General features: G+C 41.0%; 1 protein-coding gene across 5 annotated transcripts; it reads right to left on the bottom strand.

Moving 5' to 3' along the window:
* Positions 1-227: 227 nt before the first annotated feature.
* Positions 228-117,956, bottom strand: ACAP2 (ArfGAP with coiled-coil, ankyrin repeat and PH domains 2). Of its 5 annotated transcripts, none has more exons than XM_033957809.1 (24): positions 117,779-117,956; positions 100,084-100,141; positions 86,167-86,286; positions 83,581-83,634; positions 75,502-75,560; positions 72,178-72,361; positions 65,521-65,565; positions 62,739-62,834; positions 59,191-59,265; positions 44,524-44,636; positions 40,596-40,616; positions 36,844-36,895; positions 36,442-36,542; positions 35,988-36,093; positions 33,789-33,994; positions 28,827-28,896; positions 28,448-28,542; positions 27,280-27,473; positions 23,247-23,339; positions 21,404-21,606; positions 14,232-14,341; positions 12,679-12,789; positions 9,044-9,105; positions 228-1,329 (listed from the first exon to the last, which is right to left on the bottom strand). In XM_033957809.1, exons 1-24 carry the CDS (start codon positions 117,829-117,831, stop codon positions 1,226-1,228), a joined length of 2,385 nt encoding a protein of 794 aa, XP_033813700.1. In that variant the 5' UTR covers positions 117,832-117,956; the 3' UTR covers positions 228-1,225. The 5 variants fall into 5 exon arrangements, with proteins under 5 accessions (XP_033813700.1, XP_033813701.1, XP_033813703.1 ...); XM_033957810.1 differs by having other exon boundaries at positions 27,280-27,470; XM_033957812.1 differs by having other exon boundaries at positions 86,167-86,368; positions 117,779-117,862.
* Positions 117,957-118,523: the final 567 nt, after the last annotated feature.

The raw sequence follows: 118,523 nt of genomic DNA, 5'->3' as shown, positions 1-118,523 counted from the left end.
TACATTTTCTAACTGCCTACACATCCTGAATATACATACTTTCACTTTGAAAATGATTACAAAAGTATCCAAATGCATTTACACCTCCTAATTTATGAAGATACTTTCTTTGGGAAAAATTCAAAAGTAGACGGCTAGATCCAAATTGAGCAGCAGGTAAAAGCTTGGTACTATGCATGTACTTTTCCCCTATGCAGGGTGAAAATGTTGTGTTTTTTAAAAATTACTCACTCTCCTTAGAAATCAAAGTGGAAACAATAAGTGAAAGGAGAGAAAGCAACCTTTCATCTAGAGAGAGTGTTTTCCATATGCACCCTTCTATCTGGTTTTTAGAAAGTCGCCCACCCCTTTTGCAGGTAAAAGCACATTCTGATAGGTCCACTATGTACACATTTTCACTGACAATAGGGAACACAGTGGAGGTTGGGATCTGGAAATACAAGCATTCTTTTTTGATTTTCATTTGTGAATTGTTTTCCTCATACAGTGCAAGTGATATGCAAACAAACACACACAAAAAAAGTACAGGTGTATTTCCCCTCAGAAAGAATATATGAACAGCTTAGGTGTAAAATATGAGCAAATGTTTTTTTCAAACTCAATGTAACCAGAGGTTTGCACCTATCCAGGTATTCTCAAAAGTACCTCTCAAAGGGTAACTTTACAACAGGGCCCTCAGGGAAGAAAAGCACTTAAGTGCATACAATGTGTCTTTACAGAAATTATCCAGGAAACTGAAGGCAGCATGATTACAGCTGCTCTGAGGCAGGCATAAACTCTGTGTGCATGTGCCAATAAAAATAGCCACAGGGGCATGTAAGTGTCAATCCACCCCATGCTGCCTATTATCCATTCCCAGGAATGCTTAGGCACATACAGCATATAAGGCATGATATATCTTGGCATCAAGTCTTTTATAAAACTATGCCCTTATCTTGCAAATCACACATTTAAAAAAAATGTATTTTTAAACAAAGATCTTTCCAGCAAAGATTTTCTAAGTCCTGAATTTGGGTGAATTGAGCTCAGTCTTCCTTGCAATCCAAAGCCTGGATGCTGATGTAAGAATCTTTATAACCAGTCTTCATTTTAACAAATGCTTGACATTTCCAAACCAACAGTGCTCTGTCTGGTACAGTTGAAGTAAAAATACTGCACATTTGTAAAAAGGTGCATGAGAGAAAGTGGGCATGACTGGATTCCTTGATTTCATCCTCCACAGTTATCAGAACTTCTGTGATTCAGACTGCTGGAAACGGTTTAATATCTCTGGATTATTGGATGCCATTTGGGAAAAGTCACGGAAAATGTCCTGATAAGTTTCATCCCCTGCATGACAGAGATAAAATTGAAAATCTGTTTCAATGGTTTTCACTCCCACAAAATACCAAGAACAATGTACCACTGTCAGAACTTAAAATACTTCACATCTTCAAGGTTCTACTATCGTATTATTGTTAGGTACCATATGGTTCCAGAAAAAGGAAGACAGATTGAGATATCTGGTTTTATTTCCATTGAATGCAATGGAAATAAAACCCAGATGTCTGTCTGCCCTCCTTTTTCTGGAGCTATATGGTAACCTTATTTATTATTACAGTATATTGTATGATGTTTCATCAAATTTGACATTAGCCTTTTCTGCGAAGAGGGTATTATAAAATTTTATAAGTAAATAAAATATATATTGTACTATTTAAATATAGGAAAGAGATTAAGAGAGACAGGAATAATCATGCACATGCTGGAAAGGCAGACACATACACAAAAAAAAAATGACGATACCTGAAAGTGCCTCAGTGCAGCACGATAGATGAAAGTTCAGAATTAAATAAAGCAGACACACAAAGTGGATTCCAGCAATAAAAGATAGGATATGTTTATTCAATTGAAAAGTTTCATTGCCTCAAACACAGTCTTAAGAGGAATTGTACATACAATGTAAGTTCCTCATTCTATAGAGACATTTGCTTTGCTAATGGTTAAAATGTATATAACTCCTAAGCAATGTGATATAGCATCAGTTTGTAATTCAAACACTTCTAAAGTTCCTCCCGCGATCTCAGGATCTATCTCTTGAGTCATCCAAAAATGAAAAACGACTTTAATTTACCCCATCTGTGAAACTAGAGAGACACTATGAATCTATTCCCCTAGGTTACAACAAGCTTGCCTTTCCCATCCACTTTACTTTTAGTGAGTTTTCAAAACTGTCCCATTATGAATTAAGTAAAGTAATGACTCAATCACTCAATTATGTTGATGTTACTGCTATTTGCAATAGCAGCTGTGAGAATTATTTGTGTCCAGCACGTACAGTGGTACCTCGGTTTACGAGTGCACCGGTTTGCGAGTGTTTTGCAAGACGAGCAAAACATTTGCAAAATCGGTGCCTCGGAAACCGAGCATGGCTCGATTTACGAGCACACACACCCCCTGCCTCGAACCGGCACCCTCCTGCCACGATCCGACCCCCCCCTGACACAATTGGGCACCCCCCCCGACACGATCCGACCCCCCCCCCCCCGACACGATTGGGCACCCCCCCCTGACACGATCCGACCCCCCCCCGACATGATTTGACCCCCCCCCCCCGACACAATTGGGCACCCCCCGCCGCTTCTTACCCTCATCTGGGCACTCTTGAAGATCGGCCCTCGTCTGCTGGGCCTTGAGCATCTGAGCATGCTCAAGGCCTGCGAGTTCACGTTCTGAACATGAACGTGAACTCGCAGGCCTTGAGCATGCTCAAATGCTCAAGGCCCAGCAGACGAGGAGTCCGATCTTCTAGAGTGCCCAGATAACATAACATAGTAACATAGTAGATGACGGCAGATAAAGACCCGAATGGTCCATCCAGTCTGCCCAACCTGATTCAATTTAAATTTTTTTTTTTTTCTTCTTAGCTATTTCTGGGCGAGAATCCAAAGCTTTACCCGGTACTGTGCTTGGGTTCCAACTGCCGAAATCTCTGTTAAGACTTACTCCAGCCCATCTACACCCTCCCAGCCATTGAAGCCCTCCCCTGCCCATCCTCCTCCAAACGGCCATGCACAGACACAGACCGTACAAGTCTGCCCAGTAACTGGCCTAGTTCAATCTTTAATATTATTTTCTGATTCTAAATCTTCTGTGTTCATCCCACGCTTCTTTGAACTCAGTTCAAATGTTTTACTCTCCACCACCTCTCTCGGGAGCGCATTCCAGGCATCCACCACCCTCTCCGTAAAGTAGAATTTCCTAACATTGCCCCTGAATCTACCACCCCTCAACCTCAAATTATGTCCTCTGGTTTTACCATTTTCCTTTCTCTGGAAAAGATTTTGTTCTACGTTAATACCCTTTAAGTATTTGAACGTCTGAATCATATCTCCTCTGTCTCTCCTTTCCTCTAGGGTATACATATTCAGGGCTTCCAGTCTCTCCTCATACGTCTTCTGGCGCAAGCCTCCTATCATTTTCGTCGCCCTCCTCTGGACCGCCTCAAGTCTTCTTACGTCTTTCGCCAGATACGGTCTCCAAAACTGAACACAATACTCCAAGTGGGGCCTCACCAATGACCTGTACAGAGGCATCAACACCTTCTTCCTTCTACTGACTACGCCTCTCTTTATACAGCCCAGAATCCTTCTGGCAGCAGCCACTGCCTTGTCACACTGTAAGAAGCAGCGGGGGGTGCCCAATTGTGTCAGAGGGGATGTTGGATCGTGTCGGGGGGGTTCCCAATCGTGTCGGGGGGTGCCCAATCGTGTCGGGGGGGTCGGATCGTGGCGGGGGGGTGCCGGTTCGAAGCGGGGGGGTGCCTGATCGCAGGGGGGTGCCTGATCGCAGGGGGGCCTTCGAGGGGAGCAATGCCTGTTCTCGGGGGGGGGGGAACACATCAAAGCGAGTTTCCATTATTTCCTATGGGGAAACTAGCTTTGATAAACGAGCATTTTGGATTACGAGCATGCTCCTGGAATGGATTATACTTGTAATCCAAGGTACTACTGTATAAGGATATAGAATAAATACAGAAAGCATCGATGCAGACATTTCATAGTAACATAGTAGATGATGGCAAAGACCTGTAAGGTCCATCCAGTCTGCCCAACAAGATAAACTCATAGCATAAGATATGATGTGATACTATATCTGCATACTTAGAAACAAGGGCTCTAGAAAAAGCCTTTGAATCGTTCATGAAAAATGATTTTCCCCAGGAATAGATTCTCCTCTCTCCAACAAACCACATTATGTTGCTTGAAAAGAGAAATTTTACTCAACACAAAAAATGTTAGACAGAGCACTACGAGATAGTTGAAGAATTTTGGACTCGGTAACATTCTCCGATTCAGCTAGGAATACCTGCCAACAAGCCACCTGCAGAATACACTTCCAGACGGGCTTTGCTTAACGCAAGACTATCTCTATTGCAGGAAGTTGGTGAAAACGTGGCTCTCCCAAGACTTAGGGCTCCTTTTACAAAGGTGCGCTAGGGCCTTAGTGCGTGTTAAATTCCTGAGCGCGCTAGCCACTACCGCCTCCTTTTTAGGAGGCGGTAGATTTTCGGCTACCGCACACTATAGCGCGTGGTAATTTTGTGCGTGCGCTAAAACCCCTAGCGCATCTTCGTAAAAGGAGCCCTTAATACAAGAAGCAACTATCTAGTCATATAATGACCAACATTGGCTGCACTTAACCACACAGCAGGTCCTGCTTACAACCCATACAATTTTTCCGATTTCATGTGCAATTTTTCCTTAAGTTAGGCACCGTTATCTCATCTAGACTCCTGTTATCTTGTCTATACGCCCCACCTTCACTCAACCCCTGAGCTGTCTATTAAGATATGGGTAGAAAGTAGCATACTGTTTCATAATGTGTGCTGCTTGAATTTGTTGGAGGGGGGGGGGTTGTTTTTTTTTTACTGCTTTTTTATTGCACATGTCCAGGTTTATTCTCACAGTCTATATCAGAGGTTCCCAAAGTCCCTCCTTGAGGTCCGAATCCAGTTGGGTTTTCAGGATTTCCCCAATGAATATGCATTGAAAGCAGTGCATGCACATAGATCTCATGCATATTCATTGGGGAAATCCTGAAAACCCGACTGGATTCAGCCCTCAAGGAGGGACTTTGGGGAACCCTGGTCTAAAGGAAATGGGATACACACGTAGGTTCTCTAAGGAGGTAAAATCAAGGGGGGTAGGTCAATAGAGTGGGCAGACCTGTTGGGCTATGGTCCTTTTTCTGCGTCATCTTCTATGTTTCTATGTTTCTACATTGTATGAATTTTTTTAAAAAGGTGACAAATAAATCTTAAAAATAAATCGACCAACCAACCAGAATCATAAAGCAACAGATCTCTGATCTAGTATCATATTTGAAGGAGAGGCCTGTGACGTTTCAAAAAGTTTGCAACAAAAGTTATCTTTGTTGACAAAGCACAACCTATGAACCAAATGCAGCTTCTAGAACTCTGAAAACATCAGAAAGAATCTGAAGTTATAATTGCATCACTCAAGAGATTTCTCACATTAAGAAAATTATTTCTACAGCTTTTGTTACACCCAAAATATTTTTCACTAAAAATACCTGACATATCACATATTCTAAAAAACTGCATAAACCTAAAGGTGACAGAGGACCTTTTCTGAGCAGTTTTGATTTTAAAGTGCACATTTTTAAAATACAAAAATAGCTACTGTATCGACTTTAGTGTTCAACATACAAAAGAACAGAAAAGGCACATTGTGCATTCAAAAAGGAGGAAAAAAAGAGAAAAGCCGAGTCTAAAATTAACAGTGGGCCATATGTACAAAACATTTTTCCTGTAGACACAAAATAGGAATAACCTCTTAGTACCCTGAAGGAAGCATCCCCCTATTACAAGAATTAGCCCAATGGCATATATGGCTTCTACTACTAATGACATTCATTCGTTTAGAATATATTTTGTAATTTAATATCCACCCATGAGGTAAGTAACTATTAATAGAACCCTTGTACCATGCAAAGTATATTATTAGCTCTTTATAGTTCAAAGTTTAATGTTTGAAGGAAAAGGAATTTTGATGCCCCAGCAATCCCATTCATTGCACGTGTTTTAAAAACCCAATGCACTGCAGAAATGCCGCTTTCACTTCTGTAGTTTCATTCTCTTGTATTACACAGAGAATGGCTTCTGATTGTACGGAAATGGCTCAAGAATCGTTCCTGAAGCACTAGGAAGGTTTCAGTCAAACCGAGGCACTATTTTTCCAGCACATTTACCAAGATACAGGTGGGTCTGTACTTCCCTTAATACTAGGGAAAGGAATGATAACTAGAACATGTTACTTGATTGTCTACTCTGTTTAAACCCTTCAAAAAGTTGATCATCTAAGTCAAATCATGTCCATGATTTCTTGGTCTTCGGAGATTTCAGAAAGACAAAACTGCAAACAGAACTGTTAATTCTATGTGCTTCAATTCAGGCAAAAGGTAAGGAACAGTCAATGAGAAATTATCATGCTCACTAAAATCAATTGCTTCTTTACAGTGAAAATGTATATTTTTGTATAAACAATTGGGTGCAGTAAATACTTTTTCAAGGCCACACATCTGATTAGGTCACTGATTTTAATGCACTGCAGAACTCCAGTGTGTCCCCCACATCTAGTGCTATGAAAAAGTGGGCCCCTAGTTACAGACAGATGGTTCTTTCTTGCACTTGAAATGAGTAGAAATTTTGATGTGCCTGTCACTTTCTCTCAAAATCTGGGCTGAAAAAGCAGAGGTGTTGCTTATAGAGAACAACTACAAATCTGCAGTACAAAAGATCTGTAATAATGAAGCATGTCATCAACTCAGAAAAATTATGTTTTACATTGTTGATGTACATTTTAGTGATCCTTTTTTTCTTTAGACCTGGTGAAGACAGGTTCTGAACAATTAAATAAATATAATATCCTATGTACTCAAATACAGATAAGGAACTGAGAATACGGTATCAGTAAAGAACTCCACGTCATTCCAAACATAACACTAAATGTTCCCAAATAGAATGCTCTGATTTTAGACAAGGCTAAATTCTTCTGGTCAAAAGAAATGAGTAGAGCCAGGTATGTCCTACAATAAAGCAATGATATAACACTTAATGAGCAGGACATGGATGGTCCTTTCCTACAGCTATACCCAGCAGGGTCTCCAGCAGGGTCTCACAGTTCCAAAAATTTTACCGATCATTTATAAATTGCCTGAAAAAATATTCAACTAAAACCACTCTCATTTTTAGATTTTTGAACACTGTCAATATTCTTTTAATGCCAATTTGGGTGGATAAATGATGTATCATTTCCATTATTGTACATCTCAAGCAACACTGCACTAAAGCAATCACTCAGATGTTTATGCTCTTTAATTAGCTTAACCCTGAGCTGATCCAGTGAAAATAATTTAAGCCTCAAAAGAACCATTCCTTGGAAGACACAGCAAAAATTGGTCCATCTAATGTTCTGACCACACACTGTACTCTATACATCAAGCATGCAACTGCAAAACTGCACTTCACTGTTTGCAACAACTCCTAGATCAAAAATGTTGTATTAAAAGTTACTGGTTCCAGAAACACACAAATACTGAAAATATGTGTGAAAATTGCTCTCTCTCTATATATATATATATATATATATTTTTCAAATTTACTTGCTCTTCTCTTCCACATTAATTTTATTAATATTGCCACATCTGCAACAAAACATCACACTGAGATGTGGCACATCTTATTCCTGAATGGACTTTAGATAAACTAGTCTGTAAATTGTTTCACTGTGACGAACCAAATGACTTTTCTGCTGATTAGACTGATGTTATCTAAAGAAAGAGGTGTTTTTATAGATTTCTGGTGAATGAAAACTGATGCTGAGCAAACTACAAAGGTGCGCTGTTAAGCAGTGCATGCTAAATATCAAGCTGCCTATTCTATTCCTCTGGGCAACTTGGCATAAGCATGCGTTGTTCAACCCTCTCAAAATTCATTTGTGACCTGCAGGTACCGCAACAGGATCCTGTGCACATCCAGGTACCATAATACCCGATCCTGCTCCCTCAAACCAGAGGAAGTAAAGGAAGGTTAACGTGGAAGGCAGAGATCACTTATTGAAAAGAAAGGAGGGAACAGTGTGCAGAATCATGCCAGACTCCACGATATGCCAAAAGGGATCCTGGCAGGAAAGGGCCTGAAGTTCAGAAACCCTGCAGGCGGAGGTAATAGCCACCAGAAAGACAGACTTGACCGTGAGATCCATTAAGGATGCACGTTTCAGAGGCTCATAAGGCGGGCGAACCAAAAAGTGAAGGACCAGGTTGAGATTCCAAATGGACAGGACAGCCACAAGGAGGGCCAAAGTGTGACTCACTGGAAGTCACCCAGCACAGCAGTCATCTGTCTATGAATTTTCAGTAAACAACTTGAGACTACAAATGTAAATAAAAACATTCAAAAAGATGGACTTTGCTATGTTTTTTTAAATAAAAAATGTAGTTTTGCTTTTGAGGAAATCTATGCTCAGTGCCATTATCTTTTAAATCCCTTATGCCTCCCTCCTCTAAACCAACTGGATCATTTTCCTAAACACCTAAGTGCTGGGTTTGACTATGACAAGCCATTAGATGGCTGCTGTATGATCTCAGATCCAGAATTAATACTTTTAAAATACACTTTAAAACTTTGGTATCATATTAATTTTTTTTTTTTTTTGCTTCTGTTCTCTAAAATCTTTTCATCCCTGAAAAAGGTCTTGTGGAGATGACAGTGGCACTGCTATTTCAGTGGCATATTCAACACTTGTCGGAATTTCATCTGGGCACATTCAACACTAAGCTGAGCAGAAACACATCTGCTACACTGCACCAGATAACCAAAACTATTGCACATTTCCAAAAACATTCCTAGAAGGATTCCTATTAATATATTTTTTCAAATTTATTCTAAAGAACTATGAATCATTTAATTGTAAACTAATAAATTCCTGCATGCATTTTCTATACTGCATCTCGGTATGACTATCAGCTGAATATTGACCTGGCTGTCCATACGGTCCTTCAGATTCCCGCATTTCCTCATTCATCCTGGCCAAACGCAATCTATGAACAAACGCACAAGTGATTAAAAATTTAAAAAAAACAATTATTGCTACCACCACCACCACATAGAAAGCTATCAACAGAAACAAATAACATCTGAACATTTTTTAAGTACAGATAAGCATCTTTCAATATTTACATGAATGAGGTCACCTGTATATTAAGTGGGTATGTTTTTATTCAGAATCCTTAAACTAGATTGTAATTATATTATTATTATTATTATTATTCTTTATTCTTATATACCGCCATACCCAGTGAGTTCTAGGCGGTTTACATCAATTAGCAAATGATCTGCATTGAATAGCAGATTTACAACAAAATTAGAAGTAGGTTTACAAAATTAGAAGCAGATTTACAGCATAATTAGAAGTATTTTTAACAGCAAATTGCAGGCTGAATTACGATAAATTACAGTGATTTGCCGCAGTCAGCCGTGAAATTACAGCGATTCTTAACTGTCTGCAAAGAGGGCAGGTTTACAACAATATTACAGAAATTGCAGGTTTGATCGAGCTAGGTAGGGGAGGTAGAGAGTGGGGGAGGGAGGGACTGGTGAAGGAGGAAGGGGGCAGGGGTGGGGTAAGTGTCATGTGAGGTGAATGGATTATTAAGGGTCGTGTTTGCTGAAAAGGTACGTTTTTAGTAGTTTTCTGAATGATAGGTAAGTGGGGGCCTCGAGTATCATCTGTGCTAGCCATGGGTTCGACTTGGCTGCTTGGAAGGCAAAAGTTCTATCAAGGAATCTTTTGAGAGGACAGTGTTTAGGCGAAGGGAAGGTGAACAATTGAGTTCTCCGTGATGTCCTGTTGCTGCAGTAAAGGTTAAAGTGTGTGTTTATGTAACTTGGGGAGGAGCCGTTAACCGATTTGTAGCAGAAGCATGCAAATTTAAAAAGAATTCTAGATTCAAATGGTAGCCAGTGTAGTTGGTGATAGAAAGGGGTGACATGTTCCCATTTCTTTAGGCCAAAGATGAGGCGCACCGCGGTATTTTGGACTATTTTTAGTCTCCTGGTAGTTTTCTTAGTGGCGTTAAGGTAGATGATATTGCAGTAGTCGAGGATGCTGAGGATGGAGGATTGTACAAGTAGGCGGAATGCATTGTCATAGAAGTGTTTTTTTTATGGTGCGAAGTTTCCAAAGTACCGAGAAGCTTTTCCTAATTATGAGGTCGGTATGGTTATCTAGAGATAAGTTTTTGTCCAGCGTGACTCCCAGAATTTTTATGGTCGGATCAAGGGGGAAGGTCTTTCCTTTTAGTTGAATTGTGGTTTCCTTAATTTTATCTTTGGGGGAGGCTAGGAAAAATTTTGTTTTGTCTGGGTTTAATTTCAGTCTGAATGAAAGCATCCAGAGTTCTATCTGGTTGAGAGTGTTTGAGATGTGGTCGAGTAGTTCTTGTGAAAAGTTGGTTAATGGGATGGTTATTGTGATATCGTCTGCATAAATGAAGAATTTGAGATTTAGGTTGTGTAAGAGTTTACCTAGTGAGGCTAGGTATATGTTGAATAGGATGGGGGATAGGGGGGAGCCCTGTGGGACCCCGCAGGTGTTGTCCCAGCAGTATGAGAAATAGTTATTCTTGAGTACCTTGTATGATCTATTTTGTAGGAACCCCTGAAACCAATTGAGGACCTGGTCTGAGATGCCTATGTGCGCTAGGCATTCCAGGAGAATGGTGTGGTCGACCAGGTCAAAAGCACTGCTCAGGTCGAGTTGTATGATCAGGGCACTTGAGCCCTGACTGAAGAGTGTGAGGAGGTGGTCGAGAAGGGAGGCTATGATGGTTTCAGTGCTGTGGTCCGCACGAAATCCTGATTGGTTGTCACTTAGAATGTTGAATTTTTCAAGGTATGCGGAAAGTTCCGCTTTTACCAACCCTTCCGCTATTTTGGTAAATAGGGGGATGCTGGCGATCGGCCTATAATTAGATGGGGAATTTGGTGGTTCTTTCTCATTTTTTCAAGAAAATAAAACTTGAATAAATCTTATATTTCCACATAGCAGAAAGTGGCTAAAATTAATTGGTAGAACAAAAACAAACTTTAAAGATAAATATACAATGAATAACTAAATACACACACATAAATTTGTTATGTGCAAAATCTTGTTAACATATGATTTCAGATACAAGTCAAAGATGTTTATCAACTAATAGCTTTTAGACTAGCATGGCCAAATTATTCTATCCACTAAGGTTATTTAAAGATGGATATTCAAATTAATAAAGTCATAAGGAACACTTTCTTGACTTTAAAGAAGTTGAATGTCAAAATTTTAGACTCTAAGCATTAGTGCTTTCCCAAAGAGACTATGTTAATATTGCTTATACAAGGCCCAAAGGAGTAGACGCCAACTTATACAGAATGCTGTTGCTAGATTCATTTATTCTGCTTCTAAATTTGAGTCAGTTACATCTTTTATTTATATAGTTCCAAAGGTTTCTGATTGGCCCAGGCGCCTTAGGCCCCACCAGTAGGCGGAGCTTTGGGACGGATGGGCCAATCCGGCCTCATTCCGTTGTTGGCTGCCTGCCGGACAGGCGAGTTTGGCTCCCGTCTGTCCGGCCAACTACAGAAAGGTATGGGGAAGGGGGGTGGGGGTGTCGTGGGGGTCGGCCAGGGGGGTCGCGGGTCGGCTGGGGGGGCGGTCGGAGGTTCTTGGGGGGGCGGTCGTTGGGGGGAGGGGGTTTGCGTCGAGGGCAGGAGGGCCTGGGATCCCTCCTGCCCGTAATGTAGTGTGGGGTAGGGGGTCGCCGTGGCCCGAACAACTAGGGGGGGGGGGGTCGCCAGGGCCAGGAGGACTTGGGCTCCCTCCTGGCCCGATATTGTCGGGGAGTTGGGTAGTCGGCGGGGCAAGAGGGCTTGGGCTCCCTTTTGCCCCGATCGTGTCGGGGGTGCCAAGGTTGGCTGGGGAAAGAGGGCTTGAGCTCCCTCTTACCCCGATCGTGTCGGGGGTGCCGCGGTTGGCTGGGGCAAGAGGGCTTGAGCTCCCTCTTGGCCCGATCGTGTCAGGGAGTCGGCGGGGCAAGAGGGGAAGCAGCAGGACACTGGTAGGAGCTTCTACATGATGGGGGGGTCGGGAGGCTGTGGGGGTGCAAGCGGTCCTTCAGGGTGGGGGTGCGTGCGAGCGGTCCTTCGGGGTGGGGGTGCGAGCGGTCCTGAATCGGACGTCGGGGGGGGGCATCAGGCTTTCAGGGTGGGGACAGGACTTCAAGGGGGAGAGGAGAGTCGGGGCGGGCGAAAGAAGAGTTGGGGTGGCCAGAGGAGAGTCGGGGCGGGCGACTGGAGAGTCGGGCAGCATGCGCGGTATACGGGTGTGCGCGGTATACAAAAATTTCTGTACATAAATTTGTGTTTTCCGCGCGCTATACCCGTATGCGCGTTTTACACGGGTGCGCGTTATCTATGTGAAAATACGGTACTTGTTACTGGGGACATGGCGTGTAATACTTCCAGGTAGCATAACAGCAATAAAGAATGTTTATAAATCAAAATTGCTACGGCAGCACACTGATTCACAATAGAGCATTCAAGAAACAATCCTAGACTGCCCAAAAGCAACAACTTACAGAGTTACTATATCGGCATTTGCAGCCTCCACAGCTATGCTCAGTGGGTCCTTCCCTTTGTCATCTGTTGCATGTTGATCTGCTCCTCTCTTTAAGAATAAGCACACCTGCCTGTTTAAGAACAAAGGAGTTACTAAAGGGGCTGGGACTTGATATGCTGCCTTTCTGTGACTGCAATCAAAGTGGTTTACATATTATATACAGGCACTCATTTTGAGACAAAGGAGAGTTAAATGACTTGCCCGGAGTCCCAAGGAGTTGTACTGGGAATCGAACCCAGTTACCCAGGTTTAGAGAAAGACATGGGGACTGTTTTCAGTGGCTAGCCATGGCTAACCCACACAATGGGGTACATAAATGGCCCTTTGCTGCGGCTAAAGGAACAAGGCTTTTCATCGCCAAATGGTAAATGGCTTTGTCCCTGCAATGAACACCGGTCAAGGTAATATAGGCAGGTTAGGGCTGTAGTTATGTGTTTGAGGAGAAGAGGTGAGTCTTTAGCCTCTTCCTGAAGATATAGTATTTGTCGTAGATGAAGCAGGAGGTTGTTTCAAGTCTTGGATCCTTGTACTTGAATGTGGATTCATGTAGTTTCTTACAAATGACCTGTGCAGGATGTGGGGGCATTAATCTGAAATGTTGCTGTGGTCTGGCGGTGAGAAAAGAGAATGCAGTTGTGATTTCTGAGCTCAGTCCTATGGACCATGCAAGCTATCTTGTATTGTATCCTCTGTCGTATTGGGAGCCAATGTAGATTTTTCAGGAGAGGGGAGAGACGCTGTCGAATTTGGAGGAGTTGCAGTTTTTTGTAGCCTTTTTCTGCAACACCACTGTATAAGGAGTTGCAGTAGACCAGGTGGACTGCTTGTGCAATTGTTCTGTTTTAGTCAAAGCGTCCTACTGATGAATCCAACCCTCTCTTGAGTAGCAGAAAGCAAGATATTTATGCAAACTGCAGTCAGGCTTATAAATGCTGTATTACCATATATATTAAATTATAAACCCATCCAAATATAAACCAAGACACCATTTTTGCCCCCCTTTTTAGAGGAAAAATGGTAACTCAAATATAAACCAAGGATTTATATTCCACCATTCCTCTCCTTACCTTTCCCATCATGTCAGGCATTCCTAATACCCCTCCCCCCCACCACCATTGTTATACAGCCATCAGCGCCCCCACCACCACCATGAACCAGCAACAAACTTCCCCATGACCTGGCAGCATTCCCTTCCTTCCCTCCCACTCTCCGAACAGGATTACTGACCTCCCACCCACTCCCCTCCCAAACCCAGCAAGAGTACCCCAAAATCTACTATGGTTAACCAGTGGTCTAGTGGCTCACTGGGGCAGGAGCAATGCCTGCTTGTTCCTGCCAATATACTCTCCGCCGCAGTCTCATGAGGACAGGGTTGCTCTTGCTCCAACACACCGCTACCTTGGGGAACCACTGTACTTGATTTATTTACTTCTCCTTGTTTAAATAGAAGTTAATCAACCCAAGGCAAAGCTTAACCTAGTATATGTTGCACTAGAACATTTGTTACTTTACCCAGTGTGCCCCAAGACTGTTGCATGATGCAGTGGACCTCTTCCCTGGACATCTCTGTGGTTTACATTAGCACCGTTCTGCAGCAGAAATTCACATGCAACCAATGAGCCCTGAAGGAAATCACCACACAAGCAAGTCAGTACACACAGAATGCTACTCTGCAAACTCCATTTTCTAACAATCCCACGTGAGAAACAATTCTAAATTGAAACTAAATCAACAGTTTAGTATATCCTACACACACACACTACCTTCCATAGATAAATATTTTCTTCAGCGTTAGGGGAAAAAAAGGCACTGCAGCAAAATAATGTGATAGAAGTAAAAGGGACATTTATTCCCATTACCACCTGGGGCTATTTCTTCTAACCTGCTGCTCTTTTAAAAAGTTACTTATTACCTTAGGATTTATTTGCCTCCTTTAGGAAGAGATTCACCCAAGGCAGTGTACAGCAAATACAGTTTAACATAAAACTTGCAATTCTGTTAGTAGTAAAAATGTCCAAATATAAACAAATAAATGAGATAAACCTGAAAACAGCAAATTGAAACCTATATATATAATATACACGCACATACATACTATTTCAGTATTACAGTCCTGAACAATAAACCACTATTATTTTCAATGTCTTTGTTAGAATGTCAAGTGATTTGTACAAATTATCTGATTGAATATTGTACACTTGTTGCAAGAGTTAAAACTCTGTTGTGACAGGCAAATTTTATTAAGATTTTGGCAGTTAAAATTAAAGAAAAGTGAAGGAAAAGAGAGAATTGAAGTAAGAAATGGCTTCGGGTAAAACTAGTAAAAGTAATCCGGTGAATTCAGGAGCAGGAAGTAAAAAAAGAACAAAAATGGATTCGGTATCCCCGACAGCGGTCCCGTTGCCTCAGGAAAAAATTGATAACAGTGATTTGATGAATGAACTTCAGAAAATTAAAGAAATAGTAAGTGATAACGCTAAAAATATAAAAGTTGTGAAGGAGGAAATAGAGAGTCTGACAAATAGAATGCAGGCAGTTGACTTCAAAATTGAGCAGTTAGAAAAGCATGCTGAGAAATCTGAGGCAGAGATGCTGGTGTGTAAAAAAGATCACAGAGAAATAGAGGCGTTGAAAAAGGATTTTGAAGACTTATCAAATCGTGAAAGAAGGAATAATTTGCGTCTGATTGGGATACCTGAGGGGATTGAGCAGAATGATCCTATTCAATTTGTGACTAATTTTATCCCAAAGATCTTGCCATTTAAAAGTTCTTTTCCTTTGGAGATAGAAAGAGCACATCGGATACCGATGAAAAGATCAAATAGTCAGAAGGGTCCCCGTCCACTAATCTTTAAGCTGCTAAGACATCAGCAGGTGGTAGAGATTATAAAGCTGGCTAAAACAAACAAGGATCTTAAATGCCAGGATTCTAAGATCTTTATAGTACCTGACTTTGCAAAAGCTACAGCCTACAGAAGAAAACAGCTTTTGGATTTAAGACCTAAACTGAGAGCAATGGGAGCAAGATATGGATTGATATACCCTGCTATTATGAGGGTAACGTATGAGAATAAAACTTATAATTTTGAAGAAGCAGGCAAATTACAGGAATTTCTAGATCAATATAATTTGCCTATGGTTTCATGAAAGTATTTAGAAAATGTAATAAATAATATACTTAGATTATTTTTGGTTTATATTTTTGAGTGAAAATTGAAAGATATTTTATAAAGAAGGAAAAAGTGGAAAAAAAAATAGAAAAGGAGAAAAATATTTTCTAGAAAATTGTTGCAGTTAGATTTAAGGGGGATCAACATTTCAAACAAGATTTAAAGAATAGAAATGAAAAATTTTAAAGAGACAATAAGAAAAGAAGAAAAGAAGATTTTGACAAGGTAAGAAGAGGGATGGAGCATATAGGAAGTGAAGAAAATATGAGGAACAATTATAAGATTTGGATGGTTTCTTAATGTGAATTTATAATTTGCATTTGAGCGTGACTGAGATAATAATATGAGGACACATAAATGCTGCATTGGAGAAATGTGGGAACTTAGAATATAATAAGATGAAAAATACAAAAGACTATTGATGTAAAGAGAAGAAGATGTGAAGATGGACTGATGGAAATGACTTGAGCATTATTTAGATTTACAATTTGCATCTGAAATTGACTGAGATATAAGGATGATGTTGCAAAAATACTTTATTGGAGAAAGATGAAATAGCAATCTGCAAGAAGATGGAATAAGAGACTGAAACAGCAGGATGAAGATGTACAAGTGTTACAGTTGTGCAGAATGGAGAATAGACTGTAATAGATTGAAGATGCAATGAAAATTAATGAGTTTTTAAAAATATGAGGTCTGCTTGGTTGAAATGTTTGATCCTTCTTTTGATGTAAGGATAAAAAAAAAAAAAAAAAAAGAATATTATAGGATGGAGTGATGTATGTTCCATTGAAGTTGTGAGAAACTTAGGTTAGACAAAAAAATAAAATAATAATATTAATCTTGGGGGGGTATATATTGTAAGAAATGGTTTCCGAAATATTGGGTATATACTTTTATAAATATATTAGAGGTATAGGATGGAAGAATGTTTGGAAATTTGAATGAGGGGGGAAGTATATAATAAAGAATTATAGTAAATATGGGTATTTAGGGTATTGAAGAATGGATTGACTGCAGGAGAATTTAGTGTTGGTTGTTTGAAAGATTAGAGAAAGAAAAATGAGTATGTTATTGCCTGTGGGGAGTTTATTTTTTGCTTAGTAATATGTGCGTTTCGAAGTTTGCATTTGTGTTAGGGGAGGGGAGGGTGGGGGATGGGAATAGGGGGATGGGGAAAGAGGGGAGGGGGGAGACTCATATATTGGTTTAAGGAAAAAGAAAAAATGTATATTTTATGTTTGAGTGGATTATATATGTATTTTATATTTTATTTGTAAAATGGGTTTTAAAATTTTTTCTTTGAATGTAAATGGCCTTAATCACCCTATAAAAAGGAAAAAGGTATTGGAATATATTAAACAACAAAATATAGATATATGTTTCTTGCAAGAGACACATTTGTCTGGAACAGAGTCTATGAAACTGACAGATAAGTGGATAAAACAATGTTTATTTGCACCAGCGGTAAAAAAGAAGGCAGGAGTTGCAATATTGATTAATAAAAAATGTCCAGCAACATTTAATATGGTTAAGGCAGATCCTCAAGGAAGGTGGTTACTTGTTGACATGAGCATGGGCAGTAATACAATGGCGTTACTAAATATATATGCACCTAATTCGAATCAAAGTGAATTCTTTAAATCTCTACAACAATTAGTTTTACCACTGGCTACTACTAATTTAGTGGTGGCTGGGGATTTCAATGCTGTTATAGATCCAATAATGGATAAAAAGCCTAGTAGAATAATGAAATCAATGGGATTAGATAATTTGGTACAAGTATGTAATTTAAAAGATATATGGCGTATTCTTCATTTTAATGATCGGGAATTTACATTTTGTTCACATGTTCATCAATCGTTCTCAAGAATTGATTATATTTTTGTTTCAGATCAGATGGTACAGCAAGTTATAAAAGCTGACATAGAACCAATAGTAATATCTGATCATGGTGGTATATGGATAGAAGTTAATTTAGTAGATCCAGATAATTCCAAACCTGTATGGAGGTTTGATAATATATTGCTTGCTGATTCTAAATTTTGCACAGAATTTCAAAATAAAATAAATGAATATTTTAGACTTAATGATTTAGAGGAAATTTCGATTGGAATTTTATGGGATGCTTTCAAAGCAACTATGAGAGGACAAATTATATCATATTCTGCATATAAAAAGAAACTGTTAAGAAAACAATATGTGAATTTGGAAAAAGAAATTAAGAATGTGGAATTAAAATTGGTTAATAAATGGGAACAGGAGACATTTCAAATATTGTTAAAAAAAAATGTGAATATAATGAAATTTCCTCTGGGTTAGTAAGGAAAGATATTTTTGCTCAGCAGGTGGTGTATTATGGTAATGCAAATAAGGCTGGAAGATTATTGGCAAATTATTTAAAAACAAAGAAAAGGAAGGAGAAAATAAGCATGATTAAAGATGAGTTAGGAAATTCTCATTCTCAAATTGGAAATATATTAAAACAATTTTTAAAATATTATAAGTCATTGTATTCTTCGGAGTCTTATTTAAATAAAGAGAAAGATGGGATGGATTTTTTGAGTTTAGTTGAAGGTCCTAAGGTTCCTGATCATATAAAAAGAAGTTTAAATAAACCTATATCATTAAAAGAGTTACAAATGGCATTGAAATCCCTTAGAGTTGGGACCGCTCCAGGTGGAGATGGATTTACAGTAGAGTTTTATAAAGAATTTCAAATTTCCCTATTACCGTATTTATTAAAATTATATCAGGATCAACTGAATAAAGGTTGTATATCAGGCACTATGGCAGAATCTTTAACTATTGTTTTGCCAAAGCCAAATAAAGATCCAATATTGGTTTCAAACTACAGGCCTATATCTTTAATAAATGTAGATGGTAAATTATTAGCTAAGATTTTAGCATTAAGATTGGCTAAAGCTCTTCCGCATATAATAGGAATGAATCAAACTGGATTTGTTGCTCAAAGACACTCTTCTAATAATACTAGACTGGCATTTCAGATGTATTATTTAACAAAACAAATTAATGATCTGGCTTTTTCGGTTTCACTAGATGCTGAGAAGGCTTTTGATCGTGTAGAATGGAGTTTCATGTATCAAGCTATGGAATGGTTTGGTATTGGATCCGGATTTATACAAATGATACAAGCATTGTACAGCTCCCCAACTGCTCGCTTATATATAAATAATAATTTTTCGGATGCTTTCAAGTTGCAGAGGGGAGTTAGACAAGGTTGTCCATTATCTCCTTTGCTCTTTGATATAGTTCTTGAACCCTTATTATTAGCTATTCGACAGGCAAAGGACATACAGGATATTCCATGTGCTGGAGTGGAATATAAAGTATCTGCTTATGCATATGACATTTTGCTTCATTTGAGGAATCCGGAAACAACAATCCCATGTCTACTGAAGGTCATAGATACATTTGGAAAATTCTCAGGATACAAAATAAATTGGACTAAATCAGAGATTTTACTTTTAAATGTGCATTGTACAAAAGGTATACTTGATACTTTCCCTTTTATATGGAAAGAGGATGGAATAAAGTACTTAGGTATTTTGCTGAATAAAACACTTGAAGAGACAATAAGAATAAATGAAACATTTTTATTACAAAAAGTTACAGAGTTGTGTGAGCAATGGAATCCTTTACATTTGTCCTGGTGGGGAAGAGTACAAACTGTTAAAATGATGATTTTGCCTGTGGTTTGCTATCAATTGGGAATGATACCAGTGTTTTTTCAGGGGTCTTTCTATAAAAAATTAAATAGTATTCTGGTTAAATTTATTTGGTGGGTAAAATTGCAAGAGTGGCTTTAGTGTCTTTGCAAAGACCAATTGAGGAGGGTGGGGTAAATTTTCCCAATTTTTATAGGTATCATCAGGCCTATATCATGCGCCAAGGTATGTATTGGGTCCTCCCAGAGCTTTTGGAACAATTACCAGAGTGGTTAAGGGTGGAGAGATCACTTATCTTTCCACTTAGGCTTGATCTTTTGCTTGGTATAAAAGTGCCTAGAATATGTAAGGACAATAGAGTATTAATGGATACTTGGAAAACATTAAGGTTTGTAGACAAATTAACTACTGATTCTATTTTAAAATCGAAACAACAGACTATTTGGGTAAACTCCAAGATACAAATAGGCGGGTTTAAGGTTGTCTGGAAAGATTGGATTAAAGCAGGTATAAGATCATTAATGGAAGTAATTGATAATGGTAAGATGCTTGAATTTTCACAATTGCAACATAAATATGGTCTGAATAAAAAACAAAGTTATAAGTGGTTGCAATTGAAGCAGGCTATTCAGGTGGGGTTCCCTGAATGGAAATCTTTAAATGATCATTACAGCTTAGAATTCTTATGTTTCCAGGCAGATTTTCTGGGTCACCAGGCCGCAAAGTGGTATAAAATTATATCTAATTATTTGAATAAGAAGCCTAAAAATGGATTAAGAGATATTTGGAGCATTGAGATTAAGCATCAGATTAATGCATCTCAATGGCCACGTATTTGGTCTTGGAGAATTAAAGGTACGATGTCAGCATCTATTAGGCAAACATGATTCTTTTTGTTGCATAGAGCATTCTGGACCCCTACTAGATTACAAAAATTAGATTGCTCTAAGTCTAATAGATGCTGGCATTGTAAAATTGAAGTTGGAACTCTAGACCATCTTTTATTTTATTGTCCATGTATTCAGGCATTTTGGATATCAATATGGGATCAAGTTAATATGTTGATGGAGAGTCATGTATGACACAGTGATTTTTGGAATGTGTATGAGGGCCAAATGCCAAATATCTGCAGCAAACAATAAATTATTGTTGATTCTTACGGGAGTGGGAATTCAACAGATAACAACTAATTGGAAAGACTGTTCTAGATTGAATTGTAATTTTTGGTGGAACTCAGTTTGTCATATGTATAAGATGGAAAGATTTCTTGCGATACAGAGGGGGTATTTTAAAAGATTTCAAGAGGTGTGGAGGCCATTAATTGAATATTATAACGAGTAAAGTTTATTCTTTTTCCTTAGGGGATAATATATAGAAATGGGATGGGATGGGAGGGATAGGGAGGGAAAAATATCGGAAATATGTTGTTATGAAAAATAAGGAGATATATGTAATAGGATGGGATATTTATTGTTGTGCATTACTGGGTATAATAAAATGTTTAAAGTGTTTGAGGAAGAAGGATGGGGGGAGGGACAGATTTCATGTCAGATTAATTGTATTATCAAAAAGGGATGTATAATTATATATAAATTTGGAAGGAATATTTTATTGATATGGAAAAGGGTGGGAGGTGGGGGGGGGAATAAAAACATGTATAATAATATTGTTTAAGAATGCCAAGTGTGTTGTGTAAATTAATTGTAATAATACTGTACACTTGTTGAAAGAAATAAAAAGGAATAAAGATTAAAAAAAAAAAAGAGTTAAAACTGAATAAAGAATTTAAAAAAAAAAAAGTCTTTAAATGAGGAATCTTGCATACCCCAAGGACAGCCTGAATAAGTGGCGTTGCTTTGTTTTCTTCACTGTTCACCCAGTTCACATCTGCTCCATGGGCCAGAGCTTCTGCCATATCAGGAAGGTTTTTCTCATAAGCTGCACGGTAAAGTTGCAGACCAGGAAGAATCCTTTTTGCATCCTGAAATACTGAAGAATCTCGTTTTTCCCCTTTTGGAGCAAGATGACCTAAATCAAGTTCACCCACACCCCCAAAATAAATTAGAATTATAAGTGTACTGGAAAAAATGACATGATGCTAGACTTCTGAAAAGTGTGCAAACAGGAAGTTTCATTTATTAGCTTCAATTGTCTGAAATACTTTAAAATGAAATAAAGGGAACCACAGTAAACACACTATTGCTCCTTGCTTATCTGTCTGCTCTTTTTTCTGCCCTTCTAGTTAACACCTACATTTTTACACAGTTTCATCGAGACATAGCTCATTGGAAAGCTGCTGCACTATAGATGAACAATGTAGAGTTTTTCCCAGATCAACAGTTTCTTATGTCCAACCCGACCATGTGCCCAAGGCCCCGCCCCCAGGAGGGACCTAAGGCTCCAGGGCCTATTCTGATTGGCCCAGGCGCCTTAGGCTCCACCAGTAGGCGGAGCTTTGGGACGGATGGGCCAATCCGGCCTCATTCCGTCGTTGGCTGCCTGCCAGACAGGTGGGTTTGGCTCCCGTCTGTCTGGCCAACTACACAAAGGTACGGGGAAGGGGGGTGGGGGGGTCGTGGGGGTCGGCCAGGGGGGGTCGCGGGTCAGCTGAGGGGTGCGGTCAGAGGTTCTTTGGGGGGGGCAGTCGTTGGGGGGAGGGGGGGTTTGCGTCGAGGGCAGGAGGGCCTGGGATCCCTCCTGCCCGTAATGTAGTGCGGGGTGGGGGTAGGGGGTCGCCGTGGCCAAGAGGGTTTGGGCTCCCTCCTGGCCCGATATTGTCGGGGAGTTGGGGAGTCGGCGGGGCAAGAGGGCTTGGGCTCCCTTTTGCCCCGATCGTGTCGGGGGGCAAGAGGGTTTGAGCTCCCTCTTGCCCCGATCGTGTCGGGGGTGCCGCCGTTGGCAGGGGCAAGAGGGCTTGAGCTCCCTCTTGCCCCGATCGTGTCGGGGGTGCCGCGGTTGACTGGGGCAAGAGAGCTTGAGCTCCCTCTTGCCCCGATCGTGTCGGGGAGTTGGCGGGGCAAGAGGGCTTGACGTTAGAGAAAGGGCGAACCGCCGGAAGAGGAAGCAGCAGGACACCGGTAGGAGCTTCTACAAGATGGGGGGGGGGTCGGGAGGCTGTGGGGGTGCGAGCGGTCCTTCAGGGTGGGGGTGTGGGTGCGGGTGGGAGTGCGTGCGAGCGGTCCTTCGGGGAGGGGGTGCGTCGGGGGGGGGGGGAACTATGTAAAAAAAAATTTTATATAGCGCGCTCACGAGTATACCGCGCAAGGCTATGCACGGTTTGTAAAAACACGTATAACGCGCGCGTTATATGCGTGAAAATACGGTATTCAATTCATGGAACCACTATTTACTGGCCATGGGAGTCTCCTCTGAGGATAAACATTTCTCAAGTGCTGTCAGAAAACAGCTCTGCAACAGGTAATAACTGAACATAAGAGTATGACTGGATCAGAAGAGCTGCTTTCTAGGGTGGCCATACCCCCAAGGATTTCATTCAGAACAACCATAGGAGGCAAGGTTTTCAAAGTGTGAAAACCACCGACTGCAGAAAATTTTCATTTTCATTAGAAAGCATATTGACCTTCAAAGCAGCTATAGGTAGAAATATTGATTTTCTCAATTTCAAGACGTGCTTACCAAATTTCAATGACAGAAAATGCAGAACTCACCTGGTTCATACAAACTATTTGTAGATATGGTGGAGGCTAAGAGTTCTTGACTTCCATCAAAACTATATTGGATTCCACTGTCATTACTTTTCACTGTTGAAACAACAAAAAAAGTTGTTCTAGCCCAGGTGGTACATATGCTATCTGCAAGCTAAAAAATGCACGACAACACAGCAAGCCTGAACACAACCATCTGAAGCCCAACAGGAAAATGGTTTGAAAAATGTCGTTGCAGCTCAGAGCTAGATGTTACAAGTTCATTTTTAGAAAATAAATGGCTTTAAAGAAACTGAAAGAGATCATGTTGAGAAAAGAAAGGGCTGCTGTAGCAGGGAGACCATGGCTAATGTCTAAATGGATGGCCTACATCAGTCTATGAAGCCACTAGTACAGATGCAGAGCACACTGAGGCGTACTTACTACTACGCAGTTTTGAAGAGGTATCAAAGTAGGAGAAGAGTGAATCTAGCTCATCGGGACAGAACAGGGACTCCCGTCTTGCCTCATCACTACTTACAGCAACCACTGGGGACATGCACGTTAGGGAAAGCATAAAGCAGGAAGTAAGAAAGGAAAAAGGGCAGGAGACACCATTACTTGAAAAATTACAAGGGAAGGAAAAAAAGGAGAGGAAAGGTGGTGGTTAGTAAAATACGAGTTATATGCAGAAATAAGCTACTTGCAAGAAAATTCATGCTACTAGCAAATGTTATTTTAAAGGTGAAATTTATTAAAAAGAGATTAGGTTCTTAATTTGCTAATTCTGGACAAGTGGGTTATCTCCCCATGGCCACAAGCCTGTGCAGAAGAAGTTCACGGGATTTTTCCTATAACCCTCCTACTTCACTGTGAGCTCTACTGCCCTCTACAGTTAGTCCCCAAGCAAACAAGGGCTCTTCCTTAATCAGGTGAAAGCCTCCCAACTAATTAGTCTGTTCTGCTCAAACCAAGTAACATAAGAACTATGAACAATCAAATAGAGTAACAAACATGCTAGCAGAAGCATCAAAGGAGCTCAAAAAGTATCCCAAAATACACCAGTAATAAATTACTTTTAATGGCCACAAAGAGCTGTTTGGCCTCCAAGGAACAGACTTGGAGAAGAACATTATTAATGAGACAGTAGGCAGGTGCAGGAAAGAAAGACAGGGTGGGGGGGTCCAGAATGATACACCTATGTACTGGAAAAGATATTAGCAAAGTAAGAACCTAATCTCTTTTTCCAGTGCAATAGGTGTGTCATTCTGGACAAGCAGGATGTACAAAAGCAGTCCCAGAAATCTTGGGTGGGATGACTGCGCCAGCACTTAGTACTAAGGACCCAAAGGCAGAATCCTCCTTTGCCGCCACATCCACTCTGTAAAACTTAATGAATGTAGGTAGAGTGGACTAAGTTGCCATCCTACAAATCTCCACTGGAGAGACTGCCCTAGCTTCAACCCATGACAAAGCTACACTTCTGGTCGAATGCGCCTTCACAGAAACAACAATGTATGCTGATGAATTCACCTGGAAATTGTAGCCTAGGAAGCTGGCGCACCTCGTTTAGCTGGATTAGTCAGCACAAAAATACAGAGAGCTTAAACTCCTTGGTGACTACCAGATATTGAAGAAATACTCTTCTCACATCCAACTTCTTTAAAATCTAGTCTTGTTCCTTTGAACCAGTGGACAGGATTGCTGGCAATCAAACTTTCTAATTGACATGAAACACTGAAACCACTTTCGGCAGGAAGGAAGGAACAATACGTAAAGAGACTCCAGTGTCAGAGATCTTAAGAAAAGACTCCCTACAAGAGCGAGCCTGGAGTTCCGAGACCCTGAGGTCACAGTCACCAGAAAAACTGTCTTGAGTATCAAATCCATAAGCGACATTCCTTCAGCAGTTTGAACAGAGCTTTGCTGAGACCCCATAGACCCATGTTAAGATCTCATGAAGAGAATGGGCTATGACCGGAGTTCTGATGTACAGTGCACCCTTCAAAAATACAGCTATGTCTGGATGAGACACCAGCTTAGATCTGTGGTCTCAAGCCCTGAAACAAGAGAGCCCAGGAACATGGACCCCGAAGGGAAGCCACTGGAAGTTCCTTGTCAAATCTGGCTTAGGGAAAAGCCAACTCTGCAGAAACCGAGCACATTTTCCTGGGTTCACCACTGCTGGAAAATCTACCACAACTCAGCACAGGCTAATACCATTGTTAGCTTCTTAGACTTAAGAGTTATAATGATCACTTCCGAGTACCCCTTGCGTGCTAATGCTTCGCATTCAAGAGCCATGCCATGTCATGCAACTAGATGGGGGGAGGTGAAAAACAGTCAGCACCCTGCGAGACACTTGTGAGCCTCCTGTGGTTGTGATCAAATCCCTTCCAAGCAGTAAGTGAGCAATGTTAACCAAGGGTGACCCTGAGCTCCAAAACTGCTTCTGCAGGCTGGCCAACAGGTAACATAAGAGATTGACCTAGCAGCTGCAGATCACTGTCTGTTTCCTCTCAATGCAGGCAGAGCTGGACCACACACAGGGAAGCTCCAAGCACCGAAAAACCAAAAATCCCCCCAAAATCTGAAAATAACTCGAATAAAATAAAGAGCAGAACATAAATACTCCTTCTCGCTCACATGCAAAATGAAAAAACTGTAGAGGACAGTAGAGCCCTCAATGAAGTAGGAGGGTTATAGAAAAAATCCTTCTGCATAGGCTCACAGCCATGGGGAGATAAACATCTTGTTCAGAATGACACATTAATTGCAGTGGAATACTTGTTAATCCCTTTTCCTTGAATTCCGCTAGACCAGTCCCCCTATCAGCAGATGAAGACAGAGAAACTGACCTATTCCAGAGCCATCACCAATATAATTTCTGGTGCAGCCTGGAACCCTTCAGTATGTTAATACTAAAGCAGCAAAGTGGGACACCACCACTCCCAATTTGAAAACCCTCAGGTACCCACTGCAGAATACACACACAGAACCCTCATTTAAGCAACTGTTTATAATTAAAGGCTGATGTAAAAAGCTCATAATAGAGCTGGCTCCATTAAATTTTCACTCAAATTAAGGCAGCATGCTATAAGCCATGAGAGTGCAAATTACTAAGAACATAAGAATAGCCTTACTGGGTCAGACCATCAAGCCCAGTAGCCCCTTCTCACGAGCTGTACAAGGGTTGATTAAAGAGACTACCTCTGGTTTTTCTTTCCAAGAAGTAGACATAGCAATGTTGTGCTATTTCTCATGGAGCTCCTACATAACATTTCTGAACCTGCAGTTGGACTGTCATAGTCTTCATTGTTGGGTCACAGCAAGAGGAAGAACTTTATATGTTTCATCATGGCAGATGATGGTCTGTGAGAGTATACCAGAGGTGTGTGATTGAATTTTGTATTAAACTTGGAAAGAGAGGTAATGAAACTCTTGAAATGTTACAGCAAGCATACGGTAATGAAACAAATAGCCATGCTGCATACTCTCACAGACACATTGTCCTCATCTGCCATGATGAAAAGCACAAAGTTCTTCCTCTCGATGTGACCCAATAATGACTACAGCAGTCCAACTGCAGGTTCAGAAATGTCAATGTATGAGTTTCACAAGAACCAGCACAGCGTTGCCACATCTTCCTTCCTTGGTGAAAGAAGGGTACACCTCAAACACCCTCCCTTCCCATTTGTAGGAGCCCCACAGGGACCCTTTCAAGTATACCTCACTGAGTTAAAGACCATGGGCTAAGGCATCAAACACCTCTAGACACAAGTGTATTAAGTACCATGGCCCGAACTTCAGGAGCTACGTCAACCGAGGGACTCCTAGATCATCTAATAGTGCTGCATATATCTTATAACACTACATAAATAGACATGGAGTTCTTCTTAAAACATGCACATACAGAGTATGTTAGTTTTCTTGAGGTACACAGAGACCTAAGCAGCATTTTCAGGTGAATTTTAATATCCTGATTTTCTGATGTATACAACTTTTGGTTGTATACTCACTTCAACCCAAATTGTTTTGAGGAGGAAGGTTGAAATACCTGAGCTTCGAGATGGTGGTTTTCCAGGTTCCTCTAGCACTGGATATTTCTCTGAACCACTGAGTCTGTTTTCCTCTTTACTCGGAGAGATCACTATTTTTCGGCGTGCAGATGAACAAGATGATGTAGAATCTCTGTCAACAAACTTCTTCTCCACGTACTTTGCTTTTATGTATGCCTCTTTCTCTTGTCTGCTATGGATAAACAAATTGGGGCATGACTACTAGTTACACTGGACTGAACATGATTCATTAGCAGTGCTACCTTTGTCATCGTATTCAAGTATTAAAGCACCTGTAGATAACATCCATTTTTAGTCTAGTTCCCTACAGAAAAACTGGCCTTATAAAATTAAGTGAACATTTCTAACCTATTGAATCATTCTGTCACCTCCTCCCACCCAACTGATTTTGAACTGTTCTTCCGATTACATTCAATCATGTGCCATAGATGAAGCACCTAATGCTCCAACACCTACAATCCTTTCTTTTTCTATAAGCAAAAAGGCAGCTGAAAACTCAAAGATGTCAAAAGCACACTGTGATGTCATCAAGCATTTTTAAAGCTGCCATATCACTGGTTAAGGCAGGAGGTCACCAGCTGATTCTACTGTCTTCCTTATTTTCTTCAAAGAAAATCCATCTTAATGATGTAAACTTATTGCGGAGAAATTTACATGATGAATGCTATCACAACGATGTGCAAATCTCTTAATAAGCAACATGAAACATTTATACATTTTTGTGCTGCTTTTCTACGAGCAAAGACGATTGATCCATAACAACCATATCAGTTGTTTTATGCCCACTGCTGTTAGATGAAAAAAAATTCTCACTTCTGTCTATCAAATGTCGGGCAAATGCCAGTTGCCTGAGAATGGCTCAGAAATAGACCAGCAAAGTATTAGTGAAAACAAACCTTTAGGTGCAGGGCTGGGAAGTCAGAATTGGTAGAAATGTACCAACAGACTTCAGCTACAAATTAACAAAAAACAAATAAACACCACACTTGCAAAATTATAATTTATGGTAAATTTATCATTTTATACTTGTATATATTTTTTGTTGAGATTCTTTGCTCAAACTAAAGATAAATATTTTATTGTGATCTATTAGGAGTTGGGGGTCAAAAGCAGCTTCTAAACTTGACAACACAATTATGGACACACCTTTGGCTTCCATGCTGAGGCTTCTTCACACCAATTCTTTGCACTTTAGCTTCATAGATTCCATTTATGACATCATTTCCAAGTTCACACATTAGCTGTTTGGCAAGAATATGGAAATTAATTTTCTGATGCAAAACGCAATCATTAAAAATGTTAGTACAAGTGATGGTTGTATACAATATATAAATCTGCCTACAATTTAGCCACTCATTTATCTCAACAATTTTGTTCTACATGTCTCAACGCATTTTCCCCCTTGACTTCCAATTAAGATGTTTCATTGTATCAAACTGACATTATCAGCATCATATCTGTTATTTTAATGATCTAATATGTTGCCAGTTAAGGGGATTTATTTGTATTGTGCCAACATACATACCTTTAGCAGCTCAGGCTCCCATGTATCTAATGTTAAAGATCTTACTTTTGAAAAGTGAACACCAAGACTCCTAAATAGAAGAAAGAGAAAATCCTCAAGTGCCAAAAACACAAATTAGAAAAACAGAAAATATGGAAGACAAATACAGAAATTGTCCCAATTGTACTGGACACAAATGCCTGATTAAGAATAATTTACAAGTGCTCCAGGAGGCAGCTCTCTTGACACAATGCATGTTTTCGAACAAGCACTAGTACTAAATCTGGAAAAATCTCCAACATACCCTGACAGAGGAACAATGTTCACTCCAGTCACAGAATGAACTAAAGGCCCCTTTTACAAAGCCACAAGTAGCGAAACACATAGGAATTGAATGGACTTTGATGTACTTAGCACACTACTGCTGATTTGTAAAAAGGGCCCTAAATTAACTTATGTGGAGACACTATCCCCCAAAAAAGGAAAGCTATTATATATTAATGACACGTATACTTTTAAATTCTGGGGGGGTTGTTTTTCACAAATTTTAGGTCAAAAAATTTTCATTTTGTTTACTTTCCCATGTGTTTATGAGAAACTTTGTTCTATTTGGGGGTTTTACTTTTTTCTGTTTTGGGGATAATGTCATTAATCCATATGTGTGTGTTCCATATGAGCACCCTATTTGATGAGGAAGGGAGAAAACTTAATTTGGTGATTTTCCTCCTGTTTTGAGTTGGAAACATAGGAAATGCAACTGACATTTCCCATGTTGTAGCAAATGCATACTTTACAAACACCATCTTCCTAAATCAACTGCAACTGATACATGTACTGCCAAGAGCAAAATGAGCAATGAAACTAAAGTACAGTATTCAGGAACTCCAGCAAGTTTTCACAGAGAGGGTGGTGTATGCCTGGAATGCCAAAAAAACGTGGGATAAACAGATGATCTCTAATTAGAAAACGAAGGATGTAAATTAAAGAACTGGTACTGGACAGACTTGAATGGTCTGTGTCCCAAATGTGGTGATTTGGTGTAGGATGGGCTGGGGAGGGCATCGATGGGAACTCCACTAACTTGGAACATAGTAGATGACGGCAGATAAAGACCCGAATGGTCCATCCAGTCTGCCCAACCTGATTCAATTTAAATTTTTTTTTTTTTCTTCTTCTTAGCTATTTCTGGGCAAGAATCCAAAGCTTTACCCGGTACTGTGCTTGGGTTCCAACTGCCGAAATCTCTGTTAAGACTTACTCCAGCAGACTTTGACCATGTTCCACACCGACATCTAATAAATAAACTGAGTGCCCTTGGGATGGGTCCCAAAGTTATGGGCTGGGCCAGGAACTGGTTGAGTGGAAGACAACAGAGAGTAGTGATCAATGGAGATCGCTCTGAGGAAAGGGATGTTACCAGTGGTGTGCCTCAAAGTTTTGTTCTTGGGCCTGTTCTTTTTTAACATTTTTATAAATGATATTGCTGAAGGGTTGTTGGGTAAGATTTGCCTCTTTGCGGATGATACCAAAATCTGCAATAGAGTAGACATGCCGGATGGTGTAAATAACATGAAGAAAGGTCTGAAATTTGGCAGCTAAAATTTAATGCTAAGAAATGCAAGGTCATGCATTCGGGCTGCAAAAACCCAAGGGAATGGTACAGTTTAGGGGGTGAAGAACTTATGTGCACAACAGAAGAGCGGGACTTGGGTGTGACTGTATGTGATGATCTTAAGGTAGCCAAACAGGTTGAAAAGGTGACGGTGAAAGCTAGAAGGATGCTAGCTTGCATAGAGAGAGGTATGGCCAGTAGGAAAAAGGAGGTATTGATGCCTCTATATAAGACTGGTGAGACTTCATTTAGAATATTGTGGACAATTCTGGAGGCTGCACCTTCAAAAAGATATAAAAAGGATGGAGTTGGTTTAGAGGAAGGCTACTAAAATGGTACGTGGTCTTCGTCATAAGGCATATGGGGACAGACATAAAGATCTCAATCTGTATACTTTGGAGGAAAGGCGGGAGAGGGGAGATATGATAAAGACGTTTATATACCTACGTGATGCAAATGCACATGAGTCAAGTCTCTTTCATTTGAAAGGAAACTCTGCAATGAGAGGGCATAAGATGAAGTTAAGAGGTGCTACCATGCTTCCTCGAAAATAAGACAGTGTCTTATATTAGTTTGGGGTCCAAAAAATGCATTAGGGCTTATTTTCGGGGGATGTCTTATTTTTTTTATGTACAACAATCTCTCCCTTCCTCTCCTCTAACCCGATTCTTCCTCTTTCCTTTCTCTCCGCCTCCCCCCCCCACATGTGCAGCATCTTTCTATCCCTCCCTCCCATCCCCCTTGTGCAGCAAAACCCCACCGACCCTCTTACCATGAGACTGCTATACCTCCACTCTGAGGCTTCCATAAACAGCAGCAGCGGCAGAGGGAAGGGCCCAGCGGGGAAGACCGTGAAGCAGCCCGTTTAGAGCCCTGCCGCCATTGCTGCTGCTTTAAGAGGCCTCGGAGCGGAGGTATGTCAGATCTCACTGGGATGGGGGTTGCTGAATTGGCAAGTTTTTTTTGTTTTTTGTTTTTAAATCTTTATTCGTTTTCATATCTTACAACAAGTGTATAATATTCAATCCAAAAAAAAAAATGTTACAAATCACTTGACATTCTTACTTATAATCATCAAAGCATAAAAAGAATCCCTCCCCACCCATCCAATCCATTATTAATCAACCAATTAAAACAAATATCATATGGGGAGGGAGGGTGGGTTATAGGTTTATATATAAACAATTGTTGTTTATGAGACAATGTATGGTTTTACTCTGTACACTTGTTGATTGATTAAAACTGAATAAAGAATTTAAAAAAAATAAATTAAAAATAAAATAAAACTAATATCATATATCCCAATCCCACCCTACTTATATCCTTATATAATAAAAAGGTGTTTAAGGTGTCTGATCATTAGAATATGTAATCAATGGCCCCAAAATCTTTTTAAAATTATGATAATTTCCTTGCTGTATAGCAAGCACTCTCTCCATTTTATAAATATGACAGACTGAATTCCACCAAAAGGTATAATTAAGTTTAGTATAATCCTTCCAATTTCCAGTAATATGTTGAATGGCAACCCCCGTCAGTATTAGTAAAAGTTTATTATTATTTGCTGAAATTGGACTCTTAAATCTCATAGACATTCCAAATAAAATAGTATCATAGGAAAGAGCAACACGATTTTCTAACAATGAATTAATTTGGGACCAAATTAACTTCCAAAAGGCATTTATATAGTGACAGAAAAAAATTAAACGATCTAAAGTCCCAGCTTCTAAACTACAATGCGGAGGTATGTCAGGTCTCAATGGGGTGGGGGTTGCTGAATCGGCAAGTTTGATTTTTTTTCAGCAAATCAGGCAGGGATGGAATCAGGGAGTGTTGGGGACATTCAGGGGGGGGAGGCTTCAGGGGTTGATCTTAACTAAGGCTTATTTTTGGGATAGGGCTTATATTAGGAGCATCTTTAAAAATCACGCTAGGTCTTATTTTCAGGGAAACAGGGTAGGCTCCGGAGTAATCTGAGGAAATATTTGACCAAAGGGCCACTGTGTGAGCGGACTGCTGGGCACGATGGACCATTGGTCTGACCCAGCAGCGGTAATTCTTATGTTCTTACTTTTTTAAAGAAAGGGTGGTAGAAGCGTGGAACAGTCTCCCGGAAGAGGTGGTGGAAACAGAGACTGTGTCTGAATTCAAGAGGGCCTGGGATAGGCACCTGGGATCCCTCGGAGAGAGAAAGAGATAATGGTTACTGCGGATGTGCAGACTAGATGGGCAATTTGGCCTTTATCTGCTGAGATATTTCTATGTTTCTATATCCTGCAAACAGGATGGTTGGATAGGCTGGAGTGAGCTTAGATGGCAACTTCAGCATTTGTAACCTAGGACTATACCAGGTGGACTTTACAGTCTATGACCCAGAAATATCAAAGAAGAGACAAGCTAATGTAATCATTTATTTTTATGGGTTGGAGAATGAGATGTACAATGTCAGCGTCTATGAGACAAACTTGGTTTTTTTTGTTATATAGAGCTTTTTGGACCCCAGTTAGATTACAAAAATTAAATAGTTCCTTGTCCAATAGGTGCTGGCATTGTAAATTGGAGGTAGGGACTTTGGATCATCTTTTATTCTACTGTCCCCATATCTTAGCCTTTTGGAACTCAATCTGGGATCAAATAAATTGTTTATTGGAAAACCATGTAGCATTATCTTATGATACTGTGATATTTGGAATGTCTAAGAGAAAAAAGAGTCAGATATCAGCGTGTAATAACAAACTTTTAATGATTTTGACTGGAGTTGCCATCCAACATATTACTAATAACTGGAAAGATCATAGTAGGCTTAATTTTAATTTTTGGTGGAATTCAGTATGTCACATATATAGAATGGAAAGATCAATAGCGGTACAGAATGGAAATTATAAAAATTTTATTAAAATATGGGAGCCATTAACATCTTTCTGTCATTATTAGATGCCATTTTTCTATTAATTATACACCATTTAGTATTGGGTGGGAAGAGGGTTTCAAATATATGATCTTATAATGAATAGAGGGATTTGAGGGAGGGTGGGGTGAGGGTTACATTTCTACTTATAAGTTATAAAGATAAGATGTTCAAGTGCTCAGACTAATTGTGTTTATTATGAATATTTGTACACTTGATGAAAGTTTTAAAATGAATAAAGAATTAAAAAATAAAAAATAAATTATTTTTATGGGTATAACTAATGGGCAGACTGGATAGACTGTTCAGGTCTTTATCTGCCGTCATTTACTATGTTACTATGAATGAGCTGCAGAGCTGGTATAAAAATGTGTGTTGAGATCCTTGCTGGTATTTGATCTGTGTTCAATCAATGCCTTTATCATTTTGCGAGAAGTGGCACAGAGTTCAAAGGATTACTTACCTGTGTATGCCTGAACATTCAATACACAGGGTGATGCCCAGGTTGATGCTGGCCCAGCGAGGGTCTGCCAAGCCACAATCACAACAGCTGGTGTTGCCAGCAATACATTGAACCCGCTGGAGTGCGCTTTCACCTTTTACCAATTTCTCTTTCACTTCGCCGCTAGATTCTACACTTCCCGTTGATGAGGATGACTTTCGATCAGCCTTTTACAAAAATATTTAACACACACAAGGAGGTGACAAATTACGGAACTGAGTACATCAGACACTACACCACAAAGCTCTAGGTGGAAAACAGCAGGTAGGTCAATCCTAGTGTTCAACTTTCATTATAAAAACATATTGTTTATTTAAAAAAAAAAATCTGTTCTCACTTAAGAAAGATCAACAAATGGCTCAACCTCACAGAGACAATCTTTATATCTGATTACTTAAAATGCAGCTAATAAAAACTTCAAGGACCTCTAAAAAAATGGACAAAACGGGAGAGAGAGGAGTGCAAGCAGCATGGAGGAGAGGAGGCATTTGGCGGCTTTGGCGTTGGCTGTCTATATCATCTGAGACCTTGACTGCCTGGTGACATCAGTCAGAAAGGGCTGATGCTGGAGATAAAATCAAGCCATTTCCTGCGGTGCAGCCGTAGGGCGTGCCCTAAGGGGCATGCTAGGCCCCTTGTGAGCGAGCCCCTTTGGAGCCCCGACAGAGCACTGAAAGAGGTTTGGGTTTTTTCTTCACTTTTTTTCCCCTCAATGGGGAAGCATAAAATGAAATAAAAAATTTTGCCAACTAGTATTCCTGTAACTACAGGACCTATAGGAAAACATTTAATATCAGTGAGGAAACCTTCCTTTCTCTCCCCTTGTGGGAAAAGACTCGGGTACCTCAATAAGTTCTGGGGAGAGGATAACCCCGGTTCCACCTTCATCCTCTCATTTCTCTCCTAAGGTAATTTCCCAAGATGGTATTTCCCCAATAGGAGAGAATAAGACTTTGCCTCAACTTCTACCGATATCACCTCCATTAGAACCTAAGATTCAGTCAGTAGAATTTCCTGTTGAAGTGTCCTCTACTGAGGTAATACCTCAAAAAATAATACTTTTGGAAGTATGGAAAGTGGTTAAGAGGTCTGATACATTGTTACAGGGTCCTGTGTAACAGCTTTGTACTTTTTCTGAGCGAGTGGTCTCTAAAATTGATTATAGATGGTAAATTTAAATCTTTAGATGTAACTATTAAGAAAATGGAATCTCAAATTGGATTACAACAAACTGGTTCCTCTGCAATTAAAGATAGTCTTTGGTTGCCCAGACATTTTGAGATAATGGAAAATCATTTAAGAGTTTTGAATTTTTCTGTGTGCCTATTGTTGTCAGCGGAGATATTGCTTAGAAAATATTTTAAAGAGGCTTTCATTTTGAACAATGCTGAAACTATTGTATTTACTAGGTGTTTCTATCTTCCAGGTAGGAAAAAAGTAGACCAGGAGAGTAGGGCGTCAAACAGACATGAAGCCCATAAGAATCCTTTGGCTAATTTAACTGTTTTCCTGGAAATAACTCAAGATGATATATCTGATCATGCTACCCTCCTGGTCACTTTCTCCTCTAAGAATTGTAAGAGTTTAGTTTTGAAGAAATATTTCCTAAAAAAAAGATCTCCTGTTTTGTGGCCAGAAATTGCAAATGTTTCCTGATGTTTCTAGGGTGGCCCAGGCCAGAAAAAAGCACTTTCTTGAGCATAAATCTCAGGTATTGGCTATAGGTGCTACTTTTTTCCTGAAATTTCCAGCCAACTCTATGATTACTCATTTAAAGATGTTACTTTTGAAGTGAATCAATTAAATGGATAGAGAGGCTGTTATTGAAAATCAAAACGTAGTTAACTGATTTATACAGGCCATTATTTTAATGATGATTTGAAGATTTTATATTTCTTTCCTTCTCTTTCCCATGATGTGGACTTTTATTTTTCTTTAGAATGTGATTGTATTATGTATGACCATAAGAAAGAAAGAAAAATGGACTAAAGCAGCCAGATAGCTGGTCATAAACAGGACCCTAGGTGACCACAGAATACAGTGGGGACACCAGTGTACTTTAAGACATTTGCTAGAAAAAGCTTTAATTTATAAATTTTCACCCTCTATAGCCAAGAAAAAGATGTTACAGATGCAATACCTCTTTTCATCATTACTAACCTCAGACTCGCTCCCCTTTTCCCTGTATGCTGTTGCAATGCTGGCCTGAACTGCTTTAATCCATGCCTGACGAAGTTTTTCAGAGTCGGCCTGCAATATACAGCTTCTATAGAGAAACAAGTTATTTGAGGTCAGTCTGATTTTAAACATGTATTATAGTCTCTTGGGAAGGGGAAAAAAAGCTGAGGCGTGTTTTAAATGCAGGATAAGTGTTATTTATCATACTTTGAATAAAGGCAAACTTAGGGGGTCCTTTTACTAAGGCGCGCTAACCAATTTAGCGCATGCTTATCGATTTAGCACGTGTTACTGATTAGCGTGCTAAATTCCTAATGTGCCCATTTTATTCTATGGATGCATTAGCATTTAGCATGCGCTAAATCGTTTAGCACGCCTTAGTAAAAGGACCCCTTAATGAAATGACATGTAAAAAAAACCAACAAAAAACACCTACTTTGTGGGCGAGACAACCTCAAAGCAAAAACGTCTTTCTATATCTTCACAATGTTTAACTGTGCAAAGTCGCAAATCTTCAACAACAATGGTGGGATTATCCTAAATTGAGAAGAAACCAAAGATTATTAAATCTCTCTCTCCTGATCAGATCCACTCTCTTCTATCCCAAGCTTCAAGCCAACAAATTTTGCAGCAAAGTAAAATGTTCACTTATCTGCAGAATGTGATTATTATTTGTTTTAATCTAAATTTCCACCTTTTAGTAATATTCTATCTCTATTCTATCAATAAAGCACAAGCAAAATGGCCAGAAGGTGGAGCAGAAGCAGAAGGAATTAAACAGGAGGAAGGGATATCGAGCAATTCTACGTGCTTTTTTTTTGTTAATAGGACAACCTACCTTAAATTTCTTCTGGTATACCAGTTGATTATTCTGTATTGAAAACCAGCGCCTACAGAAAAATTTAAAAAGGGGGGTAAGGACACAGGAGTGAAGATGTGACATTCTTATTTCTAGATCAGTGGAAAGGATGTAGTACAGAAGTTTAAAAGAGCAACATTAGGTTACACAAAATGAATTTGCCAGTTCTGCACAAAGACCCGCCAATGTCATTTATCTTTTAATACACAGTGAAACTGTTAGTACCAAGGAGGTGGTCTGGTTATACATCAGCATGGAAAAAAAGGGAATAGAAAAGAAAATTCAGGAGGGCAAAATAGAAAATCATTTCTATACCAAGACAGGAAGCCAACCCTGAAGTAACTGAAATTGTAATTGTAAAAGCCCATTTCCAAGCTGTCTAATGCTACTCCTAGGACATAAAAGATGAGCCATGTATTTGTAAAATGACCTAATTGTATTAACAGTTGTACTGATCTACCTATACTAGCAACCTTATTGAATTTCCACATCAAACTGTCCATTTAACTTCCTGTAATGTAATCTGTTCTTAAACTGAATAGATAAAGGCGGAATAGAAAACCTGATTAGCATAATATATCAGAAAAATCTGTTTGATCCTAGCCACAGAAATTTCAACCTTCTGCTCCATTGAATTATCTAAGTTCAAATTTATTTTTCTTTAAATAAGGATAGAATCAATATCATTGGGTATTAAGAGATGAAACAACTGTCCCCTTTAGTACCCGAGAGAGAAATATACACTTTATTTGCTATAAGTCTCTATTACAGAACATATTCTAATATGATTGAATCATTCTCTAAAGAGAATCCAACATAGACAAAATTCCCTCTTCTAGTCCTTATAAATTAAAAGACAACAATTCGGTTCCATTTAACAACAAACACAAACTAGATATATTATTTTTGATATGCAATACACTAAAGCAGTTTACAATAAAACTAGAATAAAAATACACTATCACCACTGGATAGAGGGTCAAGAAAAAATGAATTGCTCATTCATCATCTTATAATATAACAATAATTTAATTCTGTATGTCTACATTGCCTTTCCAGAATAAGCTCAAGGCACATCATAATTCAGATATACTAAGCCCCTTCTGCAAAGAGCATATAATCTAGGTATGTGCCTAGTTATCAAGGCTAAAGAAAAGCTTGCATCAATTACACTATTGCTTTGTCCCTACAAACATCATCAATAACTCGGACCTGCCAGTCAAAATGAATCATAAGAACAGACTGACCAATTTTCTATATAAAATTCCTTTATGTCCAACATAACCTGCAAATATCTATTAATAGTATTGTAAAAGATCCATCAGTCCAGCTATAAGACAATCGCCAAAAGGCACACAGGAAATATAAAAAAAAGGGGGGGGGTTATATTAATAAAGCAGAGCATCACATGACCAATGTAAAGCCTTGAGGGCTCTTGTCCATAAGAGGGTTTCTCCCATTCTGTGCCTGGAAAAAGCCTTTCTGAAGGGGGCCTGAACATTTTATTTAGTCAATATCCGCCAATCAGTCATCAATAGAATAAACTGAACTCCATTTCACATAACAATTAACTCTTTTCAGGTCGCAAGTATTCAATTTTCCCTTTAGCTCCCATGATTTACCCATTATTATGGAAATAACTAAAATGTTTACCCATGTGAAACATATTTGCCCACATAAGTCAGGCTTTGATGACAGACCTCTTCTGTAATTATATACACGATATGAATACCATGCATTCTTTTAGCCACATAAAAACAGGGCAGAGGCAGTACAAGGAGGCAAAGTATACATAGATATTTTGTAAACCTATATGTATATTTTAACATGCAAACTTTTGGAGTATTTTTCTTTTTTATAAAAGACATCTAAAAGAATTTTCAAATACAACTTATTTTAAGCATGCAATATAGATGCTTATGTACTTTCATAAATAGGGAGGAGTGGAGGAATGCTTAAGCCTAAGAACCTGGGGAACTGGGTTCAATTCCGGCTGCAGCTCCTTGTGACACTTCACTGCCCCAGGTACAAAATAAGTACCGTATTTTCACGCGTATAATACGCACCCGTGTAAAACGCGCACACGGGTATAGCGCGCAGGAAAAATAAATTTATGTAAATAAATTCATATATAGCGCGCACACGCCGTATACCGCGCATGCTGCTCATTGAATTAAAACCTCCTTCTGCCCCCCTTGAAGTCCTGTCCCCCCCTTAAAGGTATGCCTGCCCCCCCTTGAAGTCCTGTCCCCACCCTGAAAGCCTGATGCCCCACCCCGAAGGACCGCTGGCCCCCCCACCCTGAAGGACCGCTCGCACCCCCCCGACGTCCGATTCATCCCCCTGCCCCCCCCCCGCACCGTTTACGGTGGAGAAGCAGCCTACCGTGGGTTCGCGATGCCAGTGAGCCCTGCTGCTTCCTCTGCTGGCGGTCCCGCCCCTTCTCTGAGCCCTGCGCTGCTTCCTCTGCCACGGTCCCGCCCTTTCTCTGACATCAGAGAAGGGGCGGGACCGCAGCAGAGGAAGCAGCAGGGCTTACTGGCATCATGAACCCACGGTAGGCTGCTTCTCCACCGCAAACGGTGCGGGGGGGCTGGGGGATGAATCGGACGTCGGGGGGGGGGGGAACCAGCAATGTAAAAAAAAAATTATAAAACGCGCTCACGCATATAACACGCATGGTTATGCTCGGTTTGTAAAATCGTGTATAACGTACGCGTTATATGCGTGAAAATACGGTACTTGTATATAATATGTAAACCTCTTTGAATGTAACCTCAGAAAGACCGAATATCAAGATCCATTCCCTTTCAAACTGTTTCTTGTAGCCCCAAAATACTTTCACACAACTTTCTACTAAGACTGATGGAAATCTCTCTGTTTCACCCCACTTCACACAAACTATGCCAACAGCCACTATGTTTCTGTGCAACTTTTTACATAAGAACATAACCACCATACAATTTTTTACTGGTATTAACTGTCTTTATGAAGAGATTCACCAAAGGCAGTTTAAATATAATCACTCTCTAACAGGGCAGGCCCAAAGATGTCCGACATTGTAGGCAAACCTTCAACTGCATGCCGCCTTCCCCCCCATCTACACCAAGGGACAGCCCTATCTTCCATTTCCTACCCTTCTTTAGTCCATCATCTCTCTGCTTCTCTCCCCTTTTCCCCTCCCCCAAGATGTCCAGCAGAGCCAGATTAAAGCATAGGAAAACTAGGCAGATGACTAGGGCATTAAAAAAATAAAAATAAAATCAGAGCGCCCACTTGATCCAGCCCTGTTTTTTTTAAAGACATTTTCTGACTCTGAAACGTGTGTTTCCATGGATGAGATGAAAAAGAGAATAACCAAATAAAGGTACAAATAAATTTCAGTTTATGTGAATGGGAAATAGTGTTTAAACCATTATACTACTAAATTTTAAATATGGAGATTTCTTTTTAAAGCTTGCACGTGTGCTTAGCAGGCTTAGTTTACCAATAAAATACCAAAAGGCACAGAATAGGAGAAATATCTAGATGAATCAAGCCCTACGTGTGAGACAATGTACAGTTATGATAAATATGTAGCCTGTTTGTGAAAGGACTTGAACGCACTGACTTAACCAGGCTGAAGGATCACATATCCATTGCAAGTAATCAAAATGAAAACATAGGGTTAATTATGAGCTTTCTTATGCCAAAGAAAATGTTGGAAAAAGTACAAAGAAGTTGATTGGTACCTGTTGTGATCTGGCTTTTTCCTGTCACGTGAAAAAATGGGGTAGGATTAAACCATACGGGAAAGGAGAAAGAATGATAATGCAAAACATGCAGAATAAGCATAGAAATTGCATGATACAATATAGCAAGAAAAAGTATAAACTAATACAATATAAAAACATGTTCCACACATGCAGCCCATTCACGCATATATTCTACATGAAGAACACTACTGTCTACCTAGAGTACAAAGCGATCTGTCTAGATCAAAGATTAGCTCGTGAGGGTCAGAGAGAATGTTTTGGAAAGCAGGGACATTTGAGTATGCACACAGGTAATGAAGCTATAAAAAAGTTTTATATGCAAAATATTTTTCTATTTTGTCTTAATTGCATCTTTCTTACCATAAAAACTCAGAGTTTTAAAAGTCTGAAATTCTAGACATCAATATACATGCAATATTACTCCCCACTAGGGACAGAAATAGTACATGTAAACCGCTTTGATTGTACCCACAAAAAGGCAGTATATTAAATCCATGACTCTTTACCCTTATGTCTTCTATAATTTATTTTTTATTATCGTTCTCCCAGGGGGGCTCAGAACGGTTTACATGCATTTATTCAGGTAGTCAAGCATTGTCCCTGTCTGTCCCGGCGGGCTCACAATCTATCTAATGTACCTGGGGCAATGGGGGGATTAAGAGATTTGCCCAGGGTCACAAGTTTGAACCCACAACTACAGAGTGCTGAGGCTGTAGCTTTAACCACTGCGCCACACTCTCCCCCAATGAGGTATTCAGGAGCCTGTTTTATATAAATTATGTTTTATTTTGATATGTGAAAAGTAAAATAGGTGAACGCAACCTACACATCCTGAAATAATGGGGAACATACATAGCTAATTATAGACTGAAGGGTAATCAAAATCCACTGCACTTTTCTTTCCAGGAGAAACTGGCACAGTAAATAATTTTATATCCACAGTTGTCCTAGTAAGCTTGTCTTTGTGAATATATGAGGTCTGTTCAAAATGTTCCAGGACAGTTTGAATCGCGCACCAATGGGAATTTTTTTTTGAGATGCGCTAGGTGGCATTGAGTAGCTTCAAAACTCATGAGTAGCCTCCTTTTCTCCGTTTGTTGATACATCTGTTTTCGTCTCCGAGCTAGAGCAGTTTTTGTGAATATGTTTTCATGATTGGCTACTTTTCATCATGTGTGACCTGAATGAAAAGCGCTACAGCGTAAAGTTTTATTTTAAATTGGGTAAGACCGCTACAGAAACTTATGAAATATTGAAAGTGGCTTACGGGGAACATGTCTTGAGTCATGGAAGGTGTTTTGAATGGTATTCACGCTTCAAAAGTGCTCATGAATCAGTGTAAGATGATTCGCGAACTGGAAGACCATCAACGTCAACTGATAATCATGTTGATCAAGTGAGGGTTCTTGTGCGCACTAAATCGGCAGAGGAATGCAACATCTCTATTGGTTCATGCCACAACATTCTAACAAAGAAGTTGGGGATGTCTCACATTGTGGCAAAGTTTGTTTCACAGTTGATAACAAATGACCAGAAAATAACTGCAAAAAGCGTAATGACTGTTCTTCTCCAGCTATCTTACTCTCCTGACTTGGCCCTTGCTGACGACTTCTTGTTTCCTAAACTTAAATCCACGCTGAAAGGAAAGCGATTCAACACCATAGAAGACAAAGCAAAATTCGATGCAACTTTTGGTAATTTCTGAAGATGCGTTTAAGGACTGTTTCCAGAAGTGGAAACGACATAGTGAAGGGGACCCAATGGAATAAGTTGTAAGATGATTTTATAAAAAATAATTTAACAAGTCCTGGAACTTTTTGAACAGATCTCATACAGTATATTATAAGAATTTACTTACAACACGTATCTCCAGTACAGTGGTCCCTGACCCTGTCCTGGAGGACCACTGGGTCAATCGGATTTTCAGGATAGCCCTAATGAATATGCATGGAGCAGATTTGCATGCCTGTCACCTCCATTATATGCAAATCTCTCATAAGCATATTCATTAGGGCTAGCCTGAAAATCCGATTGGCCTAGTGGTCCTCCAGGACAGGGTTGAGAACCACTGCTCTAGTATATTAAAAGGATTTGCTTACAACCTCTACAATGTCTGCAGGTTTTTCATATACATAATGAAAAATTGTGCAAAATTAACCTAACCTACAAATTAATGTACTACTACTAGTTATTATTTCTATAGTGCTGAAAGGCTTACGCAGGTACTATTAATTATTTCTATATGTAACTATTAATACTCATACCCTGCAGACAATTTCTTATAAAAATAAAAAATATGAAACAGAAGTTCAACAACATACAGATTAAGAAAATGCACATTTCACAGTAATTCAGGAATGTAAATTAGTATTAAATTAAGTGAAGCTTTATTGTCATATCACCAATTCAAAAATATCATCAAAGAAGCTGAAAATACCCCAAGAGTCATCGTTTTCCTGCATCCTGCCCCCCCAAAATACCTCTCTGCAATCCAATGACAAGTGCACAGACTAGAAGATCATGCATACTTTAGCCTGCTTACAGAGGTAAATTTTTAACAGGGCAATTAAGGCACAATAAGAAAATTGTACTCTAACACTCTATTCCAATACATTCTTCCACAATGCTTACATTTACAAACTCTATACAATGTTTAACTTTCTTAGTAAACAGTACACTACTAGTACTATTCTGTTAAAAGTTTAAGATTTGTTTACAATCAGACACGCCAAAATGAAATAATATATACGTACTCTTGGAGGAATTCTGTACAAAAAAAAAAAACACACCCCTTAAACTTCTGAGCAAAAGTTTTGAGAATTCTGCACGCAATATTTTAAAATTCGGCATCATTTATTTGTAGTGTTTTATATAGGAATTCCTCTATCACAAGGCCTGAAATCTCTTCCTGCCTTTATGGTTTATTAAGCTTGTTATACCACTCGTTCATTTTGCTTTCTCAGACTCCAGCCTCTTCGGTTCCCTCTCTTACTTCAAATGCAGTTCTGGCTCCCATAATTCGGTTTATCCTAAAGTTTTCTCCCATATACAATACCTCAACCTCTCATTCTTTCTCATCTCATCTCCCCAGCTATCACTGCATCCTTCCCTCCCCCCATTCTCAAGTTTCAAGTTTATTAGGATTTTATATACCACCTATCAAGGTTATCTAAGCGGTTTTACAATCAGGTATTCAAGCATTTTCCCTATCTGTCCCGGTGGGCTCACAATCTATCTAACGTACCTGGGGCTATAGAGGACTGAGTGACTTGCCCAGGGTCACAAGGAGCAGCACGGGGTTTGAACCCACAACCCCAGGGTGCTAAGGCTGTAGCTTCAACCACCGCGCCACACACTCCTCCATGACAAGCCTTCCGCTTGCTGCTCCCAACACCCCCCATGGCACACATCCCTTTATTCTGTCCCCAATCCCTACCCACCCGTCACATGATTCACATTTTACTCTGCCGCCAATCCCCCGCTGCACTTTTTTCTGACCCTTTCTCGTTTTCAGCCACAGCAGCAGCTTTGTTCATTCTTTTCCCTTCTCTTGCTGAGCTCCAACAGCAAGGAGGAAATGACCCGCTGCCCAACGGGTCACTTCCTTCTCCAGTGCTGACTTAGACCCAACCCAACTGTTTATGTGAACTACAGGATTGCAGTTCACATAAACAGATGGGTCTAAGCTGACACAAGAGGAGGAAATGACCCGCTGTACAGTGGTTCACTTTGTCTTCTTCTTGACATGGAAGCGTAACGCTGGAGAAGAAAAGAGTGTGCCAAGCCCCTGCCGAATTCTGCACAAAATTCTGCTGGGAGTATATTCTGTACTTTGATCTCCACAGAGTCAGTATATGAGAATCATATACTGCTGCCTAACTTTAAGAAAGTGTGAAAATATTACCTGTTCCAAGTCTTGAAGGCATTGCTGGCTCGCTTAAAGAGGTATCCTTCCATAACAATGCCATTTGCTGCATCAACATTGTATTCAAGTTTTGCATCATCATTGGAGAAGTCCTTTCATACAAAGAGATAGTCAATCATTTTTTTTTCATTTTATAATTCTACTGCTCCAGTATGTTCATGATAGATGATGTAAAAATGCAAGTGGAATAAAATAAAAACACTCGAACTCCTCAAATGTCACCTGTGCTATTAGTAGTGAATTATTACTTCTAAAGCAAAGTCTCTAATACACCTGGGCATCATTTACTTGTCTGATCTTATACCACACAGAAGATCAAGAGACCAGTATAGAAAAGGTTCGCTTGGTTACATTCCTTTAGGGGATAGCATGGCAGGAGATAAATAGTGGCATCTCATAGAAGATATTAAAGAAACAAGCTATAGACATTTAATTCAATAGTGACACAGCACAACCAGTAAGTTGATGGAAATTTTGTTTCTAGCCTTATAAGCCTATCCTATAGTTCTACAGGCCTTCTCCACTTTAACTTCATAACTAACCAACTCTGCATGTCTTCAATTGTATCTGAGGAAATTGTATCAACAATTTCCTCGTCATTGTGAAGGACATCAGCTGCCAAGTAGAATAAATATAGAGTTCGTTTACAAAATGCAGTTCAAAAAAAAACAAAGCAAACACACACAAACATCGAAAAATTTGCAAAAAAAGGAGCTATATTTGAGGGGCTTGTGCTAACAGCACAATCTACGTTCACTTTGGAAAAGTAGACTTTGCAGAAGTGGATATAAATTTGCCATTAATGAGCTGCTGTGATGCAAAACAGCTCATTAATACCCAAAACTGTGAAAACAAGCTTGAGAAAAGGGCTTTATGGGACAGTTTGGCGGCATAAATGTTTTACTATTTGACCATCTATGCTATGAATAGACTGTTTGTAGGGAGTGAATAGAAGTTTGTAAATTTTTAAGTTATTGATTTCAAATTATGTATGTTTATTTAATGGAAACTGCTTAGAGCAGTGGTTCCCAACCCTGTCCTGGAGGACCACCAAGCCAATCGGGTTTTCAGACTAGCCCTAATGAATATGCATGAGAGAGATTTACATATAATGGAAGTGACAGGCATGCAAATCTGCTCCATGCATATTCATTAGGGCTAGCCTGAAAACCTGATTGGCCTGGTGGTCCTCCAGGACAGGGTTGGGAACCACTGGCTTAGAGTATAGGTGGTATATCAATTTTTAAATAATTTTTTAAAAATAAATTTGGCTATTTCAAGGGGCCTTGTGGGCCAGTAGCCTCTCCAACTAGTTCTCCCCAACCTCAATGCCAGGCTAAAATGCAAGAAAGACTCCCTTACCCGCATCCCCAAAGTCCTGGCCATCTAGGCCCTGCCCCTCACATCAATAATTGTAAGTTCTAGTTCCAACCCCATCTCTTCTCTCCTCCCCCTGGGCACTGACACCCAAGAAGTCCTGAAGATGTGACAAGCAAAAGCAAATTCTGCTCGCCACATATCATACAAATTCAGCAGGTAAGATAAGTGTTCAGCACCCATATTTCATTTCGCAAAAAAGTTGTCTCTTTAAAACCTTCTTAAAAAACAGGCACATCTCGGGGTGGAAGGAGACGTATATAGATGGATCAGAAACTGGTTGACGGGTAGGAAATAGAGGGTAGGGGTGAAGGGCCACTACTTGGACTGGAGGAGGGTCACGAGTGGGTTCCGCAGGGCTCGGAGCTCGGGCCGCTGCTATTTAATATATTCATAAATGATCTAGAAACAGGGACGAAGTGTGAGATAATAAAATTTGCGGGCGACACCAAACTATTTAGTGGAGCTCAGACTGCGAAGAATTGCAAAGGGACTTGAACAAACTAGGAGAATGGGCGACAAGATGGCAGATGAAGTTCAACGTTGAGAAATGTAAAGTATTACATGTGGGAAGCAGAAACCTGAGGTACAGCTATACGATGGGAGGGATGTTATTGAATGAGAGTACCCAAGAAAGGGACTTGGGGCAATGGTGGATGTGACAATGAAGCCGACGGCACAATGCGCAGCGGCCGCTAAGAGAGCGAATAGAATGCTAGGTATAATCAAGAAGGGTATTACTACCAGAACGAAAGAAGTTATCCTGCCGTTGTATCGGGCGATGGTGTGCCCACATCTGGAGTACTGCGTCCAATATTGGATATGGCATTACTCGAGAGGGTTCAGAGGAGAGCGACACGTCTGATAAAAGGTATGGAAAACCTTTCATATGCTGAGAGATTGGAGAAACTGGGACTCTTTTCCCTGAAGAGGAGACTTAGAGGGGATATGATAGATACTTACAAGATCATGAAGGGCATAGAGAGAGTAGAGAGGGATAGAAAGAGAGAGAGAGAGATATAAAGAAAGAGAGAGAGAAAGGGAGAGAGACAGAAATAGAGAGAGATAGATAGAGAAAGATTGGAGAAATTGGGGCTCTTTTTCCTGGAGAAGAGGAGACTTAGAGGGGATATGATAGAGACTTACAAGATCATGAAGGGCATAGAGAGTAGAGAGGGACAGAAAGAGAGAGAGAAATGGAGACAGAGAGAAATAGAGAGAGAGAGAGAGAAAGATTGGAGAAACTGGGTCTCTTTTCCCTGGAGAAGAGGAGACTTAGAGGGGATATGATAGAGACTTACAAGATCATGAAGGGCATAGAGAGAGTAGAGAGGGACAGAAAGAGAGAGAGAAATATATAGAGAGAAAGGGAGACAGAGAGAAGGAGAGAGAGAGAGAGAGAGAAAGATTGGAGAAACTGGGTCTCTTTTCCCTGGAGAAGAGGAGACTTAGAGGGGATATGATAGAGACTTACAAGATCATGAAGGGCATAGAGAGAGTAGAGAGAGAAAGGGAGACAGAGAGAAATAGAGAGAGAGAAAAAGAGAGAGAGAGAGATAGAGAAAGATTGGAGAAACTGGGTCTCTTTTCCCTGGAGAAGAGGAGACTTAGAGGGGATATGATAGAGACTTACAAGATCATGAAGGGCATAGAGAGAGTAGAGAGGGACAGAAAGAGAGAGAGAAAGGGAGACAGAGAGAAATATATAGAGAGAAAGGGAGACAGAGAGAAGGAGAGAGAGAGAGAGAGAGAGAGACAGATTGGAGAAACTGGGTCTCTTTTCCCTGGAGAAGAGGAGACTTAGAGGGGATATGATAGAGACTTACAAGATCATGAAGGGCATAGAGAGAGTAGAGAGAGAGAGATATAAAGAAAGAGAGAGAGAAAGGGAGAGAGACAGAAATAGAGAGAGATAGATAAAGATTGGAGAAATTGGGGCTCTTTTTCCTGGAGAAGAGGAGACTTAGAGGTGATATGATAGAGACTTACGAGATCATGAAGGGCATAGAGAGTAGAGAGGGACAGAAAGAGAGAGAGAAAGGGAGACAGAGAGAAATGGAGAGCAAGAAAGAGAGAGAGAGATAGAGAAAGATTGGAGAAACTGGGTCTCTTTTCCCTGGAGAAGAGGAGACTTAGAGGGGATATGATAGAGACTTACAAGATCATGAAGGGCATAGAGAGAGTAGAGAGGGACAGATTCTTCAAACTTTCAAAAAACAAAAGAACAAGAGGGCATTCGGAAAAGTCAAAAGGGGATAGATTCAAAATGAATGCCCTGTTGGGCCGCTGCGTGAGCAGACTGCTGGGCAAGATGGACCTCAGGTCTGACCCAGCTTATGTTCTTTCTAATGTAAAATGGAATATGATTCCAAGCGTCCGGAGCAGCACAAGAAAATGCTTCCACTCTAATTGCTTGTAACCTTGCCTGCCTTAGAGTAGGGACTTTCAACTCCATAACTTGAGCTGAGTGTAAACTTCGAGATGGTTTATATACAGATATACATTCAATCAGGTATTTAGATGCCATTCCATAGAGACAGAGGTATGTTAACAACAACAGTTTATACTGTATCCTAAATTCAATCTTCAACCAATATAGCTTCACATAGAACTCGGACACATGATCAAATTTCCCAACACCAAACAAAACTCAAATTATCGAGTTTTGAGTAACTTGTAAGGCCTGAATCACATTCATGGGAACACCTAACAGAACCAAGTTGCAGTAGTCCAAACTGGACAATACAACTGATTGAAGGATGCACTTAAAATTGGCCCCAGACAAGTAAGATTTGAGATTGCTCAGCAATCTCAATTTAAAATAAATCTTCTTTACCATAGCAATAAATGTGAGACTGAAAGGACAAATGGGAGTCTAATATCACCTCAGCTGTGCAGGCAGGAATATTTATGTTCACGGTCCTTGCCAAAAACATCACTTTTGTCTTTGAAACATTTAACAAAATGATTAGAATCCATACAAGTTTATATTGCAGTCTGACAAAACAGAAAGGAGAAATTAGGTTCTTACCTGCTAATTTACTTTCTTTTAGCTTCTCCAGACCAGTAGAGGTTAATCTTTACGAATGGGTATATATCCAATCATGACCAGCAGATGGAGACTGAAAACAAAACTGTGGGACAGTATATAATATACTCCCTTCTCTATTTACATCAGTCTGCCGAATAGCCAAGCAGAACTAAGAACTGGAAAACAGAAAGAAAACAATACTCCGAACAGGAGTAACAAATAACATACCCAAATGCTGTTGGAAAATGCAGAGGAGAAATACCAGAAGGAAAATGTCCCCACAGCTCGCCAGCTAAGCCAGCCGAGCCACAGCCGCTGTTCTTTAATTCTCCCCGGCCCTAGAAAAATATTAGAACCCACAGCAAAAAACAAAAACTGCCCGCGAAACAGCCCCAACAACAACAACAACAGACAGGGTGGGGACCTCTACTGGTCTGGAGAAGCTAAAAGAAAGTAAATTAGCAGGTAAGAACCTAATTTCTCCTTCTTTAGCACTCTCCAGACCAGTAGAGGTTAATCTTTATGAATGGGACGTACCAAAGCAGTCCCTCACACGGGCGGGACCCCCGAAGGGCTGACACCAGAACACACACACCGAACACCGCGTCCTGACGCGCCAGAACATCTACCCGAAAGAGTCTGACAAAGGAATACAAGGAAGACCAAACCGCAGCCTTACAAATGTCCACTGGAGACACGAGCGACGACTCAGCCCAAGAAGCCGCCTGACCCCGAGTAGAATGAGCTTTGAGAAACTCCGGAACGGGCTGCTGCCCCAGAAGAGAAGCGGAAGCAATAGTCTCCTAGCATGCAATAGTAGCCTTAGAAGTGCCAGCCCCCCTAAGAGGACCAGTCAGAAGGACAAAGAGATGATTTTATTTCCTGATCTCCTGGGTCCGCTGCACATAAGAGTAAAGGACCCGACCAACATCCAACTCGCGCAGCTGTCTTTGCTCAGAAGAGCCCTCCCAACTACCCAAGACCTGGAGGACCACAGATTGATTGACATGAAAAGGAAAAACTACTTTCGGCAGAAAAAGAAGGAACAGGCCTCAAGACAACCGGCTCCCTAGAAAACTCCAAGAAGGGAGCCCTACAAGAGAAAACCTGTAGCTCAGAAACACGCCTAGCGGAAGAAAAGTCCACCAAAAAGACCGTCTTCAGAGTAAGGTCCTTCAAAGAGCAGCCGCCCAACGGTTCGAAGGGCGGGTGCATCGGAATAGAGAGAACCAGACTGAGATTCCAAGAGGGAACAGAGGACCGCACGGGAGGCCTGAGCACCTTGGCCGCCCGCAAAAAAGCGAATCACATCAGGAATGGCTGTCAAACGCTGACCCGTCACAAACTCCCGAAAGGCTGACAAGGCCACAAGCTGAACCCGGAGAGAAGCCGAAGCCAGGCCTCTATCCAGGCCATCTTGCAAGAACTCTAGGATGTTAGGCACAGAAACGCGAAGAGAGACCACTCCCCGCACCTGGCACCACCCCTCAAAGAAGTGCCAAATCCACACAGAAGCCTGAGAGGTAGAAAGCCTCCAGGACCCCAAGAGTGTAGAAATCACCCTATCCGAATACCCCTTCTTACCAAGGCGACCCCTTTCAAAAGCCAAGCCGTAAGACAGAAGGGAGACGGGTCGAACATGGGAATGGGACCCTGCGTCAGAAGGTCGTCCAAGGGAGGCAGAGGAAGAGGATCCGCCACCAGAGTGTCACCAGATCTGCGTATCACGGATGTCGAGGCCAATCTGGAGCCACCAGAACCACCAGACCCGGATGGCGAACAATGCGGAGAAGAACTCTGCCCACTAATGGCCACGGAGGGAACATGCACAACAGCCCCTCTGTTGGCCATGGTTGAACCAGAGCATCCAGACCCTCGGCCAGTCCATCCCTGCGACGACTGAAGAAGCGGAACACCTCGGCATTGCCACTTGTGGCCGTCAGGTCCATCAGGGACTGACCCCAAGCCTGCATTATCAACTGAAAAGCCACAGGGCTGAGACACCACTCTCTGTGATCTAAGATGTGACTGAGGAAGTTCGCCTGAACATTCTCCACCCCGGCCATGTGAGAGGCCGAGAGGTCCAGAAGGCATGACTCCGCCCCAAAGCATGAGCCGAGCCGCCTCCTCCGCCACCTGAGCGCTCTTGGTGCCTCAACGATTGACATAAACCACCGCTGTGGCATTGTCAGACCGGACTCTGACCGACTTGCCCATCAAGAGGGAGCAGAAGGCTAACAGCGCCAGAGGGACGGCTCTGGTCTCCATCATGTTGATCGACCAGGACGCCTCCTCCATGGACCAGGTGACTGAGCTGAGTGACCTAGACACTGAGCCCCCCCCAACCGAGGAGACTGGCATCCGTGAGAAGCACCGTGAGAAGCGATAGATCCAGACTCATCCTCTGGACCAGATGAGAGGTCTGGAGCCACCAAAGAAGACTGCAGCGCGCCAAGCCTCGCAGAGGGACAGGGACCTCCAAACTGAGCCTCTGGGGTGACCATCTACGGAGCAGAGCATACTGAAGAGACACATGTGGGCCCGCGCCCACCTCACAACATCCAGGAATGCTGCCATCGACCCCAAGACTTGGAGGAAATCCTGCGCCCGAGACACCGGGACGCCAAAAGAAGGCGAATCTGAGATTGCAATTTGCTTACCCGGGCCTCTGGAAGGAAGACCTTCCCCAAGGAGGTGTCGAACAGAACCCCAAGGTACTCCAGATGCTGAGCGGGGACCAACCGACTCTTGGAAAGGTTGACCACCCAGCCCAGTGACCGGAGAAACTCAACCGCCGTAACTCGGGCGCTCTCCTGCAACGACTTCGCCCGAAACAACCAGTCATCCCAGAAGGGGTGCACCAGAATGCCCTCTGACTGCAATGCCGCCGTGACGACCACCATCAACTTGGTGAACGTCCGGGGAGTCGTGGCCAGGCCCAAGGGAAGCACACAGAACTGATAGTGCAGACCCAATATCGCAAAGCAAAGAAAGAGCTGAGGAGAGGCCCGAATTGAAACAGGCAAGTAGGCCTCCGCCAGAGCGAGAGAAGTCAGGAACTCCCCCGGCTGAACCGCCAAAAGGACAGACTGCAGAGTGTCCATGCGAATAAAAGGGAATTCTGAGAGTCCTGTTGACCACAGTTTAAACCAAGGATGGGCTGAAAGGTCCCCTCCTTTAGGGCCCCATAAAGGAAATGGCGTACCAGCCGATACCGCACTCCTGAGGGGACACTGGACAACTGCTTTGAGATCTAGCAAGCGCTGAAGGGTCTGGCGAAAGGCTAGCGTCTCCCATGCCACCTGACACGGAGAGGCTAGATATGATCCGGCAGAGAGCGGGCAAAATTCAAGTACATAACCGTCCCGCACCACCACCAGGACCCACTGATTGGACGTGATCTTGGCCCACTTGGGAAACAAGTTGCGAAGCCGGGCACCCACGGGAACCAAAGGGGGCGCCGGCAAAGAGACATCGCGCAGGACGGGCAGCAGGGGAACCGGGGGGGGGGGGAACTCCCAGCCCCCCGACGGGCCCCCTGAAAAGACTGCATGCGCTAAGCCAACCGACCCCGGGGAAAAACCGGAAGCCTGGAAAGAAGCAGTCCCATGCCCCAGGCGAAACTTGCGAAATTCCCGCAGACGCCCCCGGGCAATGCCAACCCGAGATGCTGGGTGGGCACTGTCCTCAGGCAGACGGGGCACCTCAGAGTCCGTCAAGAGTCTGAACCACCGGATCTAAGTCCTCTCTAAACAAAAAACAACCCCCGAAAGGGAAATTTTGGGAAGTTCAGGTTTGGACGCGGCAACCGCTGACCAAGCGCGAAGCCACAAGGTACAGCGTGCGGCCACCAAAAGTCCCAGACTTAGCAGCACCAAGTCACAAAGAACAACCGAGAGGAACGAGGCAGTCATCTCAAACTTCACCACCTCCTGATCCACTAAGGACCAGTCATCAGACTCACGATCCAGGACATGCTCAGACCACCGAAACATGGTGCGAGCCACCAGCCCCACACAAATAGCCGCCTGGACCCCCAAGGCAGAGACATCAAAATTATATTTAAGAAGTGTCTCTAACGTACGCTCCTCAGAGACCCTAAGAGCAGAACCGTCCATAACAGGCACGGTATGCCGCTTAGGAAGTGCCGAGACCACCGCGTCCCCCATTGGGGGAAATTAAGGTAGCCCTATACCCCTTCGGGATGGGATACCCATGAGCCAAGGCGCACACCAAACGAAACGGCGCCCGTAGGCCACTGCGCCAACACAAAATCCCGAAAATCCTGACGCACAGGAAAAGAGCGGGAAACAGGACAGACCCCCTGAAGCAGAGGGGCCCCCATATGCGGGGTCTCAGGTGGCGCAACTTCAAAAATGCAGCACCAAGGAGACCTGCTACATCAGGTCTAAAAGCTCATCCCTCTGAATAAAAAGCGCACCACGGACGCATCTGCTCTGGAAGACGGGAAACCCGCCGCCCCGCTGCAAGCAGGCGTCCCCTCTAGAGGATCCTGGAAGCCCGCCAAAGCAGCCAGGTCCTCAACCATGCCAACACGCTCCTCCGACCACCAATTCGCAATCCAAGCCCCCCCGCGGGCGCTTGGATGAGGGAGGAGGAAGAGGGGACGCCAAACGAAACGCGGAGGGAAACCACCCCCGAAACCCCCCAGGTGCACGTGGGACCCCCAATTGTCTGCACAAAGAAAGAAATTAAATTGGGGACAAAAAACCCCTGGGGGGTCCCCAGGGACTCCCTGCCCCAGCAGGGGTCCCTGCTAAAACCTGCCCCTGTGTTTGCAATACAGGGGAAAGGTCACCTGAGGTTGCAGACAAAATGGAGGGGCCAGACAGAGAAAATGGCGAAGTTCCCGCCAAAAATGCTCCCTCCATGGCCTGTATCGGCTGAGAAGCCTGAACAGTCCCAGCCGCTAAAACAGGCAAGTCGGCATCAGCTGTCAAAAAATCAGCTAAGAGGGAATCCTTCGGGGAATCCCTCCGTGGGCGGTTGGGGAAGACCGGGCTTCCCCACTGCTCCCAGCCGACTCGCGAGGCACCATCGGCGGGGAGCTCTGGGCGCCTGCAGCCGCTGCCGACGGAGCTCCACCACCTCACCGGGCCAAACTACCGATTTCAGTCCGGCCGTGAGTGCCTCGCGGCTGGACCTAATTGTGTCCCACTCCCCCGGAGAAGAGCACAATTGCTCCATACACGACCTAGCTAGAAACAAAGTGCCGGTTAGAAGAAAAAATACAGTAAAAAACAATAACCTGACAGGGAAGCAACCCTTCAGACCGGCACTACCTCAGGATTTTTTTTTTTTTTTTACAGAACAGACTCCACAGGCTCTCGAAGCAATATGCCTTGCTTGATTTAGGGGGCAAGGCTTACTACTGAGGCTCCACTAAAAAAATGTGGGGAGGTGGTGGAAGTGGGGGGAGGGACCCCGCTCGAGACCCGCCAGGTTTGACACCCCCGAGGTCGGACGGACCCCCAAACAGGGCCCGCCCAAGCTCTGTCCGGCCAAAAACAGGGACTAGAAACCCCCTAAACAATTCCAACAGCCCTACCAAGGGAGATGGGTACAGATCACTCAACACCTGCTGGAGACTGAAAGAAGACTGATGTAAATAGAGAAGGGAGTATATTATATACTGTCCCACAGTTTTGTTTTCAAATGCAGTGCCATCAAGGCAGAGCTTTGGGGCAGGCCAGGTGCAAGTTCTGACTATGAATCTTTAAAATGCATTTACACGTCAGAAAGACTGTCGAGACATCAAATGTAACGAGAGAAACAAAAAAAGAGACAATGGTCCAACAGTAGATAATAGTAAGTTTTCTGCACTGTAGGCTCTACAGAAGCCATATATATAGATATATATGTCCAGTAGTTCTGCATTTCTATACGTCCAAGAGACACCAGATGCAATCTTAAATGCAAAGAATCCTGAATTGTCATCCTTAATTTTTCTTCTCACACACACGTGACAAATGTCCTTATAGAATTCTGATTGTCTACATTGCAGTTCTGTCGGCTTTACTATTTTGTAAGTTATCTGCTAAATGCATTACTTTGCAAGAGATGTATAACTGCCATGCCAATAGTTATCTGAATCAATAGTTTCATACTTCATGCTTCTCAACTGATGTTTTACTAAAATATGCCCAAAAATAAACCCCCCTTTTATGAAGCCGCATTAAGAGTTTATTATCACCAGCTGCGGTGGTAAAAGTTGAGTTCCCATGAGTGTCGGAACTTTTATCGCTGTGACGAGAGATTTAAAAAAAACCCTAATGTGGCTTCATAAAGGGGGTCAAAAAATTAACATTTCTAAAAATTGGCAAGACTTACCAGATGCCAAACATAATGAAACCTGCTGAAGATTTTCATCTAGTCTTCACTGTTGATTAATTTCATTCACAAATTAGATCAATGCTCTACCTACTACACAAATTCACTTTTATTTCTACCCTTTCAAGAACGCCATGCACAAAGCTCATTTCGAAATTGCAAATGTCTTGTAACACAAGTGGCTCTCCTTTGTGTTTTAAGCTCCCTTTGCAGTCATATCTAATGAGACAGCAATATTGTCCTGACAACATGCCGCTCCTGTTTCAAAGTGAAAACCCGATTCCTCACTGAAGTTGCACAGTATTCACTCAGATGACCTAAATGACTTGTAACCATGAAATGTGTAACCTTGTAGAAGAAAGCAAGAGGTGAAAGCAAGCAGATACACATCTAGTTTTATAGTGGAATAATCTGCACTCTGACAAAACACAAATAGATCATTTCAATCATAATTGGCTTTCAAAACAATCTATTGGTGGGTGGGATTCAAAGGGGTTGATTTGTCAAAGCTTGCTGTATTTGCTGCAGTGTGTGTATTGGCTGATTTATATCTGAAGCTTTGTCTTATTGTTCTTTTTCATTCTCAATAAAATGTTTATTAAAGAAAAAAAAACAACAATCCATGATGAGAGGAAACCAACAAGCTGAACAAATGCATATCAATAAGTAAATATGCATGAGCAAGTAGGTAAAGCTTGAGGGGGAGTACATCTCCTTGGCAGCAACACATTTGTGGTAGCAGAATAAATATATTAAGATATAGTCAAGGTCAGAATCATAGCTGTTATGAGGAAAGGCTAAAGTAGCTGGGGCTCCTCAGCTTGGAAAAGAGACGGCTCAGGCATGATGACAGAGGTCTATGGAAAGGGTAGCTGTGAATCACTTGTTTACTTTTTCCAAAAATACTAGGACTAGGGGACATGCGATGAAGTAGATTTAAAACAAACCAGAGAAAATATTTCTTCACAACGTGTAATTAAATTCTGGAATTCATTGCTGGAGAATGTGGTGAAATCAGATGGCTTAGCAGGGTTTAAAAAAGGTTTGGATCATTTCCTAAAAGAGAAATCTATAGGCTTGGGGAAATCCACTGCTTATTCTTAGGATAAGCACCATAAAATCTGTTTTACTACTTGGGATCTGGCTAGGTACTTGGGACCTCGGATGGCCACTGTTGGAAACAGGATACTGGACTTGATAGACCTTTGGTCTATCCCAGTATGGCAATTCTTAGGTTCTTAAGGTGGAAGGTGAGGATAGGGTCTCCTGCCTCCAAAGATCCCTGACAAAATGCCTCCTTCCCATCAGTATCTCCTCTCTCTATCCTCTTCTTTTTATTCCCCCTACCCTGCCCAGGATTATCTAGCCCCTCTCCCGCTTCTCACCTTGCCCCAGCAGACGCCAAATATACCCAGAAAGCAAGCCTTCTCTTCTTTCCTACTGATGGTGGTTTCAGTCCTTCAGAATAGCACTTCCTCCTGAAGGAACAGTAGCTCCTGGCTATAGCCAAGCACTCTTTTTTTCTTTGGCCATAGGTAAGCTGCTGCCTGTGATTCTGCTGTTCAGATAGCAGTTATAGCAGTATTTCTGAGAACAGGAATCAGAATCATAACTGGCACCTTAACTATATACTGTGCTACATTTCCAGAAGCATAGTTGAAATAGGCACACCATGTGCAGTCTTTGAACTCGGCTGCAAGCAGTGTCCATGCAGCTTCTTACTGACAAGGGCAGCATTCCTAGGCAGATGCCTACTCTACCTCATAGAAAACCTGGTCTTATGTTTATACAGGTTTTTTTAATTGATGAAACAACTTAACAGCAACAAATTGGCATACAACAACTCAATCATTTTGCCAAGGGAACAAAGTAGACTCCCCCCTTCCCCCACAGGACAGAAAGCCTGGTTTTAAAAGGGGAACAAACTTGTCAGTTGTGATGATTTTTATTTTCCCTGCACACTATAGAGCAGACAATAGTCATGAACATAATGTTTATGGGGAGAAAGAGTCTACAAATAAATCAATGGGCAGAAAAGCGATGGAAATTATATGCTGAACAGACCACACTATTTTAAATAAATTAAATCTAACTCCCCAGCTAAGATTACTTTTGTTAGCAACTGGAATTTACACACTTTAGTGCAAGGATCTCAAAGTCCCTCCTTGAGGGTTGCAATCCAGTCAGAATTTCCCCAATGAATATGCATTAAAAACAGTGCATGCACATAGATCTCATGCATATTCATTGGGGAAATCCTGAAAACCCGACTGGAATGCGGCCCTCAAGGAGGGACTTTGAGACCCCTGCTTTAGTGGTTGCTTCAAACTAAATGTGATAGCAGAGTAGTTCTACACATTTCACACAAAAACTGTAAACTAATAGTAGAATTATTGTTTCACTATCAGCGGTATATCAAATACCATTAAATAAAGTGATGGGGCCAAATAGGATACATCCAAGGGTACTGAAGGAACTTGGGGGAATTCTTGCAGCTCTGCCGTCTGACCTTTTCAATGCTCGAGTGATTCTGAAGATAGGAAAAGGGCAAATGGGATCCGTCTCCTCAAAAGCAGAAGTTAAGGAGAAGGTCGGAAACACTTCTAAAATAGGGTGGGGAGTAGCCTAGTGGTTAGTGTAGTGAGCTATAAACCGAGGGGCCTGGGTTCAAGTTTATTATATATTTGATCTATCTTGGAATGCTGCAAGACCTGACATCACCAGATCTATCCAAAAGCTCAAATTATCTTTCCCCTCACCAAAAGGCGTTACCTACATTGGAAAATTAGGGAAATCAGGAGTAACCTAAAACAATAAATCTTTACAGAAAGGTTAGTGGATGAGTGGAAGTGGCGATGAGAATAATATTTGAAATCAAGAAAGCACCTGATAAGCGCAGAGGATCACCACAAAGGACTGTAGATTTTAATAGTTCATGCGGATGGCCAGTCTAGACAAGTTGTATGAAGTTTATGGTAAGGTTTACTTTCTTGTAGACAATATCAAAACTGACAATAGGGTTGACCTCCCCTCCCCCCTGATGATATGGATAACATGAGGAGGGATCTAGCAAAGCCTGAAGAACAGTCTAGAATCTGGCAGCTAAGACTTAATGCTAAAAAACACAGTGCAACACATTTGAGCTGCAAAAGCCCAAAGGAGTGGTACAAAATAGGGGGTGAAAGAAGAGCAAGACTTGGGGCGAATGTAACTGATGATCTTAAGGTGGTCCAAACAGTTAAAAATAATAGTACTAATAATAGCAAAATCCAGAACGATGTGCAATGAGCATAATGGACAAAGAAAAAAAATGAGGCAATAGTGCATCTGAAAAGTCTCTGGTAAGAGCTCAATTATGAGTGCTGTGTCTAATTCTGAAGACTGTCCCCTTTCAGTGCCAGTCCAGAGGATGGCTGTTAAAATGATCCATGGTCTTCATGATAAAGATTAAGGAGACAGACTTAAAGATCTAACTATGCACACTTTGGAAGAAAAGTGGGAGGGAATATGTGAAAAAGATATTGCACAGAAGGCAGACATCTTTCAATTGAAGATGAAAAGGAAAAGGAAAAGATTCAGGAGTAACCTAAAGCAATAAATCTTTACAGAAAGGTTAGTGGATGAGTGGAAGTAGCGATGAGAATAATATTTGAAATCAAGAAAGCACCTGATAAGCGCAGAGGATCACCACAAAGGACTGTAGAGTTTAATAGTTCATGCGGATGGCCAGTCTAGACAAGTTGTATGAAGTTTATCTGCTTTTTCTCCATTTCTATGACACGGCTTTAGAGAGAAACATTTTTAGCTGTTTTAATGAAGCCGTGTTCAATAAATACCCCTGTGTATAACAGACTCACACTAAGATACTCCTCATCTTTAACAAGTACCTTTTGTTGAATGGTTGAATGCTTTTGCTCCATTTCTCTCTTCTCCTTTACAGCATCCACAACTAGTTGGTCCAGCTGAACAAAGGAAGAGGAAAAAAGATTGTTTTTTAAATAGTTGATAATTATTGGGTTTTTTTAAAGTAAAAGTTTTGCGTTATTAAAAATATATATTTATATATGCATTTAGAATGGAGTGCTAATGCTCAACTGTGTTCTGAACTCTTAATCATGAACATACCAAACCTGCAAAACAAAGTTACACTTGAAAAGGTCACCAGCAAAGACGCAGTAAAAGAAAATGTTTCTCATATACTGCAGTAGGATCACAGGGACGGAAGCAAAAACTGAACCGAAGCCCCATTTGCTGACTGGATGTCCTTTAACCTAGTGTCTGATCGGTAGTTTTATGTTGCTTCTCATCCTCCTTCGTGTTTGTTGGCCCCCTAATGAAATATTATTTACTAGTGTTTAAGCCCATTACATTAATGGGTGCTAGAGTAGATGTCTGTCTGTCTGAGGTTTTTTTCTTTGTCTCTTTCTCCTTGGACGCTGTCTGTCTGTCTTTCTTTCTGTCTCCCTGGCCCCCTGTCTGCTTGTATTTCTCTGTTGCGCCATGCCTGCCTGTCTCTCCGTGGCCCCCTTCTGTCCCCCCCCCCAGAGCAAAGCATGATTTCTGTCTGCCTCCTAGCACAACCCTCCCCCCAAAGCAGCCCCCTTCCCCTTTCCCTCTCCCCTGCCCCCTGTTGTGCCATTCTTGCACCTGTTCTTACCCTCCCTCCATCCTGGCTTCCTGGTGTCTTCTGGCCCACCGGCACGAACCACTGCCGCCATCTCTGCTCCTCTTCAAAGCAGCCTGCTGAGGTTCGCCAGCCAGCTGTAGAAAAACCTTGTAGGCCGCTCTCCACCTCGGTAATACTTTCCCTGACGCGACCACGAGGAGCAGCAGCAGCAGCAGCGGTTGGTGAGTGAGGGCGAGAGGGGGGAGTCACCGGCGTGTTCCCTGCCTCCGTGTTTAAAAATGGAATTTGGCACGGACCCAGACATCACGGTGGCAGGGAACACGCCGTCCTAAGTGCGCATGCACGCTTAGGGTTTTATTATAGAGGATAACACAATAAAAAAGATTAAAAAGAAGAAAACTATTCTTTAAGCAGTTCTTAGTTTTAGTTACTAGACTGCTGAAATGAGGGGAATTACTAGAAAATGAGGGGAAATATGGGCATAAAATTTTTTAAAACTCTTCATAGGTTTTGCATTCTTTTTTTTTTAGCTTGAGTTATTACTACAGGTTTACATAACATCTGGATCAGATGCTGCTTTTCCCTCTGAAGATGGATCCTTTTCAGTATCTTGGGGGCAGTTTTGTACATATCTAGACTTCAAGTTTCAAGTTTATTAGGATTTTTATATACCGCCTATCAAGGTTATCTAAGCGGTTTTACAATCAGGTACTCAAGCATTTTCCCTATCTGTCCCGGTGGGCTCACAATCTATCTAACGTACCTGGGGCTATGGAGGATTAAAAATGACTTGCCCAGGGTCACAAGGAGCAGCGCGGGGTTTGAACCCACAACCCCAGGGTGCTGAGGCTGTAGCTTCAACCACTGCCACACACTCCTCCACTTCAATGATGCTTATTCCTACATGGAATCCAAGCTTACTTTCTCAAATTTAGTGATAACAATCATCATCCTATCTTGGAATTAAGGCATTCTGAAAGAGCTACAATAGGATTTCACTGTATTACACTGACAGAGAAGGTGCCATATTAAAAGACATAACAAAGACAAGAATGAAATCAGACTGCTCAGCTGATGAAGCTGCAAGTAACAGTAATTGCATGTTTGTAACTTTCTACCTAGAGATGTGGTTTTCATCTCTTGCCCATGAGGCTCATAAGAACATAAGAAATGCCTCTGCTGGGTTAGACCCGAGGTCCATCGTGCCCAGCAGTCCGCTCACACGGTGGCCCAACAGGTCCAGGACCTGTGCAGTAATCTTCTATCTATACCCCTCTATCCCCTTTTCCAGTAGGAATTTGTCTAATCCTTTCTTGAACCCCTGTACCGTACTCTGCTCTATTACGTCCTCTGGAAGCGCATTCCAGGTGTCCACCACACATTGGGTAAAAAAGAAGTTTTATGTTATCTTTCAAAATATCCTATAATGATATGTGAAAAAACAAAAGCCAAAATCTAACACATTAATAGGAAAAATTGAAAAAAAGTACAAAATATAAATTAACTTTTAACTATTGAAAAAAAAATACTCAAATTGAAGGCGCATAATCAAATTAGAGTTACTGGCTCAATAAAGAGAACAATTTTTAATAGAATTTGCCTGCCCATGTAACTAAGCAGCTACCCAGGCTACCCTTCCCTCAAAGTAAAAAATACATGGTGCCCCACCACTCTGAAAATTCCAAAATGCATTTCTCTTTTAAAATTAATTTGCAGATACCTGGGTAGAGGCTACCTGCAGACTTATAATCAATGTGATGTTTTAAATTGTCTTCTATATATGCAAATTTCTTTTGAGTGCACAATCCTCTTATGCAAGCGTTGAAAGAAAAAAAATACTTTATATGTGTAACAAATTCAAACAGGTATACTTTCTAAATTCACATTGTTTGAAGTAGAACTCACATTTTTATAAGGGCACTGTTATGAAATTTGATTTACTAAAGCATTCAGGACTTAAAAGAAATGCAAGGGAACCAATGCTGCTGTATTTTGTTTTTACCATGTAAGAAACAGGTGCACAGAAAAAAATAAGTGCATACTTTTATGCAATGAAGTACAGGTATTCCCGGGGGTGGGAAAAGGCAGACTGGAGGGGGGGAGGGGAGACTGGCACTTAAGCATTTCATAACGTATGTCTACAAACCAAGCTCAATTAAACCAGCATCAAAGCAAGTGATAACATGTGTGCCTACTTTCCTTGTGGCAATTTATATAAGGTATATATAACTGTACATATTTTATGAAGGCAACATAAAGACTTGTGTGCCCTGACAGCCTAGGCACCCTTATAAAGAGGATATAGGATTGTCTCAGATATCTGTTCTCTTAGTAGCATCATATAAAACCTCTTCCTGTCCAGAAACATGCTTATCTTCAAGGACAGAGTTACTTATAGCAACAATGAATATTTAAGTCAGTCAGCTGCCTGCATCAAAAAGCACAGTTAAATAATACAGCAAGCACAAAATCTATGCCCTTGCAATGCATTTTCTTACATTAGAAACTAGAGACACACTTAAAAAAAAAATCCTTTTGCAGAATCACTCTGAAGGAAGTTCACTTCCTAAGAATCTTTCATCCTTCCCAGTTTTGCCTACCTTTCCTTAAAAGAAATAAAAACATTCAGTAAAAAAAACATTTCTAATTAAATTAGCTGCATACAAGGGGAAAAACATTATAATAAACTTGGTTGACAGATCTGATTTTCCACAAGTTGTATTTAATATGACACTGCCCTGCAATGCATTTAGAAAAACTGACCACATACAAAATAGTATTCAATGGCATTCACTTTTGCAATATTACCTGTGCTCCCAGCTCCTTCATATAGGGCTCAAGCTCACTGAACAAATCATAGCCCTGATGAAAGAAAGCTAGGTGGGCATACATAAAGGACAGCATCTAAATAAAGCAGAAAAAAAACCCCAAACTTTTAGAAATACGATTGAAAATGTTATACTTGAATCTACTACTACAACTAATCATTCCTATAGCGCTACTAGACATATACAGCATTGTACAAACATTTTATGCAGGTACTTCGTCTGTCTCTGGTGGGCTAACAATCTGGGCTATGGAGGGTAGGTGATTTGATTTGCTCAAGAAGAACAGCCCAAAAGTCCTAATGCAGTGGTTCTCAACCCTGTCCTAGGGGACCCCCCAGCCAGTCGGGTTTTCAAGATATCCCCAATGAATATGCATGAGAGAGATTTGCATAAAATGGAAGTGACAGGTATGCAGATCTCTCTCATGCATATTCACTGGGGGATATCTTGAAAACCCGACTGGCTGGCGGGTCCACTAGGACAGGGTTGAGAACCACTGCCCTAATGGGATGTAAGAATACTGCTTATTAAGAGATGAGCCCAAACACGGGACACCCCTATGGTGCACAGAACTGCCCAGCATGAGTTATTTTTTCCAAACAGAGAACAGTTTCTAAATAACTGGAGGAGGACCCTAAACCAAGTGCCATGGCATTGATCCAGTTTTCTCTGGGACTACCAGCTAAGCCTACTTCTAAGGTTAAAATAATGCGAGCAAAAGACGTCAAGGATACTCTAGGAAAGACTGAGAGATGGCATATTTAGGAGCTTTTTCAGGGTGGGTACGTCACAAGTCCTTCTACAAGCTTCAGAGGAGCAGGATCTTGAGTGGGATGTAGTATTCTTGCTCTCTCTCATCCATAGCGTAGGACTGTGTGGGTGACTGCACTCTATGCTACAGTCCTCTCCAGGTCACTTTCCCTAATGTTCTGGGGGAAAGTGGGAGTGGTTTCTTCTCAGCAATTCTGTTATCTACGAGTAGTTCAGTAGGGAAAAAGGGAGTAGAGCCTTTACACTCGCACCCCAGTAGACACCCCAGCCAGCTCTAGTAGCGAGACCGCTAGGCCCATTGTGGTAGAGGTGCAATAAAAGCAGGACTGGAGTGACCTGTCCCTAGAAGGTGGAACCTGATTGTTCACCCTCCCTTTTCTTCAGCGTCTCTTTGCCTTGTGTCTGGAGGGAGGTCATCAGGGTGAGGAGGGAATCAGGGTTCCTGAGTAGCCAAGGCAAGGTTACTCATCTCAGGGGCACCAGAAGACATTGTCCTTCTGTGTACAGATCCTCTTAAGAACTCTGCTGAAGAGAAAAAACCCTACAGAATTTTTCAGTTCATTAGTGCATGTTTCAAGGCAAAGTCCACTAGAGACTGAAAGCAAATTTAGATTATGGCAATTAAGGGATGCTGGTAATCTTCAGCACTCACAGTTCTGGCCCACTTGTGCCGATTGGATGGACCATGCAGGTCTTTATCTATTGTCATTTACTGGGTTAACCTGTGTCGACAGCAGAAAATCTGGTTGAGGACTGAGGAATAGAAAGGCTTCAGTCTTCACTTAAAACTCCTGGAAAATTTCTCCCAGCAGCTCTTGAATCCTCATTCAACTAAAGGATATACTTCCTGATCTGCTTTATTTTATATTCTTGCATAACATCTGACAGATCTCTTGGTAAGGGAGGGTATTTTCTGACACCTCTTGCATATTGCAGCTCTACTGTGAACTGATTTGATGTATACTATACTTGACTCAATGCTAGATACACCTTCTTCAGTTCCCCAGGGGTACTGACTGCATTGAAGTCTCGTATGTATTTTGATGTCATGTCTTGTCTGTCCACCTTGACTAAACATTAAGCTCCAAGGATTAGCACCATCTATGGTGTGTCCTTGTACAGAACTGCATGCACCTGGTATGTGCTGCCCAAATGATGATGATAATATGGTACAGTACAGATAAGGACACTTAATGCGATCATATAAAAATTCATTCCACATTTAATACCACTATATTTCTTCAACTTGAGATATTGTTGGAAGAACATTCTGCTTTATTAGTGCAGTCTGATTTTGTCTCAGCTGGACTATTGTAATTCTATGTATTCCAGAATTTGATCTAGGATATAGAAAAAGACATAAGAATAGCCTTACTGGGTCAGACCAATGGTCCATCATGCCCAGTAGCCCATTCTCATAGTGGACAATCCAGGTCCCTAGTATCTGGACAAGGAGTAGCAACATTCCACTTTACTTAATAGAGATCGCGCCGCGTTGTGGGGGGTTGTAACATTTTACTGAAAACTTCACTTTTTCCCTGTTTTTAGGGAAAAAGTTAAGTTTACAGTAAAATGTGGAGGGTTACAACCCCCCAAACCCCCCCACAACGCCGGCGCGATCTCTACTAAGTAAACTGGGGGGGCTCCCCCCCAAAAAAACCCCGGAGCCCCTAAAAACTGTAATTTTTTTTGGCGCGCGCCTCCATCTTGCGCTCAGTTGTCGGCGCGCGCCTTTGTCTTTCGCGGGGTTGTCTATGAACCCTTATTTTGTCTTGCCATGTCAATGGGATTTGGAATTTTGTCCATGTGTGAGGACTTGAACAGGAAAATCAGAAGAGAATGTTTCCCACTGCATCATAATACACAAGTTGCTTCTCAAGTTGTAAAGGAAGAAAAAAAGAGTTCAGAGAACTTAGCATTTTAATGTTCTAATGTGGTCTACTTTAGGTGTTTTTTTAATAACATGAAAAATTTGGCTTTGAAGAGCTTACCGATTTTAAAATCTCAGATCGCCTCTTCGACTGCAGAACATTGATCTGAAAGCAAACAGAAACTTAGAAATAGAGTTACGTTATAGCTCCATTACAAATTTATAATAAGATTAAATCATACTCGTTTTATGAGCAATTTCCCCTTGGTCTGCACATTATTCATTGCTTCCAACTAATCATATGGCCCAAAACATACACATCTATCAAATTTAAATCAAGAATATTTTAACACGCCATTCCTTTGCAATTCTTTCAAATCTGTAGTTTAGGAGCTCTATGATACACACTGAATAGTGGAAAGTATGTTCAAGAGAAAACATTTTCAATTCTGATCCTCTAGGTTAAACAACAGGCCTAATTTTCAAAGAAACCACAATGTACAAATTAGGCTGGTTCTTCAATCTAGAGTATTTCAATATATCTGGTGAATATTCATCGTTTTCTTGAATGATAAAATAGGGTGGGCACAGTGATAAGTACTGCATACTACCACACAAAACTATTGGTTCAATAGTCAAGGTTCACTGGGACATGAGGAAATTTAAAAAGGCAAAACATTATGGTTTTTCTATGAAGAAGAACATGTGGAAGAGTCAGACTATTTATCAGCAAGTTTACAATAAAGAAATTAATTACTAAACATTACAGCTAGTTAGAACATTAGAGTTCTGGCAAAAAAGATATCTCCACACTTCTGAAGCATTACAAGAAAAAAAAAAAGTGTGTTCTGTGTCGGGCAATGCTGCACTATAGAACTACCACACTCGGGAAGTGAAAGGTTTTTTCCTTTTCCCAAAAAATTGGAAACCCCTATGCAGCACAGTGCTGTCCTGTGAACCTTAACTGCATTTGGCAGTAGCAGGACATCCTGGAAATACTCTCTTAATCAGCAGAAAGAACTGAATGAAAGGAATTTTTTTTTTCTTTTATAATTTTTATTCATTTTACAACTTACATCAAGTGTATCAAGAAATAACATTTGAATTGAAAAAAACATCACTTGTATTACTATTATTATCATCAACTGACATTCATGAAAGTTAACCTCCCCTCCCCTCCCTATCACATCAAAAATATCCATTTATATTATACAATATACATTCTATTAATATATCAAAAAATCATCCCTCCCACCCATCCCTATCCCCTCATTTCAATTATCTTATGAAGGGAAAATGTTTACTACTCATTACAAAAGTCTGTTAATGGTCCCCAAACATCTCGAAATTTACCAAAATATCCTCTCTGTGTGGCTAACGTTCTTTCCATTTTATAAATATGACATACAGAACGCCACCAAAAACTGTAATTTAATCTACTCTGATTTTTCCAATTGAATGTAATATGTTGAATGGCAATTCCAGTCAGAATAAGTAGAAGCTTATTGTTTTTTGAAGAAATCTGACTTTTCGCTCTCATTGACATGCCAAATAAAATAGTATCATATGTCAAGGCTACCGGATTTTCTAACAACCTATTTATTTGGCCCCAAATTGATTTCCAAAAAGCCAAAATACATGGCCAATAGAATAATAAATGATCTAAAGTCCCAGCTTCGAGATGACAATGCCAACATCTATTAGACTTAGAGCTATCTAATTTTTGTAAACGAACAGAGGTCCAGAAAGCTCTATGTAACAGAAAAAAACAAATTTGTCTCATAGATGCGGAAATTTTTTTAAATGGTTCTTAGATTGGTTCTCTATTACCTCAGTTTTCCAATACAAACTTTAACTAACCTTAATGGCTGGTAGTAGTATCTGCAACCTTCACTCATGCAGGTTTCAGGTTATTTCTTTATCTAGACGACTGACTAAATCAAGACCTCAATTATCACAACAAGCTCAGCATGCCATCAGTTTGTCTACTGGAGCTCTTGGTATTTGCAGGCAACTAGCAGAAATCACATCTCCAACCAACTCAAACCTTGGCATTCATAGGAGTTTTAGACATAAGTTCCAATTTTTCTACCTTAACAGAATTGACAATCTTATACACCTGTGTCAAAGTCTCCTCCCTTCCATGCATTACTGCATGTCAGATGTTATGTCTTCTGGATCACGAAGTGTTGATTGCTCACGTCACTCCGTTTGCACATCTACACCTCAGAGTGCCCCAACGAACACTGTTCTTCCAGTGGACTCAAGTCACTGGGTCTCTTACTCAACTCATACAAGTAACTTCAGCACTTCGTTAATCCCTCCAGTGGTGGATAATTCCGTCCAACCTCTCCAGAGAAAGCCTCTTTCAGCCTTCGCCCCACCAGAAGCTATTCACCACAGATGCTTCCATGATAGGGTAGGTCACCTCAATGACTTGCATACCCAAGGCATCTGGACTCATTATTAGAAAACTCTCCATATCAATCTCCTGGAGCTTTGAGCAATTTGCAACACTCTCTGCACATTTCAAGATAGCCTGCAGAACCAGATAATCCTCATCCGCACCAATCAGGATGTCTTGATCAAGCAAAAGGAACAGGTTCTTGCCCACTTTGAAAGAAAGCTATACAAATATAATCCTAGGCAATTGCTCCTAACATTCTTCTCAAAACAGGAAAACAGAATGTATTAGCAGATAAACTGAACAGACTCTCTCAATTTCATAAAAACATAAGAATAGCCTTACTGGGTCAGACCAATGGTCCATCAAGCTCAGTAGCCTATCCTCACGAAGGCCAATCGAGGTTGCCAGTACCTGGCAAAAACCCAGAGTAGCAACATTCCATGTTACAGATCCAGGGAAAGCAGTGGCTTCCCCCAAGTCTGTCTCAATAACAGACTATGCACTTTTCCTCCAGGAAATTGTCCAAACCTTTCTTAAAACCAGCTAAGCTATCTGCTCTTACCACAACCTCTGGCAATGCGTTCCAGAGCTTAATTATTCTCCGAGTTAAAAAATATTTCCTCCTATTGGTTTTAAAAGTATTGCTCTGTAAGTTCATAGAGTGCCCCCTAGTCTTTCTAATTCTTGATGAAGTGAAAAATCAATCCACTTGTACCCGTTCTACTCCACCCAGGATTTTGTAGACTTCAAACATATCTCCCCCTTAGCTGTCTCTTTTCCAAGCTGAATAGCCCTAACCTTTTTAGTCTTTCTTCATGCGAGAGGAGTTCCATCCCCTTTATCATCTTGGTCGCTCTTCTTTGAACCTTTTCTAGTGCCGCTATATCTTTCTTGAGAAAAGGAGACCAGAATTGAACGCAATAGTCCAGTTGAGGTCGCACCATGGAGCAATACAGGGGCATTGTAACATTCTTAGTCTTGTTAACCACCCCTTTTAAAAAATAATTCCTAGCATCTTGTTTGCTTTTCTGGCTGCCGCCACACATTAGGCGGAAGGTTTCATCATATTGTCTATAATGACACCCAGATCTTTTTCTTGGGCACTAAGCACCAAGGTTGACTTTAGCATCTGGTAACTGTGATTTGGGTTATTCTTTCCAATGTGCATCACTTTGCATTTGTCCACATTAAATTCCATCTGCTACTTGGATACCCAGTCTTCCATCTGCCACTTGGATACCCAGTCTTCCAATTTCCTAAGATCTGCCTCAAATTTTTCACAATCTGCATGCATTTTAACAACTTTGAACATTTAAGTGTCATCTGCAAATTTAATCATCTCACTCGTCATTCCAATTTCCAGATCATTTCTAAACAAGTTAAATAACACCGGTCCTTACGGTACTCCACGGTTTACTCTCCTCCAATGAGAAAAATGACCATTTAACCCTACCCTCTATTTTCTATCTGATAACCAATTCCTAATCCACAACTGAACTTTGCCACCTATCCCATGACTCTAATTTTCTCAGGAGCCTCTCATGAGGAACTTTGTCAAAAGCTTTCTTAAAATCTAGATACACTACATCAAACGGCTCACCTTTATCCACATGTTTATTCACACCTTCAAAGAAGTCAAGCAAATTGGTAAGGCAAGATCTACCTCAGCTAAATTCATGTCCCATTAAATCATGTTTGTCTACGTGTTCCACAATTTTACATTACATTACATTACATTACGGATTTCTATTCCGCCTATACCTTGCAGTTCAAGGCGGATTACAAAAGATTTGACTGGACATTTTCCAGTGAAGATACAATTTTTTTTTTTTTTTTTTTTTTTTTTTGACAGAGGAGAGATAGCTGGATAGATTCCTAAGGGGATTTAGGGGTTGGATAGTAAAATGACAGTGCCGAACTGTGTGATATGGACAAAGAGAATATAGTTAGAGTAGGTAAGATTACCATCTAATTTTTGGGGACTGTTTGCTTGGAAGGTGTTTAGGTGGGTTATTTGGGGAAGTAATATCTTGAGGTAGGTGAAGAATGGTTAAGATATTTGGATGAATTTTTTGAAAAGCAGGGTTTTGATTTCTTTTCGGAATGTTTTGAAGTCGTCCGATGTTGTCAGCAGATTGGAGATGGTATGGTTGAGTTTTGCTGCTTGTGTTGCCAGAAGGTTGTCAAACAATTTCTTGCGTAGTGTGCCTTTGAGTGGGGGAAAGGTAAAAGGGTTTGGGGTTCTTCTGTGTCTTGAGGTGGAGATCTGGTTTAAGCGGTTGTTTAGGTAGGAAGGGGAAGAGCCATGTAACGCTTTGAATAATAGGCAGTGGAATTTGAATTGAATTCGTGCTTGTATGGGTAACCAGTGGGAGTCTAAGAAGGCAGTAGTTATGTGATCATATTTTCTGAGTGAGTAGATCATATTTTCTGAGTGAGGGCGGTGTTTTGTATGGTCTGGAGTCTTTTTATCATAGTGGCTGGACAAGGAAGATAGAGGGAGTTACAGTAGTCCAGCAGACCTAAGACTAGGGATTGGACAATTAGTCTGAATTGTGCTGGGTTGAAGAATTTTCTGATTTTACGTAGATTTCTCATGGTTAGAAAAGCTTTCTGGGTCGTCTTGTTGATTTGGGACTGCATTGTGCAGCATCTGTCTATTATAACTCCTAGGAGTTTTAGTTCGGATTGTATTGGGTATTTGGTGTTTTTGATTTTCAGTTCTGTGATGGCAGGCGTTTTGGCCTGTTCGAGCAAGAGGAATTTTGTTTTTTCTGAGTTTAGTTTTAGTTTGTGATCCATCATCCATTTTTCTACTGTATCTAAGGTTGTTTCCAGCTTTGTTGTGGTGGTGGTATCTGATGGGTCGAAGGGGAGGAGTATGGTGATGTCGTCTGCGTAGCTGAAGGATGCGACATTTAGGTTATCTAGAGTGGCTCCTAGGGAGGAGAGAAAGAGGTTGAAGAGCATAGGTGAGAGTGGTGATCCTTGTGGAACTCCGCAGGGGTTTGCCCATGGCTCTGATTTTATATCATTGTACTTTACCCTGTAGGTTCTTGATTTGAGGAACCCTTGAAACCAATTGTAGACCTTGCCTGAGATCCCTATGGTGTCGAGTATTTGTAGTAATTGTTTCCACCATTCTGCCTGGCACTGAAGTCAGGCTTACCAGTCTGTAATTTCCCAGATCTTCCCTGGACCCCTTTTTAAAAATCGACATAACATTGGCCACCTTCCAATCTTCAGGTACTACAGCCGCCTGCAAAAATGGTTGTCAATCATGTTTAGGCACCATTTAAAGAATCGCGACTAACAGTGCCTACCAGAAAACATTGCAGACAACAAAGTTCTTTAGTGAATCGTGGCTAATGGCTTCCCAAGTCCCACTCTGCCCCTAACCATGCCCACTTAGACATAAGGCGCCATTAGGCATCCTGCTGTAGATGCAATTCCAGCACATACTCTTTTTTAACAAGTTCTTAAATTGGTTTTAAATGACATGGTCAATATCGCCTTGGCTGTGCAGCTCTGACCACATCTGTTCACCTCTGTCCTTTGTTGCTGTGAGGGCCTTTTCTATTCCTCCCTCTGTGCTATCTGTTGGGTGGAGAAAAGCTGGGGGCTTGGAGGGAGGGGATTGGGGGGGTTTATAAGTGAAAAATTTATTGATGACCACTTATGTTCTGTATTGCAATAGTTGCCCTTGTCTGTTCTTTACTTTAATAGTTGTCCTTTTCGGTTATGTAATTACTTCTGGTTGGGTCAATAAAAACTGTTTTTCATAAATGACATGGTGAATTACAGCACTGATTAAGGCCAATTAAAACAATTAAGTTAGGCAGCAGTAGGGCACCTACTGTTACCTGACACCGTCATTTATAGAATATGGCCCGAAAAGTCTACCTCACTATGGCCAAACACAAAGAATGTCCTCTGGGCTCCATCAAACAAAGAACTGAACTGGCTCTGTGCAATGATGCAGAGAAGTCTCATGCATGCATGGAGCAACACTCTTGAAAGCTCTGTAACCTTTCCATCAAATGACATCACTCATGAGTGAGGTCTACATATCCAGATGTTATCTGAAAATTTTGCTGTACCTCAAATGGCTTAAGAGCAGTGCAGAAAATCCAATCAACTCAAGTTTTTTGAAATCTTATTTTATGGACAAACAAGCTTACCACATTTCCGGATACTGAAGGCCACTCATTCAGGCAGAGGAAAATGACAAAATAGTAATAAAAGCCACAGAATTTTTAAAAAATGGAGATTTGAGCAGTTTGGACAGAATTACAGACAAGCATGAAAGTCAACTGCATCTTGCCAATATCACTAAGAGAGATTAAACTGAAGAGTTCTAAGTGTGCCTACCTGAAGAACATAGTCCAGAGCTATGTGTCGAAAGCATTTCCGTGTTGCTGTCAGGATGTTTGTGGCCTCCTCCACTTCATGTTGTTTAGTTCTTTGGGCTTGTGCATTTTTTGCAAGGGCATTTTCTTTTTCTTCACTGACCTTGTCAAACTGTTTCTTTGCATCTCTGAACTTCCTAAGATCTCTAAAGGAAAGCACATATGTTTGCTATAAAGTGAATGACACTTTACAGTTCCTCAAGAATAATATTTAAGCAAAAGTTAAAATTGGAAACATTTTTCTTCCATTGTTCATAGACATTCACCATCGTGTAAACTACACTAAGGATGAGCTGTGTTAAGTGCTTCTCCCATAGAGCCAAAAAGTAGTACTGTCCTATTTCAGTAAAGTAAAAAAAAAAAAAAAAAAGAAGTTTTGCTTTTCAATTTCCAGTTCTGCTCTTTTCCTCAGTTGAAATGATCTCCTGATTCTGGGCATAAGTTCCATAGGGGAGACTAAGCCTACTGCTGTTTCCATTCACTCTGGCTTCTTGTGTCCACCAGTCACAGATACTGTTAAACCAGAACTAGGAAGAAATAGCTTCCTAACTGCAGTAGTTTATTGCTATAGCAAAGCTGTTTGCTCTGCCCGCCCCAATCCTATGCTTTCCTGAAATCCTGAATTTGGACTAAGCTGGAATAGCCATGGAACAGATTTATTATATCCTTCCCCCCAAATTGAAAATATTCTTAGTAAATCAAATTCTATATGTAAGAGAATTGTGTACAGGACCCAAAAAAGCACTGGAAATAACGGAGACCTGAACAATGACAATTTGCAATAAAACCTATGTCATGTGAATTTCTATAATTTTGCATTTCAAAATGTATAAAAGTTAATTAAAACTGAATTTAAGAACAAAAAAATGACCATACTGGGTCAAATCAATGGTCCATCTAGCCCAGTATCCTGTTTTCAATAGTAGCCAATCAAGGCCAAAAGTACCTGGCAGAACCCCAACAGAACCCCTGGCAGAACAGATGATAAATCATTAACTCCCTTTTCCAAAACTGCACAAGAGGTTTTTAGCACCGCCTGACGCACTGAATAACCATCAGAGCAGCACAGTCGGTGCTAAAAACCTCTTGTGAGGTTTTGGAAAAAAGAGGGGGAAGTAAATGTCAAAGAAAATACTTTTGTTCTTCTAAGCAGATCATCAACAAAAAGAGGAGCACGAGAAAGGAAAATAGAAAGAATACAGTATGGAAAAATCTACTAGGAAAAAGGCGTAAACCTGATTTTTGCAACTATTAATTATAAGCATGGATATGTGAGACAACCTCCCCCCCCCCCTCACCACCTACAAACAAAACATCTCTCACAGTAATAGGGGAAATGATCAAACATTTGGACTTCCAATGCCAAAATCTCATGGCAGACAGAAAAAAGTTATTCTATCCTGTGTACTTATGTTTTTTCCACAGATCTTTCCAACATTCCAGCTGTCAGCTTCAAGACGCTGAATTAATTTCCTATCCCACTGGTAGAAAATAACTTGGGAAATATTTCTAGGCGGTATTATAAATTTCTGTGTAGGCTTTCTCTAAGTGTCAACAGGATACTCAAATGGCTTTTGTGAAAAATTCATTAAATCTCCAATTAAGACATTTAAGGTTGTTCTTTTTAGTTCTCTCATCAATTTATCTTGCCATTGTTGCTCTCACTAACATTTATCCATCGACTGCTCCAAATTGTTACTTCTGGATCAAACCACCAACCTCGATTTTAGCCCCCCAACATACACACATATATACAAACTGAGCCAATACTGATTTTCTTCTACCTCATGTATAAATATGAATTTCTGATTTCCTTAGGGAATCGAAGAGGAAAATCAAAACCATAATTCTAAGCCTACAATAAGGTAAATCCAGACCTGGATCATCCTGTCCCCTTAACACTGAGCTATATTGTCCTCCTACTATATATCAGTGGCCCTCCAGAACTTCTGTACCCCTTTTCCTTTGCTGGCAAAGATACCAAAATCCCACCAGCCAAATAAAATACTACTACCACTGGTATGTTTGGCTTGCCGAGGGTGGGTGGGTGGAGAAGAGGAGGAGGGGAGAGCAATGTATTGCTCCCTCCATGTTCATCCTGGGTGCCCTCAAAATTGGAGAATTGGCTAAGTCCCAGATATATATCCTTAAAAAATAGATAAAATATTCTGTGAAAATACAGCCTAATAAAAAAAAATCTACTAGGTTTGCTGATTTAATGTAAATAAATCTACAGATAAAGGACCAAGCAGAATTCTGACAAAGAATTAATTAGGATAGCAGATCAAATAATCTTTGCCTGTGGAATAAAACCTATGAGAAAGCATTTGCTAAATCAGAGCCAGATTTTAAGCTTTACAAACTATGTTTCTTTTATCTGTCCCTTTACAGAACTCCACTACTGGTATGTTAGTCAGAGATGAACCACAAGTTTTGGTTCCAACAATACTGATGCACTCACATTGATACTATCACTACACAAGGCTAATACTATGCAGCGGAGTGAGAAGGAACTAGTAATCTCCAGAACCTGGACATGACCTCAAAACTGGTTTAGTTGAACTTGCTATACCACATAAGCCTAACAACGCATAGATCTCAGTGGTTTATATGTTAAAAAACAAAAGGTCAGATTGAAAGGAACTACAATACTAATAATAGGACAGGTCACATTCATTCATAAGAGATATGAAATAATAGGAAAGTATTAAGAGGGGTTGGGTAGGGGTATAGATAAGAGAATAGGAAAAACCTGCAGCGAGTCAAATCAAATAAGATTAAGCCGAAACTGTTAGTTTTGTATACAATGTTAAAAATGTACCCACCCATAACAGTAAAACACCATGTTATATTTTCTAAGGCTTTCCCCCCCCAAAAAAAAAAAAAAAATTAGCAGATTTACAATGATCTATTTTTTCAAAAAAGAAAATATGAACTCAGAAAAAAAGAACTCTGAAACCAAAGTATGAACATATCACTAATGCATATAAATACTTTGGGTTTCACGTCAAGAACATCCAAGCAGTTCACAATATAATCCCTTCTTCTAAGACATGTACCTTTGAGAATGATGAGGTTTCTTTTTTAATAAATAAATGAAATTTGTGATTGTTTAACAAATCAATATATCAAGATTAAATACCACATAAACAGGGTGACAGGTCAAATGCACGCAAGACAATAGCGCGAAGACAACTCAGCACAAAGACAATAGCACACGCAATTGTCTATGAACCCATAACAGTCTATTATGGCTTTCTTCTGAATATAATTTTTTTTAACTTACTCCTTGACAAATGTCTGCAGCTGCATTTTAATGGATCTTTGTGCTTGGTCAAACAGGATCTGAAATGAAATTACAGCTTTAACATTAAAGTAAAGAAAGTGAAAATCATATATATATTTCTATACCAATACAAAAAAGAAAATAGCGTAAAATACTTTGTCTGTTTTGTTCCCTATAAATTCCTAAGGTCCCATTCCCAGTACTGCTAATTCAAAATCAAAGTCCACAGACATACTTTATTTCTGATAAACAGTATATACACAACTAAATATCTCTATGTATTCAGCAGGCAACTTTTCTTTTTTTTGCTGCAAATATGGTAGCACAGGGCATATCTCACTTGGTACCACGAGAAATATACACACACAGAATTTTGAAAACAGCATGGCATCAAGATAGGGGAAGACAACAGATACAAACCAGTAGATCCTGGTAGAATTTCCTTATGTGGCACTTGCTAAGTAACCTTGACCTTTCACTTTAGAGTGAAAGCTCGCTAAAGTCATTTCTGTTATATAGAACTGTGTATGCTAATTTAACAATGACTTATTTTAATAACTTATAAGCTTTAAACCTGCATGGAAATACTGATCAATTCTATCAAGTATCTACCAGGGTAAATGCTGGGCTTTAGCACGGTCTCTCTTTTAGAAGTGATATTCTTCAGAACATCTAAGTCCAGTGTTTACAACACGCACACACACAAAAAAAAAACCTAAGCTCCACAATGCCTATAGCCTATTAATATATCCTTTAGAATGGAAAACCTAAAACTGGAAAGAAAAAAAAAAACCTGTCTTGTTTTCAGTCTTCAAGTACACACACAGTGAACTAAACAAGCCCTGTTAACAGCTTTAAGAAGGTGTTTGACGAGGACATTTTAAATCTCACTGGGATTTCCCCATGATTTAAAGTAGCAGCACTTGCAAGAACATATGGCAATTAAAGAACCCTGCTGGCTGCTGGTTCTAAATTCTATTGATTCCTATCCAACCCTGTTTTCTCATACCTCCCCATTTTAAATTGTTTTACTTTATACATTTTTATCTTAAAAACTGGTTTTCATGAAATTCAAGAAACTAACCTAACTAAAATCATTACTAACCCTATTGCACTCCCAAGAAGATCTGGCTTAAAGATTTTGAAAGTTGCTTTAATTTAAAACATGCCCACAGTTTTCAAGCTGACATTTTATTAAAATCTCAAAAAAGTCAAGCCAGGCACTGCCATGGACTCTACAGTAGAGGTCTGCATGGGAACAGGGATCACAGGAATCCCACAGGGGTCCCACAGGAATCCCCCCTAACCCACGGGACCCCCTCTGGCCCATGGGACTCTCACGGGGACCCCCCTCTGGCCCACGGAACTCCCATGGGGATGGAAGGCTTTGGAAGCAGGGTTCGTCCATATAATATAATGGACACGTCAGCCTTAGTAAAAGAGGGGGTTTATAAGTTAATTACCTGAACAGAAAACAAGAAAAGGGTTCCACCAAAGAGATTCCACAAGGAAAACAGCAGCGCAAACACAAAAGAAACTGTGGAATTGATGATCCTGTCAGAAGTAATTGCTGCTTTTTATGTGGACGGGTGGGGATGGAGGTAATTCCTTGCGGGGACGGGTGGGAACGGAGAGGATCCTGGCGGGGATGGGTAGGGACGGAGAGGATCCTGGCGGGTACGGGCGGAGATAGGTGGGATTTCTGTCCCCGTGCAACTCTCTACTCTAGAGCCCAGCTCCTTTTCTTTAGGCTTGGAATACTGTGGACCTAAGTCTTTAATAGGTTGGTGAAAGAAAGCCGGGAGGGACAGGTGGGAAACATGTCCTACAAACTACAAAACAAAAATGAAGAAAATCTGACCCTTGGAAAAGGTATACAGCACTTCGCACACATCTACTGTATTTCTAGACACACACCTGCTAAACTGCTCTTTAACTGAGCTTGGTTTCATTATCTCAGGCTGTCTGGAAAAGTTCCCTGAAACACTGTTTTTACCTAGGTGCTGTCTATATATGTACTTTAATGGCAGATCAAAAACCCCGGAGATAGAAGGAAAAATAGACTGACAAGCATACAAGACCATAACTGCTACACTAGTTGACTTCCCAAGGCATGAGCTCAGAAAAGCCATAAATTAGACTCCAACTTCCTGAAAGCAAAGACTAGCATAATATAGAAAGGATGTCCTCTTCCTGTTGTATTATTACACAAAAACTGACAAGATGTTCATCCTGAAAAGCATTTCACTTTTCCCCCTCTGTATTATAAACCAAAGCATAGAGAACATGAGGATGTGAATGGTAAATGCAGAATTTTAATACCATACAATACTGCCTAGCAATCTAAATAGAAAACATAGTCTATCCAGTATGCAAGCAGTCATGGTATTTATTTAGTTAAGGGTATTGTTATGCATGCTGATTCTCTAGATCTTAATTGGTAAGGAGTATAATTTAATTCCTCCAGCAATTTAAAGCAAAGGGCTTGGAGAATGACAAGAGAACAAATATTCCCCACGGGATCTCTCTATCCTCATCCCATCCCGAGCTCTGTCCCTGTCCCATTCCTGCAAGCTCTATCCTCATCTGCACAAGTTTCGAACAATTTAAAATCAGAAGTATCTGAGGCTTCTGCAGTTAAGGCAGAGCTTTCAGGAATGGGACAGGGACAGTACGGGGATACTGAGATCCCGCAGGGGCAAGCTATGCTCCCATGGGACTGAACCCCAAGCTGTCTAGAATACTAGTGCAGGCCACCCCCCCAGGAATACTGGGGGCCTCTTGGGCACCAGAAAAACTCCCAGAATCAGATAAAAAAAATTTTAAAAAGATGCAGCACAGAAGAAAAGACACCTTTGCAACCCATTTGCAAAAGGAAGAACTGAGGGAGAAGGGCACTGACCAGTGACAAAAGAAAGCGGAGCTGAAGAATCTATTTGATCTTTTCTGCATGTTTTCTGAGATTAGGGAGATAAAACCTACAGTCCAGACTATGTACCCTTTGCACTGGAAAAAACTTCAAAACTCATGAATTATGATTTTAGATTGGATATTCAGGTTTTAGTCTTAACTGATTTTCTGTTCAATGAAACCTCAACTTCTTATATTTATTTTCATAGGTTTTGGTGCCAAAGTTCTCCTGCGGTGGTTTAAGTGCTCTTGGTAAAAGCCGCAATAGTTTGTACTTTTAGCCGAGTAGTTTTGAATTTGTTCTGGATATGCAGGCTACTATATAGATATGCAATTGATTTATTTAATTTAATCTACTTTTTTTAAAGTTACCTGTTACATTATTATTCATTTGGTATTAACATTTTTGTCTTGCAATTGTTTATATGTTGTAATATATAACTTGTAATATCAAAACAGCAAGATGACAGTTAAAAAACCCCCAAACCAAACAAACAGTCGCAACACTTTTTTTCCTACCACTATCAAATGGTTTTGATTTGATATAGTAATTCTTTTTATTATGATTTATTAACCACCTTCATCAAGAGAGTCATCCAAGCACTTCAGCTCATTGTTCTCCGAGTTGAGCGGGTTTCTAGCCTTGAAATGGCAGATAGTTCTAAAATTTAGGATGCTAAAACTTACTGAGGGGTCTCTTTCATAGTAAGGAGTGCATTTTCTCAATTTTCTTAAACTTTCATTGGTTTATATTCCCACTAACAGACTTGTGTAAAATGATCTGTCTCAGCAGCCTGGCATGCGTACTAAGTAAGTTTCCTGAAGAACAGGTTCTGAGTCATATCAGTTGACCAGTGTAGCTCTAGCTTGAATTACTAATAACTTTGCAATAATGTATTTTTAATACCTAAGATTTACTTTCCAAAACTGTATCTTACAAAAAAAAAAAAAGAAAACCCTAAATCATCATCCTAATATCCTAAGCAAAAGGAAGCTTTTCTGACTGAGACATCATTCCACATCATCCACTGGAACAGTCAGTCAGGAGTTAACAAAAGCACTGCAAAATTGTTTTTAGAGACATTCTGGTATTTTATCCAAAACAGATGACAGCTACATAAAAAAAAAAAATACAGAAAACCAGCAATCACGCTGAGATCATTATTTTTCTTCTTTAAAAAAAAGCCATCACTGCTAATAAATTCTTTTAGCATGGGAATAGAACTATGAAACAGTATTCCTGCTATAACCAGCCAGCAGTACAACTTCCTTTATTTCAGCAATATCGAAATGGTGTAACTTACAAAACAGCTCAAACTAATCTGGTGAGTACATGTGTGCCAGTTTCATACTTTCACTGAAGGGAGTATGTCACTCATTTTTCTTTCTCCACACATTTTAAATTTCTAAACAGTAAAGTTGGCAAAATTACACACTTCTCACTAAGCCCACACCCACTTATCTAAAATTATTTCAGACTGTTTATGTGCTTACTAATGTTCCGTTCTTCAATCTTTACATGACACATGGTACTGGTTCATGGTTTAATAAACTTCCTAAGATATAACACAAGCAATGCTGCAAAACAGTGGACCCATGTTTGCATCTGCTGGGGTCAATGGGGTGTGGGGAAGCAATGCACTTTGACTTGAGATGGGGAAGGAAAGGACACAGCCTCTACAGGGAATCTACAAGCAGAGTATGAAATCATGTATTCCTTATTTGCCATGAAGTCTAAAATTCTGCTTTCAGAGAAGGTAATGACTCTCTAAAATGCAGGAGGCATTTATTATTTAGAAAGTTGCTCTATCTGCATCCCCTCCTCTAGCCACCTCTGATCTTCCCTATCTAGATTTTTGTCCTTCTGTACCTAGTAATTGTGCTTTTTGATTACAAGAGTGAACTTTATGGCTCTGTATCATTTCAAAAATATTCCCCAGGCCGAGAGCTGTATGAATTCAAACTTGTAAGGAACAAAGTGGTACTTTTACAAAAGTAGTTTCCAGGCTAAGAATGCATGACTAGGTCGATAAGGCTCACCTGAATCAGACATCCATGCAGGTTTCTCCTTCAGGAAGCTCATCGGTTGGGATGGCTGCAGCAGATAAGTAGAATTTCTGGACTCCAGCACTATAGTTTTAATTTAGTTCTAATTTTTGGTTTCAGAGAAGGCAACAACTCTTACAGTACTAGTGGCTATTATTTAGGGTCCCTTCCTTCAACCCTCTGCTCTGCTTTTTTGTGTTATACATGTTTACTTAGGCAAATATTTTCTACCAAATCTCCTGCTTAGGTGAAATAGTTCTCCAAAGTCATTTGGACTTCACCCATTATTTGGATTCAATCTATTCCCCTAAGTTCTGAGATTTTCAGGAGGCCTTACACCTTATAGCGACCCCACTATTTAAACTGAAAAAGCTCCTTCCATATATGTTTTGTCTGTGGTTGATGACTTTAAACTGTAAGCTTCAAGAAGAAACTGTTTAAGAACTCCAAAGTACTCTAACCTCTGAGAGAGAATCAGCACTGTGCAAACCTTTATGTAAATAATAATAAAAACTGACTTGGGCTATATTCCTTCAGAGGTGAAGGATAAAGGGGAAATGACTGAAATAAATGTGAATAAAAACACAACAGGAAGAACCGACTCTCCGTGAGATAATCAATATAGCACAGACTGTGGAGATGAAATCAACACGAACTCATAACATTTTATTAATCAGATCCAACAAAGGTCATGTTTTGGCCAAAAGGCCTGCCTTAGGAATCCAATAAAATATACAAATAAAACCATACTTAAAAAAATAATCAATATATTCACATTTGTTATTCACTATTCTTCTTGGTTTTCTTTCTGCATATACATGCATTCTCTTTCATAACACAATTTGGTAGTTTGAGCAGTATGGATATTTTAAATTAGTAATGTTTAATACATCAACTCAATATGCTTTATTGGACATTGTTATATATCATTTTTTTGGTAATTTCATCATACTAATATTCTTTCAGGTATGTGTTCATTTTATCAAACCATTAGGCCCACGTATCTTGGCTAAAAACGTGGTCAGATATTACTATATGTGATATTAATTTCTTTAATCATTTTAAATCACACAAGTGTACAGAAATACATCATTTATAACTTCTATATAACACTTGAAATTCTTTCTAATATCATCAGAAAAACATATATCCCTTCCCTCCCACCCTTCCTTAAATATTTCAAACAAAACTTATCATAAACATATTATGAATACTTAATGATTGTATACTTCTAAAACCACCCCCTCCCCCCAGTGTGTACATATAGTATCCAAGGAAAATGATGTCTACTCATTACAATATTTTTCCAATGGCCCCCAGATCTTTATAAAATTATTATAAATCCCTTTCTGCATTACTCTTTCCATCCTTATATCAGTGTCTTATATATATATGGCATAATGAGTTCCACCAAAATGTATAGTTAAGATTAGTATAGTTTTTCCAATTATTGGTAATATGCTGAATGGTGACCCCCGTCATGATCAATAAAAGTTTATTATTATGCGAAGAAATTTGACTTTTTTTCCTCATAGATATCAAACAGAACAGTGTCATAAGATAATGCAACATGGTTTTCTAATAAAGAATTTACTTGAGACCAAATTGAATTCCAAAATAGCATAATACAGGGACAATAAAAAAGTAAATGATCCAACATCCCCGCTTCCAGATTACAATGCCAGCATCTATTAGATTTAGAGCAATCTAACTTTTGTAACTGAACTGGGGTCCAAAACGCTCAATGCAACAAAAAGAACCAGGTTTGCCTCATAGATGCAGATACTGTACATCTCATTCTCCAAGACCAAATTTGTGTCCGTTGAGATGCAGAAATTTGCTGCTTAATCTCAATGCTCCAAATGTCTCTAAGACCAGTTTTTGGGTTTTTTATTCACATATCCAGATATTAATTTATACCACAATGCGGCTTAATGTCCCAAGAAGTCTGCTTGAACTCCATACTGTATTGATTATTCAAATTTTTCCATTCAGGGACCCCCACCTGAATAGCCTGCTTCAGCTGCAACCATTTAAAACTTTGTGATTTATTCAGAGCAAATCTATGTTGTAGCTGTGAAAAATCAAGCAGTTTACCATCTGAAATAACATCATTCAGAGTTCGAATACCTGCAATAATTTTTAATGCCATTATTTTGTGCTGACTTATCAATTGCGTTTACTTTCTCTCGTAATTATTATTTTTTATCCAATATGTGTGTTTGTTAATTGACGTTATGATCATTTCATCAAGTACAACATATTATGTGTATATATTTGATTATTTATGTAGATTTTGTTGGACCTGAGGCAGACCTTTTGGCCGAAACATGGCCCATGTCGGGTAAGATTAATAAAATTTTATAAGAGCATGTTGGTTACGTCCCCACTGTCTGTGCTATAAATGTATTTGACACATACAATATTTCTGTTTGCTTCCTGTGTTTTATTCATTAACCTAAAAAGATGTTGATTAAGTGATGGAATGTCATTTGTGTTGCAAGGTACAGGTATAAAGTCTTACTACTATTATTTAGTGCCATGTAGCCTTTAGAAGCAAGGATTATTTTCTGTATTTTGGCGGGTGTCCTGGATAATGATCCACTTGTTGCCCTCTGAACTCCTCTTGCCCTAAGGGATATTAAGGGCTCCTTTTACAAAGCCACACTAGCGGGGTTAACACGTGCAACTTTTCATCACACGTTAACCCCCGCGCTGGTCAAAAACTACCGCCTGCTCAAGAGGAGGCAGTAGCAGCTAGCGCGTCCGGCAATTTAGCGCGCGTTAAACCACTAACGCGCCTCTGTAAAAGGAGCCCTAAGTCATTGGATGGACTTAGGTTTGGTAGAACACAATGCTGAGCCACACAGCAGCACTGAAAATGTACATCAATTTCTGCATCTCATGCAGAGCTTACATTACACTGCTTGAATATACAAGAGATGGTGCTCCATTTAATTGGGACTTCAAAAGTGGGAGAAGCTGAAATATTCCCCAATCCAGAATGGTAAAAAAATATCATCATGAAGCACAGGAAAAAGAATTCCTATTTCAAGTTTTTGCCTATGCTGATGCTTGCAGCTGGTTACCCTCCTATCACATAGCTGTTATGATGGGACTTACTGTGTGATAATTGATCATTTCCTGTAGGCTGTCAGAGAATTTTGTCAAACTGGTCTGTAGGAGAGAAAAATCAAACACACAGAGGAAAGTAAGGCAAACACAATTAGTTTCATCAACTTGCAAACAGTAATGTATTCTTTTTATTTTACAAGAAATGTAATTGACATCTTTCATAAAAATCAATCTAGCTAAATTATGAACACAGTTGTAGAAATAATAATACTACTCAAAATAAACTTTAAGGAACATAGATATGCTACCCAAAACATCTTTTTGCCCACAGCACCATTTTAATGGGTAGAATACTTGCACAATCCCAGTTCTACCATGTACCTCATGCTTTGCCAAATTCTACAACTGACTTAAAAAAGCTGCTGCAGGTCCTGAGTTAGTACATCCTAACTTTTTGGTATCTCCTCCCCCCCCCAAAAAAAAAAACCAAAACAAAAAAAACAACCCCACTGAAAGTATAGAGCATGTTATGTAGATCAGTGAAACAAACTACTACTTCAAAGTATTTTACTGGTAAATTCCTTTTTTTTTTTTTAAAGACCATAGAATATGAAAAGATATCAACAAGCATGAAGACTTTGGCAAACAATGTGTTTGTGCCTCAGATGCATTATGAGCCATGAGGGATTAAGGGATTTATGAATTATGGACATTAGTCATAATACTTAATACATACAGCAAAAGATTAGAGAAACTGGGTCTCTTCTCCCTCTAGCAGAGGAGATTGAGAGGGGACATGATCGAAACATTCAAGGTACTGAAGGGAATAGACTTAGTAGATAAAGACAGGTGGTTCACTCTCCCCAAGGTAGGGAGAACGAGAGGGCACTCTCTAAAATTGAAAGGGGATAGATTCCGTACGAACGTAAGGAAGTTCTTCTTCACCCAGAGGGTAGTAGAAAACTGGAACGCTCTTCCGGAGTCTATCATAGGGAAAAACACCCTCCAGGGATTCAAGACAAGGTTGGACAAGTTCCTACTAAACTGGGATATACGCAGGTAGGGCTGGTCTCAGTTAGGGCACAGGTCTTTGACCTAGGGGCCACCAAGTGAGCGGACTGCTGGGCACGATGGACCACTGGTCTGACCCAGCAGCGGCAATTCTTATGTTCTTAACATCTGGAGTATAAAGTGTATTAGTGCATGCCATTTAGATCAAAATTAAACTTTAGCACTTGGAGGTATCTATTCTATAAAGGAAAGAAAGTGGCAACCCCTAATTTGGGAAGCCCTGGCTGCACTTAAGTGATAGTCCCATTCAGGCTCCAACAATGTGTGCACCTACATTTCTCCCTCCGAAGCCGCGGTTTCAGCATCCGCGGATTCAATTATTCATGATTTTTTTTTTAAGATCCATTTTCAAGCCCTCTTACACCCCCCTTAAGCCTTACCTGGTGGTCTAGCGGGTTTTTGAGGGCAGGAGCTAGGAGCGTAGGAAGATCGCTCCTGCCCCGAAAAACTGCTAGACCACCAGGTAAGGCTTAAGGGATGCCGGGGGGGAAGTGGGGGATGGGTCAGAGCCAGCCCAAATATTATTCATGTTTTTTTAATATTTGAGGGCTGGCTCTGCCCCTATCCCCTGTGGATACAGAGGGAGAAGTGTACCTTTAAAATATGAGGGTGGTGTAAAAAAAAAAAAAAGCAAGTTAAAGAACTTAGTCTCAATTGAGAGTTATACACTTAGTCAGCCAGTTTCCACAGTTTTCATAAGCTATTTTTCCTACGATATGAAGAAACCGGAAACTCGCTGTACTAAGAGGGAAAGTCTATAAACGGCACCTAAACTTAAGTTCCAGTAGGCGCCCTACCGTTGCCTAAGTTAACTGGGAAATGCCGTTTGAAAGAGCAAGCAACATCCACCTCCAGAGGCGCCTATTGATGCCATGGTGAACACTGGATGTGACGTTAGGCACGATTCACAGCAAAGATAGTCACCATAAATGTAGGTCTTGAAAACCCTGGTCTACATTTCCAGCATCTATCTTTCCTTGAGGCTCGATTCTCTAAACTGCACCGTTACACGATTAACATGCGATCAGCGGCTGCTTTGTAGGTGGCTGTCGATAGTGGCGCCATTTAGAGAATCCAGGCCTAAGTGTATAGCCCTCGATGGAGATTACATTGTTTAACTTGCTTTTTTTAGAAAACTTTTCAAACCACCCTTGTACATGTTATGTAAGATAAGTGCATATTTACAGAACAGCACCTAAGTGAAATTTTTGCATTTTCATGAGTATATGCCATTATTTTAATTACAGTATTTACACACACAAATAAATGTTGCACACTCGCCCCCGTGCCTAAAACCCAGAAAAGCAAAAAAGTTAACTTAAAAAAGGGCAAAAGTGCAAAAATAAAATGGTAACAAAATTAGCACATGTTAAATACTAAGAAGCCCATGGGTATAAATTGGGCTTCTAAGCATTTAGGGTGCACAAATGCCGTTTGCACACACTAAGCTTTAGTAAAAGGGCCACTAAGTGACTTGTAAGGTGGAGCATCAGTGGAATTTGAACACTAGCTTTTCGGGCTTTCAGCCCATTGCTCTAAACACAAGGCATCTGAAACACTCACCTCAATCACATTATCATTGTTGGAATATTGTGCCAGATCTCGAATTCCACTCATAAACTGTTTATTAGCAGCACAGAAAGCTTTACCAGCATCGATCATCCCAATACACAACTTCACCAGCTATTGAAAATAAGATGTTCAGAAATTCTTTTCTTTATGCTTCCAAAATTTAGGATCTCACACAAGTTATTTTGATGGTCTCCTATAACAAAACAAAACTCCACAATATATTCAGCAACATAGCTCATTCAGTTTGTCGGCCTTGTCCCTGGCAGTCTCTATTCACTCTTCAACATGTATTCTTGTTTCTCTCCAACCTATCCACTGCCTGTTACTGCCAGAGTGCTGTTTATCTAAGAGTCATTATTCTAGGAATCTGCCAATCTTAATTTCCTACCCTTGGTACAACTAGCACATTTCCTCTCCAAATATGTGTATATTTCCCTATCTTTCTACAAAAAAAAAAAAAAAGAAATGTGTCATCGGAATGAGAATTAGTTTTCTTTCCCGTTTTCCCCAGGGAGCTCAGAACGGGTTACAGGTTAAACATACATAAAATACAGTTAACAAGTTACAATATGACAGTTACAGAACAATTTTTACAATACAAGGTTGTGTCCTAATTCTATACATTCCTTGAAATGCATATGCCTTTCAGCTGTACAGGAAGCTTTCCGAGTATGAGGCACCATATAACACCTAATGAAGGCACTTTGCCAAACATGGGTTATGCTAGATAGCCCAATAAATTTTGATTCTTCTACTTAAGTTTCAAGTTTCAAGTTTATTAAGTCTTGATGAATCGCCTATATAATTTGCTAGGCGATGTACAATAAAAATAACATGTATTAATAAATGAAACAAGTACAATGTTAAAAATGACATAAAAACAAATATGTTGTATAGAAAAGAAACATACTTATACAAACTAATCAAAAACCTAAATTCACAATAATGTGAGGGTAAAACATACAAGACATGTGAGGCTAAATAGGGAAATAGTTACAATTTTGATAGAAGAGAAGAAGAAACATAAAAGGGAAAAACAAAAGGTGGGTAAGAGGTGGCTGTTTTTTTTTTTTTTTTTAAAAAGGAAAAAAAAACCGAAAATGTATATAAGATTGTCAATTTTTACTACTCATAATAACCATACGCATCTTTGAACAGAAAAGTTTTTAGCATTTTTTTAAACTGAGTTAGGTCTTTTAGTTCTCTGATGTGTTGGGGTAAAAGATTCCATGATTGAGGGGCATTAACTGAGAACATATCCTGTCTTCTGGTTCCTATCATTTTAATAGATGGAACTGTAAGAAGATTAGTTGAGGAAGAACGAAGTGAGCGTGTCGTACTATAAGGAATAAGCCATCTGTTAATGAATTGGGGTTCATTGTAATTTAAAGCTTTGAACACCAAAAGCAACAATTTAAAGGTGAATCGATGACTTATAGGAAGCCAATGGGATTTAACTAACAGCGGAGTAACGTGGTCGTATTTTTTTGCTTTGTGGATTAATTTCACGGCGGTGTTTTGTATGAGCTGCAGCCTTCTTTTTTCTTTTAGAGTAATATTAATGAGAAGAGAATTGCAATAGTCTAGTTTAGTCATAATGAGGGAATGAATGAGAATGTTGATTGCTTCTGGTTCTAAGAATTTAGTTAGTGATCGGATCAAACGAAGTTTGTAGAAACAAGATCTAACTATATTGTTTATATGCTCATGGTAAGAAAACTTATCGTCGATCAAAACTCCCAATATTTTTAAAGAAGTAACCTGTTCTAAATTGGAGTTATTGATCGAAATTGGAGAACTCAGAATTATATCTTTTTTCCAAGGGAAAAGCATCGTTTTTGTTTTGTTAATGTTTAAAGATAATTTATTTATAGTTAACCCTTCATCTTTTTGTCCCTTTTATGGCCCACTGCGCTCTTCTTATCTGTGTTGCCGATTCCCTTTGTTTTGCTCACTTCATTTTAAGAAAAGATTGGCCTTTCCAGGACTGCTACTGCTACTAAGTTTGCATCAGATACATTAATTTTCAATTGTAGCCAGTAGCTTTAATTCATGGAATATCCATTTTCAGGCTCTAAAAATAAAGCTTTTTATGCAAGATTCCTGCCAGAAGCACAAAATAGAAAAGCTTGTAATTACCACGGTCTACAAAAGACCAATTAACTACATTGTGTGAGCCCCTTATCGTATCCTAGCAATAGCAATGGCTGAACCCCTGAGAAAGATTGTGGGAATTGTCTTTGGATTGCATCTGCCCATTCAATACAAGTCTTGTCATGTTCCAGCTTTCTAGTCATAGTTATGGTATAAAAGTGATAGAATTGTTTAAAAGATTACATACTTAATACACTTTCCCTAAATACCACTTCATTAAACTTTAGGATGCAACTTTAACCAAGAATGACAAGACAACCATATTGGAGAATGACACAGCTGCACCTTTTTCTAATGTTTCTTTTTTTTTGGGGGGGAGGGGGGGCATTATCATCGACCAAACTGAAAACTAGAAGCCACATAGTACACAGTGTTTCTTGTACATACCATGCCAATGTCATTAAGACCAAGAGAAGAAAGAAAAAATCACTTCATCTCTAACCCCAACCCAACCATAGGATCTCAACAGAAGTCATTCACACTAGAGCCACGAAGTTTAAGACCCAAATTATAGTTACATATGGGTTTGTTGGTTTTTTTTAAATAATTTATTCATAATTCAACAAAATAATTATTGAACAGAGAAAAGAGTCTTATCACATAAAAGAAAATTAATTATAAACAAATTAAATAATTTCAAGCATCATCACAAAATATAATTGTTAAGACTCTTAAATAGTCCACATTCAGGAGAGACAATTCACATATGAGAAGGAATAATAAACTGTATTAAAACAAACATTTCAATAGGAATTCTAGTAGTAGCACAACTTCATTTGTTCATATGGATTAGCACAATGGAATTCACTTGGCACCCTGAATTGAGGGTTCATAAAAAAAAACAAGAATTTGATCTAGATTGAATACTGGACTAAGGCCAGTACTGGGCAGACTTGCATGGTCTGTGTGTCTGTATATTAGTGCTGCCCAATTCAGGAAAAAAAAATTTGATTCGATTCAGCCTACTGAATTGGTTTTTCGATTCGATTCGATTTTCCTGCCCAATTGGGTGTTTTTTTCAAACATCCTGGTGGGTTTATTTTATAGCCTCTTCACCCGCTTTGCCTTCTCTTAACCACACTGGCGCTGTGGTATAAACAAAATAAACAAAACAAAAAACACTTTTCCTCTCTCTCTTAAATCCTAGCCTATGTTTGCGGTCTAACACCAGCTCTGGCAGGATACACGTTTCAAATCTAACATATTGTAATTACAAAATGGAAAATATAATTAGTTTTTCTACCTTTTGTTGTCTGGTCATTATTCAAATCTTGTTGGTCCCAGCCTCTGGTTGTCTTCTGATAACTTGTTTACCAGGGTCTCCTTTCTTCTTTCTCCGTTCTAACCATCCATCTCTGTCCTCCCCTTCCATTTCCCTTCCCTCCCCCGGAGGTCTGGCATCTTTCTTTTTTTTGTCCCCATCCACAGATCCTCTGCTGCAGTCCCGCCCCTCCTCTGATGTCAGAGGCAGAATCGGGGCAGAGGAAACAGCTCAAATCACTGCAAAGACGCTGTAAGCGCGATCTTCGGTTGCAGGCTAAAGCTATAAGGTAAACAATTCGGGGAGGCCAGGGGGAAAACGGAGGCCTTCCCGAGGGGGGGGTGCGCACTTCCCAACTGACCCTCCCTCCTCACCCTCTAAAACAGGTGCGGCAGCAGCCAGCCAGCAAATGCAGTGCTACCGCTCCTGCTTTAGGGGGCAAGGGGAGAGGGTCCGAATCGGAAAGCCGATTTTTTTTTTTAATTTAAATCGATTCGAATCGATTCACCCGAAGTGAATTGGTGAACCGATTCGAATCGTGAATCAGGCAGCACTACTGTATATGGCCTTTTGGGGGAGGATGGGCTGAAGAGGGCTTCAATGGTTGGGAGGATTTAGATGGGATGGAATAGGTTTTAACGGAGATTTCGGCAGTTGGAACCCAAGCTTTGGATTCTTGCCCAGAAATAGCTAAGAAGAAAAAAAATTTAAAAAAAATTTAAATTGAATCAGGTTCGGCAGACTGGATGGACCATTCGGGTCTTTATCTGCCGTCACCTACTATAGATCACACATTTAGGGATATCGTAATTGGAATTTAGCCCCCAATGCTTTTACATTTTCTTTCATTTCCAGGAATTTTTTCCTTCTTGTTTGTGTGGATCTTGAGACATGCGGGGATATAGAAATTTTGCTATTCAAAAAGGAGACTTCTTTAAACCTAAAAAAAGGCGAATAAGTGCTTCCTTGTCTTGTTGGAATACAAATGTCACAAGCAGCATTGTACACATGATGACTTCTTCCTGAGAATTTTCCAATATATTGGAAAGGTCCATTGGGCTCAAGGATACAGCCTGAGGCAGAACAGTAGGATCAGAGGAGGATGATTTTTTTTATCTGAAACTGGCAAAAAATATATTTTGTTAAGAGGCGGAAGCCTATTATCAGAATATTTAAACACTTCCTTCAAAAATTTGTAAAATATTTTTTCAGGGGACATCGTCATTGTTTTAGGAATATTCAGGAATCTTAAATTCAGTTGCTTTGTGCAGTTCTCAAAATTCTCAACTTTCCTTAATAAGACTAATTTGTCCTGCATAATAGTACTGCAACTAGATCATATACCTTGTACCGACTGTTCTAAGCAGCTGACTTTTTCTCCTTGGGTCTTTAATTCCTCTTCAAATTTTTCTATCTTTAATGTTTGATTTTGAACAAATGCAGGAGACATTCCCAGATATACCAAATTGAATCCAACGTAATCTCGGTGGTCTAACGAGGGGCTGGATAGATGGCACTTCCCCTCTCTCCGCAAAGATTCCAATAGCCGCCCTTATTGTAGATTTTCCTGTGAAGCCATCGAGCCAGACAGCTCTGAAGGCAGCGTTGTGTCCACTGCCGACATTGCTGCCGACATTCCCCTCTCTCTCTCGGCTGCAAGGGAGGTGCTGGTCCCGCGGGACTAAACGAAATCTCGCTTCCTAGTGCCGATGCTGGCTCAGCAGGAGCGCCCCAGGGCGAGGATGAGATGAAGTCCGTGATTACCCCGTGCTGCATTAAGGTAGGTTCAGGCTGTCGGGCTGAAACAGCCACTCTACCGCATCTTTTTGGCATAACGGATTAAAGCTCAAACAAGCAGCAAAAGCAGGAAATATTTTCTCCGGCAGGAGCGAAGCTTACAGTATCCTCCTATGACGACACCATCTTTTCTCTCCTGTTACATATGTATTTATGGCAGTACTTCTTACTCAATGTAGCAATCAATCCAAATCTTGAAGAAAATAGTCCAGTGGTTCAGATTATGGGTACCAGCCATAATTTTTCCCATCATCATCAAGTTATGGGCAGCAATAGAATTCAAAGTCCAGTAATCTTGATAGGCGGTATTTAAAAACCCAATAAACTTGAAACTTAATAAGTTGGGTCTTTCCTTGCATTTTCATGAAATGGAAATTAAAACACACAATTCTTTACCGTCACTTCCCCAAGGGGCGCCACCACCATGCTTATCCATAGAGGACTGTGGAGTGATCCAACCTTGTTTTAGTCTTATTCAGTAAGCACTATAGCATTTATTATTAATAAGGAGCCTAATACAAGCAAGGAACAGCCAGATCCCCCCCACCTTCCCCCATTTACATTACATTAGTGATTTCTATTCCGCCATTACCTGGTGGTTCAAGGCAGATTACATAAGAGTTGTCATGAAGTTACAAGATGGATTACATAAGAATTGTTGTGAAATAAGGTAATACAGTGGTGCCTCGCATAACGGACGCCTCGCACAGCGAACGCTGCGCACAACGAACTTAATGTCGTGCTCCCCACAACGAACTTCGTTTCACACAACGAAGTCGCCGAAGTCGCCCGAGCTGCATCCTTTCGCGCAGGCACCACACTTAACTGCCCTCGTGCTCCCCACAACGAAGTCGCCGAAGTCGCCCGAGCTGCATCCTTTCGCGCAGGCACCACACTTAACTGCCCTCGTGCTCCCCACAACGAAGTCGCCGAAGTCGCCCGAGCTGCATCCTTTCGCGCAGGCACCACACTTAACTGCCCTCGTGCTCCCCACAACGAAGTCGCCGAAGTCGCCCGAGCTGCATCCTTTCGCGCAGGCACCACACTTAACTGCCCTCGTGCTCCCCACAACGAAGTCGCCGAAGTCGCCCGAGCTGCATCCTTTCGCGCAGGCACCACACTTAACTGCCCTCTCTCCGCCTGGCTCCCTGTGCAGTGGCGGACTGGAGGGGCCCGGCGCCTACTGTTGATGCGTGGGGGGGGGGGGGGGCGGAGCTACTCTCGCCGCTTCCCCGATGCTAGGAAAAAAAAAAAAACCGAACAGTTAAAGCATGGCTTCTAAAAAAAGCAGGAAGGTGATTTAAGTCCCAGTTTTTGCCGCTGAGACTCTGCCCTCTCTCACAGAAAAATTACAGTATTGTTTAAACAGTAAGCATGGCTTCTAAAAAAAGCAGGAAGGTGATTTAAGTCCCAGTTTTTGCCGCTGAGACTCTGCCCTCTCTCACAGAAAAATTACAGTATTGTTTAAACAGTAAGCATGGCTTCTAAAAAAAGCAGGAAGGTGATTTCTGTTGAAATTAAACGGGAAATAATTAGAAGGAGTGAATGTGGGGTAAAACAGTGTGACCTCGTCAAAGAGTTTGGCCTCAGCAAGACCACCATTTGCACCATTTTGACAAATAAGGATGCAATCAAATCAGCCAAAGTAGCCAAAGGAGTATCAAAACTATTTCATGAAAAACATAGGTCTTCAATCCACGAGGAAATGGAGAGGCTATTAGCAATTTGGATTAAGGACAGGCAGGTGAAAGGTGACGTAACAACCCAAGATATTATCTGTCACAAAGCCAAGAGAATTTATGAGGATCTAAAGAAAAACGTCCCTGGAAGTAGCAGCAATCAAGCTAATGAAGAAGAATTCAAAGCCAGCAGGGGGTGGTTTTTTAGATTTAAGAAAAGGTGTGGAATCCACAGCGTTACTATGCATGGTGAGGCTGGCAGTGCTGACAAGAAAGAAGCAGAAAAGTTCTCTATTAACTTTCAAAAATGTATTAAGGATGAAGGATACTGCCCACAACAAGTGTTCAATGCCGATGAAACGGGTCTTTTCTGGAAAAGAATGCCGAGCAGAACCTTCATTACAAAAGAGGAGAAGAAATTGCCAGGATACAAAGCCATGAAGGACAGACTTACCCTTATGTTTTCATCTAATGCTAGCGGAGACCTCAAGATCAAACCTCTATTGGTTTATCACTCTGAAAATCCAAGAATTTTCAAGAAAAATAACGTTATTAAGTCCAAACTGCCCGTCCATTGGAAGTCCAATCAAAAAGCCTGGGTGACCCAAGTTATCTTCAACGAATGGATTCTGGAAATCTTTGCTCCTGCCGTGAAGAAATTCTTGCTGGAAAAAGAACTGCCGCTCAAAGCCCTTCTGATACTTGACAATGCCCCTGCTCACCCAAAAGACCTAGAGGAAATATTGCAGGAAAATTATCCTTTTATCAAGGTGCAGTATTTGCCACCAAACACCACATCCATTATTCAGCCAATGGATCAGCAAGTTATTGCGAACTTTAAAAAACTCTACACTAGAGCCCTCTTTAATAAGGTGTTTGAAGAATGCGAGTTTGGTGGAGACAATATGACTGTCCGAAAGTTTTGGAAGGAGAAATTTGATGTCCTTATGGCAATACGACTCATACAGAAGGCCTGGGAAGAAGTGTCACAAAGGACCCTAAGTTCTGCTTGGAAGATGCTTGTGCCTTCGTGGACCCAGGAAGAAGCAGTAGTTGATGACACAGAAGTGGTGAAGGACATCATCACAGTGGCCCAAAGGTTGGAATTAGAGGTAGAGGAAGAGGATGTAGAGGAGCTTATTGAGGAACACGAAGAAGAGCTGACAACTGAAGAGCTCCAAGCACTTCTGGTCCAGCAACAGGACAATGCTCAAAGGGAAGCGTCATCTGATGACGAGGAGCAACAATCAAACAATCAACCAATCCCAAGTGCTGACATCAAGAACATCCTGGTCAAATGGAAAGCAGTTCAGGAGTTTACCAATGCCCACTATCCGGATTCAGCTGAAGCAAATAGGATCAACGATCTTTACTCCGATACTCTTGTCCGTTATTTCCGGCAGATGTTGGAGAAAAGAGAAAAACAAACGACTTTGGACAGGTTTTTCATGAAACCATCGGCCAAAAAGCAGAAAATGGATGAAGATGTGCAAGATTTGGTAGACTCTACTTAGTCTGTCTTTAAATTTAAAAAATGTGTGTTTTTAGATGTATCTAAATAAAAATAATAACAAAAAATTTATCTTTTTTATGTCATCTTAGCATATTTTATGCTGCAGAACGAATTATTTTGTTTTACATATATTCTTATGGGAAAACGCGTTTCACATAACGAACGTTTCGCATAACAAACTTGCTCCTGGAACCAATTAAGTTCGTTGTGTGAGGCACCACTGTACATGTTGGGTAATTTGAACATTTTAGATTTGATAAGGAGTAAACAGTATAGTAGGTGGAGCTTGGGATGGATCTGGTTGTGGTAAATAGGTTTTATGTATTTTTTGAAGAGTAGAGTTTTTGCTTCTTTTTTGAAGGTTTTGTAATCTGTGATCGAAGACAGCAGATTGGTGAGTTGTCTGTCTAGTTTTGCTGCTCTGGAGGCCAGTAGGTTGTCATATAGTTTTCTTCATTTGACATTTTTGGTTAGCGGGTGTGTGAATAGTGAGTGGGTTCTCCTGTGTCTGGTTGAGGTGGATTGAGTTAGTACAAACTTCATTTACATACTAAGTACAATGAGTTACCATTCGAGTCATAAAAATATGTGATAGCCTGACCTCTTAACCTTGAAATCGGGTCCTTAGCATGAGGTCAGCTGATGTTGCAGTTGCTGAGGAAGCCACTAGATATAGGGGAAGGATTGGGCTGAACCTCCTGGGGGGGGGGGTTCGAGATGGCTCTACCTCTTTCATTCATGATGGAGTTAGGACTGGGGCAGTTCCATTCATTTCTATGACTGGACCTCTTCACAGGGCAAAAGTGATGACTTTCCCCTTCTAATGTTATGCTATCACATATTTTTATGACTCGAATGGTAACTCATTGTACTTAGTATGTAAATGAAGTTTGTACTAACTCAATCCACCTCAACCAGACACATGAGAACCCACTCACTATTCACACACCCGCCAACCAAAAATGTCAAATGAAAAAAACTATATGACAACCTACTGGCCACCAGAGCAGCAAAACTAGACAGACAACTCACCAATCTGCTGTCTTCGATCACAGATTACAAAACCTTCAAAAAAGAAGCAAAAACTCTACTCTTCAAAAAATACATAAAATCTATTTAACACAACCAGTTCCTTCCCAAGCTCCACCTACCACACTGTCTACTCCTTATCATATCTACCATCAGTGCAGAAAAATGTGCTAAAGATTTGCTCTTTTTTTTTCTTTTCATTTCACTGTTACTTTTTTTTATTTTTTTTTTACACTTCATCCCAGAGGTGATGTTTCAACTTCCATTTACTTCTATAACAGGGGTCCACAAACTACAGCTTATGTGCTACATCCAGCCTACATTACAAAGGCATACCTCAATTCACACTGGTTTCCAAATTCCAGCAAGAATACTATTTAAATTCTATTGTCTACTATTTAAAACTTTAAATAGTGACAGCCCAACCTACCTGAACAACCGCCTCATTCAAACCACCTCAACCAGGCATAGAAAAACTCACACTCCATTCGCACACCCTCCAATCAAAGAAGTTTAAAGGAAAAAACTTTATGATGGCCTCCTGGCCACTCAAGCAGCAAAACTTGACAACCAAATCTCCAATCTACTGATAGCGACCCCAGACTACAAAACATTTAGAAAAAAAATAAAGACTATACTGTTCAAGAAATCCCTGAAAAAGACCTACCACCACAAGTCCTCTTCCATCCCTCCATTAACTCCCCAACCCTCAGAAACAACCTACTCTACTCTCTATTTTCCCTGAAAAATGACCAGACATCTTTTGTAATCCACCTTCTATAACTCTTTTGTAATCAGCCTTGAACCACGAGGTAATGGCGGAATAGAAATCCCTAATGTAATGTAATAATTACAGTCTACCATGTTTTTTCTTCTTGTGGCCAGAAAGGTTTGTGGAGTTTTTTTTTCCTTTTGCACATAGCAACACAGGTACAAAGGTTGAAAGAGGTTTCCAGGCCCTGCTAGCAGAAAGTAAACAAGCTGATCTGAACTGCTGTAAAGAACTACTACTACTAATCATTTCTATAGCACTATCAGAAATACAAAGCGCTGTACAGATTAAGTTTTGCACCTTGGGCAAAGGAGGGTTGGGTGACTTGCCTGAGTCACAAGGAAATGCAGTGAAAACCCAGTTCCCTAGGATCTCAGCCTACTGAACTGATCATTAGGCTAGCCCTCCCTGCTGAAGAAAGAATAGTCGCCTAATGGTTAGTATAGCGGGCTATCCCCACCAACAAAGCTCAAGTGAACATGCTAGATAGGTTGAGTAGAAAAGGGCTGAGAAAGAAGGTGATAGAAAAAAGGGCAAGTGTGTAATAGGAAGGGAAACGGAGGCAAGCAAGAGAAGGTAAGAGTGGAGTAAATGGAATCCATCACATACATAAGGCTGAGCAGCATAGGTTTGTCAACTTCTGAGATACTGAAGGGAATAGACTTATTAGATAAAGACAGGAAGAATGAGAGGGCACTCTCTAAAGTTAAAAGGGGATAGATTCCGGACAAACTCAAGGAAGTTCTTCTTCACCCAGAGAGTGGTAGAAAACTGGAACGCTCTTCCGGAGGCTGTTATAGGGGAAAACATCCTCCAGGGATTCAAGACAAAAAGTTAGACAAGTTTCTGCTGAACCGGAACATACACAGTAGGGCTGGTCTCAGTTAGGGAACTGGCCTTTGACCTAAGGACCGCCGGAGGAGCAGACTGTTGGACATGATGGCCCACTGGTCTGACCTATCAACGGCAATTCTTATGTTCTTATTATTGAAAACTTATCTGGCATACTCCTGAGAATAATGTTCTCTGCTTCTCTCTTTCCTAACATTTCCAAAATTCATTGAAATGATTGAGACAAATTGGTCCAACCTCACCACTCAGCGCTTGTTGATCTGATGCATCTTATGTGACACCCCTGTTCTATGGGAAGATATTGGAAGTTAAAAAGTTAAACACTCACAGAACTGAGATCTCCAAATTGGGGACCCCTAAGCATAAGATCTCTAGTTTGGGAATCCCAGGTCTAGAATTCCCTTTTCAAATATACCCTCCCATTCACAGGTCTCCCTATAACTTACCTTTGTTGTAGAATGGCTCCTCCTTCCTTCCCAGCTTGCCAGGATATTTCAGGAGGCCCAGGACCAAGAAGCATATAATTTCTTTTTAACTCCATGGTTAATGCGAGTTAATGGCTTCCACCTCTAATCAATGATGTTAAATGGAAGCAAATTTAAGAATACGGCACAAAAATGAAATTTTTTGTTATTTAAATGGTGTGCTAAATCTGAAGTAAAACTGAGAACTCTCTTATTAAATTACTGGACTGGAGGGAAAAAATTGTACCTAGTTTTACTGAAGTCTTATTACATTGGCTCCTTCAAGAGGAACGCCTGAAACTTTGTTCAGAAAGAAGTATGCTGAGCTTAAGATTGTTTTCCCAATGAGAAGCCCAAATCTCTTCCCATGGAGATATGCGTAAACCTGAATTATCAGAGACGAACTTAAACCACAGCTCCCAGCATGAAGTTTGAACCCCTTGTTTCCACAGAAGTGGGCACAATACATTGTGGCCTGAGGAAACTTTGGAATTTAGAGGAAGTCTGGCAAGTCAGACCCCTGTAGCCCTGAAGTGACAGTTTATTAAGAGACCATTTAAATACTGGAGCAAAACTACTATTTAATTCCCACTTTCTCTTGCTGCCTATATAAATAATGAACCACAACCTGGTATATCTGGCTAAAGCTTGCTTACCATATTTTTATACATAAATTGCATTCTCATTATCCACGTGTTCCATATTCATGAATTTGCTTATTTCCGCAAAACAGAGTAACCCTTTCTCGCTATTCATAGGCATTTTCTATGAATGTTTTCATCCTTATGGGAACACACTCTGCATAGAGCTGTGCATGAGTACTGTTACACTAAAAGAATGTATAAAACACATTTATAAAATGAAAACTATAATAAGCAAGCTGTTCTTTACAAGAGTACACAAAATGATGACTTTATGACATTAGGCAGCAAAAACATACAATAAATAGGGTCGCAAAAGAACCTATCCTCATTTTTTCCCATAGGATCAATGGTTCTTTCAATATTCATGGGTTTTCTAGGATCCTAACCCCAGCGAATAGCGAGAACGCTCTGTATTACACGCATTATATGCTTTCTTACAATCCACCTGAACCCCTTGCACATCATGTAAGTGAGTATGTTATACTAGTTTGTTTTCACATTTTGCTTCGTATCTGGTATCTCTCTCTTCAATTCTGTCTCTACCCCTCCCCATAAGTCCTGTATTAGAGAATGACACGGTGACAAAATTCATCACCGTTCCCGTCCCCGTGGATAACCGAGAGAAATAATCCCATGTCATTTTCTAATGTCTATTTCAACCTCAGTCCTTCTACACCAGCATTCCTCAAAGCAAAGCTTGTGGGGCAGTGGTTGTGGCCATTCATACTCTGATTCTTCCCTCTCTCCTTAAAGAATGACATGAAGATGGTTTCCCGCGGGGACGGGAACGGTGATGAATTTTGTCATCATGTCATTCTCTATCCCAGTGGTTCCCAAACCTGCCTGGAGGACCCCCAGGCCAGTCGGGTTTTCAAGATAGCCCTAATGAATATGCATGACAGAGATTTGCATATAATAGAGATGCCAGGAATGCAGATTTGCTCCATGCATATTCATTAGGGCTATCTTGAAAACCCGACTGGCCTGGGGGTCCTCCAGGACAGGTTTGGGAACCACTGCTCTATCCTGTATCTCTCCCATCCTCTTCCCGGAGCCTTCAGTATTTATTTAACATCTCTGGTTATAGTAGTAACCCAAGAAGGCAGTCCTCTACAAGCAACACAGCCTCTCCTCTGGTACAGAAACAGGAAGTTTCATCAGAGGAGATGGACACACTTGCATAAACGCCTCAATGCTCATAGAAGGCTGTATGGATCGCCGCTATTTCCAGAGAAATCAAACAAATATAGAAGACTCCAGGGAGGGAGAAAATTAGAGGCAGAGAGATATCAGAGACTACAGAGGACTGCAGGGAGGAAGGACTGCAATGCCAGAAGGTGGCTGTCATATTTTTACACTCATAACACAGGATTTTTTTTTTTTCATTCATTGGCAATTTTCGCATGTTATATGGGTGTACGGATTACGCTATATGTCTACAAATATGGTACTCAACCTAATTTTCTAAACAGAAACTATTTCAACTGAATGAAGAATCTTAAAAACAGGTAAGAGGACAGCATTACACAGTGGGGTAAACAAGTGTCACCATGCTAGGCTTTAAAAATATAAAAAATAAATTCTTGATAGATTTTCTAAGTCCAACAGAAGCTGCTCTTTACCTGTTTAGAGTGAATAGACAAACTCTTTGTGATAAAGCCCTAAACATAATGCTAAAAGTTCTCATTTGAAAAAAAACAAAACTTAGAGGTACGTTAATAGGACATCAAAGGATAAACCTACCTTATCAAGCTTCAGTTCAAGTTCTGTCACATCCCCTTCAACATCTTCTAAGGCTGCCCTATAGGAAGTAAATAATCTACCATAAGATTTTATTTAGAAGAAATTTAAAAACTAAAATAAAATTTTGCTACACTTTTCTTTTTAACGATCTGCTCCTAAGGAAAACAGCAAGGGCACTACATTCCCACATGACAGACCTGGATCAAGATGGACTTTAGAACTTATGCTTCCCAAAGTGGGGTGGGATTCAGCATTTCTTCCAAACCATGAGACTAATGACATCTTATTGTCCAGAGATTTACAGAAATTCCCCCAACAGACAAACATTCCTAAAACTATGATTCATAATGTTTTTTTTCCAGGACAGAATATGCAGGCCTTTATCAACAGAAAGCAACGTAAGATTCAATGTATATTCACTGACTCCCGATATAATACATATTTGATTTTCTAAACTCTACTGCAATGCAACACTTCTTATTTTCACTCAACATTTGTGCTGTAATATGAAAATAACCCCCTTCTGGGTATTTGCATGGCAATGAGATGCATGCATTTGAATGTTTTGCATTTCATTACCACTTAACCCATGGTGACTTAATACCACCACATTATTTTTTTATCATCAAGAAGCATTACATTACATTACATTAGGGATTTCTATTCCGCCTGTGCCTTGCGGTTCTAGGCGGATTACAATATAGAAGATGTCTGGGCAATTCCAGAGAATTACATTACAGGATAAGAGTAGATTTCAGGAATAGTAGAATTATGATACAACAGTTTAACAGAACATTAGAGATGTTTAAGTCATGTTAAGGGCCAAAAAACATGACTTAAGGTCCTAATGCTGCTTGATGAATTTCTCCTATGCATATTTCTCTGATCCTATTCCTACCCATCTACTCAGCTATGACTCACCTACTGTCAACCCCTCCTATGTCATACCTCAACTTATCACTTTCCACTGCAACTATTACGGATGTCTTAAAATATACTGTGAACATAACATAAGAATTGCCGCTGCTGGGTTAGACCAATGGTCCATCGTGCCCAGCAGTCAGCTCACGCGGCGGCACTCTGGTCAAAGACCAGCGCCCTTACTGAGACTAGCCCTACCTGCGTACGTTCTGGTTCAGCAGGAACTTGTCTAACTTTGTCTTGAATCCCTGGAGGGTGTTTTCCCTTATAACAGACTCCAGAAGAGTGTTCCAGTTTTCCACCACTCTCTGGGTGAAGAAGAACTTCCTTACGTTTAAGCTTCCCCTTTAAGCTTCAGAGAGTGCCCTCTCGTTCTCCCTACCTTGGAGAGGGTGAACAACCTGTCTTTATCTACTAAGTCTATTCCCATCATTATCTTGAAATTTTTGATCATGTCCCCTATCAGTCTCCTCTTTTCAAGGGAGAAGAGGCCTAGTTTCTCTAACCTCTTGCTGTACGGCAACTTCTCCAGCCCCTTAATCATTTTAGTTGCTCTTCTCTGGACCCTTTTGAGTAGTACCGTGTCCTTCTTCATGTACGGCGACCAGTGCTGGATGCAGTATTCCAGGTGGGGGCGATGGTACAGCAGCATGATAACCTTCTCCAAACTGTTCGTGATCCCCTTCTTAATCATTCCTAGCTTTCTTTTCACGCCACAGCCGCATCCCTCCTCAAAAAACCTTCACTAGACCCTTCCTGCCCTTCTATCATCCTGACTCGCTCTTTCCTTTATTTAAACATACCTGTCCTCCCTGATCTCCATTTCCTACCTCAAATCTGTAGAGTGCAGCTTATTCAGTTCCTCAGTTTATAAACTTTTTGCTCTACTTCCATTCTGTCCAACTTTTTTTGCTAGTACTCCAACATCAAAACCTTGCTGAAATGTGCATTACACCTCTATGATCAAGTGAATATGGATTCCTCATGCTGCCACAGGATACATGGGAGAGCAATCCGTTTACTCTGTCACTGTTCAGCTAATGGTAGGAGGGACTTAACTGAAATATCTGTAGTGGTCTGAAAGGAATGAAGGGGAATTTAGTTTTATGGTCTCTGAACTTATAAAGCCAGATATTTCACACAAAACCGATGAAGCAGTTCTAACAATTCTAGGTTTGTTGGATAAAAATAGTGTAGTTAGTCCACTTGGATACAGGCAGTCCCCGGGTTAAGAACAGTTTCTGGGTTTTTTTAAACCATTCTTAAGTTTTTAATTTGTATGTAACTCGAATCCTAGTATTCTTCCCACCTTCTCCACCTCGAGATCCCTCTTGCATCCCTTTCCATCCATCCCACCACCACATCCAACATTACTCCTTCTCATCTCTCTCTTTCCCATTCACCTCTCTCACCACCAAGTCCAATAATTCTCTCTCCCTCTCTATGCCCAACAATTTTTCTCTTTCTTCATCTCCCCATGTGCACCATCTCTCTTTCCCTCTCAAGACACCAGATTCACCCTTTCTATTCTCTCCCCCACCTCAGCATCTTTCCTTCACTCCCTCCATTCTTTCATCCTATGACTCATGCTCCCCTCCCCTCCCTCCCTCCATCCATCCATCCTTTGTCCAAAGTTTGTGCTCCCTCCCAAGTCCCAACATGCCACTCTCTCTCCCTCCCTTCCTTCTGTGCCCCAAGTGCGTGCCTCCCTCTGACGGGTGCTTATTTTCTGGCAAGCTCCCTCCTCCCAGCTGCAGTTGTTTCTCCACACAAAGCCGCGAGCAGTGGCTGAGCTGGAAGTGTTCCCTCTGACATCGGAGGAAGCTCCTCCCACGTCAGAGGGAAAGCTTCCAGCTCAGCCGCAGGATGTGCGTAGGAGCCATTTACTGCGGCTTTGTGCGTAGAAAACTGCGGATGGTAGGAGGAGGGAGCCGGCCAGAAGGTAATCACCCACTGGAGGGAGGCACATACTTGGGGCACCGAAGGTAGAGCAGGACCCCCGTTTGTAAGTACGAGTCCAACATATGTCGTATGTTCATAAAACGGGGACTGCCTGTATTTAAAAATCAAAGCCAACAAATAAAGGTATGGGCAAAACCTCTCTCAGTTCATTTATACATCTAGGACTAGCTTTACAGTGCTATGTGTTCCCTCATACCATTCTTATCTAATATGGAAATCTTATTGCATTCTACATCTGTGGCTGTTTGTAGATGTCAAAGTTCAACAAAATCAACATGAACAACTCTAGCTAAGGAACTGTTATTACGCCCAAAGCTTGTGGTAGTTCAGTAGGCCAGAAGGAAGCTTCAGAGTTCGGAGCATGGACAGTGGGATCTTGCTAGGGGGTGTCGAAGAGTGCCAGTATCCTTTTTATTTCATGCTCCCAGGCAACACAGTAAAAACTGTTAATTGTTTTGCTGAGTCTTAACAAACATGCCAAAGTGTTTATACAGCTTGGGTGTTACTGTTTTTTCATTTTGTCAACAGCGTGATTTAAGCTTGTGGAGGGACAGAGATAGACAGACTCGCCCTTGTCAATGGCTAAAGCCTGAATGTGTCCTTACATTACAAAAAAAAAAAAAAGGTTTGTCCTTTCCTGACCTACATGTTTATAGCTCTTTTTCCCCTACTATAAAATATTCAAACACAGTAAAACAAAATGCTGTGACAATGTGAATGAGCAAGATACTCCATGAGCTCACCACCTCATAATGTTCTTTATCTTGGAACCTTGAAATGCTCTCCTGCCTTATTACATGTTATCAGCAAACATGATTAAACTACTAGGTGAGTGTATTCACTTCGAAGGCTACAGTACTCAACCTACCCTTTACCAGAAGATTTTGCTCAGTTTCTGATGCTAAAAAAGTTTTCTTCACATGGTTAGATTCAAACAAATTGTCTCTTAACATTAATAAATCAAAACTTATGATTTTTCCTTTCAAAGAAGGCATAACTCTTCAGGCTCCCCTGAAATTGGAATCGCTTCCTATCAAAGTCATCCCTACTTTAAAATTGCTAGGAGTCACTTTTGACATTAAATTCTCTTATCACAATCACATCGTGGAGGAGTGTGTGGCGCAGTGGTTGGATCTACAGCCTCAGCACCCTGCGGTTGTGGGTTCAAACCCCGCTGCTGCTCCTTGTGACCCTGGGCAAGTCACTTAATCCTCCATAGCCCCAGGTACGTTAGATAGATTGTGAGCCCGCCGGGACAGATAGGGAAAATGCTTGAATACCTGATTGTAAAAACCGCTTAGATAACCTTGATAGGCGGTATATAAAATCCTAATAAACTTGAAACTTGAAACATCAGTACAGTTGATAAGAAATGATTCCATTGTCTTAGAACGATGCGTTCTCTTGCGAAGTTACTAGAACCAGCTTCCTTGAATACACTGATCCACCCTCTAGCAATTTCTTGCACTGATTACTGCAATGCCCTTTATAAAGGCATTACAAAAAAAGAAATTAGAAGGCAAATAGTGCAGAATACAGCTATCAAGATTCTCTCCTGTTCGGCGCACATTGGTTACTCATTGAAATTAGAATTAGTTACAAAATCTTACTTTTAACCTTTACAGCACGTTTAAATAATCAACCAGAGTTCATTGACAGACTTTTAATTCCTTATAATCCTTCAAAAATGCTTCGTTCAATGTCACAAAATCTTCTTGTTATACCATCATTAAAATTAATGAATATGTTGCGTTCCAATAATTTTGCCGTCACTGCCCAATCATTTGCACTGTGAAACCGTAACAAAACAATTCAAATCAAAATTTAAAACATTTTTGTTCCAGAATGCCTTTGAACAATAACTGTCCTCTTAAGGACAAAAACAAACAAGTTTCATCTCTTTTTATCCTAACGTATTGTTCTTTCCCTTTTTTGTTGCGCTATTTCTTTCACGACTGTAGTTCTTCCCTTTTTTTCCTATTGTTTGAAGTTAGTCCATATGTCTTATTATGTGTTTCACTAAATTAGGTTGCTATTGTTTAGTATCCCTAATTTTAACCTCTTTTATGTTAATTTTATATTGTACATCACTTAGAAACCTGATTAAGCAATTAAAAAAAATTTTAATAAGCTTGAAACTTGAAAACAGCACTGTAAAAAAAAAATCTGATTGGATAGGATAGTTTTACGGTACAGGACAGCCTTTAAAAAGTTACAACGCCAATAGATTCTTCTTAAAAAGAAGATCCAGTCTATCTGGGCTTCTTCTTGAATTTGGGCCTCAATGGTGCCTTTAAATTTCATAGATTTTCAAATCTCACTGATACATTTCCTGTAACTCAATCAACAAAGCCCTGCAAATTCACAAGTGGCCTTATGAATAAGTAAACTTGCACTGTATGCCCATTCGAATTAAACAAAGAAAAAAAGGACTGCCAGTACATACACAATCTCCAGGCAGGCTCTAGGCAGCTAAATCATAGCTCTTATACGACACTAGTGCTTCATAATAAAAGATTAAACATTCTTCCTACATATTCAAAATACCTTGGAATGAAAAGAAATACAGGTAGTTATTGTATCATGGAGCAAGTATTTCACAAGCCCACCATAACACACATGAACAAAATTCTGCACTTTGATGATCAGAGTCCAAAACAGCGATGTTGCAAATATTCAGTCCAACTTCAAAAGATATAAGCATCAGAAGCTGTTATATTTCCCAACAAGGGCCTTTGTTTTGCCAGACAGCTGCCTCAATGGAAGTTCTCAACATTAAAAATCTGTTTGTCCAAGTCTTGGACATCTATGAACACCATTTATGAGAGGAATCACAGTCCAGGTGTAGATATCAGTTAAGAGGATCCATGACCGATATGGTCCTCTTGCATCGGGTGTGCATTTGAAAGTTACCAAGTGAACACTGAGCCAGCTGCAACCATTCATTTGTTAAACTAAGGGGTTGTTTTCAATGGAGTTAACCAGCTAGCAGCAGCTCTTCTCCAGATAACTCCCTCTCACTGACTCCAACCCAAATATTCTGTGGCTCTTAACCAAATAGTCTGCTGGATATCCAACATAGACCACCAGAGCACTACCTGGTTTGGGGTGAACTGGCACTGCCAAAATTCAACACTGAATGTTCAGGTCTGGGGTGGCCGCTGAGAATTATCTAGACCAGGGGTAGGGAACTCCGGTCCTTGAGAGCCATATTCCAGTCGGGTTTTCAGGATTTCTCCAATGAATATGCATTGAAAGCAGTGCATGCAAATAGATCTCATGCATATTCATTGGGGAAATCCTGAAAACCCAACTGGAATACAGCTCTTGAGGACCGGAGTTCCCTACCCCTGATCTAGACGCTACTGATATTCAGCAATGGTATCCGGATAAAAAGGTTGCCCTAAGTCAAACAGGTACCACCATGGACTATCAGTGGTGTACAGATACCTCTCAGCAGCTCCCCCAGACCTGGGCATTCAGTGCTGGCCCCTAATTCAGCTGACAGCAGTTGGCATTTAAAGAAACAATGACAGCCACTGGTTGAATATTGATCGCCAAGACATTATTCTCTAAAGATTCTATTTTTAAGTACAATTTATAAAGAATGTTCTGGGATTGTGCAGGCAGATAAATGCTTCACTGGTACCGTATTTTCACGCATATAACGCGCGCGTTATACGCGTTTTTACCTACCGCGCATACCCCTCGCGCGTTATATGCGTGAGCGCGGTATACAAAAGTTTTAAAACATAGTTCCCACCCCCGCCCGACGCCCGATTCACCCCCCCAGCAGGACCGCTCGCACCCCCATCCCGAACGACCGCTCGCACGCGCTCCCACCCGCATCCACGATCGGAGCAAGAGGGAGCCCAAGCCCTCTTGCCCGGCCGACTCCCCGACGTCCGATACATCCCCCCCCCCCCGGCAGGACCACTCGCACCCCCACCCCGAAGGACCGCCGACTTCCCGACAATATCGGGCCAGAAGGGAGCCCAAACCCTCCTGGCCACGGCGACCCCCTAACCCCCCCCCGCACTACATTACGGGCAGGAGGGATCCCAGGCCCTCCTGCCCTCGACGCAAACCCCCCTCCCTCCAACGCTCGCCCCCCCCCAAGAACCTCCGACCGCCCCCCCCCAGCCGACCCGCGACCCCCCTGGCGACCCCCACGACCCCCCACCCCCCTTCCCCGTACCTTTGGTAGTTGGGCCAGAAGGGAGCCCAAACCCTCCTGGCCACGGCGACCCCCTAACCCCACCCCGCACTACATTACGGGCAGGAGGGATCCCAGGCCCTCCTGCCCTCGACGCAAACCCCCCTCCCCCCCAACGACCGCCCCCCCCAAGAACCTCCGACCGCCTCCCAGCCGACCCGCGATCCCCCTGGCGACCCCCACGACCCCCCCACCCCCCTTCCCCGTACCTTTGGTAGTTGGCCGGACAGACGGGAGCCAAACCCGCCTGTCCGGCAGGCAGCCAACGAAGGAATGAGGCCGGATTGGCCCATCCATCCTAAAGCTCCGCCTACTGGTGGGACCTAAGGCGCGTGGGCCAATCAGAATAGGCCCTGGAGCCTTAGGTCCCACCTGGGGGCGCGGCCTGAGGCACATGGGCCCAACCCGACCATGTGCCTCAGGCCGCGCCCCCAGGTGGGACCTAAGGCTCCAGGGCCTATTCTGATTGGCCCACGCGCCTTAGGTCCCACCAGTAGGCGGAGCTTTAGGATGGATGGGCCAATCCGGCCTCATTCCTTCGTTGGCTGCCTGCCGGACAGGCGGGTTTGGCTCCCGTCTGTCCGGCCAACTACCAAAGGTACGGGGAAGGGGGGTGGGGGGGTCGTGGGGGTCGCCAGGGGGATCGCGGGTCGGCTGGGAGGCGGTCGGAGGTTCTTGGGGGGGGGCGGTCGTTGGGGGGGAGGGGGGTTTGCGTCGAGGGCAGGAGGGCCTGGGATCCCTCCTGCCCGTAATGTAGTGCGGGGTGGGGTTAGGGGGTCGCCGTGGCCAGGAGGATTTGGGCTCCCTCCTGGCCCGATATTGTTGGGGAGTCGGCGGTCCTTCGGGGGGAGGGATGTATCGGACGTCGGGGGGGGGGCATCAGGCTTTCAGGATGGGGACAGACCTTCAAGGGGGGACAGTGCACGGAAGTCAGGGGGGGTGAACGGAGAGTCGGGACAGCGCACGGAAAGTCAGGGCAGTGCACGGAAGTCAGGGGGGGGTGAACGGAGAGTCGGGACAGCGCACGGAAAGTCAGGGCAGTGCACGGAAGTCAGGGGGGGGTGAACGGAGAGTCGGGACAGCGCACGGAGAGGCGGGGCAGTGCACGGAAGTCAGGGGGGGTGAACGGAGAGTCGGGCAGCATGCGCGGTATAATCGTGAGCGCGTTATACCAAAGTTTTTGTGCTTATCGGCGTGATTTCTGCGCGCTATACACGTGTGCGCGTTTTATACGGGTGCGTGTTATTTGCGTGAAAATACGGTAATCACTTTCCAGGGCTTTATGAGCAACAAATTGGTTTTGAATGTAGCCAAAACTGAGAGGTTGCATGTGGCATAGAGAAATATAGATGTCCAGTCCAAGTCTGGTTCTGGGTGGAGTCGGTGAGGATCAAGATATATGGGGCCTTTAGTTTACCAACGTGATGAGAAATGCATTTCTGCAGCTCAGACAGGTACACCAGCCAAGGAGTTAATGTTTGTCAGCGCGTTTGATTGTTTGTAATTTGTTTTTAATGTACGTTCTTAGTATACTTTGTTTTTATATTATGTAAAACCACTTTGAATTTATTTTTTTTTTAATTTCTTTATTCATTTTAAAACTTTCAACAAGTAATTCATTATACAATCATATACTGTACACTATAATAATACTTATTAATCATACATTCACTGAAATCAAACTATAACTTCGCCCTCCCATCCTTCTTCCAATATAATCAAATTATTTTATATATAAAATCCTCCCCCCTCCCCCCTTATACTTCAACAATCAAAAGGAGAGAAATAAATTATTAATTACTCAATTATAATTAATCAAACTACGAAATTTAATGTTAGAAGTCAAAGAAGTCTCTAACCTAGCAAAAAAAAATAGAAATTGCTAATGCCACTGCTGTTCAAATGGAGGAGAGAACGGGGAGAGCTGAAGAAACATTAGTGCAATGTAGAACAGACCACCAATTAATTCAACGTCTGGAAAAAAGAACAGGTCCAGAAGGAATAATTTAAGAATTTTAAATTTAAAAGAAGGTTTGGAAGGGAAAGATGCCATCGCATTTTTAGAAAGTATTATTTCTAAATTAGTGCCATTGAGCCCTTGATTTCCGTTAGAGATCGAGAGAGCTCTTAGAATCCCGGTTAAATCAAATATAAAAGGGATTCCAAGACCGTTAATTTTCAGAGTAATGAGGTATCAACAGGCTATTGAAATTTTAAATCTAACTAAAGCCAATAATGACTTAAAATATAAAGGGACAAAGTTGATTTTTGTTCCTGATTTTGCTAAAACCACTGCTGAAAAACGGAAAAAATTCCTTCAGTTAAGACCTAAACTGAAGGAACTAGGGGCAAGGTATTGACCGCTTTGAATTTTTAATAAGGAAGTATATCAAATTTTTTAATAAACCTGAAACCTTTTATTGTAATGGCATGTGCATGAGCTGGCCTGCTAAGGGGATCACAGGCTGCACTTTGTACAGAAGACAGCAGTGAAGGTGTTGAAGAACAACAGCAGGGCCCTTGCTTAAGGCGCTGGTTATCCATAGCTTAAGCAGAACTACCTACAGCTCAGACATACCCCTAAGCTCTCTACCCACCTTTACTTATGTGTGCATGAGATCTCTGCCTTTTCAACTCCCCCAATGGATCAGTATGCTTCCCCATCCTCTCTTCTCAACCCCCAAAATGCTGGTGTATTCCTTGCTGCCCAGCCACCACCAACCAAGATGAGCCCCAAATTCCATAAGCTAAAGCTAACAGCGGACCAGTCTGCTGCAACATGGAAGCCAGGCAGCACACTGGAAATTCTAGAAAATTACATGGGGACAAATTTGTCCCGATCCCCATTCCCGCCCCTATGAACTCTGTCCCTGCGAGCTCTGTCCTCATCTGCACAAGCCTCAAAAACTTAATATTTAAAAGTGCTTGAGGCTTGTTCAGATGAGAATGGAGCTTGCGGGGACAGATACAGAGCTCACGGGGACAGGGTGGGGATGAAGACAGACCCCGCAGGGACAAATTTGTCCCCGTGTCATTCTCTAGGAACCTCGAAGTCAGCCACAGATTGGCATGAGCTTGTCTGTGGGGAAAAGCACTAAATATTAAAATGGTTAAAAGGACTAAAAAGATTGTTGCTGACATTTATACACAAAATAATTAAACATTAAAAGGTTTATTCATACAACAATATGTAGAAAATTTGCCAAATAATTCTGTGGACAAGACAATGAAGCCATCGGCACAGTGCGCAGAGGCCTCTAAGAAGGCGAATAGAATGCTGAGTATTATCAAGAAAGGTATTACAACCAGAACGAAAGAAGTTATCCCGCCGTTGTCTCGGGCGATGGTGCACCTGCATCTGGAGTACTGCGTCCAATATTGGTCGCCGTACCTTAAGAAGGATAGAGGGTTCAGAAAAGAGCGACGAGATTGATAAAGGGTATGGAAAACCTTTCATATGCTGAAAGATTAGAGAAACTGGGGCTCTTTTCCCTGGAAAAGCAGAGGCTTAGAGGGGACATGATAGAGACTTACAAGATCATGAAGGGCATAGAGAAAATGGAGAGGGACAGGTTCTTCAAACTTTCGAAAACTACAAGAAAAATTAAGAGGGGACAGATTCAGAACCAATGCTAGGAAGTTCTTCTTCACCCAAAGGGTGGTGGACATCTGGAATGCGCTTCCAGAGGGTGTGATAGGACAGAGTACGGTATCGGGATTCAAGAGGGGATTAGATGATTTCCTGAAGGAAAAGTGGATAGAAGGGTATAGATAGAGGATTACTATACAGGTCCTGGATCTGATGGGCCGCCACGTGAGCAGACTGTTGGGCATGATGGACCTCTGGTCTGACCCAGCAGAGGCACTGCTTATGTTCTTATGTTCATTCACGCAACAAAAGAATTTAATATTCACAATCTCTAACTAGCTCCAAGAACCAAATTGATATACATTTTGGCTACACTATAAACTAGACCTGCCTTTGGCTCTTGCTGTTTTAAAGCAATGTAATTGTCTGTATAATTGTGTGAAAAGTAATCTGTTTAATAAGTCTACAATACAAGGTATCCTCAAACCAGTAGTGCAAGATGAATGAATAAACAGAACTTTAAAACAATTTCTTTTAAACATGTAGTGGAATAACTTGTATTGCAGGTTTCATGTTGGGTTTGTTAAAGGGATACTTGCAAAGCCATTGTGCTTTGAATAGACCCCGAGGCATGAAAAACCAATATTTTATAAAGACAAAGTAATATATTTTTATGACTATTCCATCTGCAATTTTTGGCACTCACAAGAGCATTAAGAAAGTGATACTTTTTCAGTCTGCTACTCAGTAGTGAATAACCATGTCCCTGGTACCACTAGTCTCTGCATTAGCTTCTTCCATTTGCAGCTGTCCAGCAACCAATAAAAGCTAGTGTCCAAATCTGATTTCTCAGCTTTATATAGCTGTTTGTTAGACATTAGGTGACAATTTTTGTAACAGTGTCAGTTATATTCTTCTTTGTTGCAAGAGCAAATGCATTAAGAAGGGATAGCCAAAACATTTCACCTATGCAGACCATATAACGATCATGCTATCTGTAACGGCTGAATTAACCAACACCCTCACCACTGTCACATCATAAAAAACTGGACCTCAACCCACCATCTCAAACAAAATAAGAACAAAACCAAATTCCTTTGGCTAGGACCCTCAACTGACCCATGCTCCACTCCAAGGATTACAGTAGACAACACAGACTTTCCATTAGAACTACAATCCCAAATCTTAGGGGTAGAAATGTATAACCATCTATCCATTTAGAGCCACTTTCAGTCAATCTTTCCTCATGATGAAACTAAAATCCATCAGAAAATACTTCGAAACAGAGGCTTTCTGAATTTTAGTGCAATCGCTAATCCTATTTCGACTAGACCAGTGGTTCCCAACCCTGTCTTGGAGGACCACCAAGCCAGTCTGGTTTTATGACAGCCCTAATGAATATGCATGGAGCAGATTTGCATGCCTGGCACCTCCATTATATGCAGATCTCTCTCATGCATATTCATTAGGGCTATCCTGAAAACCTGACTGGCCTGGTGGTCCTCCAGGACAGGGTTGGGAACCACTGGACTAGACTACTATAATGTAACACTAGTTCTCTTCTCTAAAATATTGCTATCATGTCTATAACTAGTTCAAAATGCAGCACTAAGACACATATATAGACTAAGGAAATCGGAACACCTACAGCCCTACTATATGAAACTACATTGGCTGCCCATAACTGCAAGAATCAAGTTTAAATTTGACATCACTGCCTTTAAGATCCCGAGAGGGAATGCCCCTGACTACCTTACAGAGTTGGCCATCCTACTCCAGGGTGCCTCAAACAGATATTCCACCAGAAACCTTTTCCACTTAAAATTCCCAGCATGCAACAATATAAAGTCTACCAGGCAAATTGCCATCCATCCAATATCAATTAGCAAAATGCTGGAACCAACTACCACTTACACTATGATCTTGTGACCATTATTTCAGGCTCAGAAAACTTTTAAAAGCATTTCTGTACCAAGACAGGGAGTCAACTATAAAGTAACTGAAATGGTAATTGTAAAAGCCCATTTCTAGAATGTCTAATGCAACTCCCGAGTCATAACGATGACCTACTTGAACTTGTAACTATGGATTTGTAACTATGACCTAACTGTACTGATCTTCCTGTACTGGCAACTCTATTAAATGTCCACGTCAAACTGTCCATTGTAATTTCCTGGGTAACTGACCCAACCTCTTGTAATGTAATCTGACCTTGAATTGAATAGGTAAAGGCGGAATAGAATACCTGATCAACATCACACAAATCTGTGTCTTCTCCCAAGCAGAAGTCCTAACAAGAAGAAATCTCTGGGCACCGAGCCTCCAACTTAAAACATTGTTATCCTAGAATTATCTAGGATGAGAGTAAATAGGATGAATCTAGTACACATTGCTAGAGCTATTTAGAATGCATGCAAATATAGATTACTTAGTTGTAACGGTTAACCTATTTAGGAGGGTGTAAATATAGCTTACTCTCTTGTAATTTCAACCATATACTACTGCAATGCTCTTTATCAAGGTATAACCCAGAAAGAAATCTGCCGTTTACAACTTTTGCAAAATACTGCTGTCAAATTAATCTATCATGCAAAAAAAATTTGACCATGACACTCCTCTCCTCCGTAAAGCACATTGGCTACCCATTACTCAACGCCTCACCTATAAAATACTCCTCCTCACCTTTAAAACAAAAAACTCTAACCAACCAGTGTTAATAGATAAACTTTTGATCTCATACTCATCATCCAGGGCCCTCCAATCTAACAATCAAAACCTACTTTCCAAACCATCAATATGCGAACTGTTTTACGATACCACTCATAAATCCATTTTTTTCAGTCACCACCCCCTCTCTGTGGAATGCCCTTCCATTAGATCTTCGATTAGAGAACTCTCTTGAAAAATTTAAAGCTAAACTTAAAACTTTTCTCTTTAAAGACGCCTTTACTCTTTAGTACCAGCTCTCGCTTCTCAAACCCTTAACTCTTGTGAAGCCTTGAAACACCAAACACTTCTTTTGATGCGATCTCCACCCTAATGTCTCACCACTCCACATTTGCCTTCCTTTTTTACTAATTTTACTTCGATGTATTTTTAAAAAAAACTTCCCCCACCCCTACTTCCCTTTTGTTCCATGTACGTCAATGTGAATCCATCTAGTATTTTTAATATTTGATAAGATATTGCTTTTATTTACCTTTTTTTATTGCTTTCTTCAATCTCATTATATTGTACAGCATTTAAGACACTTGTTTTGATAGACGGTATATCAAAAATAAAGAAACTTGGAATCCATCTGAATCTGTATTTAAAATCCATTACAGATGTCTTTGAAAACCGCTCTGAATTAACTCCCCAGTCATTAGTAGTGGTATAGAAGCATCTGATAAAGATATAGAAAGATTTTCAAACGTGGCAGCTGACCCATTCATTAGGCAAGACAGCTGTCATATGCCAGCTTTCATAAATGTTTTCACTATTTATGAGAAAACTAAAGGCTGTTTACTAGTCAAAAGCAAAGCAGCTTCTTATATACCACCTTGAGTGAATCTTCATAAAGGTGGTTAATAAATCCAAAGAAAGAATATACAATCTTCATAAACCATCATTTCATCTGCTGTTTCAAAAATCAAATAACCATGAATTAATAATGATATTCAAGTAGGCCAGGTCAAACTAGTGACTGCAGCAATGTAAACAAAATATGAATCTGCATGAACAGATACACAATCTACAGACTTTTTGCTGCTCAAGTATGCATACAAATGATTTGATTGACCATTAAAAAAGAAACTGGGATAGGCCAGTGGTCCTTGGAGACCAGCATCCTGTTTCCTAAAGTGGAGCTGATCTGCATTATTTATTGGGCTTTAAATTATGAAGAGATTCACCCAAGGTGCTGTACAAATGAAACATTTGAAAGTACATATCAGAACCTAAAGGAAAGAGCCACATACCCTACTGCTCATTCCCCGAAGAGGTGCAGATCTTAAAGTCTGACTCATTTCTGCTCATCAGTGCATCTAGCTTCATCCTTGACAATATTCAATTCCAGGATAAGAGCCCACTTGTTCAAGTCTGCTTTTAATTCCTAACCCCAACTTGCTTGTAAAGTACCCATGCCTGAGAAACTCCCTAACCTCCCACTTCTCCTGTTTGATTAGATTGTAAGCTCTACGAGCAGGGACTGTCTCTTGAATGTTTCAATGTACAGCACTGTGTTCATCCAGCACCACTATTGATATGATATAGTAGTAGTAATTCTGGTCTGAAGAAGGCATTGCCTTTGAAAGCTAATCAAAAAATATATTTTACTAAGCTACACTAAAAAGTGACCATGGTAGCCCCAGTGGAGGGCTTTCCCACACGCTGAGGCTACTTTTAGCACAACAGTAAACCTGCTAATTTCCCCCTTAGCAAATGGCTATTAGTGCATGAGCACTTACCAACACCTATTTTCTAGGTGGTAAGGGCTCACATGCTAATCCTGCACCAACTGGTTGGCGTGCGCCAATGTGGCTATGGTAACCAATCAGCATAGAACATATGCATACCCCCATTGCTAAAAAAAAAAATCATGGAAGCACAGGTCAATCCCAAAACTAATGCAGGATGCCTGAGCACACCCTGCAAAAAGGGTTTTGTAACATGCAGCAAGTACACATTAGTACTTTACTGCCATTTAAAGGGCCCTTACGATGGTCCAATAAAAAAGGCTGTTGTTGTATTTCTATTATTTACCTTTAAATTGGACTAACAAGGCTACCACAACATTTTATCTGGCAACAACTAAAGCTTAATAGGGTGTTGTCAGAAAAAAAAATACTTGTTCTAGAGCAGTGGTCTCAAGCTCAAACCACATTTTGGATTTGTAGGTACTTGGAGGACCTCAGAAAAAATAAAGAAAAGACAATTTTGCATGAGGTAAAACTCTTTATAGTCTATAAATTTTTCCTTTTGGCTAAGTGTTAATAATAATATTGTCATTTATAGCTAAAGAGACATTTGATCAAGAAACTGTTTTATTTTACTTTTGTGATTATGATAAACATATCAAGGGCCTCAAAATAGGACCTGGTGGGCCGCAAGTTTCAGGCCACTGTTCTAGAGCTACTATCTCACTTTCCCCCTCTTTTCCTAACGCACAGCGCAGGTTTTAATGACGGCAGTAACTACTCATAGAATTCCTGAGCGTTGGAGCAGTTATCACCGCTAAAACTTGTGCTATGTATTAGTAAAAGAAGGGGTTTATTAGGGCTATTTCAACTAATTCTCAAGCTTTGTCCAAGCTAGTCAATATTTTAATACAGTATTAAAAAAACAAAGGTATCTACTACACCAGGGGTGTCAAAGTCCCTCCTCGAGGGCCACAATCCAGTCGGGTTTTCAGGATTTCCCCAATGAATAAGCATGAGATCCATTAGCATACAATGAAAGCAGTGAATGCAAATAGATCTCATGCATATTCATTGGGTAAATCATGAAAACCCAAATGGATTGCGGCCCTCAAGGAGGGACTTTGATACCCCTGTACTACACCCTCTGTGGTCCTTTACTTGTCTAACAGGGCAACCACACTTCTCCAGTAGTAATGCAAAGAGTGCTTCGCTTTCCAGCATCTTTGCTTGTGTGCGCCAGAACTCAGGAAGCCCAAGGGACTTAAAAGAATAGTACAAAAACCAGAGGACAAGATCCAAAAGCTAAGTGGAACTTGCACAACTAAAAAAAGATGCCAGACATATTTCCATATCAAAGATTTAGCTAAGAAATACTTTCTTTCCTGCTTAACAAGCAACCATATGTAATTTAAGCACCTAGAATTATATATAGTGCTTTGGGTTTGAGACATATTTCCATATGCATAAGAACAGCTTCTGAGAAGTAATGTCCTTTTTCATAGGCAGCAGAATAAGGTGAGTCACAGGGACATCAGCAAGTAAATATTTGGGGGACGGGGCTAGAGATTCGTTTGCCTGACCTCCACAATCAAAAAGTTGCTCTGCTGTCCCAACGCAAAGATTTTTTTCCCCTTACAAATCACTCGCTTAACTGCAGCATTTACCATCTCAAAACTGACCGCAACTTTCCACCAAGTTTGCTCGCGCTCAGTTAAGGCGGCCGATGTTCAGAAGGCAGTGCCTACAATCAGGAGTGTCAAAGTCCCTCCTGGAGGGCCGCAATCCAGTCGTGTTTTCAGGATTTCTCCAATGAATATGCATGAGATCTATTAGCATACATTGAAAGCAGTGCATGCAAATAGATCTCCTGCATATTCATTGGGGAAATCCTGAAAACCCGACTGGATTGCAGCCCTCGAGGACCGGAGTTGCCCACCCCTGCTCTAGGTCAGGGGTGTCAAAGTCTCTCCTGGAGGGCTGCAATCCACTCAGGTTTTCCCCAATGAATATGCATGAGATCTATTAGCATACAACGAAAGCAGTGCATGCAAATAGATCTCATGCATATTCATTGGGGAAATCCTGAAAACCCGACTGGATTGCGGCCCTCCAGGAGGGACTTTGACACCCTACATGCAATCTTTTCCTCTCTGCTTCTGACTCATCCGAACGTGACTACGAGATCATTCATCTTTCCCCTACCCAGCACGGATCGTGGTTTCCTGCTGCCTCCCTGCGGAGTCGCAAGCATCAAACTATGCCAAAAATATCAAGCAAGAAGCCCTGACGTTTGCAATAACCTTCGGACCACAACGGCTTTGGAGCCCTAATGCAACGTCTTCATTGAGACAAGAGGGAGATCTTTCAGTTCTGCTTTTTTTTGCTGGGGGGGGGAGGGCGGGGGCTTTATGCGACCATCTTTCTTTGCTTAAAATCAATTCTTATCCTTTCGCCGTAATCCGCAGCTTCTGCTCCGAAATCAGCGCGAGGCGGTGCGCGAACCTTCGCGCGCGAGAAAAGCGCCGAGACGCGCGTGCGGAGGTCGACCAACAGCCCCGCGCGCTGCCTGAGACGAGGGGGGGGGAAGGGGGAGCCTGCGCTTCGTACCTGAAGCGGGGGGAGTCCTTCAGGCACTCCTCAAAGTCCACGGTGACCTTCATGCTGAGGGGGGGGATGAGGGTGACAAACGGCTCGCGACTGACTCCCCGACCCTCGGCTCTCGCCCTCCCCGCGCCTCAATTTACAGCGGATGACTGTCCCTGCCCCGAGGACTCCGCGATGCCTTCGCCCCGCCTCCTCTTCCTCCTCCCGCAGCGGCTGCTATGGGGACGGGCAGGGAGCAGAGCCAATCGCGGACTCCGAGAGGGCGAAGGGGCGGAGCCCGCTGACGGACAGCGCGAGGGGAAACGGGAGAGCAGTTGGGCCTCGTCCTGGGCTGGCTGCGCGCGCATTCAGGGCGAGACAACTTTATTGGCAGGAACACTCGCGTGGCCGCTGCTGAACTAGGCTGACGGGTAGAGCGAAGGCAAAACCTGTCGTAGTCTTAACATTGAAACAAAGTTGCGACGCTTCTGGAGCTGCTGCAGCTCTTTCTTTTTGATCAGAATTAGGCAGAGTCTAACAAGCTGCTCTTTCTGTGCAGAAAGTCTCGCTTTAGTCGATGTGCATCTTTGTAGTAGAGAATGGGACAAATTTTTCCCCGTCCCCGCGGGAACTCAATTTCCCCGCGAGTTTTGTCCATGCCCCATTCCTGTAAGCTCTGCCTTAACCGCACAAGCCTTGAACACTTATGATTTTAAAGGGTTTGAGGCTTGTGCGGGTGTGGAGGGAGCTCAGGCATTGAACATAAGAA

This window comes from Geotrypetes seraphini, chromosome 9, assembly GCF_902459505.1.
Source record: "Geotrypetes seraphini chromosome 9, aGeoSer1.1, whole genome shotgun sequence".
Classification (NCBI taxonomy): Eukaryota; Metazoa; Chordata; class Amphibia; order Gymnophiona; family Dermophiidae; genus Geotrypetes; species Geotrypetes seraphini.
This window is presented reverse-complemented; position numbering and strand designations above follow the sequence as displayed.

Bases quoted from the DNA above. Each gene is read 5' to 3' on its own strand.
- ACAP2 (XM_033957809.1), bottom strand. From the start codon at position 117,831: ATGAAGGTCACCGTGGACTTTGAGGAGTGCCTGAAGGACTCCCCCCGC. The intron at 44,637-59,190 runs GTACTTGTTAAA...TTTGTATGAAAG, and splicing joins ATTCAACCATTCAACAAAAG to GACTTCTCCAATGATGATGC. The intron at 23,340-27,279 runs GTATTTCAACCT...TTGTTTCAACAG, and splicing joins ACCACCATCTCGAAGCTCAG to TGAAAAGTAATGACAGTGGA.